We start from the raw sequence: 105545 nt of genomic DNA on the forward strand, positions 1-105545 counted from the left end.
TGTAGATGTCACTCAACATCATCTCTTACTGTTCAGTACTTTTTCTGACACTTGGAACAAACTGCTCTCACAAACAACTCATTCAAGACATGTCAACAATAATCAACCCTCAAAGTAATGTAGTTGTCCAACAGATGACATGCAGCAGTACATTTTTCCATGTGAGAACCTCAACCCCTTTCTACTGATTGAGATGTGGTGTGACAGAGAATGTTGAAAACCTGTACTTTCAGAATGACATCCCATGTAAAAACCCAACCAATTGGTAGAACTAAGTGGTTCTCAACCAGGCATACTAGCACCTATCCGCAGAGGCTCCTTGAGAAGACTCATGAGACCATAGCCTTACTGGTAAAAATGTACATGAGGGGGTACTTCAGGGGTACTCCAGGCAGAGAAAAATGTACTTGTGGTAGAGTAACCAAACAAGGTTGAGAACACAGCCAGGTCACCATTCGACATCCACCCATGCTTAAGGGCGTCGGGAGATGACGTGGAAACCGGCCACTGGGGGAAGAGCAAGCGCTGTTACCTTCAAGTAGGTTTCAGTTTGGCTAAGGCGTTGTGGGCGGGGATGGCAGATGGGCGTAAAGGAGTCTGCATCCTTCCCAGCCGACACAGTTAGGAAGAGTTTGTGCATATTTTGTTTGTTTTGGACTTCGGTAGATTTTTTTTTTTTCCCGCCTGTTCGGCAAGCCGAAGTCTACGCCCCTTCGTCGGTGATTGGTCAACAGTAGGGATTCTTCAATAAAGTCTTTGTTGTCATTCAACGAGAGATGACTTGTTTTCACGCACATTTCATTGACATACTGCACCAAATATCATAAATAGATGTCAAATTGTGCGACTAAGATCTCGTCGTCAAAAATGTGAAAATGAATGACATTTCGTTTTTTGTTTCTTAGATTGACTATTTTGAGAAAGTATATACTGGCTACGGTGTCTAAAAATGGACAAACAGTACTATTGATGCATTTTTCTCTTTTTTTTCAAGCGAAGGTCTTTTAAGAGAGTATGCAAGCTCACTCGTTCGGTTCACCTAACCGACTTTGGCTAGGCGCCAGCCTAACTGAAGCATGCTGACGCCGTAAGCATCTGCCTCTGGTGCCAAAGGTTGAATTGTCAAATCCAGCGATAGAAAGTTTTTGTATTTGTGTTAAGTGTATCCCAAACCTTAACCCTTACAGTGAATTCAGAAAGTATTCAGACCCCTTGACTTTTTCCACATTTTGTTACAGTACAGCCTTATTCTAAAATGGATTTTAAAAAATGGATTGAGGGAAATCTACACACAATACCCCATAATGACAACACAAAAACAGGTTTGTAGAAATGTTTACAAATATTCAGACCCTTTACTCAGTACTTTGTTGAAGTACCTTTGGCAGCGATTACAGCCTTGAGTCTTCTTGGGTATGACGCTACAAGCCTGGCACCTGTGTATTTGGGGAGTTTCTCCCATTCTTCTCTGCAGATCCTCTCAAGCTCTGTCAGGTTGGACAGGGAGCGTCGCTGCACAGCTATTTTCAGGCCTCTCCCTAGATGTACGATCGGGTTCAAGCTAATTAGGATATAAATAAACAAACTACCACTCTCCCTCTGCCAACGATTGAGGACACCGCCACTCTCCCTCTGCCAACGATTGAGGACACTGCCACTCTCCCTCTGCCAACGATTGAGGACACTGCCACTCTCCCTCCGCCAACGATTTGAGGACACTCCCACTCTCCCTCTGCCAATAGCAACTGAGGAAGACAACAGGTACAGCCAACGATTTGAGGCTGTATCTGTACCTATTCCCCTCTTTTATTAAGTTACTCACCCTCATATTGTCAGACGTTGGTTGGAGATCTGAAGACAAGGTTGGTGGGCAGTGAAAAATGCTTTTGTAAACTTTTTGCAGTAGGTCTAATGTGTGATGACCTAATGTGTTCCCGCTGGGCCCACCCATACTAATAATGTATACACACAACTGTAAGTTGCTTTGGACAATAGCATCTGCTATAGCATGTATGATATGATATTGCTGGTTTCACATATTGTATGATATTATATTGATGGTTTCACATTGTCTGATATCATATCCTAATATTTCTGGAATATCATGCTTAAAATAAAACCTCTTAGCAACCCCCACCATTCTTGCACTAACCTGTGTCTTTTATTACTAGTATTGATTTAGCTGTTAGTTTTTTAAATTAAGTTTTACTTGCAATGAGTGTGATATGTGGTTGCCTTACCGATCATTAGTTGAATGGTCTGTGCTATGCAGAATCCTTGGACGTACCTACCCATTGGAAGTTTAAATATAAAATGGTTAAGCAAAGGGTTATGGTTAGGATAGGTGTTAAATGAGGCAGCATGCTTTAGTTCTGCTGGCGCCTAGACGAATTCGACTATCCGAACCGAGTGTGCTACTTCAAGACCTACGCTTGAAAAACGAGGGGAAAAAATGTCAATAGTACTGTTTGTCCATTTTGAGACGCCGTAGCCAGTTACACTTCGTCAAAATAGTCCAAATTCATCGAAGACATCCCAATAAATATGTCATTCATTTTTCGTTTTTACCGAAGAGATCTTAGTCGCGCAATTGTACATCTGACTAAGATTGTGTGTGCAGTATTTCTCAATGAAAAAAATTGCATGAAAACGAGTCGTCTCTGGTTGAATAACAACAAAGACTACACTGAAGAATCCCTACGGTTGACCAATCACCGACGAAGGGGCGTAGACATCGGCACCGAACTTCGGCTTTCCTCCAGAAAAAAATGTGTGCCCGAACAGCCGAAAAACCCCTCACCGAAGTCCAAAACTATCACAAATGTCGTCATAATATGTGCACGAACTCTACCGAACTGTTTCGCCTGGGAAGCAAGTGTTTTATGGTAGGGACGTCCCAAGGAACCCATATAGCACTAATCAATTTGAGTTCGAAACAGGACACGTTGATTGGATAGTTCATGTACCTGCGCAGCCAGACGAACGAAGGGTTCCATTAGTTACCACAGCCACAAAGTAAAACTTGGTTATATTGTAAAAATGTATTTAAAAAAATAAAAAATGCTTATCAGTTTCAAATCACATTTGAAGAAGATAAATGGGTGGGGCTTATAACTTTGGCTGTGGCAACTAGTGACGACCCAGTAGGAAAGCGAAAGAGACCAACCAGCTAAAGGCGAGCGTGCGGCTATGTTGAATTGTCATTTTATTTTTAAAGAAGAGACAAAAGAGAGACAAGTCGGTGGGTTTCACGAAACTGGAAGCAGATAGCGCTAACCAATTTGAGTTCGAAACAGAACACGCTGATTGGATAGTTAATGTACCTGCGCAGCCAGATGAACGAAGGGTTCCATTAGTTACCACAGCCGCAAAGTAAAAATTGGTTATTGCATAAACATGCATAAAACAATTGCTTAATATTGTTAGGCATACGGTTATCAGGTTAAAACCACATTTTAAGAAGATAAATTGTATAAATGGGCGGGGTTTATGACTTTGTGGCTGTGGTAACTAGTGACGACCCAGTAGGAAAGCGAAAGAGACAACAAGCTAAATGCGAGCGCGCGGCCATGTTGAATTGTCTTTTTTTTTTATTAAGAAGAGACAAAAGAGACAAGTCGGTGGGTTTCACGAAACACAAACAGTATCATAATACTTGGAACATTTGCTTTAATTAAGTTAACGAGAGAAGACGTCCGATGAACATTAAGGTAACATGTTGTATTTGTTTGAAGTAGCTGATAGTGCATGGGCGCTACTCGACTGCCTAGGAGAGTCTACCAGTCAGGCTACGCTTAACGTTATTTATTATAGTTAGCTAACTTAGCTAACTAACCAGCAATGTTTGCGAAGCAAACATGCTAGTTAGTTTTTATTTTTTTTACTTTATAAAATCTGTCGACTGTCTAAATCGTCAGCCTCAACTCGGACTTGTGTCGTGAAGTTACTGTTAGCCTCAAAGTTGTCAAACTAACTCAGCCCAAAAACTTCGATTAACACGTTATCACAGCTAGCTAGTTAGCTTGCTAGCTAACGGTAGTTGACTAGCTAACTTAACATCTCTAACTTGTTACGTTAGCTTAGCTAATCTACTTTACCGGGCATTTAATGCCACTAGGTAGCTAGTTAGTATCCACGTAAAGTGTGCCTACGGTTAACGTTACTGTGGTCACACAACCAATCATTAGTTAGCCATCTAACGTTTGCTGGTTAACCAAATGTGGGTCTATGTTGGCTGCTCAATTTATTCATTGTCTCACGAGTACACTAATCACCAACTCGGAGCTAACGTTAACTGAACTATTTTGTTGAGCTCAGTCGTAGTTAGCTAATGTAGTGTTTTATCACAGCCAACTTGTGTGTAACTAATGTGTGCTCGTAACTTCTTAGGTTTTGGATCTTGTTAAAACAGTTTTCCTGCTTTGCTTTTGCCCCAGACCACTGCACTTGGCAACTCGCTAACTACACTTATTATATCGACCATTTTTACCACGTAACCTAACTAGCTAGCTAAAAACCTTGCTAATCTGTCCAGTTAGCTAGTTACACGTTAACTAAAATGCTCAAGTTTATCGCTAATCGAGTCTTATCTGGAAATTAACATGTTCTATCATTTAAAGTACAGTCCTAGTCAGTGGTTGTTTTTGTTTAGAAGTTGAGATTTGGTTTCATTAATAATTTAGACATGTAACATTGGTGTTTTTGTCCTTATGATGTATTGTTGGTTTCGTGCAGGTAACCTGGAGTTAAATGCAACTAAGTGTCAGCTCCACACCTACCACAGCAAAAGAAGAGCACAACAGCAGAACACACATTGTGACTGTCCAAGTGAACAACACAAAGGGTTGGAACTATTACCCTCAGTGTTTTGATAAGTCATTTTTTGAGGTTGCCAATAGCAAAAATAATTGCCTCCATAACACACCAAAAAACACACCAGGTTGAAAGACTCAGAAACATAGGAATAGTCCATGTGAATCAGAGGACAGTACAGGTCTGTTTAAATGTAAAAGACTAAAAGCACTTGAGACTCTAACAAAGAAACGTACGACCACTTCAGTCCAGGAAAAAAGCTTAAAAGATCTTTGAACATAGAAACAATATTTAAAACTTAACAGGTTGTTGTACACAGAGAACTTCAGAAAAAGCTATTTTCACCAGGAATAAGACTGCTTCAGGATAATTTACTTTAGATGTTTGAACTCTGTTGAATTCTGAAACATGTTCACATAGGTTTGTTTTTGAGCGGATATATGATCAATTTATTCATATAAATGCTAATTTCTCCCTTTTTGGGGAGCGTCTTGTAAATATACCATTTTCGTACGCCAGACTCTTCTTTTCAAGAGGTCTGTACGTATAAGTGTATACATAAATTCTTTAAATTAGAAATCCTGAAAACAAGGTTTTAGTTTTTTTTGTGAGCTAAATAACACAAGGACATTAGTTCCACGAGTGGAAAAACAAGATCTAAGGAAACATTGAACAAAAAAGTTTAGCTTTACACTGTGAGTGACTAAGGAATTGGCAGACTGAAGGAAAAGCTCTCTAAGCCATGTCTACAGCAAGAACGGAGAACCCAACATCCATCATGGGACTGAACAAGCCCAATGGGCAGTTTAGAGGACCACTCAAGCCAGTTGGACTAACATCAGGATCCCTGGCAACTGCCCCACAACCAGATGCCCACCAGAAGGGGGGTAACATTCCCCAGGGCAGTGGGGGTATCCGGTTTGGCGATGACTGGAAGAAGTGCCTGCAGCTTCCACAGAAAGACTGCAGATTTAGAACATCAGTAAGTCCTAGTGACACATTCACAGTTTAACAAAGCAAGTGCATCAATCAATAATGACCCTAGCTTCAACCTTGACCGTCTACTCTTTCCCCAGGATGTGACATCGACCAAGGGGAATGAGTTTGAGGACTACTGCCTGAAGCGGGAGCTACTGATGGGGATCTTTGAGATGGGCTGGGAGAAACCATCTCCTGTACAGGTGACTTCCCTCTGCTGCTCTGTCCATGACTTTTTTGGAACTTTGTTGAATGTGTGTTAGTGTTTGCTCATGTTTGTGGAACGGTCTCTCTCACCAACCTGTGTCTGTCTGTCCCCAGGAGGAGAGCATCCCCATTGCTCTGTCAGGAAGGGACATCCTGGCCCGGGCTAAGAACGGCACCGGGAAAAGCGGAGCCTACCTCATTCCTCTCCTGGAGAGGATAGACCTGAAGAAGGACCACATACAGGGTGAGAACTGCACCAGCTGCTACTCAATGCCCTTTCAACATCAATCCGTGTGATCTCATTTGCTTGTTTTAATCAATTTTGGTACTAAGTCCGTGTATGAAATCTGCCTTACTGTTTTATGATTAATTTGGCCTATTGTGATGTATTCACCGGTGAATACCCCTATGTAGTTGCCTGAACAATTCACTAGATTGATGCACAAGTAAGCACACATTCAGTGTCTGGAGAGGGCATTACTACGGCTGAGTACGCCTGGTGGGACAAGGAATCTCTGACATATGGACAGACCCACTGTCAGAAACCTAACGCCCACACACAGTGTGCTGTAATAGAGCTTGACCACAAGGGAACAGCATGCCACAGATTCATAATATGTCAAGGCCACTTGAGTTTAGTGAGTTGGATAAATTACATTCAGTTAAGCCAGTGCGTGAGCTCATTACCATTCAGTGAAATTGAGCTTTTTAATGGTCTCCAGTTATAGGTTAATTATTCCAATTGATTTGTGGAGATTGTTTTTCTCTTGTCACTCATTCCCCAAACCCCTTTTTCTCTGCTCTGTCCTTAATTTTCTTCCTCTCTCTCCCCTTCCTCTCTTCTCTGCAGCCATGGTGATGGTTCCTACACGAGAGTTGGCCCTGCAGGTGAGCCAGATCAGCATCCAGGTGAGCAAGCACATGGGTGGGGTCAAGGTCATGGCCACCACAGGAGGCACCAACCTGAGGGACGACATCATGCGTCTGGACGAGACTGGTAACTGCTACGGGGGAGAGGCAGTCGAAAGGGTTATAGAGTGGCTGTAGTGTAGTGGCCTAACCAATGTGTGAAGAATTGCAGCTGATCATAGCTCTACAGACATTATGGATATTGTTTGCTTGTGTGACTGACACTGACACTTTGTTACTTTAACTTTAAATCTAGTTTGGCTGTCGATTAAGCGACTTGCCCATGTTACACAACAGCACATTGTGCAGCTCCTCATTATGTGCCTTTATATACTGCACTTACTAGGGCTGTAATGATCAGTCCCCGATTCAAATGTTTGATACACTACATGACCAAAAGGATGTGGACACCTGCCCGTCGAACATCTCATTCCAAAATCATAGGCATTAATATGGAGTTAGTCCTCCCTTGGGGCAGCTGGCATTCTCCTGGTATCTGCCAAACCCAGATTCGTCCTTAGGACTGCCAGATGGTGAAGCTTGATTCATCACTCCAGAGAATGCATTTCCACTGCTCCGGAATCCAATGCCGTCGAGCTTTATAACACTACTCCAGCTGAAGCTTGGCGTTGCGCATGGTGATTGATCTTAGGCTTGTGTGCGGCTGCTCGGCCATGGAAACCCATTTCATGAAGCTCCCGACAAACAGTTCTTGTGCTGACGTTGCTTCAAGGTAGTTTGGAACTCCACAATGAGTGTTGCAACTTACGCACTACCACTTCGTTGCTGAGCCATTATTGCTCCTAGATGTTTCCGCTTCACAATAACAGCACAAACAGTTGACCGGGGCAGCTCTTGCGAGGCAGAGAATTTAAGAACTGACTTGTTGGAAAGATGGCATCTTGTGACGGTGCCACATTGAAAGTCACTGAGCTCTTTAGTAAGGCCATTCTACTGTTAATGTTTGTCTATGGAGATTGCATGGCTGTTTTTATACACCGGTCTGCAACGGGTGTGGCTGAAATGGCCAAATCCACTCATTTGAAGAGGGGTCCACATACTTTTGTGTGTGTATATATAGTGAATGAGTTGTTTGGTCCGCTGTAATGATAGGTCCCTGATACAAATGTTTAAGATATGAGTGCATTGATCCGCGGGACCCCAAACCGATCCAAATGTAGCATGCATTGTCAGAAAATCTATTCAAACGTTACGAATCGCCGGAATTTTTTATTTTTGCTCAAATTACTGTCTACCTTCTGAAAATACCTAATATTCTATGGCAACTGTGTTGTCTCCTTCAGTGTTGAACTAAGCATTTAAATATGTTGACAGTCATTGATCTAGAAGTAATTTTGCATGCCCAACAACCCCAGTCAATATCAGTAGCCTAGTCAAACTGCGTCCTATGTTCAGCTTCGCACGCTGACCAACGATGGGTAGGTCTATTCCTGATCTGGTATATCTGCGACTCACCTTCAGCATTCAAATGTTTGTAAAATGGCTTGCTCTATATTAGCCTTTATTAGTTGAGTGAAAACCAACTACATTTTCTAGGTAATTTTTTTAATCAAATGCACTTTTGAAAAGGTAGGTAGGCTACATGCTGATTAGGGCATACATTCTATTTTATTTGGATTGTTCAAGTTCACTATCAGCAGTAGTTTTGCTTAAAACAATCTGTGTGTAGTCATTTTTAGATGTGTATATGGTAAAAGTTGGTAATTTCATAACGAGGACAGCAATCACTTTTTCTACCCGTACTACATGGTCGAAGCTAGAGAAGAATACAAGCTCACTCAGAGTCCGTTAACTTCCAAACTGTCTAAATCAGGGGTATTCAACTCTTACCCTACGAGGTCCAGAGCCTGCTGGTTTTCTGTTCTACCTGATCATTAATCGCACACGCCTGGTGTCGCAGGTCTAAATCAGCCCTGATTTATTTTGTTGTGCTATATATTCATTGGCTATGTCATAGCAAGATTTTTTAAATCAGTCCCTGATTTAGAATGAATAATGGGAATATGCAGTGGAACTGACTTCAAGGTCCAGTGTTACGTTTCAGAAGTCTAAACCGGCCGATTATGAGACGGGTGAAACCAAAGTTGTGCTATTTATTCATTGGCTGTGTCATAGCAAGATTTTTAAAATTATTTATACATTACTAGCTCCTCTAATACTTAATCAGCAAAAATGACATTCATTAGTGGGTGATTTTCCTTATGGCTCAGATCAGATGCCTACAAGCATCATTTACACACAGCCTAGTGGTTAGAGCGTTGGCTGGATCGAATCCCCGAGCTGACATGGTCAAAATCTGTCGTTCTGCCCCTGAACATGGCACTTCCCCGGTAGGCCGTCATTGTAAATAAGGATTTGTTATTAACTTTTAACTAGGCAAGTCAGTTAAAACCTCTTAGCGCACGGATCCCGATTACGGGATCAAAATCGGCAACATCTGGTGAAGTTGGAGCACGCCAAATTCAAATTACAAAATCGGAATTAAACATTCATGAACATACAAGTGTTATACATAATTTAAACGCTTAACTTCTTGTTAATCCAACTGCGTTGTCAGATTTCAAAAAGGCTTTACGGCGAAAGCATACCGTGCGATTATCTGAGGACAGCGCCCGCATACAAAAGCATTAACTTTTTCCAAACCAGCAGAGGCGTCAGAAATAACGATAAAATAAATCGCTTAACTTTGAAGGTCTTCCTCTGTTTGCAATCCCAAGGGTCCCAGCTACGCAACAAATGGTTGTTTTGTTCGATAAAGTCCTTTATATCCCCAAAAAGTTGATTCGGTAATCCACAAGTTCAACATGCATACAAAGGAATCGCAAACGTTACCAATAAACTTCGTCCAAATAAGTCAAACAACGTTTCTATTCAATCCTCGGGTACCCTAATATGTAAATAAATCATCAAATTTAAGACGGCATGTAGTATGTTCAATACTGGAGATGAATAACGGGTGTGTGCCCTCATCCACGTGCGCCACAAGACTACAGTCAGACTATTGACATCTAGTGGAAGCCATAGGAACTGCAATCTGGGAGCTATTTATTTGTATATCCTATAGACAAGTGTTGAAATAAAGTGACCCCCCCCCCCCCAAAAAGTCTGGATGGATTTTCCTCGAGTTTTCGCCTGCAATATCAGTTCAGTTATACTCACAGACATTATTTTAAGTTTTATAATCTTCAGAGTGTTTTCTATCCAATGCTACCAATTATATGCATATCCTAGCTTCTGGGCCTGAGTAACAGGCAGTTTACTTTGGGCACGTCATTTATCCTAACTTCCGAACACTGCCCCCTAGCCCTAAGAGGTTTTAAATAAAATATAAAAAGCTCATGAGCTCCATCTGCAGCAGATTTTAATTTAGAATGGAAAATGAATGTGTGTATGCAACAGATGTTAGTGCATCGCATCGATATGTTCCTCTAATCCAGGGGTGGGCAATTCCAGTCCTCGAGGGCCTGATGTCAGTTTTACATCAGTTAACACGCCATACTCCAATAGTCACCTTGGGCCGGATTCACAAAAAACGTAAGAAATTTCTTAATTACCATTTTTTCGGTAACTGTAGACTTAAGAAAGTTAAGCAAAGTTGCTATTCCTCAAAATTATTGGAAATTAAGGTTTTTCCTAAGTTTCTTCCTAAGAAGAAATGGGATTCTTGAAAATAATGCTTAAGTACATTTCCAAGAAGAAATCCTAAACTTTAGCACAGCTAAACCCTTGTCTTGAGACAAATGGATACTTTTGTAGCCATGGACGTTTTCTTGCGCCACAGACAGTTGGCTACCGGATATTTAAATACAACAAGAATACAAATTAAACACGCATTAGCTAGCTAGAAAGTAATTAACAATATATTACAATATTCTAGAAGTGTTAAAATAGCTAGCGCTATCTCGTCAATTTGCAAAGAAGAACATGGCTAACGTTAACGTCAGTAGCCATGTTGGTTAATATGTCTTTACACGTTAGCTAGCTAACGTAGCTAACTTACCGGTCGCGCAGTCCCTCTACCACCATCTCTGATGGAGGACACCTTCTCCTCCAGCTGGTCCACATGAATGGTCTCTCAGCTCCCTTTTTTTTTTTTTTACGGCGTCACTGTCCCTTGCCATACCCCCGACGGCACAGACACTCGGCCACTCAAACCCATCCTTTATTTTTGGTCTCTGCAGTGACTCCGCGGTTATCAAGTCTCCCCAACAGCAACCTTTTCATGGCTGCTATTTCCTCCATCACTTAATCTCTTTTCTTGGTTATCCGTTTATGATTTTGATATAGCTAGTCTGATGGCTATAATGTGTGAAGAAAAATAACCAAATCTGATAATCCCTGTCACATAGGCATATTTATTTGTTTCAAGCACATCACTAATATCAATGCCACATGATATTTACAAAGTTCCTAAGAACATTGAGGAATTGCATTTACAAACTATCTTATGAACTTACAATTTTTTTTCTTAAACTTATGTTTTTTCATAATGTTTTGTGAATCTGGCCCCTAATCTTAAGTTTAGAATGCAATTTGATTAATCAGCTGTGTTTTCTAGGGATGGTGTCACACATTTTCTCCAATCAGGCCCTTGAGGACTGGAGTTGCCCACCCCTGCTCTAATCAAACCGAGTCACACTGAATCGTTTCAAACTAATACGTATCGTACCTGTATCGGAGACAATTTGTCTGGATGCGTAACAAATCGTCTTAAAAGGGAAAGATGCACATCCCTAGTACTTAATGTTTATTTTCATTCTTTTCTCTATCTCGTCCCTTGTCTCTCAGTGCATGTGGTGATAGCCACACCAGGCAGGATCCTGGACCTGATAAAGAAGGGCGTGGCCAAAGTGGATAAAGTCCAGATGATGGTGATGGATGAGGTGAGCGCCGCTGGTTGTTTTATTAAAGCGGCATATGTTATGAAATCTGGAAAGTGTGTATGTATATATATATTTTTTTTTTTAAGTTTTTCTACAGGAATAGTATTGGTTTAATAAGCCAAGTGAAAGTAGCCCCACTTTGCCACCTGCTGTCCCTTTTTTCAGGAACCTGTCCCTTTTTTCAGGACCCTGTCTTTAAAGATAATTCGTAAAAATCCAAATAACTTCACAGCTCTCCATTGTAAAGGTTTTAAACACTGTTTCCCATGTTCAATGAACCATGAACAACAATTAATGAACATGCACCTGTGGAAAGGTTAAGACACTGACAGCTTACAGACGGTAGGCAATTAAGGTTAGTCACAGTTATGAAGACTTAGGACACTAAAGAGGCCATTCTACGGACTGTAAAAACACCAAAAGAAAGATGCCCAGGGTTCCTGCTCATCTGCGTGAACGTGCCTTAGGCGTGCTGCAAGGAGGCATGAGGACTGCAGATGTGGCCAGGGCAATAAATTGCAATGTCTGTACTGTGAGATACCTAAGACAGCGCTACAGGACGGACAGCTGATCGTCCTTGCAGTGGCAGACCACGTGTAACAACGCCTGTACCGGATCGGTACATCTGAACATCACACCTGCGGGACAGGTACAGGATGGCATCAACTGCCCGAGTTACACCAGGAACGCACAATCCCTTCATCAGTGCTCAGACTGTCCGCAATAGGCTGAGAGAGGCTGGCAACAACGTCGCCAATGGGCACAAAACCCACAGTCCCTGGACCAGACAGGACTGGCAAAAAGTGCTCTTCACTGACGAGTTGCAGTTTTGTCTCACCAGGAGTGATGGTCGGATTCGCGTTTATCGTTGAAGAAATGAGCGTTACACCGATGCCTGTACTCTGGAGCAGGGTCGATTTGGAGGTGGAGGGTCCATCATGGTCTGGGGCGGTGTGTCACAGCATGAGGTTGTCATTGCAGGCAATCTCAACACTATGTGTTACAGGGAAGACATCCTCCTCCCTCATGTGGTACCCTTCCTGCAGGCTCATCCTGACATGACCCTCCAGCATGACAATGCCACCAGCCATACTGCTCGTTCTGTGCGTGATTTCCTGCAAGACAGGAATGTCAGTGTTCTGCCATGGCCAGCGAAGAGTCTGGATCTCAATCCCATTAAGCACGTCTGGGACCTGTTGGCTCGGAGGGTGAGGGCTAGCCCCCCCCCCCCCCCCCAAGAAATGTCCAGGAACTTGCAGGTGCATTGTTGGAAGAGTGGGGTAACATCTCACAGGAAGAACTGGCAAATCTGGTGCAGTCCATGAGGAGATGCACTGCAGTACTTAATGCAGCTGGTGGGCACACCAGATACTGACTGTTACTTTTGATTTTGACCCCACCTTTGTTCAGGGACACATTATTCAATTTCTGTTAGTCACATGTCAGTGGGACTCGTTCAGTTTCTCAGTTGTTAAATCTTATGGTCATACAAATATTTACACATGTTAAGTTTGCTTAAAATAAACGCAGTTGACAGTGCGAGAACGTATCTTTTTTTTTGCTGAGTTTAGTTAATGTGCTGAGGCTGCACTCAACTGGGTCATCAACAAATGTGTCCTGACTCTCTCGCTCTCCAGGCAGACAAGCTGCTGTCTCAGGACTTTGTGGTCCTGATCGAAGACATCATTAGCTTCCTGGCTAAGGGTCGTCAGATCCTACTCTACTCTGCCACCTTCCCCATCAGTGTGCAGAAGTTCATGGTGAGAGGACTTTCCATGATAACTGGGGGCTAGAGTACGAGAACAGGGGGAGACCAAGGGGGAGATGTGCATGGAGATTCAATGAGAGAAATGAGTCTGAATTGTCTTTACTTTCAATTGCAATATGTTTACCCCTTTCCCCCTCTCCAGGCGAAGCACCTTTCAAAGCCCTATGAGATCAACCTGATGGATGAGCTGACACTGAAGGGCATCACCCAGTACTACGCCTACGTCACTGAGAGGCAGAAAGTCCACTGCCTCAACACCCTCTTCTCCAGGGTGAGTGTGTCGAAAGCTGTGGAGGTAGTTTGTTGAGCTACATACAGTGCATTCGGAAAGTATTCAGACCCCTTGACTTTTGTCACATTTTGTTACTTTACAGCCTTATTCTAAAATGGATGACATAATTTTTTCCCTCATTAATCTACACGCACTACCCCATAATGACAAAGCGGAAACGTGTTTTTATAAATTTTTGCAAATGTATTAAAACATAAAAAACATACCTTACGTAAGTATTCAGACCCTTTGATGGGAGACTAGAAATTGAGCTCAGGTGCATCCTGTTTCCATTGATCATCCTTGATGTATAAAACAACTTGGAGTCCACTTGTTGTAAATTCAATTGATTGGACATGAATTGGAAAGGAACACACCTGTCTAGAATTGTCCGTTGCGCTCGGAGCCAGGATTGTGTCAAGACGCAGATCTGGGGAAGGGTACCAAAAATGTCTACAGCATTGAAGGTCCCCAAGAACAGTGGCCTCATCATTCTTAAATGGTAGACTCTTTCTAGAGCTGGCCTCCCGGCCACACAGCAATCGGGGGTGAAGGGCCTCGGTCAGGGAGGTGACCAAGAACCTAATGGTCAATCTGACATGGGAGAACCTTCCAGAAGGAAAAGCATCTCTGCAGCATTCCACCAATCAGGCTTTTATGGTAGTGGCCAGACGGAAGCCACTCCTCCGTAAAAGGCACATGACAGCCCGCTTGGAGTTTGCCAAAATGCACCTAAAGACTCAGACCATGAGAAACAAGATTCTCTGGTCTGATGAAACCAAGATTGCACTATTTGGGCTGAATGCCAAGCGTAACATCTGGAGGAAACCTGCCACCATCTGTACAGGTAAGCATGGTGGTGGCAGTACCATGCTGTGGGGATGTTTTTCCAGAGGCAGGGACTGGGAGACTAGTCAGGATTGAGGGGAAAGATGAACGGAGCAAAGTACAGAGATCCTTGGTGAAAACCTTCACCCCAGTCTGACAACCTGCTCCAGATCATTCAGGACAACATTCCAAGAAGACAATGACCCTCCGAACACAGCCAAGACAACGCAGGAGTCGCTTCGGGACAAGTCTCTGAATGTCCTTGAGTGGCCCAGCCAGAGCTCGCACTTGAACCTGATCGAACGTCTCTGGAGAGATCGAAAAATAGCTGTGTAAAGGTGCTTCAACAAAGTACTGAGGAAAGGGTCTGAATACTTACAGTTGAAGTCGGAAGTTTACATACACCTTAGCCAAATTCATTTAAACTCAGTTTTTCACAATTCCTGATCTTTAAACCTAGTAAAAATAGGTCAGTTAGGATCAGCACTTTTTTTAAAGAATGAAATGTCAGAATAATAATAGTGCTTTTATTTCTTTCATCGCTTTCCCAGTGGGTCAGAAGTTTACATACACTCAATTAGTATTTGGTAGCATTGCCTTTTAAATTGTTTAACTTGGGTCAAATGTTTTGGGTAGCCTTCCACAAGATTCCCACAATAAGTTGGGTGAATTTTGGCCCATTCCTCCTGACAGAGCTGGTGTAACTGAATCGGGTATATAGGCCTCCTTGCTCACACACGCTTTTTCAGTTCTGCCCACACATTTTCTATAGGATTGAAGTCCGGGCTTTGTGATGGCCACTCTAATACCTTGACTTTGCCACAACATTGGAAGTATGCTTGGGGTCATTGTCCATTTGGAAGACCCATTTGCGACCAAGCTTTAACTTCTTGACTGATGTCTTGAGATGTTGCTTCAATATATCCACATAATTTCCCTTCCTTATGAAGCCATCTATTTTGGGAAGTGCACCAGTCCCTCCTGCAGCAAAGCACCCCCACAACATGATGCTGCCACCCCCGTGCTTCACGGTGTTCTTTGGCTTGCAAGCGTCCCTCTTTTTCCTCCAAACATAACAATGGTCATTATGGCCAGACAGTTCTATTTTTGTTTCATCGGACCAGAGGACATTTCTCCAAAAAGTACAATCTTTGTCCCCATGTGCAGTTGCAAACTGTAGTCTGGCTTTTTTTATGGCGGTTTTGGAGCAGTGGCTTCTTCCTTGCTGTGCGGCCTTTCAGGTTATGTCGATATAGGACTCAATTTTTACTGTGGATATAGATACATTTGTACCTGTTTCCTCCAGCATCTTCACAAGGTCCTTTGCTGTTGTTCTGGGATTGATTTGCACTTTTCGCACCAAAGTACGTTCATCTCTAGGAGACAGAATGCGTCTCCTTCCTGAGCGGTATGATGGCTGCGTTGTCCCATGGTGTTTATACTTGCGTACTATTGTTTGTACAGATGAACGTGGTACCTTCAGGCGTTTGGAAATTGCTCCCAAGGATGAACCAGACTTGTGGTCTACATTTCTTTGTGAGGTCTTGGCTGATTTCTTTTTATTTTCTAATGATGTCAAGCAAAGAGGCACTGAGTTTGAAGGTAGGCCTTGAAATATATCCACAGGTACACCTATTGACTCAAATGATGTCTATCAGAAGCTTCTAAAGCCATGACATCATTTTAAAGAATTTTCCAAGCTGTTTAAAGGCAGAGTCAACTTAGTGTATGTGAACTTCTGACCCACTGGAGTTGTGATAGATTATTTCACTGTCTAAACAATTGTTGGAAAAATTACTTGTCGTACACAAAGTAGATGTCCTAATCGACTTACTAAAACTATAGTTTGTTAACAAGAAATTTGTGGAGTGGTTGAAAAGCTAGTTTTAATGGCTCCAACCTAAGTGTATGTAAACTTCCAACTTCAACTGTATGTAAATGTGAGGTTTTTAGAAATGTTAGCAAATGTATAAAAGGGTGTGTTTGCTTTGTCATCATGGGGTGTTGGTGTAGATTGATTAAAATTGACTTCCCCCCCCCTCATCAATCTTAGAATATGGCTGTAATGTAACAGTGTGAAAAAAATCACGATGTCTGAATACTTTGACTGCACTACCTGCTTGATGAGTAACCTTGAAGGAACCTTAGGTCCCAGAGATATTGCCTCATGTTTTGCTAGATACTAACTCAAGGTGGGTTGGAAAAATGTGTTCCGTAACTGGTCCTTTACATACGCAGTCAAAAGCTCAAACTCTTTCATTCCTAGAGATATTGACAAATAGGAGAGCAGGAAGCCATGTTTCCTTCATCTGGGTCATCCATCCATTCATAATGAGTACGTTGTCTCATCAATGTGTCTTGTTCTCCAACAGCTCCAGATCAACCAGTCCATCATCTTCTGTAACTCCACACAGAGGGTTGAGCTGCTGGCCAAGAAGATAACCCAGCTGGGCTACTCCTGCTTCTACATCCACGCCAAGATGATGCAGGTCAGCTCAGCCGGCCCAGCCACTTGCACTTTATATGTAGACCGCATGGAATACCTTCTCATTAGACAGTGTGTAGATCTATGTAGCCATGTTTTGCTAACCCTTGCACTGGTTTTGCCTTTGAAACAGGAGTATAGAAACCGTGTGTTCCATGACTTCAGAAACGGACTCTGCAGGAACTTGGTCTGCACTGGTAATGTATTTTACTCTTGAGTTGAATGATTGCTTGATTTTATTTTTTTATAATTTAAAAAAATATATAACCGATAGACTGATTGTTAAATTCTCTTGCCTCCCTGCTTAGATCTGTTCACCAGGGGAATTGACATTCAAGCGGTGAACGTAGTGATCAACTTTGACTTCCCCAAGAACGCTGAGACGTACCTGCATCGCATCGGCAGATCAGGTGAGACCATCCACTGCATTTTCATCACGCTGTCAAATAAGACCTACTGGAACATCATGGTCTTCTCCAGCTACCATCTGCTTTTCTCCTGGGTAAATAGTGTCAAATATAAGCCTGTTGCCTATTTTTAACACCTTTTCCAGGGCGGTTTGGTCACCTGGGTCTGGCCATCAACCTGATCACCTCTGAGGACCGCTTCAACCTGAAGTCCATCGAGGACCAGCTGGTGACTGACATTAAGCCCATCCCCGGCAGCATCGACAAGGGTCTGTACGTGGCCGAGTTCCACTCTGCCGACCCAGACGCAGAAGACGAGATCAGAGGCAAGGACGGCGAGTTAAGCGCAGCATAAATGGTAAGGTTTGACCATGTATGCAGAGATGAGTCCCCCACTAATAGAAAGGACTGTGTAGTTATTTCACCTTTGTTTATTTCATATGTTGAGTCCTTTGACTCCTTGCTGGTCAGTGGTCATAAAACAAAGTAATTGGGGGCATTAGGGCCTGAACTGAGAAACGGTTCACTCATGTTCAGCCTGATAAAATATTCTCGGTGGATAGGATTGTTGAATAGGCTTTGCTTCTGCTTTTGCAATTTGATAACATTGGTTCCTAACTGGAGCCGTATCTCTTTTCCAGGAGAACAAGAGGCGTCTGGCATTCATCACACCCATCCCCTGCTGTGCACAGATGTTTAGTTTCTGACCGAATATATAAAAAAATCTACAGGATGCATTCCCCCCTCCCCCCTTTTTTTTATTTTATTTTTTGAAGGGGCAAAGTTTAAAGCAGTGGTCAGTTTGTTTTGGCACAGTTTACAGCTGTTTTTTAAACAACATGATATGTATCCAACCTGCCAACTGTCAATCATTTCAGTCAGCGTTTTTTCTGTATTGTCAGTGTATCACTGTAGTGGCTTCTTATACAGTCACATTTCATAATTTCCTGTTGAAAAGGCCCTCGCTTGTCAGGTTCACTTCCTATAGACTTATTTCTGAGCAGATGACTGTTGAGGAAACCAAAGCTGAACATGTTGATTAGGGAATATGGATTTACTCAAAAAACCAAAAGTACCCCCTCTGCTTTAACGGCTGTTTGGGGGAAAGCTGTCATGGTGCTATACGTTGGAAATACGAATAGAACTACATTTTAAAAGTTTGTTTTTAAGTGTTCGTGCTGTGACTTTACATTCATACATGAAAGGCACCTACATGAATAGTTTGTCGCAGACGCACACGGATGAGTCCAATGAGTGTTGATTAGTTTACTTATTGTTTGTTTATATTTTACAGCCTCCTTAGTGGGCTATGGCACCAGACAGACCTGTAACTCTTTGGGCAACAGATCCCTTGGACAAGGAGATAATGGCAATAGAACCTGACATGAAGAGCCTGTATCAACAGGGCAAACTTTTTATTTAGATACACTGGCTGAAGCCAGTCATCCTATTCTATCGTTCTCTGACTCTTCTGTTCATCTCTCGCGCTCTTAACTCACTCGCGTGCCTTAATCTAACCTCCGCTCTGTGTTCATACTGTACATCTGAAAGGATCTGTCTGTGTGAACCAGAGCTCCAGGAAGTAGCTTGAAAGTTCTAAAAAGAGCTTCTGGTAATGTGTTCTTTAGATCTCACCAAGTCAGTGCTTGTTTTCTCAGCTTCCCAGAACTCCCCTCAGTGTTTTTAATATGTGGAGTAGTTGAAACTGATCTAAGGTAAATTTTGCATCCCCTCCTAGTGGTTAATATTAGGATTTTGGGATGAAAGATCTAGGGTCAGATTATCTGTAGCTTTTCAGAGACACCAGGGAGCAGAAATGGTCACACAGGGTGGGGGACCCTAATCTCTAACTCAAGAAGGGATTTGTTACACTACTGGCAATTGTCGTTGAGGAATCACAGCATTTCAGTCATATTTTCTCACAATTGTTATGCAATGTATTTTTCCTCTTTCGTACAGCTATATTGGGTAGTCTGACAGGACTGGTTGTGTTGAGGGAAGATTGTAGCAGTACTCTCATTGGCCAAAGTACAGATCTACTTTTAAAAGGATAAAATATTGCCAAATACATACAATCTTGTCTTATAGCGACAACCCTAACAGATCCTACAATCTTCAACATTAGAGATGTAGCAGATGGCTGGCCTCCGCATTGAGTTTAGCACCAGCATAACCGAACAAGGACCATTGTCATGCATTATTTAAACAGCCTACAATACTGAGCACTGTTTCCCCATATCTGGCTCTGGAGTATCCCTGTAAATACTGGAGTTTATTTAACTTATTCCGTTGTCAATTATCCTCAATTGAGGCACTTGAGCACTGAAATGGGACTTATGATTTGAGCATTGTCAAGTGTCTGTGTTTAACCAATTAATAACGTTTTATCTCAGCACACCAGCCGCCCACAGCAACAAGCGATAGCTTTGGGACGAGGCTATAAATGGACAAGAGAAGCAGCATTTGCCAGGGGTACTCCAGGGCCGACTTTTTTTTCTATCCATCTTATTTGGTTTGAGTAATGCTCCTGTTGTTTTGTTGGCAGAGGTCACCTGCTTAGCTAAAGTGGTAGGAGGATGGCTAAGCAAAGTTTATTCTCGTGCCAATTGTGTCAATGCCAGCACCTTTGAAGGAATCAAATAAAGGCCTGCTGATTCTCTATCCCTGTGACTAAGTTTTTGTGTGTATTGGTTCATCACACTGAACGTTGTGTTTGTGTCAAGTTACACATTTTCAGTGGTCAGCTAACATTGTGGGAAGTATGCATAACCTATTTGGCATAGGCCTGTCATGAAACTAGCTATATGTATATATTTAATTTGCTAGGTCAGATGTGGTGTTAATGATAAATTGGGAAAACATTCAAGATACCATAATATACAGTACCAGTCAAGTTTGGACACCTACTCATTCAAGAGTTTTTTTTGCTATTTCCTACATTGTAGAATAGACATCAACTATGAAATAATACACACAGAATCATGTAGCAACCAGTGAAGTGTAAACAAGCCTAAATATTTTAGATTCTTCAAAGTAGCCACCCTTTGCCTTGACCGCTTTGTACACTCTTGGCATTCTCTCAACCAGCTCAATGAGGTAGTCTTAAGCAGTTTCCACATGCTGATCACTTGTTGGCTGCTTTTCCTTCACTCTGTGGTCCAACTCATTTCAATAGGGTTGAGGTTGGGTTTTTTGTGGAGGCCAGGTTATCTGATGCAGCATTCCATCACTCTCCTCCTTGGTCAAATAGCCCTTACACAGCCTGGAGGTGTGTTGGGTCATTGTCCTGTTGAAGAACAAATGATAGTCCCACTAAGCGCAAACCAGATGGGATGGCATATCACTGCAGACTGCTGGTTAACTGTGCCTTGAATTTGAAATCAGTGTCACCAGCAAAGCCCCATCACACCATCTCCATGCTTCGTGGTGGGAACCACACATGCGGAGATCAACCGTTTACCTACTCTGCGTCTCAAAGACACAGCGGTTGGAAAATCTTAAATTTGGACTCGTCAGACTAAAGGATGGATTTCCACTTGTCTAATGTCCATTGCTTGTGTTTCTTGGCCCAAGCAAGTCTCTTCTTATTGGTGTCCTTTTTTGGTTACATGATTCCATATTTGTTATTTCATATTTTTTATGTCTTCACTCTTATTCTAATGTATATTTTTTATATATATATTTTTAACCTGGAGTAGGTGTGTTCAAACTTGACTGGTACTGTACATTCTACATGTAGAAAGAATCACAGGAAGACGAGCACTGTATAGGAAGATTACCCTGGGAATGTCTTACCTCATGGGAATGAATGAAGCAACCGATTGGAAGGCGCAAAATAAGCCTATTAATGTCGTATTCAGGTGTTAGTCGGAAGTAGGAAACTCGTAAATGTTGGACTTGCTAACTGGCTGTAGTTATACACGTGTTGCATTCAAACCATACCTCAGTGGTGCAGCAACTTAGTGTTCAACTAGATAGTAGATCAGTCATTTCAGAGTTCCGACTAGGACATGAACCCAGCACAACACGCAATATTTAGGATTTTCCTAGTAGTTGGATGTGCTGGCCAATGGTGGTTGAGTTTGTAGGTACACTACCCAATCCATGTGGTTATAGGGGATGGAGGGCGGGCCTAAACGTGCACCGGAAGGTTGTGGTTGAAAGTTGCCGGTGTGTAGCTAGAATTACCGCCGGACACGCACGAACAGTCAACGTGAGTAGCTCGCTAACACATTTGAAGGACAGTTACATGAAACGGACAACTGTAAAACCGATGTCTTTATTACAGATAGCTGATGGTGTTACAGTTTTGTTGTCAGAAGCATGTACAGTGCTGCAATTGTTATCGCTAGCAACATTAGCAAGCTAACGTTAGCTCAGTCAGTAACCGTCAGTCAAGTCGACCAGGTCTCAGAGCATTTCGTATTATTCTGTACGTACATCCGAGACACTCCCATTAAGTATGATACAGTATCTTACGTTTGGTATGGTTCCATAAGACAGATGGTTCCTTAAGGCCACAACGAAAGGGGATTGTGGTTGGTTTGGGTGGGCATTTGCTATCTAGCTAACGTTACGTGTTTGGCTTAAATACACGTTGGCCTTGACCTAGCTGTGTTAGTCTTTGTCCCAGTTAATGCATAGAGTTGGATAGCTAGCCACTAGAACTATTAACATAATATCAAGTATCTCACCCCTTCTCTCTCTGTCATTCTGCTTCAGCATGGGCAGTGTGTTGGCTGCCAGCTCCCCCCCTCCCCCAGGCAGTGGTGTTGTCCAGGGGGCCCCTGGGTTGGTGTCTGCCCCCCCAGGGTTCTCCATGCCCTCCGTCCCTCCCCCCTCTGTCCCCGGACAGCCAGCGGGTGAGACGGGGAGCCCCCTCCCCAACCCTGGTACCTATGAGGAGTGTCATCGCAAGTGCAAAGGTAAGGATCATACACAGTCATGTCATGCGGTACGACATCAGAGTTGTACAGGTCCATCTTTCCTGTTTGAATAGACTGGGCAATGACATGGCAGATTTTATGCTCTTATTTATTTGAGAGGTGTGTTTTTCCTCTGACGTAAAATGTTTTCTGTCCCATATTTTAGATTGTATTAAATGTTAAAATTGTTTGCATTAAATAGTTTCAGTTTTAACCATAGACTTGGACAACTCTAGTGCCCAAAAGGCAGATTTAGCAAGGGCATCACCATTGATGACTTTCACCATTTTGAAATCAACTGGTGGGGCTATTGGTTAAGGAAGGATCACATAATTCCTTCCAGGTCATCAGGAGGGATCAGCCCATGAATTATACGTGTGAGCAAACATTCCTAAACTGCAGGTGGCAGTAAATCGCCAACCTTTCCTTTATACCTGTTAAAACAACTCACTCCATGTGGCAGATTGCACCCTTTCAGTTTGTTTACCAACTCAGAGTTAGTAGAAGATGAAAATGCACTACTTCCAAATGGAGATGGCCTCAATGGCGGCAACCTTTCTCTCACAGACGCCATAATGGGACCGATACAAAGTTGTGTCCTCTAACTATCTCTGGTTCTAACGTCATTTCAGAGGTGTTCCCCATCCAGATGGAAGGAGTGCGACTGGTGGTCAACAAGGGCCTGAGTAATCACTTCCAGGTCAGTTGTGGAGCTAGAGGAATATATATTCTAGATGCAGCCACAGTCAGTAAGTTAAAGTCAGCGTTAGTATGCATTCTGTGCGAGCTATTATAAAATGAAAAGGAACTATCTAACCCTCAAGGCTGTAAAGCTCAAGGTGATGATTGTCCTATTTCATATGGATCAGAATACTATATTGTTTGCCACTTTATTGGATGTCTGCTGTATCTGTTCTACAGGTCAGTCATACAGTCACTCTCAGCACCTTGGCTGAATCTGGCTACCGGTTTGGTGCCACCTACGTGGGCACTCAACAGACAGGACCTGCTGAGGTAAACTGTCACTTGACTGGTCTGGAAAATGTCTCTCAGCCACTTTATCCTAATATTATTATATTCTAATAAAATTGTTGATGTACGTGTTGAACCCCCCCACCCCCAGTCCTTCCCAGTCATGGTGGGAGACATGGACAACACCGGTAGTCTGAACGCCCAGGTTATCCACCAGCTCACCAGCGCTGTGCGCTCTAAAATAGCCATCCAGGTACGTCACTGTGAAGAGCGGGGAACGCCACACCAGGATCAGGAAGTTTATATATTCAACTTACTGTTTAATCTGTCCATTTCCAATAATGCGTTTGTTATTTCAACAGACTCAACAGCACAAGTTTGTGAACTGGCAGTGTGACATGGAGTATCGTGGTGATGACTTCACCTCTGCTGTTACCCTGGGCAACCCAGACGTCCTCCTCGGCTCTGGTAGGATTGTTTTCTCATCAGGCTTCACTGGTGGTCCATGATGCTGCAAAACGACCCATCTCTCCTACAAGCACATTTGTGTGGAAGCTTCATCACTTACAGCAATAATGTTCTTGTTACCCAGCCTTTTGAACACATGTTATGATGGCCTCTGTAAACAGAGTGAACAGGCTGGTTATTATTCAGACATGAGTCCTTTATTCTTGTGCTCTATTGTAAGATCTATGATGATGATGATGATGTTGCTGTCCTCAGGTATTATCGTGGCTCACTACCTCCAGTCCATCAGTCCAGCCCTGGCGTTGGGAGGAGAGCTGGTCTACCACCGGAGGCCTGGGGAGGAGGGAGCAGTCACCTCCCTAATGGGCAGATACACAGGTGAGACCCACTCTGACCCACACCGCACCACCTCACCTTCTGTTAGAGCCAGGAGTTTTTTACTGGTCAGGTCACTGAGATTAATATTCTTCTTGTTTTTCCTCCAGGCAATAATTATGTTGCCACATTGACTCTAGGAGGTGCTGGTGCTCATGCAACGTACTACCACAGAGCCAATGACCAGGTACCCAAACTAAGCTATCCTATCACCTCTACCTTGCCCCCAGTCTAGACCACAAAACTCCTCAAGCTTTAGTGTGGATCACTGTGCAAAATAGTTGGGAATCCACTGGTAACCTACCATCTCTAGACCACGACTACAGGCACAGTACCATCCCTCGCCTATGAGTTGAGTGCTTAGTGGAAAGTCTGTGACCACGCCTTTACTGACATGGAGGTGTTAGCCCACTGAAATACTTGAGGCTATGTAGCACCACAGTGCTAGGTCTGTTTGTGAGACCATCTTGTTGTCCTACTACCAACTCAGCTGCAGCTGGGGGTGGAGTTTGAGGGCAGCATGCGGACGCAGGAGACCGCAGTATCGTTTGGGTACCAGCTGGACCTCCCTAAAGCCAACCTGCTCTTTAAAGGTAAACCACTGTCTGTACCTCTACAGCAAAGCCATTCTTTCAGACCTCAAGGGTTCATTGATCCATTTGTCATTGATTGTCCAGAGTTCATCCACCTGTTGTCCCATGTCTGAATTATTTCCTGATCATTCCCTCCCCTCCATCCCTGTCTCCAGGTTCGGTAGACAGTAACTGGGTGGTGGGGGCGGTCCTGGAGAAGAAGCTGCTGCCTCTGCCTCTCTCCTTGGCCCTGGGAGCCTTCCTTAACCAAAAGAAGAACAAGTTCCAGTGTGGCTTCAATGTCACTGTCGGCTAGACCTCCACAGACCTCCTCCAGCCGCCTCCGACACACTGGGCCATGCTTGGACCAGCACAGACACACAGTCCTGGGCTTGTCATGTATGTATCTACTGGATTCAGAGACTCTCCTATAACTGTCAATTGTGGGGCAGAGAGTGAGTGAGGGGGTTACTCTATACCAAGGAGCCAGGCCTACATATTGTAGCACAAGTCTATTTCCTTCTGGTATATATGTGATACCCAACGAATAGAGAGCATCAGGTGATGCAGTCCAACATGTGATTAGACAAATATTGTCGCTGTCTGATAACCGCATCGCAATTTTTGGCAATTTCCAAACAATACAGAAACTTAAGGGGAAAAAATAGGGCTATATTTTACTGTTAACGAATATATAGTTACTGAACTTCAGAAGCATATTGAATACATTTTCTTGGTCCTAGAGTCATGAAATGTTCAGAGTACACTGAGTGCAGTTACTGCTTTCAATATATGTAATAGAAATTGGCAGAAATGGAGTTGAGGTTCACCAGACCGTGACAATATGATTATGAAATGCATTTAGAATCATAAATAAACAACTTTTGTATCTTTGGTTTTTGATGACGTTGTTAAAGACCATTAAGGACTGGTTGTGTGTCTGTGTGGTGCTATGAATGAGAAGAAATAGCAGTGCATAGGAAAATAACTTCATGTAGAAAAATATTTATCAATTATACATATTATTCAAAGTAAACCAGAAAAGAAAAAGCATCATGAATTTCAATTAAGGTGACAGCATTCAAGAACTCCAGTTTCCAAACAGCCCATCACACGCGGTGATAACAGTTCTGAATTAAGTCTATTCAGGAAACTGCAATAACGTTCATTCTTCCAGTGTAGGTTTCATTGCATATGGATTTGTAAGGAGACTAATGCAGTCACATGACAAATACATCCAGCTGAGATCTAGAGGTACATAATCATACTGGCAGTCCAACAGTAGTAAACAAACTATCTTCTTGTTTCAAGCTCAAGTCCTTCTAGTCACCAACCAATAACTCAAACAGTGGTGGAACCTAACTCAGCAGGGACACTGAAAGCGCACCTCTTTGTCAACTGTTACCTTTGCCCATGCTGCTGCTGACACTCATGATGGAGACATCTGATTGGTCACTGCATTGGCTGGAGGGCCGGGATTGGCCAGGGGTCATTTGGGAGGCAGTAGAGACAGTGGCTGGGTAAGGGATGTTGGTGTGGAGGAGGATAAAGGGAGGCTCTGGATAAAGAGGTCTATAGACTCCAGGGGAGTAGTAGGCTAGTAAATGTCCTATAGGAGCATCAGTGATGGGGGACTGGTGGTGCATTGCTGGAGGGTAGCTGTGGGTCACTGAGCTGTGGGACCTTCTCTGGGCCAGGCTGATGTCCACTGCAGTCATCCTGTTAGAGTCAAGCCTCACCGGCAGCTGCTCACTCTCCCGGATCTTCATTGGAGACTGAAGGCCTGACAGGCTCTCTGCTGATTGGCTGTGAGGAGTGGGAGGTGCCCTGGGGGAATGGGACGAGCTGCGGTGAAGAGGCGAAGCTGTAGGAGTGGCCAATGGTGAAAGGCCTAGGCTGGGAGATGGAGAACCTGGGGACAGGAGGGATGTGATGAGTTAACTGTGCCCGAATGCATGATGCACATCAAAATACGTGCTCGTCTCACCATTACCTCTGTTCTGTGACTGGGGTGTGCTCCTGTGTGGTGAGGCTGGTACACACTGAGCTTTGGGCTGCTGGTTTCTGGAGCCCTTCCCTCGTAGTACATCTGTTACCTGAGGACAGCGATCTAAAGGGTTAGGTTACCTGAGAGGACACACATTAACAGTGCTGCAATGACAACTAGTGAGTTCACTGCATCTGTGGGGCCTGCTACTGAGTGATCGCATTCCTTAGATTATTTGTGTTTTATTGTTGGTACAGTTTGTTGTTGTGATGACAAGAAAATCATTATTAGGTACAGCCACTAGAGGGAAGCACCCACAAGGATTAGTTCAGTCCTATGTCCACACTATCGTTCATTTAACCCATTTAACTTCTCTAGGATAGGGGGCAGCATTTTCACGTTTGGATGAAAAGCGTGCCCAGCGTAAACTGCCTCCTACTCAGTCCCAGATGCTAATATATGCATATTATTAGTAGTATTGGATAGAAAACACTCTGAAGTTTCTAAAACTGTTTGAAATTGTCTGTGACTATAACAGAACTTATTTGGCAGGCAAAACCCAGAGGACAAACCATTCAGATTTTTTTCTTTTGGAGGTCACTTTTCAATGGGTTTTCATTGGGAATACAGATTTCTAAGGGACCTTCCTGCAGTTCCTATCGCTTCCACTGGATGTCAACAGTCTTTAGAAATTGGTTGAGGTTTTTCCTTTGAGAAATTAAGAAGTAGCCATGTTCAGAATGAGGCTCCAGTGAAGTGTACTGTTTGTTAGAGGCGTGTGACCAGAAAGCATGCTACACATTGTTTTCCTCCGGTATTGAACACAGATCATACCGTCTTCAATTTTATCGATTATTTACATTAAAAAATACCTAAAGTAGTTTGAAATGTTTGGACAAAGCTTACAGGTAACTTTTGAGATATTTTGTAGTCACGTTGTGCAAGTTGGAACCGGTGTTTTTCTGAATCAAACGCGCCAAATAAATGGACGTTTATCGACGGAATTAATCGAACAAAAGGACCATTTGTGATGTTTATGGGACATATTGGAGTGCCAACAGAAGAAGCTCGTCAAAGGTAAGGCATGAATTATATCTTTATTTCTGCGTTTTGTGTCGAGCCGGGAGTGTTGAAATATGATGGTCTGTGATTGTTAGCTGAGGTGCTATCCTCAGATAATAGCATTGTTTGCTTTCGCCGTAAAGCATTTTTGAAATCTGACACGTTGGCTGGATTCACAACAAGTGTAGCTTTAATTTGGTATATTGAATGTGTGATTTCATGAAAGTTAAATTTTTATAGTAATTTATTTGAATTTGGCGCTCTGCATTTTCACTGGATGTTGGCCAGGTGGGACGCTACCGTCCCACATATCCCATAGAGGTTAACCCATGTGTAAAGCTATTGATTGGTGTGAAACAGAGAGAAAGATCCTCTGCCATAGATCCAGTGCATTCATTTTCTCCTCCCTCACCTTCTTGTTCTTGGCCACCATCGCGGGGGTGTCATTGTGGTAGTTCTTCACACTGCTGTCGGCTCTGTTCTTCAGTAGCAGCCTGGCTGTGTCTACCTGGCCTCGCCCACAGGCACAGTGCAGGGCCGTGTTCCCACTGTACGACTGGCCATTCACATTACAGTCATTCTGATGAGGAGGGGGCAGGGAGAGAGGAAGCGGGAGATTGTTGAGAAGATGTAAAAATAAGTAACACGGTCAGTCTTGGATGGCGATGTGTAACTAAACCGAATCACTTTGAACATTTTTCTTGTAAAGCATCTTCCCAGAAAGGAAAGATAAACCTAAAGGGGAACAGGGGAGGATCTACAGACCATTTTAAATATAGATGAGCTGACTTAGAACAGCTGAGTCACATACAACACACGTAGCCATACCTCTATGAGGAAGTGCACCATGTCCATATTGTGGTTCTCTACTGCGTGTATGAGAGGACTGTGGCCACTCTTGATGTCCTGCTTAGAGAGAGGAGAATGGGGACACTGTAAAGTGGAACAGGAATTAATCTGAGTATTACCTGGTATTGAGTAATTGGATGATGCAGTAGGTTCAGTATGCCAGAATAACTCAAAGCCCATTTGAAGTGGCCCAGCATTAAGGGGAGAGATGGAGAGTTAGGTAGGGGAGGAAGGTGACTGACCATAGCGTTGATGTCCGCCCCAGCATCCAGCAGCATTCTGACCAGCTCCTTGTGTCCACCCTGTACAGCTAGGTGGAGAGGGGATAGGCCTGGAGAGAGGGGGGGACGATAAGCAGTTAGGGAGAGAATCACACGCGAACACGCTCCAGAGCCCATGTGTATTCTAGGGGTTTTCTGCTGTTTTGAGTACAAGGCAAACCAGGCTGTGCCCAGACTTGTCACACTGGCATACAGACCACAACAGCAGGAAATGCCCTATTCCCCTCTCTGCCTCACACACCCACCACCATGGGACCCACAGCATGAGTCAAACAGGGGGGATAATGTGTGCTACATATAATGTTAGTATCTGTGTCGCAACTCAGAAATATTCCCACATGAATATGGGAATTCCTATACATTATGTATGAATGTTGTAAACATTGTGGGGGGGTTACTGGCTTTATTTGGGGTAGTAGTATACATCCTAGATCTATTGTTTTAGTCATGTCTGGCATGACTACCACAAAGGAGCTGGCTGTTTCTGCTATAACATTCCAATGTGACCTAATTGACAGTCTAAGGGGAATTTATGAATTGAATTTAAATTAATCCCCTGAATTGTCTCAATTGAAACGGAATTGAGGCCAATTTAGTAGCAGTAGTAACTTACCCTCATAGTTCCTGACCTCCAGGCAAGTCAAGATGGAGGGGTGGGAAAGGACCACAGAGAGGCAGGCCTGCTGGCCGTGTTCACAGCAGAGGTGGACCGTTGTCTGACCGTTACGGTCCAGAGCCTGTGGGTCAGCACCCGCACGCAGCAACGCCCCCACCAGGTGGGCCTGATGGGTAATCACAGCCAGATGAAGAGGGGTCTGAGAAAGAGGGAGATAGAAAATGTATCTTTAGACAATCATTAAACAAGAACATTTGAAAACCAAGGGCCTCAACTGTAAATTTCACACTAAATATCTGCGGTCACTATTTATGAAAAGACTGCACACGCACAAAAATATTGAGATTTATAAACTTGGCGCACGCATGTTTCCTGGTTGTGTGCCCCTTTACTCTTTCTCCTTGTAGGCCTATGCTACCTCGTGAGTATTAAACCATCACAGAAAAGGTGAGGGATTTTTTATGCAATGATCATGGAAATGAAAAATAATAGCCCAGGAATTAGATGCCCATTTCTAATTATTTTAAAATGCAAAGATAAATTAAATAGATTCTCACTAAAGGCAAATGATTGCATCTTGTTATTAACTTGTTTAGTGTTATGAATAAGTGTTTCCATCATATCCCCTATTTGCACAAAATACTAATCTGCTTGCAATGCAATACTTCAACCACTAGAAAATGTGCATACACATGGTCTAAAGTTTGCAGAGTCATAAATTATAAATGCCAACTTTTGCGTGAACGCATGTTTGGGGGTATATTTTGAACATACGCACGGTTTATAAATGAGGTAAACCATTTTTTCTTTAACAAGAGCGGAGGAAGAATAGTGTATTACTCCTGTTAATGGTATCGCATCATTTCATCTCCATCCTGTTCTGCAGGGGGAAGGTCACAAGAGCTTATAAACAATGGGCTAGATAAGGTTGGGCATGCGTCCCCAAACAAACCAGAGCCGCCCAGTCAGGGCACAGAGGGCTTTCTGGCTTTATCAGCATTAGACATCGGCAGACAAAGATGAACACCACACGGGATGGTAAACACACCATCAAAGTCCAAAATACAAAACAGCTAGGAGATGAAGATACAGCCCCATAAATGTTTTTTCTTGTTTCAAAATTAGGTGCACCTAAAGTATTTGAAAGAACTAATGCTGTTTCGAACCAGGTCGAATGTGATCAATGATAAGGTTAAACCTGTTTTGGTGTCAGGAACAGACCATGTTGTGTAGGAAAGCCCGGGACCCGACCCAGGTGATTCCAGAGACATACCACTATGCAGGGGATTGCAGATTCAAATCCCTAGACGGGTTTACTGAAAGCACTTGAGCAATCCAGGATCTTCCAGAGATGGCCAATGATGAATTAATTCATAAAACCTGATTTGATAAATGTTAACTTTGTCAGTGGTCTGCAGAAAGGGTTTAAGGAAGTCACTTGATCTGGAATCTATCATTAATCATACTGAACAATCTCAGTGGTCAGGATGATAATTTAGTTTCACTTTTGATTCAGGAAAAGCACATATTTACAGTGTGTGTGGGGGGGGGGGGTGAGGCTATGTTACAGTAAAGAACAGCAGTAAAATACCAAAGCACTGGTGGGAGGAAACACTGGTGAAATGCCTCCAATGTCTCAATGCCAGTGGCCTTCACTTCCTGAGAAAACACTTCTATTTCCCTGAATCGTCAGTTACTCATGACTGATCACACACACCCTAGTGTTTGACCTCCCATGAACTACCAACAGTCTGACTCCGTCATCTTGTACTTCCTAGAATGTCCCTGAACATGAAGCCGTAAAGGACGTAACCGGCAACATGTCACAATACTTAATCAAAGGCACAGGTCAAATAAAGGCTTTTATGATGGTCCAAAAACACTCCAAAGTTCATTGAGTTTAGTACTAGCTTCCTGTAAACCATTCCAGAATGACAAACAAAAACAGCACAGATAAGAGGGGCAGAGAGTGGGGAGGGAGAGAAGGGGGAGTATAGGGTAAGAAAGCCAGGGAGAGGAATAGCTGGAAGCAGTATAGGCAAGGGGAAAGACGGAATAAGAGGGAAAATCCCTTCCCTCTCCCCTGCTGGCTGTGTATCCACAGAGTTACATTCCAATGAAATGAGCGGATAAACCAGAAGAACAGAGGAGTGGAGGGGAGAGTTCTAGGTATGAGGAAAAGCCTTGAACGGGTGGTTGTGTGCCAGACAAAGATAAGGATACAAAGAACAGGGGGAGGAGAAGGAGGTAAAAACAATGAAATTAAAGGTGTGCATAGGGTGTACTTCCTGTTAATGTTCTAGTTGTGAAACTTCCCAGGAAAGACTAACAAAGTCCCTTACCATACCATGGAAGAGCTCATTTTACTAGTTCTTTACAAGTTTCTATAATTTATGCAGTTACAGGAGGGGTCAACTCACAATGTACTGAGATACAATCAGAGAGAGAGATGGAGAATAGCGCAGAAAGGGAAAGTCCCTGATTCTACCCTCAACCTCAGCAACAACGTATGTTGAGAAACAGCGCAGAGCGGGGGGGGGGTCATGTGACTTCTCAGAATGAGGATACTAAGTGCACATACACATGCACTGTAGAAGCCTCACACAATACACTGCATGCCACAAGCACACCCACAGACAGATAAAACATAATGTACAAAGTGGCAACAGTAGCGTTAAGTACATGGTCATTAATTTGCAATATCTGAACAGTTTCCAGGGAACTTGAATAACCTAACATGGGAGTAGCATTGGCCAGAGAGAATTGGGAAGTGCACCAGCTAGTAGATGTTAGTAGTAGTGACAGTGTGGGAGTATCAAACAGCTGTTTCATAGCACCAGTGCTGCAGCTGATCTGGTAGTCGCACAATGTGCACATGCAACTCAGTACTGATATTAACTCTGTCGAACCGTTTAATTAAAGTGACCACTGAAGTATTGTTTGGACTGCACAACACATATTGAACTGCTAGAGAAAGTTGTTTTTTTGCTGACATAGTATGATTATCTGGCATTGTCAAAAGAGCTTGGCAGGCTTTATGTAAAAGTATTGTGGAGTGTGTTTAAGATTTTTATTTGGGGTTACAGACTATCCTATATAGTCATTTAATTTGTAATTATCACTGCCAAATCTAATAAACAATTAGAAAATGGGTTCTCAGGCTTGGCAATAGGTCTGTGCTAGATAACAAAACGACCCTATCTGGTAGTCACATCGTGGCGAGCATCTGTCTCAGCCTGGACTGAAATCTCCCCCTGGCTCCTCACATGGCACGAACGTATAGAGCCTGTCTGCTAGACTATGCACTACAGACAGGATATCACTGTAAATGCCTCAGTCTCACCTCAACGGTGAGAACACACAACAAATGGTACCGACGTTATTTCTGGTAAGTGAGCAATGTGTTGTCTGAAACCCCAGTTCTGTGTGTATGAAGGGTTCAGGGTGACTTCTCTGGGGTGATTAGGCAGACTAATAGCTGCAGAGGGAATGTGGCATTGACAGGGCGTGGTGGCACGCTGGAGGGAGGAAGAGGACTCATTTGAAAGTGATGGGAAAAGGCCATGGGGCATTGATGGACTGGGAAAGGTGCAGAAGATGGAACCCAACAGAAAAGAGAACAGACCACAAATCAACATCCCTTCAGAACACACAGCCCTGAACAAAGGATACCAATCATAGCACATCCTTCCAAGCAATAGGCTTGCGCGTGTGACTTCGGCCTGCGTTATGCACAGGTAACCAGAAACTGTACATTTCTTCTGATAACCGTCAGCCGAGAGGTGTCTGTGTACGGTAAAGAGGCTGGGCGAGGAGGAAATCAAGGACTTCCTCTTTCACACCTTTCCTTATTGTGCTCTGAAGTCTGCAGTGAGTGGCAGGTGTGTGTGTGCGTACATGTTCTCCTATATTATCAGGACCCCAATGTCCTAACATTTCACCGTAATGTCCTGAAAAGGTAGGAAAACAAATGCTATTTTAAGCTTAAGAGTTTTGGGGTTAGGGAAAATATGATTTTTACACTCCAAAAACTCCTGACATTTCTGAAAACACAGCTGTGTGTGCTCGTGCATGTATCTCACCTGTCTCAGGTTGTTGTAAATGTCCAGGTCTGTGTGAACCAGTCCCAGGAGAAGGATCATTCTTTGGATCTGAGCGTCCTGCCCCTGCACCACTGCTATGTGAAGAGCCCTGTAACACACACACCCCCAAGTCAAAACTACACAAAAAAAAATAAAACATTCTTCCACACACAAATTCTGATATTTAAACCAATAAATGCACAAAATAAATTGACACACACATTCTTTTAACACAACTCCAGCATGATTGTAAAGTGGCTGCTGATATGTCCTGACACAGAAACCCCCTGACTAACCTTTAAGCCAGAGAAATCCTACGGACTACAAACTGACTGACACACTAACTGGCATGTGATGGCTGGCTGGCTGTGTGTAAAACCGTTACACAATTGCAGTAGAAAGTTTACACAAGCCTACAATATGTTTTGACAAATTCAGGCTAACCCATAACCTATATATTACTGAATGACCGAGTATTGGCCAACTTCACTTGACCTATGACCTGATTCTCCACAACTGACAGTTAGGCTGAGAGGAGAGCAGTGTGGTGGGTGACTCATTACAAAGCCTGTTAAACTGATCAAGGTGACTAGGAAACTGCTATTTATATGGTATGTAAAGTGAAAGAACAGAGGTCAAACATAGGAATAAGGAAGAATGACAGGAGTTCTTGAAAAAATATATTATCAGAAGCTAATTTCAGTAAACTCGTTTGGTTTGGTGTAATTTCCTGTTGTGTGACAATGGCACAGCCCTCTGTATTGGGGAAGATAATCACCATTAGAACTACGGTCTCTATTAGGGGCTTTCTGTGTGTTTTCATGTCTTTCAGGTTCCTCCAATGAATATCAATCGTAAATGCAGAACAAGAGAAAAAAGGTTATGACAGGAAATTGGGTAGGGACATTTTGAGAGAATGATTTAAAAGTACCTTCACTGAGAATTTGGGTTAGCACAAATTTACGGTAATGCACTTTTTTTTTGGTCTACTTCCTGATCTGTTGTCCATTAAACAGAGTTACAACAGACTAAAGAACATATTGGTGTTTGGCATGTCTACCTACTGCACATACAACTAAAGACAGTCGGAGGAGATGAGTAACAACATATTTGCATACTGCAAAGAGGAAATGGAAGATAAAGAAAATAGGTAGGCCTACACACAAAGAGACCATCTTTCATGCATTGCTCAAAGACAACTCTATGACAGCTCTAATACAAAACAAATTTAGCAGAACCTTTTTAATCTCCAGCATCTACCTTGTTGGCTTTTTAACACTGGTCACAAATGGTACGTGCTGCAAGCCTACACAATACAAATGTTATGTCCTGAGACAAAACATTTGTCATCCTCTTTCAAAGAGTTGTGAGTTATGTCATACATTCCTCCACATAACTACACTGAACAAAAATATAAACACAACATGTAAAGTTCCATGAGCTGAAATTAAAGATCCAAGAAATGTTCCAAAATCTTATTGCTCAAATTCTTTACACATTTGTTTACATCCCTGTCAGTGGGTATTTCTTCTTTGCCAAGATAATCCATCCACGTGACAAGTGTGGGATTGATTAAACAGGATGATCAGTATCTGACCGTAAGGCGCTACATAGGGTAGTGCGTACGGCTCAATACATCACTTGGGCCAAGCTTCCTGCCATCCAGGACCTATATACCAGGCGGTGTCAGAGAAAGGCCCAAAAAATTGTCAAAGACTCCAGTCACCCTAGTCATAGACTGTTCTCTCTGCTACTGCACGGCAAGCGGTACCGGAGCGCTGAGTCTATGTCCAAAAGGCTCCTTAACAGCTTCTACCCCCAAGCTATAAGACTGCTGAACAATTCATCAAATGGCCACCCGAACTATTAACATTGACACCCCCCCCCCTTTGTTTTTACACTGCTGCTACCCCTACATATTTACTCAGTACCGGTGCCTCCTGTATATAGCCTCGTTATTGTTATGTAATTCAACTGTGTAACTTTTTATTTTTACTTTAGTAAATATTTTCTTAACTCTATTTCTTGAACTGTACTGTTGGTTATGGGCTTGTAAGTAAGCATTTCACGGTAAGGTCTACACCTGTTGTAGTTGGCGCATGTGACAAATAAAATTTGATATGGGCACCTTTTGCTGGGGACAATAAAAGGCGACTAAAATGTGCAGTTTTGTCACAACACAGTGCCACGGGTGTCTCAAATTGAGGGAGCATGCAACTGGTAGGCTGACTGCAGGAATGTTCACCAGAGCTTTTGCCAGAGAATTGAATGTTCATTTCTCTACCATAAGCCACCAACGTAATTTGGTAGTATGTCCAACCAACCTCATAACGTGTATGGTGTTGTGTGGACGAGTGGTTTGCTGATGTCAATGTTGTAAATGGAGTGACGGTGGGGTTATGGTATTTTTTTTATTAACCTTTATTTAACAAGGCAAGTCAGTTAAGAACAAATTCGTACTTACAATGACGGCCTAGGAACAGTAGGTTAACTGCCTTGTTCAGGAGCAGAATGACAGATTTTTACCTTGTCAGCTCGGGGATTCAATCTTGCAACCTTTCGGTTACTAGTCCAACGCTCTAACCACTATGCTATCTGCCTCCCCGGTATGGGCAGGCATAAGCTACGGACAACAAACACAATTGAATTTTATCAATGGAAAGTTGAATAATCAGAGATACCGTGACATGATGACATGAGTCCCATTGTCGTGCCATTTATCCGCCGCCATCACCTCATGTTTCAGCATGATAATGCCCCATGTCGCAAAGATCTGTACACAATTCCTGGAAGCTAAAAATGTCCCAGTTCTTCCATGGCCTGCATTCTCACTAGACATGTCACCCATAGAGCATGTTTGGGATGCTCTGGATCGATGTGTACGACATCGTCTGTTTTGTCACCAAAGCCCCATATACTACCCACCACTGCGATCTGTATGCTCTCCTTGGCTGGCCCTCACTTCAAATTCGTCGCTAAACCCACTGGCTCCAGGTCATCTATAAGTCTTTGCTAGGTAAATCTCAGCTCACTGGTCACCATAGCAGCACCCACCCGTAGCACGCGCTCCAGCAGGTATATTTTACTGGTCACCCCCAAAGCCAATTCCTCCTTTGGCCGCCTCTCCTTCCAGTTCTCTGCTGCCAATGACTGGAACGAACTGCAAAAAAAAAATCACTGAAGCTGGAGACTCATATCTCCCTCACTAACTTTAAGCACCAGCTGTCAGAGCAGCTCACAGATCACTGCACCTGTACATAGCCCATCTGTAAATAGCTCATCCAACTACCTCATCCCCATACTGTTATTTATTTTTACTCCTTTGCACCCGAGTATCTCTACTTGCACACTCATCTTCTGTGCATCTATCACTCCAGTGTTTAATTGCTATATTATAATTATTTCACCACTATGGCCTATTTATTGCCTTACCTCCCTTATCCTACCTCATTTGCACACACTGTATATATACTTTTTCTATTGTATTATTGACTGTTTGTTTATTCCATGTGTAACTCGGTGCTGTTGTTTGTGTTGCACTGCCTTGCTTTATCTTGGCCAGGTCACAGTTGTAAATGAGAACTTGTTCTCAACTAGCCTACCTGGTTAAATAAAGGTAAAATAAAAAATAAAATCGTGTCCCAGTTCTCGCCAATATCCAGCAACTTCGCACAGACATTGAAGACGAGTGGGACAACATTCCACAGGCCACAATCAACAGCCTGATCAACTCTGAAGGAGATGTGTTGCGCTGCACGAGGCAAATCGTAGTCACACCAGATACTGACTGGTTTTCTGATCCACGCTCCTACCTTTAAGGTATCTGTGACCAACAAATGCGTATCTGTATTCCCAGTCATGTGAAATTCATAGATTAGGGCCTAATACATTTATTTCAATTGACTGATTTCCTTATATGAACTGTAACTCGGTAAAATATTTGAAATTGTTGCATGTTGCGTTTGTATTTTTGTTCAGTAGAAATTGTAGTACTAGTCCATAGCTTGAGCCAACAATGCCCTTAGCATCAACAAATTAAACAGGTTTTTTTTTAATTAAAAAGAATTCACAACTTATGTTGGAGGGCTCGTGTGAGAGATAGGGAGAGGTCATACAGCTTAGCTCTGTTTTGCCAGGCAGAGAGAGATGGACTTGACAGCTAAAGTAATATTTGGGTGCCAAGCTGAAATATTACATTCTTTCTGAGCTTGATTAAGGCAAGTCCTAACAGAACACTTATCAGCATACGGCCTTGGGTGGATCTCAGAACTGCCTCTCTTGAAGACAGGTGCGTGCCTACCTGCACTTATGAGTAATTCAACCTAACATTATGCTTTAGGAGTATATTGTGTTATACAGGGCAGTATGTTACTAATACAGACTGATCATTGAGACATTATTCATCTCTGATCAACCTGTGTCACCGTAGACCTTCATATTCACACACACAGAGTGGCTGGATGGATGCATCTTTCACAAAACAATCACAACACAACACGTACAATGCATAGCACAGGTGTGGAGATATGTGGTAACATTATACAGAGCCTGAGGTTTGGAGGTGGGTGTTTGACTGATGTCAATGCAGAAGGCAGTTCTAACCAATCACAACCAGCCATCTCATCCGTGTAGCTAGTGTAACACAGACCAAAACATGTCAACAAACCATAGCCAATACAACCTTGTTTTCCTCATTTCTTATTCAACTTGAGTAAACAAATCTTTCACATAGACACAATAGGGATGACAGTTTGTCTTTGTAATTGAAACCCATCTCCATACAAGTGTAGTTCTAACCGGCACTGTGGTGACTGGTGCAACTGAAGATGACCACAAGACAGTCTCATAACAATAAAACGTGTGACAGTGTTGATGCTCCTCTCTCGCAATCTGACCTGACTAACGGCCATACAGCACAGTGAAGCCACTCAGCCGTCTGATCAGTGTGAAAAGCAGAACTTGTGTTTGGCCGTGTATGTCGGTTCTTTCCTCAAAGCTCCCCTTTCCGGTAAGTGAGAACCACCCATCACCACACACCGTACAAATGCCCCTGACCACGTTCACAAGTGTATCTGTTGTAGGGCTGACCCCATTTAGTCGACTTGTTGATTGTTTGGTCGATAGGCTGTTGGTCGACCAACATTTTTTTAGTTGAGCAATATAAAATAAAATAAAAATTATGGCAAAAGAAACTTGTTGGATTCACATCTGTCTCAGTGGACTAATCCATTCCGGAGGCCGCGGGGATTGCTCATTAGTATCACCAGTAGTACATTTACCTTTAATTTCCCTAATTTCTAGTCTACAATGTTTTATGGTAATTTTTGTTCAATGCATTCAATATATTATTATTATTACTACAGTCTTTTACCATTCTCATTGTCAGAGTGGACACCTTGTTTGAGGACCGCACAACCTAGGCTACACTTCTGAGGAACATGTTTTGGTTTATTTCATTCCATTTAGGAGTTGTCAATTTACTCATTGTAATTTGTAGCGCTTCTGTCAATATTGGGTAAGGACGAGCACCTGATTATACATACAAGTAGGCCTAGGCTACCTGGTCTGCGCGCAAATGTAGGCCTATAAATGTGCCCATTTGGGGATCTGATAGTATTTCTGATTGTCTTACCTCACCACCACAGTAGAACTTCTGAAAGTAATTTTTTCTTCACCTCAAACAGTGAGTAAACTAAGTCTGTTTTTACATCCATTGAGAATGTCAAGGTCATCCTCAACTTAGCCTATTTGAAAAATATTTTCAGCACTCTTCGATAACCACTCAGCATGAAAGGGGGAAAAAATGTCATGCTCTGATCCGGTAAAAACATCATAAAATAAGCGTACCTGATTACTACTTATCCCTTGCGCAAATAGCCTAGAGCTAAGTCCTTCTGGAGCTCACAGTAGAGGCACTTCATTACCGTCTTCATTTACCTAAAAAAAACCACCAGATCAACATTAGCACTCAAGTGATTACAGTGATAATAGGTAATCCATCAAAAAACAACTGACTAGGTTCTCCCATGCAGTGAGGAAGCAGAATTAATGAATATGCAGCAGTCTTTTCGTCACGTAGTAAACATGTATTTGTGGAGTATGTGAGTAGATGACAAACATGCATTATTGCAGCACAATGAGGATGGCAACAGTTCTGATTAAAAAGATGAGTATTTGCGAGGTGCCTCTCCTAACATTCCTCAAAAAGCTATCAAACACCTAACTGACCTAGTAACAGGTGTCTCCATTCAGTGCAATGGTGAGATTATCACACACTTGAACAAGGTTTCCCTCTCTCTCTTTCTCTCAAGATGAAACTGTGCGCTCCCCTGTTCCTGGAAGTGGAGCAGACCACAGCCCCAGATAACCCAAAGCACACTGACGCAGGAGCGCTGGGCCGCACTCAAACACACACTGAGCGACACAGAGACTGGCAGTGGCATACATGCGGTATCCTGTTTGGGGGGAGGTGAGGGAATACGGGTTGCTGTGGCCATCAGACCACCTGAGAGAGCGATGACTTTAAGACAGGTGTATTAAACAAAAGGGAACCAGAAACACACCACAGTCCAACTTACAACACATCCTTTTCAGAAACCATTTTAGTCCTTTTCAAAAAGGATTTAAGTCATTAGCAGGTGTTGGCAGCCAGAATGCATCCATTTCTTACTTTTTGCAAACTGGACCTGTGGGAATTGAACCAACTCTGACATTACAAGCACATGGGACACCCTGAGACTGGAGCCTGACATAGCCTTTATGGTTGCCTGTTCATTTTAGATATGTTTTTTGATTGATCTTTAAAGCACTGGTCTTTTAGTTGTTCCAAAGGTCAAAACCAAAACGTTTGGTCCTGGCCTTTGGAACAGACTGCCGGAGGATCTGAGGGCAGGCCTCAGAAACTGGAGAAATTTTTAAGAAAAATCTTAAGACATAAGTAAAAGCAAGGCTAAAAAGGTTAACTTCTTAAAGGGGGCGCTGTTTTCACTTTGGGGAAAAATCGTGCCCAAATTAAACGGCCTCGTACTCTGTTCTAGATCATACGATATGCATATTATTATTACTATTGGATAGAAAACACTCTGAAGTTTCTAAAACTGTTTGAATTATATCTGTGAGTAAAACAGAACTCATTTGGCAGCAAACTTCCAAAAAGGAAGTGAAAATTCTGAAAATGGGTGTGTGTGTAAGGCCTTGCCTATTCAATTGCCTTATATTTATGGATCTGTATGCACTTCATACGCCTTCCACTAGATGTCAACAGGCAGTAGAATGTTGAATGAGGTGTCTAGCTTGATGTGAGACCGAATGAGAGCTTTTGGAGTGACAGGTCCGCCATATTGGCAGTATTTTGCTGCGCACTAGAGAGCACCATATTCTTTTCTGAAATGCGTTAGGTAGACACAACGAAATGCTCCGTCTTGGACGTTATTGGATACATATGAGAAAAACATCATAAAGATGGATTTTCAACTGAGTTTGACCAGTTTATTCAACGTTTATTGTGACTTTTGGAATTTTTCGTTCCATGCGCCAAGAGTTCATGGACATGTGCGCTCCACCATGCTAGCCAAAGTTGCTAATTCGACAGAAGAAATGGACATTCTAAAACAAAACGATTTATTGTGGAACTAGGACTCCTTGCACTACATTCTGATGGAAGATCATCAAAGGTAAGAGAATATTTATGATGTTATTTCGTATTTTTGTGGAATATGTTGGCTCCAACATGGCGGAGAATGGCTGGGCGCTGTCTCAGATTATTGCATGCTGTACTTTGTACTAAAGTTATTTTTTTAAATCTAACACAGCGGTTGCATTAAGAACCAGTGTATCTTTCATTTGCTGTACAACATGTATTTTTTAGCAACGTTTATGATGAGTTTTTTGGTTAGATTACGTGACTGTCCAAAATTTCTCCGGACAATTTGGTGCATTTTGGCGCCGTATTCACAATGTAAAACCAAGATTTGTAGCTATAAATATGCACATTTTCGAACAAAACATAAATGTATTGTATAACATGATGTTATAAGACTGTCATCTGATGAAGTTGTTCAAAGGTTAGTGATTAATTTTATCTCTATTTGTGGGTTTTGTGAAAGCTACCTTTGCGGTGGAAAAATGGCGGTGTGTTTTTGGATATTGTGGTGAGCTAACATAAATATGTGTTGTGTTTTCGCTGTAAAACACTTTTAAAAAATCGGAAATATTGGCTGGATTCACAAGATGTTTATCTTTCATTTGCTGTACAACATGTATTTTTCATAAATGTTTTATGATGAGTATTTATGTATTTCACGTTGCTCTCTGTAATTATTCTGGCTGTTTTGGTGCTATTTGTGACGATGGCTGCAATGTAAAACTACGATTTATACCTATAAATATGCACATTTTCAAACAAAACATAAATGTATTGTATAACATGATGTTATAAGAATGTCATCTGATGAAGTTGTTCAAAGGTTAGTGATTAATTTTATCTCTATTTGTGGGTTTTGTGAAAGCTATGTTTGCGGTGAAAAAATGGCAGTGTGTTTTTGGATATTGTGGTGAGCTAACATAAATATATACTGTGTTTTCGCTGTAAAACATTTTTTTTAAATCAGAAATGTTGGCTGGATTCACAAGATGTTTATCTTTCATTTGCTGTATTGGACTTGTGATTTCATGAAATTATATTATATGATATCCCTGTGGCGCTAGGCTAGGCTAGGCTATGCTAGTCAGCTTTTTTGATGAGGATGATCCCGGATCCGGGAGGGGGGGGGGGTCGGTAGAGGTTTTAAGGCTCTTTTAGTCATACAATAAAAAAAATTAAAAACGGTATACCATTCTATATTTATTTTAATCAATTAGTCTCATGTCCACTTATTTTATTATTGTTTTACCATTTTATTTGTTAAGCACTTTGAAATGCAAATGTATCCTCTAAGAAATGTGCTATATAAATAAAGTTTGATTTGATTTTTGCCATGGCAGCACTATAGCTACTTCCTCCAGTTTATTGACCCCTCCCCTACCTACATGTCTGCATAGATTGGATGCATATCCCTGGCCAAGCATAGCGGTGAGCCAAAGTTGTTGGGTACTATACATGTGGTTTGCAATATACTGCTGAACAAACTTCATCCCCACCTGTATTATATAAGCATGACAATACCCATCACAAATACATTGTGTACTGTCCCCATGTTACTGCACTGACTGCACAGCTGTCTCTCATTCAAGCAGCTAGAAGGACAATGAACAAGGGAGAATGAGACAGGGGTGAGAGAAACAGGGGAGCGTGTGACAGAGGGGTGAGAGAATGTTAATGAGAGATAAGCAGGGAAGATCAAAAGAAAAAGCGAGAGAAATAAAGACCCAGAGAGGGAGGGAGAGAGAGAAAAAGCGGTAAATGAGGAAGTGAGGAGCGGATGTTTGGGTTTTTGAGCTCATTCATTTAAAAACACAGAGAAATGAAAACAGAGAGATACAGAAAGACCTGAGAAAACCGCAGTCACACATTGAGAGGCGCACGCTCAGAGGTTTTCCCGAAACTGAGGGGCTCAGAGGCGATGAGAACTGAGGATTAACACCCCATTGACGTAAGCACGCACATACACAGACACACTTGGGGATGGTGGGGGGCTGAGAAGCAGCACTGTCTTTCTGCTGAAATCTAACTTTTCATCAGACAGACCACAATACAAGTTGGTACCAGCCAGGGAAATGTACTTCTTTACAGTCTACCACTTCATCAAGTAGTTTGACTTCATAAGAATAACACCCAAACATGAGAACAGCACCCAAAAGCCCCAGCACAACCGCCTAGGTCCTGTTTGATTTTTAAAAAATGTATATTTTTTAAAAAGCCACAAAAAAAACGAGCACTGAAATGCAAATGAACTTTTATATGGATACATTTTCTTAAACATCTTGTGATCAAATGGCAAGGTGTTTTCTTCCTGATTGATTTCAGTGCTGGTCCCTGGGTTCTATATCACATGAAATCATCCCAAGCGGAACTGCTGTGTCTCGAAACCCACAGCCAGGTCTGCACTTTCTCGATCATGTGTTTGTTGTGATGGGATGCAAATGAGTGACACACAGCACTTAAACTACAGGAACATGACTTTGCAATGCCATTCTTGGATGGACTTATGATTTCAGTCACATGAGTGTTTTTGTATCGTCCTCGCATTTCTGTCAGTGAACGGGTGAGTGCTCAGGTGTTGAAGGTCGGAGAGGGCATCGGTGCGTGAGGTTGGTATTAACATGTGATTGAATGTACCCCACCCACTCCTTAACCTCTAACATAAGGTGACCAGACGTCCCCGATTTCCCGGGGACAGTCCCCGATTTTGGTGGCCTGTCCCCGGCTAGTATTGGAAATGTCCCTGATTATTCCCCAGAAAGAAAAGCAACTCTGAAGTTAAATTGAGGCTGATATTTCAGTAATCAAAAGCTGTATGCAATCAGATTTCAATGTAAAATTTGTCTCACCACTTGTATCAAACTTGTTTGCTCCCTTCTATGAGAACATTTGGTCAGTGATACATTGTAACATCCGCATGAACAACCATGGCCATAGCCAGGAAAACCTTTCCAACAGCATAGGCTACCAAACTGGGGTGATTCAAAAATGACCACGGTAGGCTAAAATTAAGAAACATTTGAGGGGTTAATCAATTTCTGTGTTATAAATAATTAAAGTATTTGAAAGGGACTGTAGCGGAAATGTATAGTTAAAAATAGTTCCATTGGTGGCCTCCCGAGTGGTGCAGTGGTCTGAGGCACTGCATTGCCGTGCTAGCTGTGCCACTAAGGAACCTGGTTCGAGTCCAGCCTCTGTCGCAGCCAGCCATGACTGGGAGACTGATGGGGTGGTGCACAATTAGCCCAGCATTGTCCGGGTTAGGGGAGGGTTTGGCCGGCAAGGATGTTCCTGTCCCATCGCGCACTAGTGACTTCTGTGGTGGGCCAGGCGCAATGCCTGCTGACATGGTCGCCAGGTGTAGTGTGTCTTCCGACACATTGGTGCGGCTGGCTTCCTGGTGAAGCGGGCATTGTGTCAAGAAGCAGTGTGGCTGGGTTGGGTTGTGTTTCGTAGGACGCACAGCTCTAGACCTTTGCCTCTCCCGAGTCCGTACGGGAGTAGCAGCGATGGGGCAGGACTGTAACTACCAATTGGGGAGAAAAAGGGGTATAAATAAAAATCGATTTTTTTACAAAAAATTATAATTCCATGGGATATTTTAATCTTCTTTCTTAGTAATTTTTTGTTGTGTGATGTTATCTGGTCACCTTACTCTAATAGTCATCCCAGCCTCCCAGAGGCAAGCCTGTGTCTCATATGAAGACTCACACAAACAATGCAAACAGACACAGAACATGACACACACACACAGTACAGATCACAGAGGTCAAGTTCCATCCCAGAATCCCCCTCACCCAGTGACACTGTCACTGAGCAGCAGAGCAGAGAATTGACTCCATTAATCATTACAGAGACAGGAAGTGATACGAAGGTAAAGAATGTGGTGGGGTGGGGTAAGGGTACACACAGCACACTCCTCTCTCACCACCAACACCCCTCACAGCCAGGTGAATCATAGACCAAAACAAACAAACAAGACTGTGTGACATCTCCTCTCCCTCCAACACATACCTAACTTATCAGGGTCATATGTAAAAAATGTTGAAATGGAAAACAAAAATGACTTACTGAACTCAACCCAGTCCATAGCTCCTAGCAGGAAGTCAGGGTTAGTAAGGAACCCTCATAGGGCAACAGTACTACTCTAGGCCCCATCTGCTACATGAGACTAACTGAAGTTCAATGCATGTAGGGTTTTCAAAAACAAACATACGTGTCGCCATCGTTGTCTTGGCGCGTCGCCATGGCAACATCTGCCAGCAGGTGTTCGGTGTGTCCTGGGTAAAGAGAGGACTGGAGGTGAGAGACAGGCACGTTCACAACCAGCGGTGACCTGCTGGGCAAGGAGTAGAATGGGTACCCTGGATAGGGATCTGGGTGACAGAGGGAGGGAGGGGGTAGATAGAGAGAGATGTTTGGTACAATGCCATGAAATAAGGAAATTACAGGTGACCCATTGACATGTTTTGCAAGTTTTTAATCAGTTCAATCATTTATCGCTGGAAGGTCTGGCAAAACAGTTTCTCAATGACTGGGGTTCAAAAGCAGGACTAACCATCACTGCACAATGACACACACACGTTCTATGAAGGAACATTCCACAGAGAAAATCCGTTTCTGACTCAAAGGCAAATGACCACTAGCTTCAGAAGTATATTCTCTTTCAAACCAATAACTTTGATTATAGTCAAATTAATACAGTTATAACATGACTGTCTGATGTGATTACGCATTTTGTTTTGCTCTATTAGGAGAAAAAAACTCTGAAAATGCGATAGGATAAACTTTGAATAATAATGTAATGGCCTGTACACTTTCATTTGAATATTTTTTCACTTGTCTTTTGCCAGGGCGACTAACTTACAGTAAGGACGGGGTGCTTGCATTGAACGAACCGGATCGATGCTTTGGTGTTCATTGTCAAAACCGCTGGCGGCGGACAATTGTCTGTGTGAGACCGATGCCAGGGTACCAATGCTCTCATCGTCGTAGCTCTTTAATGAAATATTTGGAGGACTCGGTCTGCAGCACAAGTCTTTGTTTTTGTAGGGGGATAAGCGCTCCTCTCTCCCGGGTGGGGTACGTGACTGTTCCGGCGTCTCCCATTCAGAAGGAAATGGACGTTTCCTAAAAGGAAGCCACGAGGAAGATATGTCCTGTGTTCGTGTGTCTGTTGTGCTGCTCTCACCAGGGTTCGGAGTGAATGGCGTGTGAGAAGTTACAGCTGGGGAGTGTTTTTTCTCCAGAACTGCCGGGTTTCCCGTTTTCACAGGAGGTTTTATCAACGATACTCCACAGCGATGCTCCAGCGGCTCCACTGTGTGGCTGGGATTTCCGTTTGGACAGTCACCCTCGGTGAGGGGGGCAGCGGGATACTGCATTCTTACACTGACGGAGCGACCTTTGCTGGTGGGAGTCCTATCGGCGCCGCTCCCACGCTCCCTCGTTGTGGTGCTCAGATCCAGCGGCGCTGTGGTTTGAGTCTGGTGACCGTTCATGGTCATGGTTCTCGGCATGAACACGAATCAAGTATCCTGGAATCAGCCTCGGGTGTTTGTCGTCTCAAAACATAGCAGTGATTCAAATGTCAATTCAATGTATGTTTTCTATAGCCTAGGCACAGTCTCCTTCTCCACGAAAATATGCAAATGTTGTTTTGCATTGGGAGTTTAATAATGTAATTTGCCATGCCAATACAAGAATGGCTCGAGGCTATTCTCCAAATCCATAAATGTTCCTTTTGAGAAAATTTGTGTAAACTGATACTAATTTAAGTTTCTTAAATTAATTAAATCACACAACTGACTTGTAGTAAATGTTCAGAATGATAAATAAGACTTTTGAATAACCTAACTGACGGTAACACACCTGCAATATAACTGCAGGTAGTAGGCAATTGAAGAAAATCAATAGGCTATTATGTTCCTTCTTTTATAGCAACGAATCAAATAGTCCGTAAACTCTGTCTCTCTCTCTCTCATTCACATAACCAAATCCGCGAAACTGGGGCTTTCCCTTTCGTATAAGAATTAACTCTTTACCTTCCTGTTTGCAAACTGAAACAGTGCGCTCTGACGGTCTACTTTTTTAAACCAACACCTTTAAGATATTAAAGGTTTAGTGTAGCCTACGTAACTGAAGTGTTCAATGTTAATTAAGGCATATATGATTGATTTAATTCACAAATTTAATGTTAGAATTCCTGTTTTACCCCGGTTTAGGCTATGGATTAATCTAGTATGTCAACGATGCCAAATGTTTTTTTTCGCAATCCTCGAATTCTGCATAGAGCGCATTTGGCACCAGGAAGTTGTGAGGAAAAAAAGGTTTGCATGTGATCTAATCCAGGGGTTTCAAACTCATTTCATGGAGGGTTTAGTGTCTGCAGTTTTTTACTTTCAATTAAGCAATAGACAACCAGGTGTTGGCAGTTCCTTACTAAATAGTGACCTTGATTCATCAATCAAGTACAATAGAGGAGAGAAAACACTCGGCCCTCCATGGAATGAGTTTGACACCTGTGATCTAATCGGTTGATCATATGGTGTTGTCAGTGTCATTCCACTAGTTTCCCAAGGTTTACCAATTCAACGGGATCTCCCCACAGTTGATAGGCCTATTGGGGATAAACTCATATCCTGTAGCAGTAACTGGATGGAGCATTGACTGGAGAAAATAACCTTCTGGGCGGTGAGCCACCTGGAGGTTTGCCAGTTCGAATCCCGGGTCAGACAGGGGGAAATCTGTGGCTAAGGCTAATCTGAAAACAAAACTCCCTAAATTCTATCAGCATATTGATTGTGCTACCAGGGCTGGTAAAACCCTGGATCATTGTTATTCTAACTTCTGCGACGCATATAAGGCCCTCCCCCACCCTCCTTTCGGAAAAGCTGACCACGACTCCATTTTGTTGCTTCCAGCCAACAAACAGAAACTAAAACAAGAAGCTCCAGCGCTCAGGTCTGTTCAACGCTGGTCCAACCAATCTGATTCCACGCTTCAAGACTGCTTCGATCACGTGGATTGGGATATGTTCCGCATTGCGTCCAACAACAACATTGACGAATACGCTGATTCGGTGAGCGAGTTCATTAGAAAGTGCATCGGCGACGTAATACCCACAGCAACGATTAAAACATTCCCAAACCAGAAACCGTGGATTGATGGCAGCATTCGCGTGAAACTGAAAGCGCGAACCACTGCTTTTAACCAGGGCAAGGTGACCGGAAACATGACCGAATACAAACAGTGTAGCTATTCCCTCCGCAAGGCAATCAAACAAGCTAAGTGCCAGTATAGAGACAAAGTAGAGTTGCAATTCAACAGCTCAGACACAAGAGGTATGTGGCAGGGTCTACAGTCAATCACGGATTACAAAAAGAAAACCAGCTCCGTCGCGGACCAGGATGTCTTGCTCCCAGACAGACTAAATAACTTTTTACAGTGCCACTGACACGGCCCGCTACCAAAACCTGCGGGCTCTCCTTCACTGCAGCCGAGGTGAGTAAAACATTTAAACGTGTTAACCCTCGCAAGGCTGCAGGCCCAGACGGCATTCCCAGCCGCGTCCTCAGAGCATGCGCAGACCAGCTGGCTGGTGTGTTTACGGACATATTCAATCAATCCTTATCCCAGTCTGCTGTTCCCACATGCTTCAAGAGGGCCACCATTGTTCCTGTTCCCAAGAAAGCTAAGGTAACTGAGCTAAACGACTACCGCCCCGTAGCACTCACTTCCGTCATCATGAAGTGCTTTGAGAGACTAGTCAAGGACCATATCACCTCCACCCTACCTGACACCCTAGACCCACTCCAATAGGTCCACAGACGACGCAATCGCAACCACACTGCACACTGCCCTAACCCATCTGGACAAGAGGAATACCTATGTGAGAATGCTGTTCATCGACTACAGCTCAGCATTTAACACCATAGTACCATACAAACTCGTCATCAAGCTCGAGACCCTGGGTCTCGACCCCGCCCTGTGCAACTGGGTACTGGACTTCCTGACGGGCCGCCCCCAGGTGGTGAGGGTAGGTAACAACATCTCCACCCCGCTGATCCTCAACACTGGGGCCCCACAAGGGTGCGTTCTGAGCCCTCTCCTGTACTCCCTGTTCACCCACGACTGCGTGGCCATGCACGCCTCCAACTCAATCATCAAGTTTGCGGACGACACTACAGTGGTAGGCTTGATTACCAACAACTACGAGCCGGCCTACAGGGAGGAGGTGAGGGCCCTCGGAGTGTGGTGTCAGGAAAATAACCTCACACTCAACGTCAACAAAACAAAGGAGATGATTGTGGACTTCAGGAAACAGCAGAGGGAGCACCCCTCTATCCACATCGACTGGACAGTAGTGGAGAGGGTAGTAAGTTTTAAGTTCCTCGGGGTACACATCCCGGACAAACTGAATTGGTCCACCCACACAGACAGCGTTGTGAAGAAGACGCAGCAGCGCCTTTTCAACCTCAGGAGGCTGAAGAAATTTGGCTTGTCACCAAAAGCACTCACAAACTTCTACAGATGCACAATCGAGAGCATCCTGTCGGGCTGTATCACCGCCTGGTACGGCAACTGCTCCGCCCACAACCGTAAGGCTCTCCAGAGGGTAGTGAGGTCTGCACAACGCATCACCGGGGGCAAACTACCTGCCCTCCAGGACACCTACACCACCCGATGTCACAGGAAGGCCATAAAGATCATCAAGGACAACAACCACCCGAGCCACTACCTGTTCACCCCGCTATCATCCAGAAGGCGAGGTCAGTACAGGTGCATCAAAGCAGGGACCGAGAGACTGAAAAACAGCTTCTATCTCAAGGCCATCAGACTGTTAAACAGCCACCACTAACATTTAGTGGCCGCTGCCAACATACTGACTCAACTCCAGCCACTTTAATAATGGGAATTGATGGAAATTTATGTAAAAATGTATCACTAGCCACTTTAAACAATGCCACTTAATATAATGTTTACATACCCTACATTACTCATCTCATATGTATATGTATATACTGTACTCTATATCATCTACTGCATCTTGCCATCTTTATGTAATACATGTATCACTAGCCACTTTAAACTATGCCACTTTATGTTTATATACCCTACATTACTCATGTCATATGTATATACTGTACTCTATACCATCTACTGCATCTTGCCGTTCTGTACCATCACTCATTCATATATCTTTATGTACATATTCTTTATCCCTTTACACTTGTGTGTATAAGGTAGTAGTTGTGGAATTGTTAGGTTAGATTACTCGTTGGTTATTAATGCATTGTCGGAACTAGAAGCACAAGCATTTCGCTACACTCGCATTAACATCTGCTAACCATGTGTATGTGACAAATAAAATTTGATTTGAAATCTGATGGTCAAGGCATTGTGCCCTTGAGCAAGGCACTTAATCCCCCACAACTCCTCCTCCATGGGCGCACAATGTGGCATCCCCCTCCTCCAAACTGTATATGTATGTGTGTCTTTTGGAGGGGTTGAGATAAAGCAGAGGTCAAATTTCAGTGTGACCTTGTGTACAATTGACCAATAAAGGGATCCTAATCTTAAATAGCCTTCTGATCTGGGCCTCTCTGTTATTGCACATCTCACTCCATCAAACACCACACCTCCCCGCAATACACACACACACTTCTCACCCAACCTTGTCGGTGCCCGCCCCCAGCTGATTCTTTAGTTACCAGGGTCAATTTGGGACTTTCCTCAGATGTATCGAAGTGTGGAACCGCCAACGGAAAATCAAGCTTTGTGTCTAAAGTCCCTGAAACACCCTGCTGAATCTGTGCTGACACGTTGTGCAGCTGCTGGATACAGTAGATAGTCAAGGTGTCCTGTGTTCCTGTGTGTGGGATGTGGTGGGATGGTCATTACCATGAACTGTTGGAGCCAGGTAGCCTAGCGGTTAGAGAGGTGAACCAGCAACCGGAGGGTTGCCAGTTGGAATTCCGGATCCAATGGGAAAAATCTGCCGGGAAGTGAGCTGAAACCAGAGGGTTTCAAATCCTAGATGCCATTACTTGCCGTTGTGCCCTTGAGCTAGGCACAATAACAGTTCCCCGGGCGCCCAGTGTGTCAGCCCCGATTACCTCTCCATAAAAAGCCCGTGTGTGTATGTGTGTCTTTCGGTTGGGTTGGTTAAAAGCAGATGTCAAATTTTGGTTGGACCTTGTGTGCAATTGACCAATAAAGTGATCCTAATCTTATTCTGTTTCAGCTACCCTGGCCAACCATACACTCATACAGCACCCACCTCTTCAGGACTGTATGAGCGACTTCTGCCCTTATTTTATGTCTTTACACTAAGCTTGTCAAAATGCAGAAAAGTGCAGCATTCTGTTAAGAACAGGGCCTTGTCAGGATGGTTTTGTGGTGGTGTAGAGGTGAATGGACAGACAAGATGGAACACCCTGAGACAGTGAAAGGAGGCAGGGCTGCACGATATGCTCCAAAAATTGAATAGCGATTTTTTTTTAAACACAATATTGCGACTGCAATTTGACTTGCGATATAGATCAAAACACTTGGATGAACCATTTGAAATATAATTATTTATATTAAGAAGCAAAGTGGAAAACAACATTGTTCTTGTTTGGAACAATCTGTTGACTGCATTAAACCTTACAGAACAGCATGCAAACTTATAGTGAATCTAACAGCGAGGAGCAGAAATGAGGAGAGGTGGAGAGACGACAAACACGCGGCTTATTGGTGTTTCAAAATATTGCATGATATATGGATCTCTTGCTATATGGATATTGCACATGTCAGTATTGCGATTTTGATGTGAATTAAATTAATTATGCAGCCATAAAAGGGAGCCATGGCCGCCTAGTGTCATTAGATATACACTCAGTGGCCAGTTTATTAGGTACACCCATCTAGTACCGGGTTGGACCCCTTTGTAGCCATGTTCAACAACAATGTTCAGATACGCTGTGTCGCTCAATTGTATCAAGGGACCTAACGTGCGCCAGGAACACATTCCCCATACCATTACACCACTGCCACCAGCTTGTACCGTTGACACCAGGCACGATGGGGCCATGGACTCATGCTGCTTATACCAAATCCTGACTCTGCCATCAGCATGATGCAACAGGAACCAGGATTCACCGGACTCGGACCAGGCAATGTTTTTCCGCTCCTCAATTGTACAATGTTGTTGATCACGTGCCCACTGGAGCCGCTTCTTCTTGTTTTTAGCTGATAGGAGTGGAACCCGGGGTGGTTGTCTGCTGTAATAGCCCATCTGTGACAAGGATCAATGGGATGTGCGTTCCGAGATTCCGTTCTGCACACCACTGTTGTACTGCTCTGTTATTTATTTGCCTGTTTGTGACCCGCCTGTTAGCTTGCACATTTCTTGCCATTCTCCTTCGACCTCTCTCATTAACAAGCTGTCTACCTACAGGACTGCCGCTGACTGTTGTGCGTGAAAAGCCGGCCATTTCTGAGATACTGGAAATAGCACGCCTGGTACTGACGATCATACCACGCTCAAAGTTGCTTAGGTCACTCGTTTTGCCAATTCTAACGCTCAATCGAACAGTAACTGAATGCCTCCATGCCTGTCTGCCTGCTTTATATAGAAGCCACAGTGACTCACTGTCTGTAGGAGTGAACCATTTTTGTGAACGGGGTGGTGTACCTAATAAACTGGCCACTGAGTGTAAATTGACAACAAACTGAATGTGACGGGCACTGGAGAATGATGAAGGGAAGACCCCGAGTCTCTGTAAACATTGCAGCATACACTTGGAGATCTCTTTGGTGCAGTGAGCAGCCTCACATCCTCGGACTGTGAACTTGTTGCTAGTGTCTCCATCATGTGGATATTGTAAGTATAGCCTGGTTATAAAGAATTCTACCAGGCCAATGCAGCTCCAGTCTCTGCCACTTGTCAGCAGTAGAGACCTAATCATACAGGAAAGGTGCATACAAGTGGTTTTCTCCATTTGGTCAACTGTGACTTGGCTTCATCATTATCAAGCATTTTATCTTAACACATCCCATGTCTTTCCAATGTGCTACTGCTTAATGATGACTCTACACTAAACCTAACAGCAGCCAAGAGAATGGTTCCCTTACGATGGCAAGCCTCACACACTGCAATGGATTTCCTTATTCATGATATTTTGGTATTTGTATTTTATTAGGATGCCCATTAGCTTTTGCAAAAGCAGCATCTACTCTTCCTGGGTTCCACACAAAACATGAAACATGACATAATACAGAACTTTAATAGACAACAGCTCAAGGACAGTACTACCGAAATGTTTATTTTAAATTTTTTACAAAAGGCACATGTAGCCTAGATATCAGTACATACACACAAACTATCTAGGTCAAATAGGGGAGAGGCGTTAAGCCCTGAGGTGTTGCTTTATCTGTTTTTTTAAACCAGGTTTGCTGTCCACTTGAGCAATATGAGATGGAACGGAACGGACTTCCATGCAATAATGGCTCTATATAATACTGTATGCTTTCTTGAATTTGTTCTGGATTTGGGGACTGTGAACTTATTGAACTTATTCATGAGCTCAACTTGAACTGTAATTGTCTCGACAATGTGCAAAATAAGACAATATTAAAATATGGACCACAACACTTGACAGTGTTTATTTGTATAATGTCTGTTGATTTGTGTTTTTTGTCCTGTCAACCAAAAATGAATAGAAAATATGCATTCATGAGTCTGTGGCGGTTTTTAGACACCTCCAACCTTATCCCATTGGGATGGCATTTACCGTTCTCTCTATATAGTTTCCCTTTACAAATGTCACAACAGAGAAGAATATGGTGCTAACAGTTCAATTCTGCTTGGTCCCACGGTCTCACAAAGGGAAGACAGCAGTTGAGGGCTGCTTTAAACATTTAACATCACTGGGCCTTGACCTGCAGTGCAATGACTTCACATACATCCTGTAGCACAGTGCTCTTCATCTTTGTGACATCTAATCACTATACGTTTCCACTACTCTCCCTCTCTCTTTCTATTCCCTCTTTTTCTCTTCTCTCTACTCTCTCTTTGTTACTACTCTCTACACGACACACTCTCCTTGTGGGTATTCCCTGTTTCCTCTTCCCCCCTCCTTTCTTACTAATCGGTTACCTCTAAGCCCAAACCTATCTCAGCCTCACTCCACCTTCACACACAAAGACTACAAACCTGTTTGTCTGGCTGCAAACCCGGAAGAACATCAAAGAGAGTGAGAGAGAGAGAGAGAGAGAGCATGAGAAAGTGACACAAAACAAAGAGAGAGAGAGGGGCCAGCCAGAGTCAGACTGAGACATAAAAAAGTTTCCGTTGTGCTGCAAAGAGAACCTGGGGTCTATATCTGAGACACCATTTGTATGTTGTAGATGAAATCAGAGAGAGTTACGCCACATGGGGGGAGAGATAGTGCCTGGGCACAAGAGCGTAAAATGTTGAGTAAGAAGGGGAGGAGAGAACAGGGGAGGAGAGGGGTTGAGATTGTTTAGGAAGGGTGAGTGGTTATTTGTCTGTCTTGTTCTGCCCTCCCTTGCTCTCTCTCTTTCAGGGTTTTCTCTTTACACTTTCTCTTTACAAACTGAACGGGAAAGAGACTGTTTAAAAAATATTGGCTACTTCTGGAGAACTGACCAAAGAAATTGATGATTTATGAATTGAGGACTTTATGAATGCAGGCTTGAAAAACCACCATTTTTTGAAAGATTGTTTGTAAACAGTTTTGAGAGATTATTTGTTTGCACTTTTCTGGACAAGACATTTCACCTCCATTCTTTCTAAACCACAGCAGTTGTCTCCATTCCTGTTGGACTGTGGTATATTCTGGCGCTCTGCCCCTATCTGGATAACCTGATTTCATTGGATTATTCTTTGGATACTGAGGAACACTGGTGAAGATATATTGGATAAAGTGTGCTCTTTTCAACTCAAGCTGTCAACCATAAAGATACAATGACAACATTTACTAAGCCGTCCATGCCAGACATGACAGCCATCTAGACCACTCCCTCATTCAACTGTCACAGATAGGGCTGCCAGACAGAAACCGTCAGGCTGCACTGAACAGATCCCCCTCGGACTAACACACCACAACCAGGAATCCCTCCTCAGGACAATGGCCACGGCAGGGAACGGGCTAGGATCTGACCGGAGCCTGAAATCCACTTCCCAGCCGCCCAGTGCCTCTGACCGGCGGCAGGTGGACAAGGCCCTGAAGAGGCTGGAGAAGCTGCATCGGCTATGTACCAACCCCAGGCTGGGCCTGAGGAACAGCCCCCCGTACCTCCCCGAGGTGGTCTCAGAGACAGCCACGCTGCTCACCCAGGTGTGGGAGCCGTACAGGGGGCCTGCAGCTGGGGTGCAGGCCCCCCGGGGCGATGAGGGGGAGTACCTGAGGATCCATGCAAGACACCTGCTAGATAAGACTAACCGGGCCGTGCTGCTGTTTAAAGAGGGGCGCGATAAGATGTTCGAGGAGATGTCCAGCTACAGGTGAGAGAGAACAACAAGGGCTGGAGCATAACTTGATATATGGGGTCGTAAACAATATCTTTGTAAAAACTCAAACGGCTCAGAAATTTACCTGCATGTGTCTCCAGTTAGGATTTGGCGCTTAATCCAATTATCATACGCATTGTCAGTGTTGGGGAAGCTACTCTAAAAATATAGTTTACCAAGCTACCAATTACTTTACACTGGAAGAAATTAAGCTACACACACTTAAGCTACCGTTAAGAGAATATAGTTTACTACAGAATGTATAAAACATTAGGAATACCTTCCAAATATTAACTTGCACCCCCTTTTGCCCTCAGAACAGCCTCAATTCGTCGGGTAATGGACTACAAGGGGTTGAAAGCGTTCCACAGGGATGCTGGCCCAAGCTTACAGTGATATCCTGTCTGTAGTGCATAGTCTAGCAGACAGGCTGTATACGTTCGTGCCATATGAGGGGCCAGGGGGAGATTTCAGTCCAGGCTGAGAGACATGATGCTCGCCACGATGTGACTACCAGATAGGGTCGTTTGTTATCTAGCACAGACCTATTGCCAAGCCTGAGAACCCATTTTCTAATTGTTTATTAGATTTGGCAGTGATAATCACAAGTAAATGACTATATAGGATAGTCTGTAACCCCAAATAAAAATATTAAACACACTCCACAATAATTTTACATAAAGCCTGCCAAGCGCTTTTGGCAATGTCAGATGCTCATACTGTGTCAGGACAAAACAGGACTTTTAGTCCGTACAGAGAACTTTGTCTAGCAATTCTAAACTATGAAATATTTCCCAATATAGACACAGTGTACAAAACATTAGGAACACCTTCCTAACACTTTCCTAATATTGAATAAAGGTGTTCCTCAGACAGCCTCAATTCTTTGGGGCATGGACTCTACAGGGTGTTGAAAGCGTTCCACAGGGATGCTGGCGCATATTGACCCCAATGCTTCCCACAGTTGTGACAAGTTGGCTGGGTGTCCTTTGGGTGGTGGACCATTTTTGATACACACGGGAAATTGTTGAGCGTGAAAAACTCAGCAGCGTTGCAGTTCTTGGCACACTCAAACCGGTGTGCCTGACACCTACTACCATACCCCGTTCAAAAGCACTTACATATTTTGTCTTGCCCATTCACCCGCTGAATGGCACACATACACAATCCATGTCTCAATTGTCTCAAGACTTAAAAATCCTTCTTTAATCTGTCTCTTCCCCTTCATCTACACTGATTGAAGTGGATTTAACAGGTGACATCAATAAAGGATCATAGCTTTCACCTGGATTCACCTGTTCAGAGCTAAATGTTTTGTACACTCAGTGTGGTTCACTACATCCAAATTCTAATATCTAATTCTTTTTTTTTTTTTTTTTTTTTAACAGTATTTTTATTGGAATTTCACAATTTTCACCCATATTAAAGAGATACAACAACAGAGACAAGGCAAAGAAACAACAACAACAAAAAAAACAGCACCCGCCTACACATACAGTGGGGCAAAAAAGTATTTAGTCAGCCACCAATTGTGCAAGTTCTCCCACTTAAAAAGATGAGAGAGGCCTGTAATTTTCATCATAGGTACACTTCAAATATGACAGACAAAATGAGAAAAAAAATCCAGAAAATCACGTTGTAGGATTTTTAATGAATTTATTTGCAAATTATGGTGGAAAATAAGTATTTGGTCACCTACAAACAAGCAAGATTTCTGGCTCTCACAGACCTGTAACTTCTTCGTTAAGAGGCTCCTCTGTCCTCCACTCGTTACCTGTATTAATGGAACCTGTTTGAACTTGTTATCAGTATAAAAGACACCTGTCCACAACCTCAAACAGTCACACTCCAAACTCCACTATGGCCAAGACCAAAGAGCTGTCAAAGGACACCAGAAACAAAATTGTAGACCTGCACCAGGCTGGGAAGACTGAATCTGCAATAGGTAAGCAGCTTGGTTTGAAGAAATCAACTGTGGGAGCAATTATTAGGAAATGGAAGACATACAAGACCACTGATAATCTCCCTCGATCTGGGGCTCCACGCAAGATCTCACCCCGTGGGGTCAAAATGATCACAAGAACAGTGAGCAAAAATCCCAGAACCACACGGGGGGGACCTAGTGAATGACCTGCAGAGAGCTGGGACCAAAGTAACAAAGCCTACCATCAGTAACACACTACGCCGCCAGGGACTCAAATCCTGCAGTGCCAGACGTGTCCCCCTGCTTAAGCCAGTACATGTCCAGGCCCGTCTGAAGTTTGCTAGAGAGCATTTGGATGATCCAGAAGAAGATTGGGAGAATGTCATATGGTCAGATGAAACCAAAATAGAACTTTTTGGTAAAAACTCAACTCGTCGTGTTTGGAGAACAAAGAACACCATACCTACTGTGAAGCATGGGGGTGGAAACATCATGCTTTGGGGCTGTTTTTCTGCAAAGGGACCAGGACGACTGATCCGTGTAAAGGAAAGAATGAATGGGGCCATGTATCATGAGATTTTGAGTGAAAACCTCCTTCCATCAGCAAGGGCATTGAAGATGAAACGTGGCTGGGTCTTTCAGCATGACAATGATCCCAAACACACCGCCCGGGCAACGAAGGAGTGGCTTCGTAAGAAGCATTTCAAGGTCCTGGAGTGGCCTAGCCAGTCTCCAGATCTCAACCCCATAGAAAATCTTTGGAGGGAGTTGAAAGTCCGTGTTGCCCAGCAACAGCCCCAAAACATCACTGCTCTAGAGGAGATCTGCATGGAGGAATGGGCCAAAATACCAGCAACAGTGTGTGAAAACCTTGTGAAGACTTACAGAAAACGTTTGACCTCTGTCATTGCCAACAAAGGGTATATAACAAAGTATTGAGATAAACTTTTGTTATTGACCAAATACTTATTTTCCACCATAATTTGCAAATAAATTCATTAAAAATCCTACAATGTGATTTTCTGGATTTTTTTTCTCATTTTGTCTGTCATAGTTGAAGTGTACCTGTGATGAAAATTACAGGCCTCTCTCATCTTTTTAAGTGGGAGAACTTGCACAATTGGTGGCTGACTAAATACTTTTTTGCCCCACTGTACCTGCGCATACATATACACATATACATACACATACACACACATACGCACACCATTTTCCTCTCCCCGCCTCTCTCCCCCTATCCCCATCATTGCGTCTCTCAATACATACATTTTAAACAAACTTACAAACAAAAATTAAACAAAAAAACTCGGTTTAAACTAAGAAGTTAGGTTCCACACATGGAACATACAGTGTAATTCTGAATACATAGATCACCACCATTCTAAGAGAATCCTTGCAGCATAATAGCTGATACCTCAGGTTCTAGGTAATTTAGGTAGGGTTCCCACACTTTGTAGAACTGATCTGTTTTAGAATGCAATGTACATGTCAGATATTCCAGAGGCACCCATTCAAAAAGTATCTTATGCCAATCTTTAATAGAAGGAACCTTATCACTAATCCACCGTAAAAGGATGTTTTTCCTTGCAGCAAAGGTAAGGATGTTGTAAAGCCTCCTCTTACTCACAGAAGTAACATGCCTACTAGGGAGACCTAACAGTAAAGAAACTGGGTCCAATTCTAGATCAACCCCTAGGATCTTTTCAATTTCTTGCAGAACACCAGACCAGTATCTTTGTATTTTGGTACATGACCATAAACAATGTGTTAGGGTGCCTGTATCAGTTTTGCATTTAAGACACTGAGGAGAAGAGGAAGAGGGGCTAAAGGCATGTCTGCGATTTGGGGATATATGCAATCTGTGTATTATTCTTAATTGGATTGCTCTAGTACTATTACATATAGATATTGTTTTTGCATATCTCCAAATGTCCTCCCACATCTCTTCGTCAATAGTCACAGACAATTCTTTCTCCCACACTTGTTTCACCCTCTGTGTGTCGACAGCAGGAAAGGACCTTAAAGCATCATAAAACAGACTTACAGACATTTTCCTTTGTGGAAAAAAAAGCATTCTCTCAATGACAGACATATCAGGGTTACCAATTAAGGTGGTGCTCTTCACAATATAATGTCTTACTTGTAGGAAACGGAAAAAGTCCTGCTTTGGGAGTCGATATTTCTCCACCATCTGCTCAAATGACAATAGAATCTTATCAGCAAATAAGTCATTTAGTCTGTGTATGCCCTTATTAAGCCAAAAGTTAAAACCAGCATCCAGCCCTCCTGGACCAAAATCTGGGTTGTTAAGAATTGGGGTAAGAGCAGAGGTTAGCTTGGACCTTCCCAGGAAGCGCTGAACTGACCTCCAAACCTTGAGTGTGTTAAGTGTAATAGGATTATTGCAGTGATCTTCTACAGACTTGAAACTTCTGAAAAATAAAAGATCCTGTAAGGGGTATTTTGAAAGAGAAGTCTCAATGTCCAACCAAATAGAGGAGTCATCGTTTGTGATCCAATCAGAAATATAACATAGGTGGGCACACCACTGATAGAGCCTGATATTGGGCAGATCCAAGCCCCCCATAGAACTTGGCAGCTGCAATATTGCCATCTTAAGCCTTGGCTTGCGTTTACTCCATATGAAGGAACTTAGCCATCCATTTACATCCTTTATTACCTTATTGGAGAGTAATACTGGGATCATTTGGATTGGGTAAAGTAGTCTAGGTAAAATGTTCATTTTCAAGAGGGATATTCTACCCAACCAAGAAATCGGGAGAGAGTTCCAGCGCTCCAGATCCTGTCTTATTGTATCAAACAAGGGAACAAAATTGGCTTTGTACATTTGCTGGAATTTAGGAGTTACAAATATACCCAGATACGTAAAGCCTGAGGGAGACCATTTAAAAGGGAAGGGGGGAGAGGTATTAGGTACAGAGTGAAGGCTACCAAGTGGCATAGCCTCTGATTTAGTTAAGTTAATCTTGTAGCCTGAGAATTCGCTGAATAATTGAATAATATTAATAAGAGATGTAGTTGAGGTCTCGGGATTAGAGATGAATATCAGGACATCATCAGCATACAAGCTTATTTTATGGTGAACGTCAACAATGAGCAGCCCCTGTATAGCAGGCGTTACCCTGATGGCCTCGGCCAGTGGTTCCATAGCAAGTGCAAATAGGAGGGGGGACAAAGGGCAGCCCTGTCTGGTACCTCTGTATATAGAGAAGCTATTTGACCTTAGCCCATTAGTAAGGACAGCAGCCTGAGGATCATCATATAAAACTTTCACCCATTTTATAAAGTTGTCCCCTAGACCAAATTTATTTAGAGCAAAGAGTAGGTAAGACCACTCCACACGATCAAATGCTTTCTCAGCATCTAGGGAGAGCACAAGACCATCCCTAGCACTTTGTTGGTAGGCTTGAATTACATTAAGAAGCCGCCTGACATTGTTGCACGACTTACGGCCCTTAATGAAGCCAGTTTGGTCTCCTTTCACAATTAGTGGCAGTGAGTCCTCTAATCTTGTGGCTAGAATTTTAGAAAGTAATTTTCTATCCACATTCAGAAGGGAAATTGGTCTGTACGAGGAACAAGACTCTGGACATTTTCCCTTTTTGAGAATAAGTGATATGTTGGCTTCCCTCAGCGTTTGAGGGAGCTGGTCATTTAAAAATGAGTGGTTAAACATATCACGCAATGGCTCAAGGATCAGGCCATGAAACTCTTTATAGAATTCACTACCAAACCCGTCTGGTCCTGGGGCCTTACCGTTTTGCAGATTCTTAATTGCGAACATTATCTCTTCCTTGGTAATAGGGGCATTAAGGAGAGACCTCTGTTCTTCGGAGATAGTAGGGAGCTCAATCTTAGAAAAGAAATTTTCCATTAATTTGGGTGCGTCATTTGGCAGTTCTGTGGCATAAAGATTTGCATAAAATTTCTTAAATGAGTCATTTATCAATTTATTTTCATATAAATGATTGCCATCCGAATCAGTAATAGTAGCAATTGACTGTGAGTCAGCTCTCTTTTTAGCTAGGTACGCCAAGTACTTTCCTGGCTTATCGCCATGTTCATATAGCTTTTGCCTGACAAATCCCATTTTCTTTTCAGCGTCCTGTGTTAGGAGAGAGTCCAACGTTGATCTAAGAACTGATATTTCCTTTAATAGGGCAGGAGTGGGAGTTTTAATGTAGTCCTTCTCTTTAGTTCCTAATTCACCCTCTAACCTTTTTTGCTTTTCACGCTTTTTCCGCCTCTTAGTGGCTGTGTATGACATAATCAGACCCCTGGCGTACGCTTTACAAGTTTCCCAAAGGAGCGAGGGATTATCTGTTGATTGAGAGTTAATAGAGAAAAATGTTTTAAACTCTGTAATAAAATATGATGTGAACGTATGGTCTTTAAGGATGGTTGTATTCAACCTCCAATGTCTTGACAGATTGAATGCCCCGTTGAGTTTTATGTCCAGGATCACCTCCGCATGATCAGATATGACTATGCTTCCTATCCTAGCGGATAAAACAGACTGCAAAGACGTCCTGGGCATAAAAAAGTAATCTATTCTAGTCTGACATCCATGAGGTGCAGAGAAAAAAGTGAACTCTCTGTTGGAGGGGTGAAAAGTTCTCCAAACATCAGCATACCCCAGATCATCACAAATAGCTTTAAGTGACTTAGCTCGAGGAGAGAGTAAAGCTATACCGCTGGGAAACTTATCAATAAGGGGGTTCAACAAACAATTAAAATCTCCTCCAACCACTGCAGTGTCTGAGTTTAATTCTGAAAAGTCTAGAAATGCCTTAGTGAGGAAATCAGGGGGGTGGGCAGGGGGGAAGTAAATATTCATTATGGAGATGCTCTGCCCTTGTAAAGTACCATTAATTATAACAAAGCGACCAAATTGATCTTTCACACAATTCAAGACCTTAAGTGGTAAGTTCTTTTTCACAAGAATTGCTACACCTCTACTTCTGGATGTAAATGATGAGAAAAACACTTGACCAAACCCCCCTTGTTGTAATTTCAGATGCTCCTTATCATCCAAATGAGTTTCTTGCAACAGGGCAATATCAATATTTTCTTTTTTCAAAAACGGCAGTACCTTCTTCCTTTTAATGGGATTATGGCTCCCTCTAATGTTCCATGTACATACACGCAGTGTATTACCTGCCATTGCACTTTGACCGTTTCATATTCAGACTGAATCCCACCGTAAAAATGGGGTGGTACCTTTTTCCATGTGTTGAACTCTCTTCTATCTCACCGAGCATAAACAAACGATATGAACCCTGAACTCTAACTATACTAAACCCAAAACTTAAACATGTAAAGATCCAAAAGGGGGTTTTCCCACTAGCTAACATGCAGGGGATTTCAACTTTCCACTGTAGACTCTTAAGTCTGCATTGCCACTCAATAGCCTCGTCCTTTATACATATGAAAAGGAAAATCAATATATTAAGATTGAGGCTCTTCCACCTAAAACCAAGCCTGGGCACCAATATAGATTCACCCATATCTCAGCCTGAGCTATAGCGGCAGTTACTTTAGCAAGAAAAATAATAAAAATACGAATATTACTGAACCGGAGCATGTGAGAACTCACACCACTGTTTCATGATCAGATTCAAATAAGATAATAAAGTTATCCAATGCTGCGGCGGCGCAGCTTAAAGTTATTTACCCGAGAGAGTCAATAAACGCCGCAGCCTCTTCAGGTGTGGAGAGTTTCTTAGGCGATCCGTTGACCATAATCTTCAATGTGGCCGGGTACAACAGTGCGTAGTCCATCTTCATTCTCCTGAGTCGAGCCTTCGCCTCATCAAACCCTTTGCGTCTTCGTACAACCGCTGTGGAGTAATCATTGAAGAATGAGACCTTTGGACCTTTACGTTGACTACCGTCAGAGCCGATGTTTCTAGCCGCATCCATAACGCGCTGCTTGTCGGTGAAGTTGTGGAACTTTATAACCACTGGCCGTGGGCGCTGGTTGGGACCGGGTATCGGTGCTTGAGAGCGATGGGCTCTGTCCAGCTTCACACGACCAGCCTTAGTGTCCATTTGTAAGTAGTCAGGGATCCATTCCTCAAAAAATTTTACTGAACGTGTCCCTTCAGAATTTTCCGGGAGTCCCACAACACGAATATTGCATCTGCGTCCTCGATTATCCAAGTCGTCAATGTGCTCCGCCATTTCGCGCACCTGTTTCTCAAGTGCTTTCATCTTAGTGTCCATAGCTGTAGTTGAAGCTTCCACTGTAGCAATTCTTCCTTCCGCCTCATCGACACGTTTGACCACCCTCTGTAATTCAGCTGAATGGCCTGCTATTGCTTCCAAGACCGTTCTTATCTTAACATCGATCACTTTAGTAATGTTGTCCGTCATCTTTTGAATCACCAGGTCCATTGTGCCTGGATCCGCAACGGCGTCAGCTTCGCTAACGGAAGCTAGCTCCTCCTGCACATCTACAGGGATGGTGGTTTTGGTCGAGTTCTTAGTAGCTCTGCTGGGCATGTTGTCGGAGATTTTGGAGAAATAACCGTCAAGACTCATTGCAGGATAACTTATTTAGCCAATTCTACCACTTTTTCAAGCTAGGAGATTAATGAAAGAATATAAATTTACGAATGCCACGGGAGCTCGCTGAAACACAGTGTTCTCTCTACGGCGCCATTTTGTCCCCCAATATCTAATTCTTAAATGTCATAGACTACAAATTGCAAGAACAGATCACTTTGGGGTGATATGTTAACAGAATGTGTAATTAAGCCTATTAAACACAAAACTATGTTTCAAGTGAGAACTAGGCAGGTCTGATGCCGAAAAGGAAGGAAATGATTGTCTACTACACCTTTATATTATTTTCCTTTTCCAAATAAAAAGTGTCTAGTCCCAATAGTTAGCTACATCACAACATTACAACAAAGTAATTCACTACTAAAAACACTACCAATATTTGAATTGAGCTCAACTACCACCAAGCTACTGCTAAATGTAGTTGAATTACTAATTGAGCTACATGGAGTTCACTACTCCCCAACACTGCACATTGTTGACATGGTTTTTGCTCTCCTCTTTCACTTTTAATCTAGCATGAATAAACATGAATACTTTTTATATCCATGAAAGTGAAACAATTACCACTCAAAAAACATGCATCTGTAGGCTACAAGACTATTATACCATACCAGAAATTGAACCCTGAGGATACCATTGATTTAGAGTACATTTTAATATGTTGACCCTTTCACCCGAAAAAGGGCTGACCTTTACTAAGACAAATAAATCAGCTGTGGGGTCAAGGGCAGTGCACGTGTCCGAGATATCTGACTCCACCAGCACCATGACACAGACTTTCCGCCAATATTCTCAATGGCCAATATTCAAATCAATTCTCAAGTAACTAAAGCCAACTAGGAAAATTAAAATGCATGGTATTAGATTGGCAAATTCATAAAGGCCTTGGTTGGCATTAGACTTGATATGTACAGTAAGTGAATTTTGGAGCACAGCCAGAGACAGAGCAGAACCACAATGACACAAATAGAACTGAGCACCCATTATTATCCAGTTATAGTACCAGCGAGACAAAAATCAACATTCCCAGTTCCCTCAAGTCGGCTGTCTTAAAACATAAACACAGAATCAATATGGCATTTAGGTTCACGCTACTGCAGCTACATTTAGTTATTTAGTAGTTGTGCAGTAGTTGTGCAGTTTTTAAGGCGGGTGTTTTGGGAAGAAATGTATCTGAGTGACTCAGTGTTTGGAACCAAACCTCTGTTCCGTTGAGACTACTAATGTCTCAGAGAGACAATGGAGTGGACCTGAGGCTTTATCATGCTAATAGTAACTGGGTGAAACTGGGTGATCGCAACAACTCTCTGGGATATACGGGCCATGGAGAAAGGCAGTGTGGTTCTCTGAGACATTTCAGGGTGGTGTTTTAAAGACAATCATGAACAAAATGATGTAAATATTGTATCTTCTTTATAAATTTGGAAATGTTTTAATATTGTTTCTTACATTTGTTAATTACTCAAAGTACAAAATTAAACAAATATTTCTCAATTATACAGTTGAAGTCAGAAGTTTACGTATACCTTAGCTAAATACATTTAAACTCAGTTTTTCACAATTCCTGACATTTAGTCCAAGTAGAAATTCCCTGTTTTAGGTCAGTTAGGATCAGCACTTTAATTTAAGAAGGTGAAATGTCAGAATAATAGTAGAAAGAATGATTTATTTAAGCTTTTTTTCCTTTCATCACATTCCCAGTGGGTCAGAAGTTTACATACACTCAATTAGTATTTGGTAGCATTGCCTTCAAATTGTTTAACTTGGGTCAAATGTTTTGGGTAGCCTTCCACAAGCTTCCCACAATAAGTTGGGTGAATGTTGGCCCATTTCTCCTGACAGAGCTGGTGTAACTGAGTCAGGTTTGTAGGCCTCCTTGCTCGCACACACTTTTTCAGTTCTGCCCACAAATTTTCTGTAGGATTGAGGTCAGAGCTTTGTGATGGCCACTCCAATACCTTGACTTTGTTGTCCTTAAGCCATTTTGCCACAACTTTGGAAGTATGCTTGGGGTCCTTGTCCATTTGGAAGACCCATTTGTGACCAAGCTTTAACTTCCTGACTGATGTCTTGAGATGTTGCTTCAATATATCCACATAATTTTCCATGCTCATGGTGCCATCTATTTTGTGAAGTGCACCAGTCCCTCCTGCAGCAAAGCACCCCCACAACATGATGCTGCCACCCCCGTGCTTCATGGTTGGGATGGTGTTCTTCGGCTTGCAAGCCTCCACCTTTTTCCTCCAAACATAACGATGGTCATTATGGCCAAACAGTTCTATTTTTGTTTCATCAGACCAGAGGATATTTCTCCAAAAAGTACAAACTTTGTCCCCATGTGCAGTTGCAAACCGTAGTCTGGATTTTTTATGGCGGTTTTGAAGCAGTGCTGAGCGGCCTTTCAGGTTATGTCGATATATGACTCGTTTTACTGTGGATATAGATACTTTTGTACCTATTTCCTCCAGCATCTTTACAAGGTCCTTTGCTGTTGTTCTGGGATTGATTTGCACTTTTCGCACCAAAGTACGTTCATCTCTAGGAGACAGAATGCGTGTCCTTCCTGAGCGGTATGACGGCTGTGTCGTCCCATGGTGTTTATACTTGCGTACTATTGTTTGTACAGATGAACGTGGTACCTTCAGGCGTTTGGAAATTGCTCCCAAGGATGAACCAGACTTGTGGAGGTCTACAATTTCTCTTCTGAGGTCTTGGCTGATTTCTTTTTATTTTCCCATGATGTCAAGCCAAGAGGCACTGAGTTTGAAGGTAGGCCTTGAAATACATCCACAAGTACACCTCCAATTGACTCAAATGATGTCAATAAGCCTATCAGAAGCTTCTAAAGCCATGACATCATTTTCTGGAATTTTCCAAGCTGTTTAAAGGCACAGTCAACTTAGTGTATGTAACCTTCTGACCCACTGGAATTGTGATAGTGAATTATAATTTAAATAATCTGTCTGTAAACAATTGTTGGAAAAATTACTTGTGTCATGCACAAAGTAGATGTTCTAACCGACTTACCAACATTATAGTTTGTTAACAAGAAATTTGTGGAGTGGTTGAAAAACGAGTTTTAATGACTCCAACCTAAGTGTATGTAAATTTCCAGACTAACGCTAAACACATAATATTATTACAATAATACAAAAAAGTCTGTATTATCTGTGAAATCAAGAAAAAGCTATGAGCTATGTGTAATTTTTCCAAAATGCTGAATCTCACTAATGGTAAGAAGAACAGGGCTTGGCTAAGGATGCATGTTCAGTGCAATGCAGTACAGCAGGACTGGCAAGTCTTAACATAACTGTTATTCCCTTTGCTCCTTGTCGTCCATATTTTGCTCTCTGAATATACAGAATGTGTGTATCATGAAATAACATTAATTTGCATTATGCCATGTCATAACAAAAGTTTATTAAATAAACAACTGAGGCAGATTATTGTTAGTATATATTAATAACACCCACATACAATGAAATAACCATTCAAACCTCCTACTCGCCCACACTCTCCTTCAAAGCCTTCTCTGTTCATGGAAAGCAACACACAAACAAATATAGATGTTTCTCTGTTCTTATACGTTTTTACACACCGCCCACGCCTGGGTAAAATGCCGTAGTTTGCTATAAAGCTAAATTCAATGGCAGGGAAATTGCCATTGAGTCAATGTAGTGTTGCTTTGGCTTTGACAAGGAGTGGCAAGTCCCTGCAGGTGCAATTGCAATTAACCATGGTTGTTGCAACAATAAGTAACAGCTATCAGGTAGATATTGTATATTACATTAGTGATAACAGTCTATTGCAAAAACCGGTAACTGTGCCACATGCACTGTCGCCTTGTTGGTCTGCAGATAGAGGCAGGCATATAGTACTGTCACACGTACTGTAGGTACAGTATCAATGCCATGTGAGCTCTTTCTTTCCAATAAGAAGTTGCTATGCTTTACACACACCATTGAGCTCAACTGTAGACAGGATGCAGTGAATGAGTGTGGTGGAAAGTAAGAAATGAACATGGTCAACCAGGTTAGTTTAGGATGGAAACTTCAGTCCTGCTCTCAACTGCCCATACAGCCAGAGAGATGAGAGAATGGTTGAGACAGTGATTGGAACACACAGTAAGAGGTTTATGGCCGGATCGTTACTGTCCCTGGCAGGCTGATAATAGACACACACTCAAGGGAAGAACCACTCAGTAACTTTTGAGTGTCTTGTTGGTTGGTCAAGTTGCTAACGGAAAATTCTGTTTCTGCGGCACAACAAGAACAGGAAGAGCAAGACTGTGACATCCTGTTTGTACACGCACGAATGTACCTGTGTGTGTTTGAGTGAGTGAGTGAGTGAGTGAGTGAGTGAGTGAGTGAGTGAGTGAGTGAGTGAGTGAGTGAGTGAGTGAGTGAGTGAGTGAGTGAGTGAGTGAGTGAGTGAGTGAGTGAGTGAGTGAGTGAGTGAGTGACAGACAGACAGACAGACAGACAGACAGACAGACAGACAGACAGACAGACAGACAGACAGACAGACAGACAGACAGACAGACAGACAGACAGACAGACAGACAGACAGACAGACAGACAGACAGACAGACAGACAGACAGACAGACAGACAGACAGACAGACAGACAGACAGACAGACAGACAGACAGACAGACAGACAGACAGACAGACAGACAGACAGACAGACATCAGCTCAATGTAATTGAAGAATCCATAGAATCTAAACACTTCTGGGAAAATTGAAAAACTAAACAAACAACAATACGACTAGTTATCTATCCAAAATGGAGATGTATGGATAAACCACTTCTCCAATCTTTTTGGCTCTATAACAAAGAACAAACTGCAAAAATATATACATGATCAAATACAAATCTTAGAATCAACTATTAAAGACTACCAGAACCCACTGGACTCCAATTACATTGAATGAACTGCAGGACAAAATACAAACCCTCCAATCCGAAAAGGCCTGTGGGGTTTATGGTATCCTAAATGATAACATATACAGACCACAAATTCCAATTGGCTATACTTAAACTTTAATCTTTAACATCATCCTCAGCTCTGGCATCTTCCTCAATATTTGGAACCAAGGACTGATCACCCCAATCCACAAAAATGGAGACAAATTTGACCCCAATAACTACCGGGGGATATGCGTCAACAGCAACCTTGGGAAAATCCCCTGCATTATCATTAACAGCAGACTCGTATATTTCCCCAGCAAAAACAATATACTGAGCAAATGTCAAATTGGCTATTTACCAAATTACCGTACGACAGACCACGTATTCACCCTGCACACCCTAATTGACAAACAAACAAACAAACCAAAACAATGGCGAAGTCTTCTCATGTTTTGTTAATTTAAAAATAGATTTAAACTCAATTTGGCATGAGGGTCTGCTATACAAATTGATTGAAAGTGGTGTTGGGGGAAAATATACAACATTATAAAATCCATATCCACAAACAACAAGTGTGCAGTTAAAATTGGCAAAAAAACACACATTTCTTTCCACAGGGTCGGGGGGTGAGACAGGGTTACATCTTAAGTCCCACCCTCTTCAATATATATATATCAACGAATTGGCGAGGGCACAAGAACAGTCTGCAGCCACCGGCCTCACCCTACTAGAATCTGAAGTCAAATGTCTACTGTTTGCTGATGATCTGGTGCTTCTGTCCCCAACCAAGGAGGGACTACAGCAGCATCTAGATCTTCTGCACAGATTCTGTCAGACCTGGGCCCTGACAGTAAATCTCAGTAAGACAAAAGTAATGGTGTTCTAAAAAAGATCCAGTTGTCAGGACCACAAATACAAATTCCATCTGGACACCGTTGCCCTACAGCACACAAAAAACTATACATACCTCGGCCTAAACATCAGCGCCACAGGTAACTTCCACAAAGCTGTGAACGATCTGAGAGATGAGTCAAGAAGGGCATTCTATGCCATCAAAGGGAACATAAAATTTGACATACCAATTAGGATCTGGCTAAAAATACTTGAATCGGTTATAGAACCCATTGCCCTTTATGTTTGTGAGGTCTGGGGTCCGCTCACCCTCCAAGAATTCACAAAATGGGACAAACACCAAATTGAGACTCTGCATGCGGAGTTCAGCAAAAATATCCTCAGTGTACAACGTAAAACACCAAATAATTAATGCAGAGCAGAATTAGGCCGATACCCGCTAATGATCAAAATCCAGAAAAGAGACGTTCAATTCTACAACCACCTAAAGGAAGTGATTCCCAAACCTTCCATAACAAAGCCATCACCTACAGAGAAATGAACCTGGAGAAGAGCCCCCTAAGCAGGCTCTGTTCACAAACACAAACAGATGCCACAGAGCCCAAGGACAGCAACACAATTAGACTCAACCAAATCATGAGAAAACAAAAAGAGAATTACTTGACACATTGGAAAGAATTTACAAAAAAACTAAGTGAACTATATTGCTTTTTGGCCCTAAACAGAGAGTACACCGTGGCAGAATATCTGACCACTGTGACTGACCCAGAATTAAGGAAATCTTTGACAATGTAGACTCAGTGAGCATAACCTTGCTATTGAGAAAGGCCACCGACTGCAGACCTGGCTCTCAAGAGAAGACAGTCTATGTGCACACTGCCCACAAAAGGAGGTGGAAACTGAGCTGCACTTCCTAACCTCCTGCCCAATGTATGACATATTAGAGAAACATATTCCCCTAAAATTACACAGACCCGCGAAGAAATCGAAAGCAAATCCAATTTTGATAAAAACTCCCATATCTATTGGGTGAAATACCACAGTGTGCCATCACAGCAACAAGATATGTGACCTGTTGCTACAAGAAAAGGGCAACCAGTGAAGAACAAACACCATTGTAAATAAAACCTATATTTATGTATATTTATTTTCCCTTTTGTACTTTAACTATTTGCACATCATTACAATACTGTATATAGACATAATATAACATTTTAAATGTCTTTATCCTTTTGGAACTTTTGTGAATAATGTTTACTGTTCATTTTTATTATCTGTTTATGATCTATTTCACTTGCTTTGGCAATGTAAACATATGTTTCCTATGCCAATAAAGCCCCATAAATTGAATTGAATTGAGAGAGAGAGAAAGAGAAAGAGAGGGATATATTATTGCTTGTTAGAGGGTACAATACCCATTATATCTTTGAGATCTAAAGTTTACTTTCATTCTAGCTGCCACTGTTGCGTTTGAAGCTATGGACCAGAATGCCTACCCTTATCACCCTAGTTGATACATTGTAAAAAGCTCAGAATAGCTTCATGTTATTTTCTGTTATTCACAGGAGAAACTTGACCAAGCTGTCCCTGCTCTTCAGTCACATGCTCTGGGAGCTGAGGGCCATGTTTCCCGAGGGGCGCTTTGAAGGCCACACCTACAGGCTGACTAAGACAGAGGCCGGAGAGTTCTGGAGGCGAGCATTTGGAAACAAGTGAGTGTTGGGTGGGGTAACAGTGGAACTAGAATTGAATAAGGGACGTGGACTTGACAGAACATTCCACAAATAGGAACAGTCTATTTGTATATACACTACCGGTATAAAGTTTTAGAACACTTACTCATTCAAGGGTTTTTCTTTATTTTTTCTATTTTCTACATTGTAGAATAATAGTGAAGAAATCAAAACTATGAAATAACACATGGAATCATGTAGGAACCCCAAAAAAATCGAAATATATTTTATATTTGAGATTCTTCAAATGACAACCTTTGGGTTGATGACAGCTTTGACATTCTCTCAACCAGCTTCACCTGGAATGCTTTCCAACAGTCTTGAAGGAGTTCCCACATATGCGGAGCACTTGTTGGCTGCCTTTCCTTCACTCTGCAGTCCGACTCATTCCAAACCATCTCAATTTGGTTGAGGATTGTGGAGGTCAGGTCATCTGATGCAGCACTCCATCACTCTCCTTCTTGGTCAAATAGCCCTTACACAGCCTGGAGGTGTGTTGGGTCATTGTCCTGTTGAAAAACAAATGATAGTCCCACTAAGCCAAAACCAGATGGGATGGCAATCGCTGCAGAATGCTGTGGTAGCCATGCTGGTTAAGTGTGCCTTGAGTTCTAAATAAATCATAGACAGTGTCACCAGCAAAGCACCCCCACACCATCACATCTCCTCCTCCATGCTTTACAGTGGGAAATGCACATGTGAAGATCATCCGTTCACCCCACCGCGTCTCACAAAGACACGGCAGGTTGGAACCAAAAATCTCCAAGCAAGTCTCTTCTTCCTTTAGTAATGGTTTCTTTGCAGCAATTTGACCATGAAGACCTGATTCACACAGTCTCCACTGAACAGTTGATGTTGAGATGTGTCTGTTACTTGTCGTGGTAATTTCCTGTATTACTAAATGAGGAGAGTTTACTAACCACACACAAGTCAGAGTTATATTTTAAAGGCCATCTTTAATTATATGAGCTTCACCATAGCCCTTTGACTCTCAGATCAATTCAGTGTCTATAAATTAATTCTCTGAGAGTGCTTACAAAAGAATACTTAGTATCTTTATAGCCAAGATACACCCCTCTCAACTCACATGACGAACCACAGATCTTAGAAACTTCACAAATGGCCTTTTACTTGAAAGAGGAGTATCCCATAGCCAGATAGCATTAGCTATAAATTATCATTCAGTTTGGTCTCTTAGACGAGGTTCTACTTCTCGTTCTTGGTACTTCCTAGTACCAAAACATTACCTCATCCAATGGCATATATCAATTGTCAATTCTAGATACTCCCATCTCAAATACCTTCCCTCCTGGACAAGCTCACGGAGGGGAGTGAGCCTCTAGGTCATATACTAGGTCAAGATTCATGCAACATCAGAGGGGTAATATAATGGTTCCAGACACTGCCATACTCCTCCCCCCAATGGGAAAAGGAGGGAATGACTGGAGTACAGACATAGTGGAGCCCTTCACATAGTTTCACAGATATATTCACATCTGAAGACAATGTTCAAACCTGACTTCTCCCTTTCTGATATTCTGCATATTACCAGACATGTAAAAGACAAGCCTGACCTCTCCCCTCTCTGGGCCCCAGGTGACTTTTCCCTAGAGAAGAAAGGAAAATGCAACTGCCAACAGTATAGTCCAAAAGAAGACATTCTAATGACAAGTATAAAGTAAATAAAACATCTTATTTATCTATGTTACCTAACTAATTCTGATTCAGCTACGACATACTTGAACTCAGTGAAGCATTTATTTGGGCTGCAATTTCTGAGGCTGGTAACTCGAATGAACTTATCCTCTGCAGCAGAGGTAACTCTGGGTCATCCATTCCTATGACTGACCTTCATGTCTTGAAGTAATGATGGACTGTCATTTCTCTTTGCTTATTTGAGCTGTTCTTGCCATAATATGGACTTGGTCTTTTACCAAATATGGCTATCTTATATATGCCACCCCTACCTTGTCACAACACAAATTATTGGTTGAAATGCATTAAGAAGGAAATAAATTCCTCTAATTAACTTTTAAGAAGGCTCTCCTGTTAATTGAAATGCATTCCAGGTGACTACCTCATGAAGCCGGTAGAGAGAATGCCAAGTGTGTGCAAAGCTGTCATCAAGGCAAATTGTGGATATTTGAAGAATCTCAAATATAAAATATATTTTGATTTGTTTAACACTTTTTTGGTTACTACATGATTCCAATGTAGAAAATAATAAAAATAAAGGAAAACCCTTGAATGAGTAGGTGTTCTAAAACTTTTAACCGGTAGTGCAGGCGCAGTCTTTTTCTAGTCTTGTGAAAAGTATTCTGTTCCTCCACTTGTGATTTTTGATCTTCTTTTGGCACGTTTTTATTCCTCTCACTTTCACTCTCTTTCTCTCTCTCACTTTCCTTTTTCCTTTATCTCCCACCCCTCTCTCCCTCTCCTCCCCTCCCCTCGTTCTCTCTCCTAGGTGTATTGTGCAGTGGAGCAGTTTTAAGCAGCATCTCCGTAGGGTCCATGGCTTTGAAGAGGGGATGGAGTCCATGGCTCTAAAGTCAACTGTAGATCTCACCTGTAACGACCACATCTCAGTGTTTGAGTTTGACATCTTCACCAGGCTATTCCAGGTACATGTGATCCATATATCTTATCCCTGTTCTATGTAGCCATACATCCTGGTTAATTAGACACCTCACATAATGTTCAGTGAATATGCCTTCTGCCACTTTCCAAGATGTCTATCTAATTCTTTCTCTCCCACTGTCTAAAGATAGCCAAAACATTCCAAAGTGGAAAGAAATAACACATACTGTATTTCAACTGATAGTAAATATGTCCTCCCCTCTCCTGTCAGCCATGGAGGTCTCTTCTGAGGAACTGGAACCAGTTGGCAGTGACCCACCCCGGCTACATGGCCTTCCTCACCTACGACCAGGTCAAAGCCCGCCTCCAAAACTACCTGCACCGGCCCGGGAGGTGAGGACAGGAGAGATTGTTTGAGGGTGGATGGGTTGGGGTGTGGCGAGAGAGAGTAGATGAAGGGAAGGAACAGGGGGATAGGAGGGGCTCAGGAGAAAAGAGAGGAGGTGTACCTTTACCATAACCTACAACAATATCTGCAATAATTACTTTTAATGCTGACATAATAATTATAGTGATAGTAAAGAATAATACCTAGATACATAGAGGTAACTGCCCAAATAATGGAAAAACTTGAGGAAATGAGGGGTACAAAGTATAGTGAAAGAAGGTGCTTCCACACAGGTGTGGTTCCTGAGTTAATTAAGAAATTAACATCCCATTATGCTTAGGATCATGTACAAAAATGCTGGGCAGGCCATTATTTTGCCCATTATTTTGGCTACTATGGCTATGCCCCTATAAGATGACACCCACAGGGCATGAGAGGTCACTGAATGGTTTGATGAGCATGGAAACAATGTAAACCATATGCTATGGCCATCTCAGTCACCAGATCTCAACCTAATTGAACGCTTATGGGAGATTCTGGAGCGGCGCCTGAGGCACCGTTTTCAACCACCATCAACAAAACACCAAATTATTGAATATCTCGTGGAAGAATGGTGTCACATCCTTCCAATAGATTACCAGACACTTGTAAAATCTATTCCAAGGATGCATTGAAGCTGTTCTGGCTCGTGGTGGCCCAACGCCCTATTAAGACACTTTATGTTGGTGTTTCCTTTATTTTGGCAGTTGCCTGTATTTCATGGTCAAATCTGTATGAACTCCAGTAAAGACGTTTCCATGTGAACTCTGTATCTCTGTCCAGCTATATCTTCCGTCTGAGCTGCACTCAGATGGGCCAGTGGGCCATTGGTCATGTGACAGGTGATGGCGGCATCGTACAGACGATCCCCCAGAATACACCTCTCTACCAGGCCCTCATCCAGGGCTTCAGGGAGGGCTGGTAAGTAAACACGCTCATGGACACACCGCAGGAGGTTGGTGGAACCTTAATTGAGGAGGACAGGCTCGTGGTAATGACTGGAGTGGAATCAGTGGAATGGTATCATATTCATCAAAGACATGGTTTCCATGTGTTTGATGCCAATCCATTTACGCCATTCTGGTCATTATTATGAGCCGTTCTCCCCTCAGCAGCCTCCACTGACACACACACTAATGATGCGCGGGTTGACACATAAAAAAAGGTACCCGCGGTTATATCCGTGAGGTGGGTTTAGGGTCATTAAATATTGTGTGGATGAAGGGAGGCTGGGTGGCGGGCGGGTTGAATACAGAGAAAACAATACCTTAAAAAATCGACAAACACTGAGGTTTCAATTGAATTATATTAGGCCTTCCGGCAATGGCTTTAGAGCATAAGCCTAAGCTTCTGGGCCTAACTGTACGAGCGCTAAATAGTCTACACGCCAATTGCCAAATGCTTTTGGGATTGGCAGAAAAAGTGAACTTCGATACAAGGAGGTAAAAAGGACAATGTCAGAGTTTAATTCAATAAGAGAAAAGCTGGGAAATGGAGAGTTGAAAATAAAGAGAAGGGAGTAATGTTTGGGAAAGATTTGGTGAAGTGGTAAAAGAGGATGAAAGCAGTATCGGTTATGTGATTTATGTGTGATGACTGTGAGGTGCTATATTAGTCCGACAGTCACAAGACGGGGACTCCAAATAGGCCTATGATAAGTCAAAGGAACTGTAGCCTACAGTTCAGATGGGTTAAATGGAAACCAAAATCTGGACACTAACATACCTTAAGGGAACTCTGAGACGGGAGCCGTATGGTTAGTGAAGAAAGTCCCATTGCAAATGTACGGTCCCTTACCTGACGTCTTACGACGTCGCAGAAAATCGCGGACGGCGTCGGGCCGTGGGCGTCGGAGAGCTCTTTCAGGAAGTCACTCAAAAAAACGTCTCGGACTTTCGGTTTCCGTTTTATAAAAATGACAAATTTTTGACTTTTTTCTGCATTCTCGAAAATTCCCACAAGAGGGAAAATAAATCATATTGCAGGCGCACGAGCACGTGGCAAACGAGCGCGGCCTTTTCTCCTAAACTGAAAATATTTAGAAGACGAAACTCGGCGAGCGTAGGTTTGGAGTAATGGGCAGTTGGCCCCGAACAAGATGGCGTCGAGACCTCGGCGCTTTTTGAGTTATGGCCATTTTTCTGGGATTAAAGGGTTAAAACGCAAGTAGGGTGCTAATTTGACCGCTTCATGTCAAAGTACATAAGCATACGGTGTCAGGAAAAAAAGAACCAGCCATTTATCTATCGTAATTTAAGAGAAATCGTACATTGACCGTTTGGTGATGTTCACAAAGAGGAATTTTTTTTTCAAAAAATTCACAGATCCAGTTGCAGTGTGTTCAGACGTACATTTTTAAAGTGGGTCTCGAAGCTCTGCGAGAATCCTGTGATTTTATATGATTTTATGAAATAACACACACTCATTTAACCCTCTTTAAATAAGTCAGTTCTTAACATAAAGACTTAAAACTCAATATTATATAAGAGCCTACGCCAAGGAGGGTATGTGTTCAATTTCAGCTTCCTATGTCAACTGGAAGTACCTTAAAATGGTGCCACAGGGTCAGGTTTGAAGGGTAATAAAGGTCAGATCTTTTCAAAACTTCACTTGTGTGATTAGACAACCCTCATGAACTGTAATCAGTCATTTATCCCAACAGATGTCAAAGAAAAGCTCTCTCACACAAACACACACACACAAAAAGGAAGGATGGAGTGAAAAAGTACGGTGCTTAAAGACACACAAAGCCCACAATGGCATTACTATTATCTCTAGGCCGTGCCGAGTTCAACGAGATGCCCCGCTTGACCGTAGCTCGCTCGGTCTGAGCGCAGCGACCGTTACAAGAGAACGGACACAAATGACCTTTTGACCTCAATGTCAATTTCATTTGCTTTTGGGACACAGAGAGAGAACCGTTAAGGTTAGAAACACAATTTCACCTCAGGAGTGTTCTTAAGGTCCTCCCGATCTGTGCAAGCCTAACCCTGACCTTGTGGCATTAACCCTTCACAGTTAAAAGAAGGTGTTTACATCAAATAGTTTACAATGAAATGTCTCCCCATTGGAATACATTGACTGCACCTCTAAATTCAACCTAAAGCCTATGTGGGTTATGATTTTCTTATGAACCTGTCTTTGATGTCAGTCCATCAGGCCACCATGAGGTCTACCTGTGTCGATTCTAAGCTTCCTGGAGCAACCGGAAGTGGTTAAATCACCCTAAAAGTGTTTGCCATAGCCAACCTGCAGTTTGAGAGAAATAGTGCATTCAGCCCTATGTAAATCAGTCAATTTTTAACATACAGACTTAAAACTCAGGATTCTGTAACAGCCTACTCCAGTGATGATATGTGTTTATTTATAGCTTCCTGTGACAACCGGAAGTGCCATAACTGGTGTCAAATGGGCTGTTTCGAAGTGTTAAAAATGTCAAATCTTTCCAAAACTTCATATATGTGAATAGACAACCCTCATGAACTGTAAATCAGTCCTTCATCCCATCAGATTAAAAAAAAAAAAAAATACACACCGACACAGAAATGATGGAGGGACACACTGAGGGGCTAAGAGGCAGACAGTGCCTGCAGTAGTTACTTTTGTTCCAACTTTTAAAGAACCGTCAGACCTAGAGTTCTGAAAATTTACAAACCTGTTCTAGACCTCAGGTCGATTGTGCACGGTGAATTATATGGCTCTAGAAGGTTCTCCGATCGATAAAAAGCCTCGTGTATTTGTCATGTTTTCAATTCATTTTGACCTCAACGAAACGGACGACATTTAGAAAAGTCCCAGAGTCTCAAGACTAGGTGCGTTGAAACCGGCTCGGCCCATAGAGACAGACCCCAACAAGCCTGTTTGATTGCTCATTCAAGGACCCCGTAGCAAGGCAATGAATAAAGTGGAATTTCAGCACCAATTAGGGTTTTGCTCGGGCACCGAATGACCTATCGAGCCGAAACTTGGGATTCGAGGTCGCTTCACATAGGGCTAAACATAATGTGTGAACTGGACCCGCAGCTAGAACATAACTACGTATTATTTGTTTTATTATGGTTTAAATGGAAGGCGCTGTGAATTTTGGGCCTGCTCTGAAATATGTTATAGTTGGCATCTAAAGGAGTTGGAAAAAGTGAGTTTGGAGTCAGATGGTATCAGTTTGGTGTCTGAAAATATCTATTTGACTGATGGACACTGACTTGCTCGTTGACTTTTGTACATTTGCAATATGTTTCAACGGGGAGGTACCATGAGGAAAAAGCGACATGATGAAATTTCACGAAACGAGCGATGGAGAGGAACCACTATCACTGCCCGGCCATCCTGAGGTCATCAGACCGTTGACTTTTGCATTTCTAAAGTATTTAAGAGAATGTACGTTACATTTGCAATATGATTCAACATCACATCATATTGCAAATGCACGTTACATTTGCAATATGATGTGATGTTGAATCATATTGCAAATGTAACGTGCATTCTTTAAATACCTTAGAAATACAAAAGTCAACGTCCTGATGACCTCAGGATGGCCGGGCAGTGATAGTGGTTCCTCTCCATCGCTCGTTGCGTGAAATTTCATCATGTCGATTTTGGTGATGGTACCCCCGCGTTGAAACATATTGCAATTGTACAAAAGTCGACTAGCAAGTCAACTAGCAAGTGTCAACAAAAGTCAACTAGCAAGTGTCCATCAGTCAATTGGATATTTTCAGACACCAAACTGACACCATCTGACTCCAAACTCACTTTTTACAACTCCTTTAGAATCCAACTATCACATATTTCAGAGGAGGCCCAAAATTCACAGCGCCTTCCATGAATGCACCAAAATAGCATTCTGAAATCACCACTAAAATGACATCACCATATTCTCCAGGCCGTGCCGAGTTCAACGGGATGCCCCGCTTGACCGTAGCTCGCTCGGTCTGAGCGCAGCGACCTGTTACAAGAGAACGGACACAAATGACCTTTTGACCTCAATGTCAATTTTATTTGCTTTTGGGAGACAGAGAGAGAACCGTTAAGGTTAGAAACACAATTTCACCTCAGGAATGTTCTTAAGGTCCTCCCGATCTGTGCAAGCCTATCCTTGAGCTTGTGGCATTAACCCTTCACAGTTAAAAGAAGGTGTTTACATCAAACAGTTTACAATGACATTTCGCCCCATAGGAATACATTGACTGCTCCCCTAAATTCAACCTGAAGCCTATGTGGGTTATGAATGTCTTATGAACCTGTCTTTGATGACAGTCCATTAGGCCACCATGAGGTCTACCTGTTTCGATTCTAAGCTTCCTGGAGCAAGCGGAAGTGGTTAAAATCACCCTAAAAGTGTTTGCAATAAGCACCCTGCAATTTGAGAGAAATAGTGCATTCAGCCCTATGTAAATCAGTCAATTTTTAACATATAGACTTAAAACTCAGGATTCTGTAACAGCATACTCCAGTGAGTATATGTCTTTACTTTCAGCTTCCTGTGCCAACCGGAAGTGCCATAATTGGTGTCAAATGGGCTGTTTTGAAGGGTTAAAAATGTCAAATCTTTCCAAAACTTCATAATTGTGATTAGGCAACCCTCCTGAACTGTAAATCAGTCATTAGTCCCATCAGATTTCAAAGAAAAATTTACACACCCAAACAGAAATGATGGAGGGACACACTGAGGGGCTAAGAGGCAGACAGTGCCTGTAGTAGTTACTTTTGTTCCAACTTTTAAAGAACCGTCAGACTTAGAGTTCTGAAACTTTACAAACCTGTTCTAGACCTCAGGTCGATTGTGCACGGTGAGTTATGTGGCTCTAGAAGGTTCTCAGACCGATAAACAGCCTCGTGTATTTGCTATGTTTTCAATTCATTTTCAGCTCAACGAAACTGACGACATTTAGAAAAGTCCCAGAGTCTCAAGACTAGGTGCATTGAAACCGGCTCGGCCCATAGAGTCAGACCCCAACGAGCCTGTTTGATTGCTCATTCAAGGACCCCGTAGCAAGGCAATGAAAAAAGTGGATTTTCAGCACCAATTAAGGTATTGCTCGGGCACCGAATGACCTATCGAGCCGAAACTTGGGATTCGAGGTCGCCTCACATAGGGCTAAACATAATGTGAGAACTGGACCCGCAGCTAGAACATAACTACGTATTATTTGTTTTATTATGGTTTAAATGGAAGGCGCTGTGAATTTTGGGCCTGCTCTGAAATATGTTATAGTTGGCTTCTAAAGGAGTTGGAAAAAGTGAGTTTAGTGTCAGATGGTATCAGTTTGGTGTCTGACAATATCCAATTGACTGATGGACACTGACTTGCTAGTTGACTTTTGTGCATTTGCAATATGTTTCAACGGGGGGGTACCATCACCAAAATCGACATGATGAAATTACCACGCAACGAGCGATGGAGAGGAACCACTAACACTGCCCGGCCATCCTGAGGTCATCAGGACGTTCAATTTTGTATTTCTAAAGTATTTAAAGAATGCACGTTACATTTGCAATATGATTCAACACATCATATTGCAAATGTAACACTGTGTGTTATGTTTGCAATATGATTCAACACATCATATTGCAAATGTAACACTGTGTGTTATGTTTGCAATATGATTCAACACATCATATTGCAAATGTAACACTGTGTGTTATGTTTGCAATATGATTCAACACATCTTATTACAAATGTAACACTGTGTGTTATGTTTGCAATATGATTCAACACATCATATTGCAAATGTAACACTGTGTGTTATGTTTGCAATATGATTCAACACATCATATTACAAATGTAACACTGTGTGTTATGTTTGCAATATGATTCAACACATCATATTGCAAATGTAACAGTGTGTGTTTGCAATATGATTCAACAGTGTGTTATGTTTGCAATATGATGTGATGTTTTTCACTGTTGAATCATATGCAAATGTAACATGCATTCTTTAAATAAACCCTATGTGGGTTATGAATGTCTTATGAACCTGTCTTCAATGACAATCCATCAAGCCACTATGAGGTCTACCTGTGTTGATTCTAAGCTTCCTGGAGCAACCGGAAGTGATAAAATCACCCTAAAAGTGTTTTACCCAACCAGCAGTTTGTGATATATAGTGCATTCAACCCTGTGTAAATCAGTCAGTTCTTAACGTATAGACTTAAAACTCAGGATTCTGTAAAAGCATACCCCGATCAGGATAGGTGTTTACTTATAGCTTCCTGTGCCAACCGGAAGTGCCTTAAAATGGGGTCATAGGTGCTGTTTCAAAGGGTTAAAAAAGTCAGATCTTTCCAAAACTTTAAGTGTGTGATTAGGCAACCCTCATGAAGTGTAAATCAGTCATTTCTCTAATCAGATGTCAAAGAAAAGCTCACACACACACACACACAGACACACACAGCAAGGATGGAATGAAAAAGTATGGTGCTTAAAGACACACAGAGCCTTAAATGCTTTTAGGGGGGATCCAGACTTCCATACCCGCTCTGGGAGCACTATACTACGGGCAAAAATCAATGGGTGCTGGCCTGAGTGATTTATGGAGGTTTTCAAAAAAAGTCAAAAAATATTGTTTTTTTTTCTTGAAAATATTTTATGTTTTTTCTTCTCGAGTCAATGACCTGAGTGATTTATGGAGTTTTTCCAAAAAACTCAAAAAATATTCTAAGTCCAAACTTTTCGTGCACCTGGTATTTTTTTGGGGTTACCAGGTGCCATGGTTGAAATTGCTTTTAGGGGGCATCCAGAATTCCATACCCGCTCTGGGAGCACTATTCTACGGACAAAAATCAATGTGTGCTGGCCTGAGTGATTTATGGAGGTTTTCAAAAAAAGTCAGAAAATATTCTATGTTTTTTCTTCTGGAATTTTTGTTTTGTTTTTTCTTCTCGAGTCAATGGGGGTCCGGCCTGAGTGATTTAAGGAGGTTTCCAAAAAAAGTCAAAAAATATTCTATGTTTTGGGTTACCAGGCGTCATTTTTCAAAACGGTTTTAAATGCTTCATTTTGGCCTTTTAAAAACAAAATGTTATTTTCGACTATGAAATCCAAAAAGCACTTTTTTAAAGGGGTTGATAAGTTTTTCCTAATTTATTCACATTTTTGACTTCATATTAAATCAGATTGCAAATGCACAAAACATATTCCTTAAGTACAAGTAAACATTTCAAAAAAAATTATGATAAAAAAATGTGACTAAAGTATCTTCATACAGTTCTTATACATGTGTAATTGACCTAAAAATCGAAAGAATTTCAAAAAACGGTCCAGAAAGCACTTTTTTAAAGGAGGTTATACGTTTTTTCCAAATTTTTGACATTTTTGACTTTTGACTTTTGACTTCCTATGAAATCACATTGCAAATGCACAAAACATATTCCTTAAGTTCAAATAAACATTTACAAAAAATTATGATAATAAAATGTGACTAATGTATTTTCATACAGTTCTTATACATGTGTAATTGACCTAAAAATCGAAAGAATTTCGAAAAACGGTCCAGAAAGCACTTTTTTAAAGGGGGTGATACGTTTTTTCCAAATTTTTGACATTTTTGACTTTTGACTTTTGACTTTTGACTTCCTATGAAATCACATTCCAAATGCACAAAACATATACCTTAAGTTCAAATAAAATTTCAAAAAAAATTATGTTAATAAAATTTGAAAAAAGTATTTTCATATAGTTCTTACACATGTGTAATTGACATAAAACTCAAAAGAATTTCGAAAAACGGTCCAGAAAGCACTTTTTTAAGGGGGTGATAAGTTTTTGCCAAAACTTTCAAAATCTCAAAATTTTACTCTTGGGTCTTGACTTGCGTTACATAAAGCCTATGAAAAATTTAGATAGAACAAACTCGCCCACTATAGGAATTTTGGAGTGTTACACAGCTCATTTGCAATATGGCATTTGCCATCAACTTTGGATGAAACACCGCCAGAAGTAGTGTACTTGTCCATCGTGTATATGCTGCGCTCGGTGCCAATAAGTTGCCATGTTATTTTGTACAATTGGGGGGGGACTTCCCTTACAGTAGGTATATGGCCTCTCACATAGCCTTAATATTGACTCCTGCAGAACTAAGCATTTCTTGCAGTAAAATGATACACCAAATGTAAGCTACATTTTGACTTGGGAATAGGAGTGCTGATGGGTTATTAAAAATTGTGGGCGGGTGCAGGTGAACAAACAGCTGACCAACACTAACACACAACATTAGCATAGGCCTGTAATCGTTTTACATAATGTGTGTGTAATTCTGTGTTGTGTTTGTCTGCAGCTATCTTTACCCTGACGGACGTGATGTGAACCCAGACCTCACCAGTCTGTGTGAACCAGCACAGAGAAGCAGGGTCAAAGTCACAGAGGACGAGTATGAGATGTACTGTGAGATGGGTAGTACCTTCCAGCTGTGTAAGATCTGTACAGAGAGAGACAAGGACACACGCATCCAGCCCTGCGGACACCTGCTGTGCCAACCCTGCCTCACAGGATGGCAGGTATGCCTACTCTGTGATTGACGACGTCACCAACAAAACCCTCAAAGCCAAACCACACATTGTTCGCTCACACAATGTCTCTGACATCACCCAGCCACATCCTCTTTTATTAATATACAGTGGGGCAAAAAAGTATTTAGTCAGCCACCAATTGTGCAAGTTCTCCCACTTAAAAAGATGAGAGAGGCCTGTAATTTTCATCATAGGTACACTTCAACTATGACAGACAAAATGAGAAGAAAAAAATCCAGAAAATCACATTGTAGGATTTTTAATGAATTTATTTGCAAATTATGGTGGAAAATAAGTATTTGGTCAATAACAAAAGTTTATCTCAATACTTTGTTATATACCCTTTGTTGGCAATGACAGAGGTCAAACGTTTTCTGTAAGTCTTCACAAGGTTTTCACACACTGTTGCTGGTATTTTGGCCCATTCCTCCATGCAGATCTCCTCTAGAGCAGTGATGTTTTGGGGCTGTTGCTGGGCAACACGGACTTTCAACTCCCTCCAAAGATTTTCTATGGGGTTGAGATCTGGAGACTGGCTAGGCCACTCCAGGACCTTGAAATGCTTCTTACGAAGCCACTCCTTCGTTGCCCGGGCGGTGTGTTTGGGATCATTGTCATGCTGAAAGACCCAGCCACGTTTCATCTTCAATGCCCTTGCTGATGGAAGGAGGTTTTCACTCAAAATCTCATGATACATGGCCCCATTCATTCTTTCCTTTACACGGATCAGTCGTCCTGGTCCCTTTGCAGAAAAACAGCCCCAAAGCATGATGTTTCCACCCCCATGCTTCACAGTAGGTATGGTGTTCTTTGTTCTCCAAACACGACGAGTTGAGTTTTTACCAAAAAGTTCTATTTTGGTTTCATCTGACCATATGACATTCTCCCAATCTTCTTCTGGATCATCCAAATGCTCTCTAGCAAACTTCAGACGGGCCTGGACATGTACTGGCTTAAGCAGGGGGACACGTCTGGCACTGCAGGATTTGAGTCCCTGGCGGCGTAGTGTGTTACTGATGGTAGGCTTTGTTACTTTGGTCCCAGCTCTCTGCAGGTCATTCAATAGGTCCCCCCGTGTGGTTCTGGGATTTTTGCTCACCGTTCTTGTGATCATTTTGACCCCACGGGGTGAGATCTTGCGTGGAGCCCCAGATCGAGGGAGATTATCAGTGGTCTTGTATGTCTTCCATTTCCTAATAATTGCTCCCACAGTTGATTTCTTCAAACCAAGCTGCTTACCTATTGCAGATTCAGTCTTCCCAGCCTGGTGCAGGTCTACAATTTTGTTTCTGGTGTCCTTTGACAGCTCTTTGGTCTTGGCCATAGTGGAGTTTGGAGTGTGACTGTTTGAGGTTGTGGACAGGTGTCTTTTATACTGATAACAAGTTCAAACAGGTGCCATCAATACAGGTAACGAGTGGAGGACAGAGGAGCCTCTTAAAGAAGAAGTTACAGGTCTGTGAGAGCCAGAAATCTTGCTTGTTTGTAGGTGACCAAATACTTATTTTCCACCATAATTTGCAAATAAATTCATTAAAAATCCTACAATGTGATTTTCTGGATTTTTTTTCTCATTTTGTCTGTCATAGTTGAAGTGTACCTATGATGAAAATTACAGGCCTCTCTCATCTTTTTAAGTGGGAGAACTTGCACAATTGGTGGCTGACTAAATACTTTTTTGCCCCACTGTATATCATCAACATACCAATTTGGGTTAACTGTATGGAATTGGTTTTTGGTCAGACAGTTAATGTCTGCAGTGAGCCAGCCCACTACACATCAGTAGGTGAACCGGCGTAGCAGCACGCAGAGCAGTATTGTGGGCCATCGTGTCCTAACATGTGGGTTAGGACTTCCTGTGTGAGCCGAAGCGTACATCCTCCTCATGCTACACTCACCCTTAGAGTTTCCACTCCTCGCCTGGTCACACACTCTCACACACTGACACACACTGTCACAGTCACAATTCAGGGGCCAAGACGACACAATAGAATAGATTTGAACAGAATACTCCAGTTTTTACCAAAGTGAACTATGGTAGAATGCTCAATCTTAATTTGATATGCTAAACCAGTTGCTTTACTGTAAGTGTAGCTTCATGCAAATAACACACAGAAAGGACATTATTATGGCTATTACACTTTCAGCATGGGAAATGCATCTGCTCAGGAATGCTCTTGACGGAACCAAATTACTGCATCATCCCAGGGATCTTTTTGACATACAGCAATCATTTTTCTCTCTGCATTGTTGAGAAGGGCCCGTAACTATTTCACTGTTAGTCTATACCTGTTGTTACGAAGTATGTGACAAATAAAATATGAATTGATTTGATACAACAATACACAAACGTACACCGACACGTGAGTTTCTACACATTAACATACAGTACAGATGTGTAGATAATGTTTATTCTGCTTAACCAAGTGTGATCATTCCATGTGTTGCAGAAGTCGGATGGACACACCTGCCCATACTGTCGCTGTGACATCAGAGGGACAGAGTCAATCCTGGTGGAGCCTTACCTGTCTGTCAGCGAGGAAGAGGAAGATGAAGATGACCTGGAGGATGTACAGCTAGTCATGAAAAAACTGGCCTATATGAAGAGGGTGTGTGTGGTTGTGAGCGGGGCTGGTGTGGGGTTCCCTTTCAATTCAATTCAATTCAATTCAAGGGGCTTTATTGGCATGGGAAACATGTGTTAACATTGCCAAAGCAAGTGAGGTAGACAATACACAAAAGTGAAACAAACAATACAAATTAACAGTAAACATTACACATACAGAAGTTTCAAAACAATAAAGACATTACAAATGTCATATTATATATATACAGTGTTGTAACAATGTACAAATGGTTAAAGCACACAAGTTAAAATAAATAAGCATAAATATGGGTTGTATTTACAATGGTGTTTGTTCTTCACTGGTTGCCCTTTTCTTGTGACAACAGGTCACAAATCTTGCTGCTGTGATGGCACACTGTGGAATTTCACCCAGTAGATATGGGAGTTTATCAAAATTGGATTTGTTTTCGAATTCTTTGTTGATCTGTGTAATCTGAGAGAAATATGTGTCTCTAATATGGTCATACATTGGGCAGGAGGTTAGGAAGTGCAGCTCACTGTCTCTTAGTGTTTTTTCTCTTGCACACCTCTCTCTCTCTCTCTCTCTCTCTCTCTCTCTCTCTCTCTCTCTCTCTCTCTCTCTCTCTCTCTCTCTCTCTCTCTCTCTCTCTCTCTCTCTCTCTCTCTCTCTCTCTCTCTCTCTCTCTCTCTCTCTCTCTCTCTCTCTCTCTCTCTCTCTCTCTCTCTCTCTCTCTCTCTCTCTCTCTCTCTCTCTCTCTCTCTCTCTCTCTCTCTCTCTGATACAGATGTCGTCTGAAGAGTACCAGTTCCCCAGCTCTCGCCTGGCTCCACCCCTCCCTCCCAAACACAGCACCTTCTCCCACTGCCCTTCCCCACAAGCCCCCTTACGGCCCTCCGATATACTGGCCAAATACTCCCACTCTAACTCGCGTTCTGTAAGTTCCCCCAAAAACACACTCTACAGAATTGATAGTAACAGTACCACAATGGAAAGAAGAAGTCTAACCCATATTCACTGATAACTGGGGCTTCGGTAGACAGGTAAACGTGTGTCCTTATTCCACCACAGGCTCACAGTGACACCCCCTCAGATAGAGCGCTCACACACCATACTGCCAGCACTAACAGGTGAGCTCTAAATGCCTACTGCAGTGGATGGATAACTGCATTTTAGGCTATTAAGACTTATTTCAAATGAATCAACAATATGGAAGATGTTTGTCGGAAAGAGAATAATTGTGTACTGTAGCCTACATCCTAAAGAAGCTCAGGAGATAAAACCGGGCAATGTAAACAATGTTAGCTCACTGTTTGTTCCTCCCTTGGTCTGATGTTTACTGGCCATAGCCATACAGTTTACTGAATCACCACTTTGTGTGTGACCTAATGTTACACAACTAAATATAATTAATTTGGTTACAGTACTTCCTCATTGAACTTGATTGAGAGCTCTTGTGTTCTGTCTCCTCCCCTTAAGATGCCAGTGGGGGGAGGAGCTAGCTAGTAGTGAGGAGGAGAATTCTGGGGGATTCAGACAACAGCCCACACTCCCAATCTCTCACAGGCCATCCATGCCTGTCCCCAATGGGACTTTCTTCAAAAAGTGTGTGTTTATTTTTAGTGTAACACAATAATATGCTTGCTATACATAAACAAGTAAATGCGGCCACAAGTACCATGTTTTAATTGTAAACATTATTTGTATAGCACCTTGAATACAGTATTAGCTTTCCAACGTGTTAAAACATGACGATGGTGAATGCTGTTGTTGTGTTCTCTGTGTAACAGTGAGGATTCTGTCTCAGAGCCAAACCTCCCCTCCTGTTCCGTCTCCTCCCAGTCCCGTGGAGAGGGTGAGTATTAGAGAGGAGGGGGGAGGGAGGGAATGGAGGGCAGTTCTTTACCAAAATAAACTATTTTACAGGGGCTTCTCCACTTACTGTAACACACAAAAGGTTGACCCCTCACTAATTTCTCTCTTTCTCCCCCCCCCCCCCCCCCCCCCCACCTCTCTCTCATACAGGTGAAGTCGGAAGTTTACATACACCTTAGCCAAATACAAATACGTTTTTCACAATTCCTGACATTTCATCCTAGTAAAAATTCCCTGTCTTAGGTCAGTTAGGATCACCACTTTATTTTAAGAAGGTGAAATGTCAGAATAATATTAGAGGGAATGATTTATTTCAGCTTTTTTTTCTTTCATCACATTCCCATTGGGTCAGAAGTTTACATACACTCAATTAGTATTTGGTAGCATTGCCTTTAAATTGTTTAACTTGGGTCAAATGTTTTGGGTAGCCTTCCACAAGCTCCCCACAATAAGTTGGTTGAATTTTGGCCCATTCCTCCTGACAGAGCTGGTGTTACTGAGTAAGGTTGGTAGGCCTCCTTGCTCACCCATGCTTTTTCAGTTCTGCCCACACATTTTCTATAGGATTTAGGTCAGGGTTTTGTGATGGCACTACAATACTTTGACTTTGTTGTCCTTAAGCCATTTTGCCACAACTTTGGAAGTATGCATTGTCCATTTGGAAGACCCATTTGCGACCAAGCTTTAACTTCCTGACTGATGTCTTGAGATGTCGCTTCAATATATCCACATAATTTTCCATCCTCATGATGCCATCTATTTTGTGAAGTGCACCAGTCCCTCCTGCAGCAAAACACCTCCACATGATGATGCTGCCACCCCCGTGCTTCACGTTTGGGATGGTGTTCTTCGGCTTGCAAGCCTCCCCTTTTTTCCTCCGAACATAATGATTGTCATTATGGTCAAACAGTTCTATTTTTGTTTCATCAGACCAGAGAACATTTCTCCAAAAAGTACAAACTTTGTCCCCATGTGCAGTTGCAAACCGTAGGCTGGCTTTTTTTTATTGCTGTTTTGGAGCAGTGGCTTCTTCCTTGCTTAGCGGCGTTTCAGGTTATGTTGATATTGGACTCGTTTTACTGTGGATATCGATACTTTTGTACCTATTTCCTCCAGCATCTTCACAAGGTCCTTTGCTGTTGTTCTTGGATTGATTTGCACTTTTCGCACCAAAGTACATTCATCTCTAGGAGACAGAACACTTCTCCTTCCTGAGTGGTATGACGGCTGCGTCGTACCATGGTGTTTATACTTGCGTACTATTGTTTGTACAGATGAAAGTGGTACCTTCAGGCGTTTGGAAATTGCTCCTAAGGATGAACCAGACTTGTGGAGGTCAACAATTATTTTTCTGAGGTCTTGGCTGATTTCTTTTGATTTTCTAATGATGACAAGCAAAGAGGCTCTGAGTTTGAAGGTAGGCCTTGAAATACATCCACAGGTACACCTCCTATTGACTCAAATGATGTCAATTAGCCTATCAGAAGCTTCTAAAGCCATGACATAATTTTCTGGAATTTTCCAAGCTGTTTAAAGGCACCGTCAACTTAGTGTATGTAAACTTCTGACCCACTGGAATTTAGACACCATGAATTATAATTGAAATAATCTGTATGTAAACAATTGTTGGAAAAATTACTTGTGTCATGCACAAAGTAGATGTCCTAACTGACTTGCCAAAACAATAGTTTGTTAACAAGAAATTTGTGGAGTGGTTGAAAAACGAGTTTTAATAACTCCAACCTAAGTGTATGTTAACTTCCGACTTCAACTGTACATATTCCTATCTAACATTTATCTTGAAGGTGGAGCAGCCTGGTTAGGGGCCTCAGATTCAGTGAAACAGAAGAAGAGACATAAAGAAAGGAGTGAACGGACGTCAGAGCTCGGGTACAGCCAGAGAGAGCGGGAGAGAACCATGTCCTCCTGACTCTGGGAGAAAAGATAAGCACAACATCTCTGACTGACTCAAGAATGGATGGATAATAGGAATAAGAAAGGTCCATTTCCACTGTTCCTGAAAAACAGCCATTGTTAATCTCATGTACCTTATGTATATGTATCTTATGTATGCCTTAATATGGAGGGAGAATGCCCTGTTGATCTACTAATAATGACATCAAAGTGAATGGAGAAGGACAGACTGATGGAACAACTCACTGATGCCCTCTGCTGTACAGCAAACAGAGTTAGCTGCTGCACAGTTCCAATAACAGGTCAAATTCTTTCATTGCTTGATGTGTGTATGTAGGGCATTGAAAATATGCTACCTCATAATTTACCCCATACTTAAAACATATTGCAAACCTCGGCTTTAATTCATGACTGCAAATTACAGCGTGGGGCAGAGTCCCTCAGAACTTTGTCCAGGATGTATGGCTAGTACGGTATATAGCCTACATACTATAGTTGTATGTTAATATGATCAAACATGAAACCCAAATAAATATTTTGCACCTCCCTCAAGTTGTTAAAATGTACTCGAGAGAGAGAGAGAGAGAGAGAGAGAGAGAGAGAGAGAGAGAGAGAGAGAGAGAGAGAGAGAGAGAGAGAGAGAGAGAGAGAGAGAGAGAGAGGGAGGTAAGAAATCAATTCAGGTTGATCCTAATATGTACCACTGTGTTTTCTAAATGACTGCACAACAAAGATAGCAAAAGGGCTCATCAAAAATTTGTCATATACTGTACGTACGTTGCATACGTCTCTGCCTCCATCCATGTATCCAGCACACACCATCCTGCGGGTGAGCATGCCAGGGTAGGCCATCTCACACTTCTCATCCTCCAGTATGGGCACGTCCAGACACTGCAGACGGGCGGGCATGTTTACTGAGAAGGAAGCAAAAGACAGGGATATTTAGTCATTTAATATCATTTTTCCATAGTCATACCTCTTCTCCGGGTGAGGTGTGTGTTGTTAGAGTGTGTGTGGATAAAGGCTCTGAGGGTATAATTCATGTTGGTAAAGTTTGTTTGGTAGAGTGTGTTTGGTTTTCATTTCTGTGGTTAAAGTTTTGTAAAGGTAAAATGCAATGGTATTTGGTCCGTCTCACCCTCCTCTCCGGTGGCGATGTTGCCCCAGCCAGAGACGGAGCAGGGGAGGCCTGCGTATGGGCAGCCTGTGGGCAACGGGATGGGCTTCACATAATCAGTGATCTCCACAGGGTGGAACAGCTTGATCAGCATCATGTCATAGTCCAGCGTCTGGTAGTCATAGCTACAGAGAGAAGAATAGAGATAGGCCAAGGGATTTGTATTGCATGTGATAAAACCCCATTCAGCCTGGGTTCAGTTGTTATAAAATGACTTCCCTAAAGTGATATGTAAAGGGTAAGTGTGGGTGTAGCTTGCCTGGGATGCCAGATGATGTTTTGAGTCTTCATGAGCTGCTCAGTTCCCTCAAACACACGCAGGTTGTGCTCTCCAAGCATGATCTGCATAGCGTAGGGGCTGAGAGAGGAGGACGAAGGAGAGGAAGGGCAGAGGAAGGAGAGGAGGAAGAGGACAAAAGGAAAGACAGGGTGATACAATTATGATTACAGAGAAACCTCATGTCAGTTTGATAAGATTCAAAGTGTCACACTGCAGAAGACAAAGAATAGCCCTCCTTTTGGTCCATATTGGCCCAAAATCTGGCGTTCTGCCCCTGAGCAAGGCAGTTAACCCACTGTTCCCCGGGCGCCGAAGACGTGGATGTCGATTAAGGCAGCCCCCCGCACCTCTCTGATTCAGAGGGGTTGGGTTAAATGCGGAAGACACATTTCAGTTGAATGCATTCAATTAAGGTATCCCCCTTTCCCTTTCCCTCCCCTGCCCTCCACCCTTACTCACTTGTACCAGCAGTGAGCGACAGAGAGCACCCACTGCTCGTTGATGAGCACGGCTCCGCAGAAGTGGTACCCGTAGTTGAGGGAGGCCATCCAGGGTCGGGAGTGAGGTTCACACTCCTGGCCACCAATGATCTTACCATCCTCACGGGGCACTGCCACTGAAACACACAGAGAGAGACACCATACAGAGAGAGTGGTCACAAGAGGGGAGAGATGAGGACATTGTTGCACTCTGAATAGTATTCATCAGAATTGTTCTACATCACATAGAAACAGCCTGTTAGGTAAAAAAGTTGAACGCTGTTAAAAGCTACATGTTAGATGAATATTCCCTACGAATAGTTTTTGATATATAATTGGTAGAGTATATTAAAGTACTGTATGTGTGTGTGTGTGTGTGTGTGTGTGTGTGTGTGTGTGTGTGTGTGTGTGTGTGTGCGTGTGTGTGTGTGTGTGTGTGTGTGTGTGTGTGTGTGTGTGTGTGTGTGTGTGTGTGTGTGTGTGTGTGTGTGTGTGTGTGTGTGTGTGTGTGTGTGTGTGTGTTTAATTACCAGCAGCTCCAACCAGCAGTATCAGAGCGAGCAGTCTCATGGTGTCTGTCTGTCCGGTGAACACTGGCTGATCAAAGACACCTGGACACGCGCATGGACTTTATTTATACACACCTTATCTGCCCTCCCCCACCCAGCACACCCTACCTTACCTCCCCCACCCCTCAAACCCTATCTGCCCTCCCCCACCCAGCCACCCTACCTTACCTCCCCTACCCCTCAAACCCTATCTGCCCCCCCCCCCACCCCTCAAACCCTACCTTACCTCCCCTACCCCTCAAACCCTATCTGCCCTCCCATATGCTCACAACATTCACTCTACCCTGCTGACCACCCTAATCAGCTCCCCCTCCCCTTACTCTGCCTTATCCCTAAACATACAAGCATACAAGGGCCACAATATTTTATTTAAGGCACCTGCATACACTTCGCTTCATACACTCCCCTACATATTTATTTGGACAGTGAAGCTAAAACTATTCATTTGGCTCTATACTTCAGCATTTTGGATTTGAGATCAAATGTTTTATATAAGCCGACAGTACAGAATGCCACCTTACATTTGAATGTGCTTTCATACATATCTGTTTTACCATTTAGATATGAAAGTACTTTTTATGTACCTAGTCCTCCCATTTGAAGGTGTCATAAGCATTGAGAGTGTTGTAGTGTGCCATCTGATTTGCTTAATATAAGGAATTTAATGTATAGCGTTTACTTTTACTTTGTACTTTTACTCAATGACAATTTAATACTTTTTACACCACTGCTAAATCAAGCTTGTGACTCTACAAGCTTGTTGGATGCATTTGCAGTTTGTTTTGGTTGTGTTTCGGATGATGTTGTGCCCAGTAGAAATGAATGGTAAATAATGTATTGTCAATTTGGTGTCACTTTTATTGTAAATAATAATAGAATATGTTTCTGAACACTTTTACATTCATGTGGATGTTACCATGATAATCATGAATGAATCTTGAATAATGATGAGTGATAAAGTTACAGATGCATGAATATCATACCTCCAAGAAAATGCTAACCTCCCCCGTTACTTGTAATGGTGAGAGGATTAGCATGTTTTGGGGGCATGACCTTTGCCCATCTGTAACTTTCCCACTCATCATTATTCATTCATGATTATCCGTAATCAAGGTAGCATCCATATTAATGTAGAAGTGTTTCGGGAACATCTTATATTCTTACTTACAATAAAAGTGACTCCAAAATGACACAATACAATATTTACCATTTGCACAACATCATCCGAAACACAACCAAAACAAACTGCAAATGCATCCAACAAGTTTGTAGAGTCACAAGCTGGATGTAATCAGCTTGTGAAGAACCGCTCCCCGTGAAATGATTCCACCGCTGTAGCGATGAGAGGTAGTGGGTAACTAAACCCCACCGTGATAGAATTGATTGATTGACTGTAGACCCTGCCACATACCTCTCGTGTCTGAGCCGTTGAATTGCGACTCTACTTTGCGACTCTACTTTGTCTCTATACTGACGCTTAGCTTGTTTGATTGCCTTGCGGGGGGAATAGCTACACTGTTTGTATTCGGTCATGTTTCTGGTCACCTTGCCCTGATTAAAAGCAGTGGTTCGCGCTTTCAGTTTCGCACGAATGCTGCCATCAATCCACGGTTTCTGGTTGGGGAATGTTTTAATAAACGCTGTGGGTACAACATCACCGATGCACTTGCTAATAAACTCGCTCACCGAATCAGCGTATTCGTCAATGTTGTTGTTTGACGCAATGCGGAACATATCCCAGTCCACGTGATCGAAGCAATCTTGAAGCGTGGAATCAGATTGGTCGGACCAGCGTTCAACAGACCTGAGCGCGGGAGCTTCCGGTTTTAGGTTCTGTCTATAGGCTGGAAGCAACAAAATGGAGTCGTGGTCAGCTTTTCCGAAAGGAGGGCGGGGGAGGGCCTTATATGCGTTGCGGAAGTTAGAATTACTATGATCCAGGGTTTTACCAGCCCTGGTTGCACAATCGATATGCTGATAGAATTTAGGGAGTCTTGTTTTCAGATTAGCCTTGTTAAAATCCCCAGCTACAATGAATGCAGCCTCGGGATATGTGGTTTCCAGTTTACATAGAGTCAAATGAAGTTCGTTCAGGGCCATCGATGTGTCTGCTTGGGGGGGAATATATGCGGCTGTGATTATAATCGAAGAGAATTCTCTTGGTAGATAATGCGGTCGGCATTTGATTGTGAGGAATTCTAAGTCAGGTGTACAGAAGGACTTGAGTTCCTGTATGTTGTTATGATCACACCACATCTCGTTAATCATAAGGCATACCCCCCCCCCTTCTTCTTACCAGAAAGATGCTTGTTTCTGTCAGTGTGATGCGTGAAGAAACCAGCTGGCTGTACTGACTCCGATAGCGTGTCTCGAGTGAGCCATGTTTCCGTGAAGCAAAGAACGTTACAGTCTCTTATGTCTCTCTGGAATGCTACCCTTGCTCGGAGTTCATCTACCTTGTGGTCAAGAGACTGGACATTGGCGAGTAGTATGCTCGGGAGCGGTGCGTGATGTGCCCGTCTCCGGAGCCTGACCAGAAGAACACTTCGTCTGCCCCTTTTACAGCGTCGTTGTTTTGGTTCTCCGGCTGGGATCCAATCCATTGTCCTGGGTGGTTGGCAAAACAAGGCCAAATCTACACTGGAGTTTCCTACCAAGAAGACAGTGAATGTTCCTGAGTGGCAGAGTTACAGTTTTAACTTAAATCTGCTTATATGACAAGACCTGAAAATGGTTGTATAGCAATAATCAACAACCAATTTGACAGAGCTTGAAGAATTTAGAAAATAATAAGAAGAAAATGTAGCACAATCCAGGTGTGGAAAGCTCTCATAGACTAACCCAGAAAGACTCACAGCTTTGATCGCTGCCAAAGGTGATTCTACAAATATTGACTCAGGGGTATGAATTCTTATGTTTATTTATTTTTATTTTTATTTCACCTTTATTTAACCAGGTAGGCCAGTTGAGAACAAGTTCTCATTTACAACTGCGACCTGGCCAAGGTATAGCAAAGCAGTGCGACAAAAACAACAACACAGAGTTACACATGGAATAAAGAAATGTACAGTCAATAACACAATAGAAAAGTCTATACACTATGGCAATAAATAGGCCATAGTGCCAAAATAATTACAATTTAGCAATTAAACACTGGAGTGAAATATGTGCAGAAGATAAATGTGGAAGTAGAGATACTGGGATGCAAACGAGCAAAAGAAAAATATATGTATATATACAGTGGGGCAAAAAAGTATTTAGTCAGCCACCAATTGTGCAAGTTCTTCCACTTAAAAAGATGAGAGAGGCCTGTAATTTTCATCATAGGTACACTTCAACTATGACAGACAAAATGAGGGGGAAAAAATCCAGAAAATCACATTGTAGGATTTTTAATGAATTTATTTGCAAATTATGGTGGAAAATAAGTATTTGGTCAATAACAAAAGTTTATCTCAATACTTTGTTATATACCCTTTGTTGGCAATGACAGAGGTCAAACGTTTTCTGTAAGTCTTCACAAGGTTTTCACACACTGTTGCTGGTATTTTGGCCCATTCCTCCATGCAGATCTCCTCTAGAGCAGTGATGTTTTGGGGCTGTTGCTGGGCAACACGGACTTTCAACTCCCTCCAAAGATTTTCTATGGGGTTGAGATCTGGAGACTGGCTAGGCCACTCCAGGACCTTGAAATGCTTCTTACGAAGCCACTCCTTCGTTGCCCGGGCGGTGTGTTTGGGATCATTGTCATGCTGAAAGACCCAGCCACGTTTCATCTTCAATGCCCTTGCTGATGGAAGGAGGTTTTCACTCAAAATCTCACGATACATGGCCCCATTCATTCTGTCCTTTACACGGATCAGTCGTCCTGGTCCCTTTGCAGAAAAACAGCCCCAAAGCATGATGTTTCCACCCCCATGCTTCACAGTAGGTATGGTGTTCTTTGGATGCAACTCAGCATTCTTTGTCCTCCAAACACGACGAGTTGAGTTTTTACCAAAAAGTTATATTTTGGTTTCATCTGACCATATGACATTCTCCCAATCTTCTTCTGGATCATCCAAATGCTCTCTAGCAAACTTCAGACGGGCCTGGACATGTACTGGCTTAAGCAGGGGGACACGTCTGGCACTGCAGGATTTGAGTCCCTGTCGGCGTAGTGTGTTACTGATGGTAGGCTTTGTTACTTTGGTCCCAGCTCTCTGCAGGTCATTCACTAGGTCCCCCCGTGTGGTTCTTGGATTTTTGCTCACCGTTCTTGTGATCCTTTTGACCCCACGGGGTGAGATCTTGCGTGGAGCCCCAGATCGAGGGAGATTATCAGTGGTCTTGTATGTCTTCCATTTCCTAATAATTGCTCCCACAGTTGATTTCTTCAAACCAAGCTGCTTACCTATTGCAGATTCAGTCTTCCCAGCCTGGTGCAGGTCTACAATTTTGTTTCTGGTGTCCTTTGACAGCTCTTTGTTCTTGGCCATAGTGGAGTTTGGAGTGTGACTGTTTGAGGTTGTGGACAGGTGTCTTTTATACTGATAACAAGTTCAAACAGGTGCCATTAATACAGGTAACGAGTGGAGGACAGAGGAGCCTCTTAAAGAAGAAGTTACAGGTCTGTCAGAGCCAGAAATCTTGCTTGTTTGTTATTGACCAAATACTTATTTTCCACCATAATTTGCAAATAAATTCATAAAAAATCCTACAATGTGATTTTCTGGATTTTTTTTCTCATGTTGTCTGTCATAGTTGAAGTGTACCTATGATGAAAATTACAGGCCTCTCTCATCTTTTTAAGTGGGAGAACTTGCACAATTGGTGGCTGACTAAATACTTTTTTGCCCCACTGTATGGGGATGAGGTACTTGGGTGGGCTAATCACAGATGGGCTATGTACAGGTGCAATGATCGGTAAGCTGCTCTGACAGCTGATGCTTAAAGTTAGTGAGGGAGATATAAGACTCCTGCTTCAGGGATTTTTGCAATTCATTCCAGTCATTGGCAGCAGAGAACTGGAAGGAAAGGTGGCCAAAGGGGGAGTTGGCTTTGGGGGTGAACAGTGAAATATACCTGCTGGAGCGTGTGCTACGTGTGGGTGCTGCTATGGTGATCAGTGTGCTGAGATAATGTGGGGCTTTGCCTAGCAAAGACTTATAGATGACCTGGAGCCAGTGGGTTTGGCGACGAATATGTAGCGAGGACCAGCTAACGAGAGAGTACAGGTCGCAGTGGTGGGTAGTATATGGGGCTTTGGAGACAAAACGGATGGCACTGTGATAGACTGCATCCAATTTGCTGAGTAGAGTGTTGGAGGCTGTTTTGTAAATGACATCGCCAAAGTCAAGGATCGGTAGATTAGTCAGTTTTACGAAGGTATGTTTGGCAGCATGAGTGAAGGAGGCTTTGTTGTGAAATAGGAAGCTAATTCTAGATTTAACATTGGATTGGAGATGCTTTAATGTGAGTCTGGAAGGAGAGTTTACAGTCTAGCCAGACACCTAGGTATTTATAGTTATCCACATATTCTAAGTCAGAACTGTCCAGTGTAGTGATGCTAGTCGGGCGGGTGGGTGCGGGCAGCGATCGGTTGAAGAGCATGCATTTCGTTTTACTAGCATTTAAGAGCAGTTGGAGGCCACGGAAGGAGAGTTGTTTGGCATTGAAGCTTGTCTGGAGGTTTGTTAACACAGTGTCCAAAGAAGGGCCAGAAGTATACAGAATGGTGTCGTCTGCATATAGATGGATCAGAGAATCACCAGCAGCAAGAGCGACATCATTGATGTATACAGAGAAAAGAGTCGGCCCGAGAATTTAACCCTGTGGCACCCCCATAGAGACTGACAGAGGTCCGTACAACAGGCCCTCCGATTTGACACACTGAAATCTGTCTGTTGGTGAACCAGGCGAGGCAGTCATTTGAGAAACCAAGGCTGTTGAGTCTGCCTTTAAGAATGTGGTGATTGACAGAGTCGAAAGCCTTTGCCAGGTCGATGAATATGGCTGCACAGTATTGTCTTTTATCGATGGAGGTTACGATATCGTTTAGGACCTTGAGCGTTGCTGAGGTTCACCCATGACCAGCTCGGAAACCAGATTGCATAGTGGAGAAGGTATGGTGGGATTCGAAATGGTCGGGTAATCTGTTTGTTAACTTGGCTTTCGAAGACCTTAGAAAGGCAGGGTAGAATAGATATAGGTCTGTAGCAGTTTGGGTCTAGAGTGTCTCCCCCTTTGAAGAGGGGGATGACCGCGGCATCTTTCCAAACTATGGGAATCTCAGACGATACGAAAGAGAGGTTGAACAGGCTAGTAATAGGGGTTGCAACAATTTCGGCAGATAATTTTAGAAAGAGAGGGTCCAGATTGTCTAGCCCGGCTGATTTGTAGGGGTCCAGATTTTGCAGCTCTTTCAGAACATCAGCTATCTGGATTTGGGTGAAGGAGAAGTAGGGGAGGTTTGGGCGAGTTGCTGTGGGGAGTGCAGAGCTGTTGACCGGGGTAGGGGTAGCCAGGTGGAAAACATGGCCAGCAGTAGAGAAATGCTTATTGAAATTCTCAATTATAGTGGATTTATCGATGGTGACAATGTTTCCTAGCCCCAATGCAGTGGGCAGATGGGAGGAGGTGCTCTTATTCTCCATGGACTTTAGTGTCCCAGAACTTTTTTGAGTTTGTGCTACAGGATGCAAATTTCTGCTTGAAAAAGCTAGCCTTAGCTTTCCTAACTGCCTGTGTATGTCTGTTCCTAACTTCCCTGAAAAGTTGCATATCACAGGGGCTGTTCGATGCTATTGCAGTACACCACAGGATGTTTTTGTGCTGGTCAAGGGCAGTCAGTTCTGGAGAGAACGAGAGAACCAAGGGCTATATCTGTTCCTGGTTCTAAATTTTTTGAATGGGGCATGCTTATTTAAGATGGTGAGGAAGGCACTTTTAAAGAATAACCAGGCATCCTCTACTGACGGGATGAGGTCAATATCCTTCCAGGATACCCGGGCCAGGTCGAATTGAAAGGCCTGCTCGCTGAAGTGTTTTATGGAGCGTTTGACAGTGATGAGGGGTGGTCGTTTGACCGCAGACCCATTACGGTTGCAGGCAATGAGGCAGTGATCGCTGAGATCTTGGTTGAAAACATTAAAGGTGTATTTGGAGGGCAAGTTGGTTAGGATGATATCTATGAGGGTGCCCGTGTTTACGGATTTGGGGTTGTACCTGGTGGGTTCATTGATAATTTGTGTGAGATTGTGGGCATCAAGCTTAGATTGTAGGATGGCCTGGGGTGTTAAGCATGTCCCAGTTTAGGTCACATAGCAGCACGAGCTCTGAGGATAGATGGGGGGCAATCAATTCACATATGGTGTCCAGGGCACAGCTGGGGGCAGAGGGTGGTCTATAGCAAGCGGCAACAGTGAGAGACTTGTTTCTGTAAAGATGTTTTTTTTAAAGTAGAAGTTTGAATTGTTTGGGTACAGACCTGGATAGTAAGACAGAACTCTGCAGGCTTCCTCTGCAGTAGATTGCAACACTGCCTCCTTTGGCAGTCCTATCTTGTCGGAAAATGTTATAGTTAGGGATGGAAATGTCAGGGTTTTTGGTGGACTTCCTAAGCCAGGATTCAGACACGGCTAGGACATCCGGGGTGGCAGAGTGTGCTAAAGCAGGGAATAAAACAAACTCAGGGAGGAGGCTTCTAATGTTAACATGCATGAAACCAAGGCTTTAAACTTCTTATGGCTGCAGGGGGCGTTACTGAGTAGCCAGCTAAATCGTGCCCATTTCAAACGGCCTCGTACTCAATTCTTGCTCGTACAATATGCATATTATTGTTATTATTGGATAGAAAACACTCTCTAGTTTCTAGAATTATGTCTCTGAGTGAAACAGAACTCATTCTACAGCACTTTTCCTCCCAGTGTGTCAGATTTCAGACATCTTGGCCTCTGGTTCCAGATCAGTTTTAAAAGTCTCTGTAAATCCTATGAGGATACAAACACTGCCCACGCCTTCCTCTAGATGTCAGTAAGTGGTGACAATTTGAATGGAGTCGATTGCGCAATCAGTGCCTCTATAAATGACCAAATACCGGAAGTAGCGTTCTTTTGGACCCTGCGCTCAACGCAAGAAGGACGTCGGACTTGGCTTTTTCCAAGCCTTTGTTTAGCCAGTAATATAGCGCCGGTCATGTTTTTACCCGTTATAGGTGTTAAAAACATCATAAGTTAGTTAATTTAAACCGTTTTATAGCAATTTATATCCGTTTAGTGCGATTTTGAGGAAGTTCTATGTGATGCTCTTTGAAGCTTTGGGCACGTTTCGGGGTCCCGGTCGAACGTTAGTGGGCATTTCGACGGACAGAGGACATCTTTCGACCAAAAGAAGATTAGACCCAAGAAAGGATACATTGCCCAAGAATCTGATGGAAGATCACCTCACAGTAAGAAATATTTAATATGATAATTCGTTGTTCTGTCGAAAAATTTTAAACGCATATTCCGCCATTTTGTTTGCTATAGCTTCGCTTGGCGAACCCTGTATTGCACAGTAAGGATAATTTTAGAAATGTAAATCAGCGATTGCATAAAGAACTAATTTGTCTTTCGATTCCTGTCAACCCTGTATTTTTTAGTCAAGTATATGATTAGCTATTGATTAAACTAGATCACTCTGAAAGATGGCGACCGACATTTTCAGGCATGTTTTGCTACTATTTTCATTGTATAACCACGTTTTTTTATGGCTAAATATGCACATTTTCGAACAAACTCTATATGTATGTTGTAATATGATGTTACAGGAGTGTCATCGGAAGAATTCTGAGAAGGTTAGTGTAAGGAATTGTAATAGAGACTGAAAACTAGTAATAACTACATTTCAACATAAGCCATATTTTATACATAAATACACATACTCCTCATTTCTCTTGGATATATGCTGGACTTATTAAGACACCGACTACAGACACACATAATTCCCCTCCCCCATAATAACCACAGAACACTCACAACACATGCTTGGAGCTCAGGACAAAGAACTGTCTCAGGAACCAATGGAACGTGGACACCAGGCCTGTTCGGGACTACCCAAGACCCAGATCGACCAATCGGAAGGCCAGGCTCGCAGATCTACCTACTTTGCTTATTGTCTATATAATACTGTACGAGTCTTGAAACTCTCTCTTCTCCGACGATTTCATAAGAATCAGACAGAAAGGAGCCGTGCACGCTTTTGCCTGATATCTTTACACTTGAATAAAACGGCCTTATTATAAAATTATCCACCTCGTCCTATGTCTCCACTTGGTCTCCTGTCTCAAGTAAAACGAATTATCAACAGACTTGGTAAGCAGAGGATGGTCAAAACATATTTGAATTCGGCCCAATAGAAAATTCATCGGACAGGAGACGAGAGGGAGAAAGATTCAAGAAGGAGAGGTGACCCGCTCGAGGGAGACGTCGGCGATTCAACTCACCCAGGAAACTGATCAAAGAGCTCGAAAATATTAAGGTAAGCAGAGCCGGTTTAATCAAAATCTGCATATTGTATTATAGCCAATATCTAAATTCAATGATCAGAAGTACTGAGGTGAGTGTGAATTGTTGCTAAATTTATGTGGAATTGTTTAGAATCTAAGGCATTGTGTAAAGATATTTGCGAAGTATAAAATCAAGTCGTATTAGTAATCTGGAACTAGTTGAATTATTCTTCAACTAGGAGTATCGGGGATAAATCTAAGCTTGATGCTGTTCAAGTCGAATTAGTAATCTGGAACTAGTTGAATTATTCTTCAACTAGGAGTATCGGGGATAAATCTAAGCTTGATGCTGTTCAAGTCGAATTAGTAATCTGGGACTAGTGGACATGGCACCCCACTAGGAGCATCGGTGATAAATCTAAGCTTGAACTAGGCGTAATGGTATTAAACTTGAAACTCAAATGTATTTGAAATGTAATGTAGCCTGTTCAAGTCGTATTAGTAATCTGAGGCTAGTGGAAATGGCACCCCACTAGGAGCATCGGTGATAAATCTAAGCTTGGCGTATTGGGATTCAAGTTGCATTAGTAATCTGGGACTAGTCGAAATATTCTTCAACTAGGAGCATCGGTGATAAATCTAAGCTTGAAATAGGAGTAATGGTATTTAAACCTGAAACTCTCCAAATTAATGTGAGTGATTGAACGTTCCACGAGACCGATTGCTACTAATTAGCCATATGCTAGGTTGAGGCTGTGTTTAAGTGACCGCCGAGTCAGATTGTGGGAGCTGCTGTGAAGCAGCTATTTTTCTGCTGATAAATTGACCTGGTTTTTCCCTCTGGTGCTGTTGGCAAATCCTTAAGGGTTAGAATTAATTTGATAATTATTCTAGAAGCGCTAGGATACACCATATATTGTCCTAAAAGGACACGTTTGAAATACTTTGGGAAAGTATTTAATTAATTAAGTTAGTTTTTGAGTTTTCAGTTTTTTAATTAGTTTTTGAGAAAAATGAGTCCTAGAATTAATTAAATATTTATTCTAGAAACGCTTGAATATACTAATATAATGTCACGAAAGGACATTTCTGAAATGTTTTGGCAAAGTATTTAAATAATCGAAAAAGTGAAAACGAATAATAACTGTTTGAAAATAGTTCCTAAAATTATTATTATATTTAAAATAGAAGCGCTAGATAATACTAGTAGAGTGTTCCAAAAGGATATTGCCGAAATACTTTGGGAAAGTATTTAATTAATTCGCCAAACATAAAGCAATAACATTCTTTGTACACAAGGGGGAGACAGACACCAGAGATAAGACTGTGTCAGCACCAGAGATACATTGTTAGTTTTGGCCAGTGATGGGCTAAGTGCACCAAAATAGCATAGAGCCAGACATAGCTTAACGACAAAATGGCCACGACTATCGTCCCCAAACACAAATTCAACGAATATTTAGATCAGAGAATGAAAGACAGAGCAGGCGGGAAATTACACTACAAACCCGTTAAAAGAGTTTGGGAAGAAGTGAGGCTGAGATGGATTCAAGCAGGCTTCCTTAGTGGAGTCGCCCCATCAAAAGGGCAACTCCTCATTATGGAGAAAGAATTGGAGGAAGCAGTGAAGCAAGGGATAGAATGTGAAGTTGATAAGAATAAGAGTCACTTATTTAAAAAAGAAGGGACAAAGCAGAGGGAGAAGGCAGAGGCTGAGATGAAAATAGGATTATGGGCAATTGAGGAAATTAGAAAAGCTCTCCCTTACCGGAAACCTGATATGATGGGAGTGGTCACTGGAGCACCAACTGACACCAAAGAGGGCAGGCCCAACAATAATGACGCCCCACCTACCACCACAGCAGCCCCATCGGCCCCAACCCATCTCAGGGGCACTGTGGGGTTAATGGCAATTCCCCAGGCTCAGTTCAACTCCCATGTGCATCACCACATTACCCAATACAATAAGGGTAAGGGAGGGGCTGAAACACAAATCCAGTCCCTACAGGTACAACTTTTGAAACTACAATTGAAAGAGGCCCAGAAAGGAGAGAAACCCAAGAAACAGATGGTGGCTGAAGACCAACAAGAAATCTCACAAATCATTAAAAAAACTGTTTCCCGAATGATACAGCAACAACAACTACCCATCTTCACCCAGCAGGGACCACCTATACACCCACCCCAGGAGCAGCCATTCCAACTGCCGTATGCCTACCCGCTTCAGCCATACCCTTCGTCGGAACCACCACTACAACCCTACTACCCACTACCACAATCAAACTATTCACCCACATGGGGACAGCCCCAGAGGTACTCTGGATCTTATGGAAGCTGTCATAATTGTAAACAAGCTGGGCATATGGTGCGACAGTGTCCGCACCCAATAACCCCGGCCCAAAGCCAGTTTCTGGCCAAAAGGGGACGAGGATACGCCCCTAGACCAAGGGGGAGTCAGGCCAATGATGTATCAACCACGTGCGGCCCTTCAACCCGCATACAATCACCCCAATCCAGACCCGAATCAGCAATCACCTCCCCCTTTTCAGGGCATGGCTGACGAATATGCCCCATGGCCCTGAAGCTGCTCACCACTAACCTACACTCATCATTGACCTGGACTACTGAAGCATCAAAGGCTTTTGCACTCTTGAAAACAGATCTCTAAGTGGCAGTAGCCCTAACAGCACCTGACAAAAAAAACAAGTTCCATCTGGATGTTTCTGAAAAAGAAGGATTTACATCATCCATCCTTTTCCAGAAC

The 105545-nt window shown here is 42.6% G+C and overlaps 5 protein-coding genes across 11 annotated transcripts; 3 read left to right on the plus strand and 2 right to left on the minus strand.

Annotated features, from left to right (window-relative positions):
- Positions 1 to 3541: 3541 nt before the first annotated feature.
- LOC120048763 (probable ATP-dependent RNA helicase ddx6) lies at positions 3542 to 20230 on the plus strand. The gene is made up of 13 exons (XM_038994962.1): positions 3542 to 3710; positions 4735 to 5794; positions 5889 to 5993; positions 6112 to 6241; positions 6848 to 6994; positions 11716 to 11810; positions 13448 to 13570; positions 13721 to 13849; positions 17050 to 17166; positions 17296 to 17359; positions 17471 to 17572; positions 17716 to 17927; positions 18211 to 20230. The coding sequence occupies exons 2-12, from the start codon at positions 5555 to 5557 to the stop codon at positions 17922 to 17924; spliced, it is 1461 nt and encodes a 486-aa protein (XP_038850890.1). The 5' UTR covers positions 3542 to 3710; positions 4735 to 5554; the 3' UTR covers positions 17925 to 17927; positions 18211 to 20230.
- Positions 20231 to 21686: 1456 nt separating this feature from the next.
- LOC120048765 (mitochondrial import receptor subunit TOM40 homolog) lies at positions 21687 to 25810 on the plus strand. Of its 2 annotated transcripts, XM_038994967.1 has the most exons (10): positions 21687 to 21782; positions 22292 to 22494; positions 23127 to 23194; positions 23416 to 23508; positions 23618 to 23719; positions 23829 to 23934; positions 24190 to 24312; positions 24420 to 24496; positions 24800 to 24902; positions 25058 to 25197. In XM_038994967.1, exons 2-10 carry the CDS (start codon positions 22293 to 22295, stop codon positions 25195 to 25197), a joined length of 1014 nt encoding a protein of 337 aa, XP_038850895.1. In that variant the 5' UTR covers positions 21687 to 21782; position 22292. The 2 variants fall into 2 exon arrangements, with proteins under 2 accessions (XP_038850895.1, XP_038850897.1); XM_038994969.1 differs by lacking the exon at positions 21687 to 21782 and having other exon boundaries at positions 22293 to 22494; positions 25058 to 25810.
- A 44-nt stretch (positions 25811 to 25854) lies between these two features.
- LOC120048764 (B-cell lymphoma 3 protein homolog) lies at positions 25855 to 47364 on the minus strand. 4 transcript variants are annotated; one of them, XM_038994964.1, is made up of 9 exons: positions 46265 to 47364; positions 45614 to 45773; positions 33759 to 33867; positions 29674 to 29875; positions 29022 to 29110; positions 28759 to 28839; positions 28343 to 28510; positions 26875 to 26977; positions 25855 to 26793 (listed from the first exon to the last, which is right to left on the minus strand). In XM_038994964.1, exons 1-9 carry the CDS (start codon positions 46914 to 46916, stop codon positions 26276 to 26278), a joined length of 2082 nt encoding a protein of 693 aa, XP_038850892.1. In that variant the 5' UTR covers positions 46917 to 47364; the 3' UTR covers positions 25855 to 26275. The 4 variants fall into 4 exon arrangements, with proteins under 4 accessions (XP_038850892.1, XP_038850891.1, XP_038850893.1 ...); XM_038994963.1 differs by having other exon boundaries at positions 28759 to 28863; XM_038994965.1 differs by having other exon boundaries at positions 28759 to 28836; positions 46265 to 47363.
- Positions 47365 to 54839: 7475 nt separating this feature from the next.
- LOC120048766 (E3 ubiquitin-protein ligase CBL-like) lies at positions 54840 to 91351 on the plus strand. 3 transcript variants are annotated; one of them, XM_038994970.1, is made up of 12 exons: positions 54840 to 55912; positions 71758 to 71904; positions 74390 to 74546; positions 74774 to 74895; positions 75713 to 75850; positions 84205 to 84424; positions 86887 to 87045; positions 87809 to 87958; positions 88093 to 88151; positions 88501 to 88626; positions 88812 to 88876; positions 89047 to 89090. In XM_038994970.1, exons 1-12 carry the CDS (start codon positions 55536 to 55538, stop codon positions 89073 to 89075), a joined length of 1749 nt encoding a protein of 582 aa, XP_038850898.1. In that variant the 5' UTR covers positions 54840 to 55535; the 3' UTR covers positions 89076 to 89090. The 3 variants fall into 3 exon arrangements, with proteins under 3 accessions (XP_038850898.1, XP_038850899.1, XP_038850900.1); XM_038994971.1 differs by lacking the exon at positions 88501 to 88626; XM_038994972.1 differs by lacking the exons at positions 88501 to 88626; positions 88812 to 88876; positions 89047 to 89090 and adding an exon at positions 90702 to 91351 and having other exon boundaries at positions 54841 to 55912.
- A 171-nt stretch (positions 91352 to 91522) lies between these two features.
- LOC120047283 (trypsin-like) lies at positions 91523 to 93343 on the minus strand. Its single transcript, XM_038992809.1, has 6 exons — positions 93277 to 93343; positions 92727 to 92883; positions 92247 to 92345; positions 91949 to 92112; positions 91584 to 91724; positions 91523 to 91530 (listed from the first exon to the last, which is right to left on the minus strand). The coding sequence occupies exons 1-6, from the start codon at positions 93314 to 93316 to the stop codon at positions 91523 to 91525; spliced, it is 609 nt and encodes a 202-aa protein (XP_038848737.1). The 5' UTR covers positions 93317 to 93343.
- Positions 93344 to 105545: the final 12202 nt, after the last annotated feature.

The sequence above is a fragment of the Salvelinus namaycush genome, chromosome 5, assembly GCF_016432855.1.
Source record: "Salvelinus namaycush isolate Seneca chromosome 5, SaNama_1.0, whole genome shotgun sequence".
NCBI lineage: Eukaryota > Metazoa > Chordata > Actinopteri > Salmoniformes > Salmonidae > Salvelinus > Salvelinus namaycush.

Excerpts from the sequence above, each read along its gene's own strand:
- LOC120048763 (XM_038994962.1), top strand. The coding sequence starts at position 5,555 with ATGTCTACAGCAAGAACGGAGAACCCAACATCCATCATGGGACTGAAC. Across the intron at positions 5,994-6,111 it reads AGAAACCATCTCCTGTACAG|GAGGAGAGCATCCCCATTGC; the intron begins GTGACTTCCCTC and ends GTCTGTCCCCAG. Across the intron at positions 13,571-13,720 it reads TCAGTGTGCAGAAGTTCATG|GCGAAGCACCTTTCAAAGCC; the intron begins GTGAGAGGACTT and ends CCCCCTCTCCAG.
- LOC120048765 (XM_038994967.1), top strand. The coding sequence starts at position 22,293 with ATGGGCAGTGTGTTGGCTGCCAGCTCCCCCCCTCCCCCAGGCAGTGGT. Across the intron at positions 22,495-23,126 it reads GTGTCATCGCAAGTGCAAAG|AGGTGTTCCCCATCCAGATG; the intron begins GTAAGGATCATA and ends ACGTCATTTCAG. Across the intron at positions 24,313-24,419 it reads CCTAATGGGCAGATACACAG|GCAATAATTATGTTGCCACA; the intron begins GTGAGACCCACT and ends TTTTTCCTCCAG.
- LOC120048764 (XM_038994963.1), bottom strand. The coding sequence starts at position 46,916 with ATGCCGAGAACCATGACCATGAACGGTCACCAGACTCAAACCACAGCG. Across the intron at positions 28,511-28,758 it reads TGGTGCACTTCCTCATAGAG|AATGACTGTAATGTGAATGG; the intron begins GTATGGCTACGT and ends CCTCCTCATCAG. Across the intron at positions 26,978-28,342 it reads TGGTGGCCAAGAACAAGAAG|GTAACAGATGTACTACGAGG; the intron begins GTGAGGGAGGAG and ends CGCTGTCCTCAG.
- LOC120048766 (XM_038994970.1), top strand. The coding sequence starts at position 55,536 with ATGGCCACGGCAGGGAACGGGCTAGGATCTGACCGGAGCCTGAAATCC. Across the intron at positions 74,547-74,773 it reads TCTTCACCAGGCTATTCCAG|CCATGGAGGTCTCTTCTGAG; the intron begins GTACATGTGATC and ends CTCTCCTGTCAG. Across the intron at positions 75,851-84,204 it reads CAGGGCTTCAGGGAGGGCTG|CTATCTTTACCCTGACGGAC; the intron begins GTAAGTAAACAC and ends GTTTGTCTGCAG.
- LOC120047283 (XM_038992809.1), bottom strand. The coding sequence starts at position 93,316 with ATGAGACTGCTCGCTCTGATACTGCTGGTTGGAGCTGCTG. Across the intron at positions 92,113-92,246 it reads AACATCATCTGGCATCCCAG|CTATGACTACCAGACGCTGG; the intron begins GCAAGCTACACC and ends TTCTCTCTGTAG. Across the intron at positions 91,725-91,948 it reads CATCGCCACCGGAGAGGAGG|TAAACATGCCCGCCCGTCTG; the intron begins GTGAGACGGACC and ends CTTCCTTCTCAG.